Below are 142,550 nucleotides of genomic sequence, written 5' to 3'. Positions count from 1 at the left end.
AGGTTTCTACGTGGCCCTAGTGGTATCTCGCTGGTGGGGTCAGTACGAGAGCATCCCATGGCCCGACCGCATCATGAACCTGGTCTCCAGTAATGTGGATGGACAGGACGAGTATGGGCGCCTCCTGCGGCGCACCCTGATGCGCTACAGCAACCTTTGCAGTGTGCTGATCCTCCGCTCTGTCAGCACCGCCGTCTACAAGCGCTTCCCCAGCACGGAGCACATCGTGCGAGCAGGTAGGTGCCCTCTCCATCTCTAGCGCAGTTGCTAAGCCTAAGCCAGAGGCTGCTACAGTCCTGGGAGGGCTGGCTGGGTCGAGGTGTGGTGGAAACAACTGCATGACCTCGAGATACAGAGATACCCACTGGAATCCTCGTGGCTCAGGAGACCAGGGCTAGGGGGACAAGCCGTGAAATCCAAACGAATCTATCTGTCCCAAACAAGAAGCGCAGGGGCCAGGCAATGAGCATTATGGACACAATCCTGTAAAGTGCTAAGTGACTGCTGCAGGTGCTGAGCACCTACCACTGGGATTTCTGGGGAACTGAGGATTCCCAGCACAACCAGGAATTACTCAGGCTTGAGCCCTAAGTCATTAACCCCCTCACTACTGCTACCAAGGAGAGAATGCATCTTTGAGATCGACCTAGCCAGTCATGTTTTTTCCTGTTGTTTGAGCTTCGAAATAGTGCAATTGAAGGCTAGTTTCTGATCACAATTAATTTTTCCTCTACTGTGAGCACACACACACGTTGGTTATTGCAGGTTTGGGGTTGTGTACACTGATTTGTTATTGCAGGGCTGTTCCTGAGGACACCGGGTTGTATACACTTGCTCTTTATCGCAGGGTTCATCAGAAAGATGTAGTGGCAGGCTCTGGTTTGTTTCTGTAGGGTCACTGGGAAGAACAGGATGGCTTCCATTCTTGCTCCCCTTGACACGTTGTTATTGTAGGTTTGCTCATGAGCTGCGCTGACATGGTGAAATGCTCCCCCCACTGCAAAGGGCCAGCAGAGTCCTCTGCACTACTTGAGCCTTCGGCATGAGTCTAAGTGGTGGGGCTTGAACAGGCCTCCTGCACTGGAGTGGATTTTGCCCATGATCAGTAATTGTTGTGCATGATTACGCATTGTAAGTTATGCTCTTGGGGGTGGTGGCTACTGACAAATTATATACTGTTGGAGGGGAAGGAGGGAGTACACATTAAGAAAATAACACAGATGAAAGAAGCACATAAAGGCAAATAAAAGTTGAGTCTCTTCATATCAGCAAGTCTCATATGCATTCCTGACCTGTTTCTTGGATTGTTGCGCTCTCTGGTGGTCATTGAAGGTCATTGCTTTTCATTCAACTTTCTACTTTTTCACCTTGTTGTCTCTGGTTTTGTTAAATATGGTTTGTCTTTGTCAGTCAGAAAATCAGCACCATGAACATCAGGTTTACTTCAAACATAGAGCAGCTCATAGCAAAGAGAATTCTGACAGCCGCTTAGATGCAGGTAACCCAGACAGCAATGATGTGGTCATAGATTTCATCTTTTTAAAGGCCTTTTGTTGATAATGACCTCGACCAGATAGGATTCGTGGTCAGAGGTGTGTTCTGAGCAGCAGTTTGGAAGCCAGCAATTTGGTTGTTTTAGTTCTCATACTGACTGTGTGACCTTGAGCAAGCCACAGCTGTCTTGTGCCTCCGTTTCCCCCATCTACAATTCCCCCTATTTACCAAAAGGAATGATAATAGTTCTTATCAGGGGTGTTGCGAGGGTCATTTAGTTGTGTCGGATGTGTTCAATATTTTTATGGGGGTGCTTCGTGGGTGGGACATCTATTATTCCTCTTCAAAAGGCATGACTGCCGGACGTGAATGACACATTCTAGAGCTAATGCATCGCACATTTGTCCCCAGTGGGTTTCCATAAAAGCCTCTTCTTACAAAGCAACAGTGAGCCCCAGCATTGAGAACAAGGAGGGAGGACGCCAGGTTTCAGGGCATGAGTGCTCTGAGGCCTACACAGGCTTCACTAGGTACACAGGATAATTGCAGTCTGCTCCAGAGGACTTTGTAATTACATGGCACCGACCCTGTAAATATCCTGCTCCTCTGTTCTAAACATCTCATGCAATACCTGGTGCTTACAGATGCTTTCACTGGAAATACTCTGACCCATGTGCCCATCCTATCAATACTCTGCCCCTTCTGGGTAATTACCCTGGAAGTAACCTGCCCTCTTAGGGTAATTGCCTCCAAATACCCTGCCTCTAGATGGCACCTACCCCACAGATATCCTGCCCTTTGGAACTACTCCAGCTTGCCTAACTTAGAACTACTTAGACCTATTCAAAATCATGCCAGGACTGGTTTGGCCAAAGACCAGGAGAGCAGAAAGATGGCTTACAGCTTTCTCCCTTCTCCCCTCTGCTCCTGCACTGATCACCGCTCGCTCAGACCCAGGAATCTGGGCCACGGAGTGCAACATAGGTGTAAAGAGCTGCCAGATCAGATGCACAAGGGATGTGGCAGCAGGAATGAGCCCCTCTCTGTCAGACAGAGAGTGGGAGCCTGGCCCTTTGAACACTGACTGATTTTCCACACTGAGAGAACTCTTAGGACAAGTCCAGGATGTGCAATGCTGACCTCTAGACAGGGAACGTGGAATACAACTGGTATGGGAGGTGGTGTCGCCGTGGAGAGCTCAGAGGTGCTTGCCAAAACTTTGTGAGAGGCAAAATCCCCAAACAATCAGAACTCTAGTCAGGCTCTGCTGCCTTAGGTAGGCCTCTGCACCTGGATCCTCTCTCTCTCTCCTTGGTCCAAAGCTGGCCTGATGATTTGTAGGGCCAGAGACATGGGGGGACAGGCACATGAGTTTCCACAAGAGACTGGACCAGCCTGTGAGTGGCAGAACTTCCCTGACACCATGGGATCTCCTGATGTGTGGGTCAATTTGCTTTGTGAGGTGAACACCCATCCACAGGAGCCTGCGGGTTTTTCATGTGTCAAGGAAAGACTGGAAAGGGGAGGCTCTCTATTGTCTTCCGTCCCCCATCTCCTCTTGCCCATTTAGGCCTCATGACCCCAGAAGAGCACAAGAAGTTTGAGAGCCTGAACTCTCCCCACAACAAGTTCTGGATCCCCTGCGTGTGGTTCTCAAACCTGGCTGTGAAGGCGCGGAACGAGGGCAGGATCCGGGATAGCGTGCTGCTCCAGGGCATCCTGAACGTGAGTTCTGGAGACAGCCAGAGGGCATGTTGAGAACGAACCAGCCCTGCCCTCCTCTCTGGGTGGAGCAGAGGGACTTGCTGCTGGTCACCCAGGGGAGTAGGGAAGGTGAGGTGGGGCTTAGAGACTACACCAATCACATCCGTGGTGTAACTCCATTAACTTCAATGGGAAACGTGCCCACTCATATCTATCACTCAATGGAGGGGAGAAAATGGGAAGTTAGGCCAATACAGTGTGGGGTCCACTAGCACAGCAATTGTGTGAGACAGCCCAGGACTCTAGACAAGGAGACTGTGGCTCTTCTCTCACACCGCTTTACAAGGGTGTAATGCCATTGACTCCAGAGGAGTTACTCCCAGTTTGCACCGGTGTGAGAGGAGAATCAGGCCCTGAATCCCCTCCTGACTCCAGTAGAGAAAGGGTCCCTTCAGGACAAGCCAGAGGTCCCACTGGTGCTCCAGTGTGGTGGTGGGGAGGGCAGAAAGTTCAATATTTAAGAATGGGCAAAGCCCAGGAGTGAATGACCATAGAAAGTGAATTCCCTGCCCTACCTGGGAGGTGTGCCCTGCGTGGGGTTAAGGTCCCCTTGGTGGAGCAGTCTGGAGGGGAAGGAGCATGGGAGGGTGTTAGTATGAGGTAGCTTTTCTGTGGAAGGGAGCCATTCCTTTTTCTCTGTTGTTCCCCACTCCAGGAACTAAACACCTTGCGTAGTCAGTGTGGGCGACTCTATGGGTATGACTGGATCAGCATCCCGCTGGTCTACACTCAGGTGAGTGCAGGAGGCCCTCTGTAGCCACTGCCCCACCCAATGGCCTCTGCAAGGCAAATCACTGCAACCAGAGACACAATGTGCTGGGAAACAGGCAAGGCTCTTTAATACACATGTGGTTTTTCACATACACCCCCCCACACACACATGGACCCCCAGATATACCTCATATCCACACATGGATCCCCAGATATACCCCAAAGCCACACATGGACCCCACCAATGCACACCCTACATACACAAACTTACCCACACGCATAAACACCGACTTATGCAGCAAACACAAGTATCCCAGCACACATGCACGGATCCCAGGCATGCACACCCACATTCCTCATCAATTCACAGACAGACAACCCATAGACAAACCTATGGTGGGTGACCTGTGTGTCCCCACACACACCATAGATATGAATGAACTTCAGACACACACCCATGTATACCTCCTACATATACACCCCTCCAATGCCTGCTCATCATCCTGTAAATGCATCAGCTTCTCCCCACTCAACAACGCTGGTACCTTAGCCCCGAAGACACTGCTCTAGGGGTACTGGAGAATGCAGCACAGGTCTGAGTGGGAGGTGCCATCTACACTCCCTGTGGACAGGGAAAGCTGTTTATCTGCATTAGACACAAGGTGCTCTAACCGTTCAATAGCTCTCTGGCAGCAACCCCCGGATAGACAGCTTGGCGCCAGTCCCATCTTGTATAATGCAGCTGCTTAGGCAATGCTCACTCCCATTAGTGTGGTCTGCTGTGAAAGAGGAACAACTCCAGTTCTGGATGGCTGCAAAGGTTAGTGGGGGATTTATTTAGAGCCCTGTGCAGATCAGATTCTCCTGCAAACCAGGATCAAAGGCAAGAGAATGTCAAGGCCGCAGCTAGTCACAGTGCTGTTCCACAGGAGCTCAGTCACTACGGGTGGCCAGAGGATGCTTTCCTGGAGTGCACGGCACAGCGCTACACCGCCTCTGCTCACACCCTCATGCGCACACACACTGTGCACTAATGCCCTGTGCTAGCAATGTCAGCTCCACACAGCGGTCAGCTCTTCGGGGTGTCTAGGCGTCCACAGACAACAGCGAACTGTACAGGAGTACAGAGTGGGGATTCAGCTAATAATGGGGCATGGTCAGGGGTTAATTCACCATGGATCCTTGGATCCAGGGCCAGAATGCCAAGCAAGACCAGCCTTCTGAGGCTGCACTGCCTGGGTGGGAGGAAAGTCAAGCGCTCAAGGAGGAAGAGTCTGCCCATGCAGGCTCCTCAGTCATGATAATGGAAACAGTTTCTCTCTGCTTCCAGTCGCCTGCAATGGGAGTTCTGCCAGTGATATCCAGCCACAGTCCCCTGACCCAGGGCTCGACTCCCCATGCATTGTGAGCCAGACATGTTCACAAGTGCCCCTGAAGCTTTGCCATCCTGGCTTGGGTGCTTTGCTACAGGCCATGGGGTTTGTCCAGAGCAGGGTTGCAGGTCACCCGGCAGTGTTGCCAACTCACAAGTCTTGCAGTATTTGGGGGTTTTTTTCTTCAGAAAGCCCCAGCTTCTGGCATCAGGAGATTGCATGAGAATCTCAGCTTGCATTAAAAAACAAAAAGTTTCCAGCCCTCATGGTTGTAGAGAAAAGCTTGAAAATGTCCCGCAAGTGAAACCTGGAGGCTGAGAAACCAGAAGGCAAATTAAAACTAGATCTGTATAAAACCCCCTCACATTTTAAATCAATCCCATCATTTTCGGGAGCCAGACTCATGATATTTGAAAGTTTGGGGTCGGCAATACTGCAGGTACCACCCTGCTGGGAATTCTAGCAACCTCCAGCATTTGGTCCACACTGATATCTCTTGGTTTCAACTGAGAACCAGCCCAAGAACCAGTAGCCCAACAGTCCCATTGCTCCAGTAGGGAAGACAGCACTTTGCCACCTAGCTGAGACATCGGGCACTCAGGGAAGTTTTCTGGGGCAGGAGAGGGAGACCAGATTCCCCAGCTCTGCTCCTGATTTGTTGTGCAGCTTCGGGCAGGTCACACAACCTCTCTGTGCCTTAATTTCCTCATTGGCCCTCATGGGGGTGTTGTGAGGCTTCACTGCCCCTAAGACATGTGCTTTGCAGGTGGAAGGTGCAGTAGAGGGGGCAAAGCATTAGCAGTGCTGTCCCTGGGTCTAGCTTTTCCCCAGAGTTACATGGTCATTGAGGGAACAGGGAAATAATTTGGGAGGGGGGTACATTTAAAAATGGCTGCAGCAGAAAGACACCTTCCTGCTGAGAGGGAGGAGGTGGATTGGGGCAGTGCCCATCCAGAGAAGCACCCCACTTTGCCTTCTTAAACACAGTCTTAGAAAGGCCGCAGAGTGAGCAGTCCTGCAGAGCTCCTCAGCAGTCTGCGGTAGTCTGGAGGGGTCGGAGGGGAATCTGAGGAAGGATGGCAAGGAAAGCAAGCTAGGAACTGAGATCTGTTTCTGACCGCATCCCCCTGCCCCTCCCCAGGTGGTCACGGTGGCCGTTTACAGCTTCTTCCTGGCCTGCCTGATTGGCCGGCAGTTCTTGGACCCAGCGAAGGGGTATCCTGGCCATGAGCTGGATCTCTTTGTGCCTGTCTTCACTCTCCTGCAGTTCTTCTTCTACGCTGGCTGGTTAAAGGTGAGTCCAAGGAAACATGCCCTGACCTTTTGGGAGCCTCCTTTTCCCAACATGGGAAGCCTGGAATTGATTCCAGACCCAGGCAGGAGTTTCTCAGATCACTCTGGGGGACATCCCACTGTCTGAGTGATCCAGGCCCTGCGCTGCCATGCAACAGGCCCACATTCAAGTCCCAGGGCTTAGCTTTCTCTGTCTAGGCCAGCAGAGGCTGAGGGCACTTCCCTGTATCTAAGTGCACCTCCTTGCAGGAGATCTGGATTCACATCCTAAGCCCAGGGACCTATCACTTGGGCCTGACCAGCTGGTGAGTGCTCTGAGTAGGGTGACAAGACCGCAAGTGTGAAAAATCAGGACAGGGGGTGAGGGGTAATAGGAGCCTATATAAGAAAAAAACCCAAAAATCGGGACTGTCCCAATAAAATCGGGACATCTGGTCACCCTAGCTCTGAGGCAGTGGGCTTCATTGGCCCTGCGGAGAATTGCTCTGTGGCCACCCCTCTGGCTGAATCCAGGAGTTGCAGTGACTGACTGATGGAGGCCTGGCTTCCTCCTCCTCAGCTGCAAGGCTAATGGAGTGTAACATAGTAAACAGCAAACGCACATTAGTACTAACTGTCCCAGAAGCCACATGGCAGCTAATCTTCCCTTTTTAACACCCTCACTGCTGCTCATTGCAAGAAGCAATGTAGCTGAAATATGCTTCCCAGGCCTAGTGCTGGGGCACAGAGTCCCAGTGGCCCTGCAGGACGCTCTCTCGGGAAGGGGATTTGAACCCTTACCATGTGCTCTCAATGCGCAGGTGGCTGAACAGCTCATCAACCCATTCGGAGAGGATGATGATGATTTTGAAACCAACTGGCTCATCGACAGGAATCTGCAGGTAACAGTGGGACCTGATCCCACACAACAGGGCCTTCAGAGATGAGAGCGGTGATAGGGCAGCACCCAAGGACTGAGTAGACTCATAGCTCCAGGTCTCCAAACACGAGGAGAGAGGTCAGGGGTGCGCTCACGTGGCACCTCTTCTCTATCGTCCCTGGTTCCTTCTCTGCGCTGCAGACAGCATAACATTAGGGCAGGGCCCTGAGCATCGGGGGGAGACAAAGGAGTCAGAATAAGGAGAAGGAGGGGAAGGAGTAAGCAGAGATTTGATAAAAAGCACTTTCTGTATGCGCGATGAAGCACGGCTCCTCATTCTCTCAGTAGCCGAGGAACCAGCCCACGTGCATGGAAGATTATGGGACAAGATCTGCCCCTACAGGACCATGTGACTTTCTGAGCATGTGACTTTCTGCTTATGCTGCTCCAGTTGCATGACGGCTGGCGTACGTACGTGAGGGGCTGTGTCCCTTCATGCTCCTCCTGTGTCATTCTCTATCCAGCCCAGGTGGCCTGTGCTCATGTTTAAGGCTTTATATGACTTGTCTATATCTCACTGCTCTCCCACTAGTACGTGTGCTGTGCCAATCCTGCCCCTTCTCAAACCCAGCACCCCCTTCTCCCATCGATGACCTTGTGCCTTTTCCACACTGCTTCTTGGGCCTAGAACAGTCTCCATCCTACTGGGGACCAAGCAATAAACTCCACCTTCAAATCCCTCCTAAAACACACCGTTCTGTATTCCAAATGGTGACTCCTTCACTTTCCCCTTCATTCCAATTTGTATACATAAAGAACAACCCTAGTAACTAACAATCCATGTACCAAACCCAGCTGCTTATTCATTGGGTGCTTTCCTGTTGCATCCCTTCCCCACTCCTGGGCCTAGTCAGATTGCAAACTCTTTGGGGAAGAGAATTTGTTCTCTTAAATGAAGGTACTGCACCATGCAGAATGATAATTTTACCCCCTTGAGTCTGACATTCCCATCATCCCCTGCAGGTCTCCCTTCTCGCTGTGGATGACATGCACCAGGATCTGCCCCTCATGGAGAAGGACCTGTACTGGAACGAGTCCTACCCCCAACCACCCTACACCGCAGCCACTGCTGAGTATAAGCGGACATCATTTCTTGGCTCGACCTTTGACATTAGGTGAGTGAAGCTTTCCTGCCACATGAAATTATCAATGGAGGCCAGATTTACACCCCAGCCCAGGGCCACAATGTGTTGAATTATCTCTGGACTTTACCAATGCTCTTCTAGGAAGGCAGCAGTTCTTCCCCTGCCACAAATGCCCCCCCTCTGGAGTTCAGTGTTGCTCAAATCCTCTCTTTTGCATGTGAAATCATGGTAAGAGATTGTGGCTATATAGCCCAGAGAGAGAGAGAGATTTGACTTCCTCAGTCAAAACACGTTTGTGTTTGCATCCCTTTGTGTGTAATGATGCCTCTGCCCATCTCCAACACGAGTGTCCACAATTGTGTGCCTGATACTGCTCCCCATAGCAATATAGAGGAAGACTTCAGGGGCTGAAGTTTGCCAGTGCTTGCCCTGTGCTGCAATCATCCCCCCTGATCTTCACTGATCTCTACTCACTATTCTAGTGGAAGGCAAAAGTCCATTCAACAAGGTCCCTTTCAACACACTCTGGAGGAAAATTCCTTCCAGAATTCGCAGAGTCACTGTACATAACAGCCTGTTTTGCCTCTCCCCAGCATGCAGAAAGAAGAGATGGAATTCCAGCCGCTGGAGCAAATTAAAGAGAACGAGGAGGCAAACCACTCTACGCCACTGCTGGGACATCTGGGCCGCCTGCTGGGGGTCCAGTCACCGAGTTTCTCCAGGTCATCCTCCCGGATGAACCTTCCACGCAAGAGGAATGACCCCTTGTCCCCCTTCCCTCATTACTTGTACCAGGATGTAGGGAAACCTGAAAGCCCCTGCAGTGCCAATCAGCAAAGGGGAGACTCCTCCCACCCAGGCTCCAGTTCACAGGAGCAATGGGACAATGAAGATAGAAAACTGAGAGAGTTTGATGCCTTCGTGTCAACCCCCTTCTATGAGAGACCTGGCTTTTATAGTGCTCCACAGACACCAATCAGCTCCATCCCTATGATCTTCCCATCCAGGCGCCCAGGACGCAAGAAGCCCCCTGCTCTCTCCAGCATCGTGGCCTGTTCGACTTCAATGAGAGACAACTTTGCCAACCTGTCACCTTCCAGGGCTAGTGATGTGGACAAAAGCCAGAGCTCCCTTGGTTCTGCAGTTAAGGAAACTTTTGTTTGGCCAGGAGAGCGAGACAAAGCCCCAGACTCCCTGGTGGTGACAGTAGAGGAAGGAGAGAATAACACGTTAAACAATAAAACGAATGAGGTTGCCCCTGTTAGGAGTCCAGGGCCTCAATCTATAGTATCGGAAAGCCCCAAGTTTTCCTTCCTAGCAGAGTCCCCAGACCATGAAAAACAAGGCAGCTTCAAGAGCTTGAAGAGTCTGAAAGGCCGCCGACATCCCTGGCTAACTCTGGAGAACATGACACCAGCAGCCACCCCAAACTCAGATAATCCCAGCAACTTTCATACCCCCAGCATGAGAACCCCTGGTAGCAGTGGGCCCCTCTTCTTTTCATTCACCCCCGTGACATCCCCAGTGCTGGAGAGGTCACGCTTAGGGAACTCAGGCACTGTTCCTAGTCCAAGCTCAGATGATGCATCTAGTGCCCTAGTACAGGCTTCCATAGAGGTTTCTGGGACTGGAAGAGAGACAGGAAATGGAAATGCTAGTGCTCATCACACTGAGGAACAGAGGAGAGCAGAGAGTCCCTCACCTAATGACTCCGGTATCTCCTTAGCAGAGGGTGACTACGTGGGGCTGATGGAGGTGATCATGGAAGCCAGTGAGAATGTGTCTGATGAAGTGGATAGATACAGCTAAATGAAGAGACCAATTGATTCCTTCTGACTGCTGAGATACCCTCCTATTAAGGATACTGCAGTGTCTTTACACCAAATGATATTGGTGCTCAAGATGCATAAAGCTTCTACAAAGAGGCAATACAACCATACCAGCCATGTACTGCCAAAGGGTGGGGCTTCAGTACCTGATGGATGATGGCATGAACTTGTTCCCAGGGCCAGTTTACTAGCAATGAACCTCATGCACTAGAGTGTACAAGAACAGTTCATGGAACTTCAGTGTCACACCTGTGGGAATACCTATACAATTAAAGCAAAAAATGATTTTATAAAATTCTTCATAAATTGCAAGTACCTGAGAATGGAGCAACATAGGACACCAGCATTTTGGCAACTTGGGTGCAGATACAGATTAAATCAGAAGTCTGTTTCCTAAATATGCCTGGAATGTTGACCCATGTTACAAAACCACACCAGCACTCAGCCTTACTGGTGTCTGCCACAAGAGACCCAATAACAAGTGCAGGGGATATATGTAAACATTAGAAATGTGGTAAAGTTTGGGGAGGAAAGAGAGGAGGAAAGGACTGACTAGCCAAGGGGCAGATGATTTCATTAGACTGTAGGTAGCTGAATGTGTCTAGGATTAGAATCAGAGGGGATGAGCATAATAAAGCTGTAGTATTGCTCACACAGTCCTCCACCCCTGAAGTACTTTGCCCCTTCTCTACCTCCCCACACCCATTAATCCAAGTGCTTTGAGTCAGTGTGTTAGCTCTCATCTTAAAAAAAAAAAAAAAAAAAAAGGAAGTAGTTTATATGGCAGATTTCAAAAAAATTCTGAAGGGAAAAATGGCTTAGTCAGAATCCTATTCTAAAGCACACTGACAAAGAAAACAAGCCGAGGTCAAACACAAGAAACAAATGCTCCACTTCCTCATTGCAGTTTCAAGAAACCACATCAGTGAACAGAAGCTAGGGATGACTGCTCTCTCCTGCCCATAGCCCTGTTTTAAGAGAAGCAATAGACAGAAGCCTCTTATCTAAAGAGCACAGCCCCCAGGCACAGAAATCTAGTTCATGCAGGTTTTCCATTTTAAGACACCCCCCCACACACACACCTTTATTGCAACAGCTTTTTTCTGTAGCTAGCAAAATGGGTGCATTTCAGACACCACTCACAATACTTTTGAGAAGCTTTAGGTGTTATTCAGAACAGCTTTGAACTGCAAGTTACAGTAAAGATGGGCTGATGAATTTTCTAGAAGTTATTGTTCTGCAGTACATACTTGGAGAGAATTGTGCTTCAGAATCCACAGCCCCGATGCACAGTTCCTTAGTTTACACTGAATGGTGGTGGTGTTCCAGAGGATACTGTGTTTTCCCCTTCCCCTATATATCCCAAAGACTCAGGAGCTTTCACTGACTTTGCTTGCCCTTCATCCAAACTAAATTGAAGTATGACGACAGGTTTCAGTGGTAGTCGTGTTAGTCTGTATCAGCAAAACAAAAAAACCCCAAACAAACAAGGAGTCCTTGTGGCACCTTAGAGACTAACCAATTTATTTGGGCATAAGCTTTCATGGGCTAAAACTCACTTCATCAGATGTATGAAATAAAAGATACAGAAGCAGGTATAAATACATCAAAGGATGCGGGGTGCTTTAACATTTGTTAAGTCAGTCTAATGAGATAAATCAATTAACAACAGGATACCAATGGAGGAGAAATAACTTTTGAAGTGGTAAGAGAGAGGCCCATTACCAACAGTTGACAAGGAGGTGTGAGTAATAGTAGTGAGAAATTAGTATTGGGGAAACTAAGTTTAGGTTTTGTAATGACCCAACCTCTCCCAGTCTTTATTCAGGCCTAATCTAATGGTATCTAAGAACAGAACATAAGAATGGCCGTACCAGGTCAGACCAAAGGTCCATCTAGCCCAGTATCCTATCTACCGACAGTGGCCAATACCAGGTGCCCCAGAGGGAGTGAACCTAACAGGCAATGATCAAGTGATCTCTCTCCTGCCATCCATCTCCATCCTCTGACAAACAGAGGCTAGGGACACCATTCCTTACCCATCCTGGCTAATAGCCATTAATGGACTTAACCACCATGAATTTATCCAGTTCTCTTTTAAACGCTGTTATAGTCCTAGCCTTCACAACCTCCTCAGGTAAGGAATTCCACAAGTTGACTGTGCGCTGCCTATTAAATTCATTTGATGACTCCTAGTTCTTGTATTATGGGAATAAGTAAATAACTTTTCCTTATCCACTTTCTCCACATCACTCATGATTTTATATACCTCTACCATATCCCCCTAGTCTCTTTTCCAAGCTGAAGAGTCCTAGCCTCCTCAAATAGGACCTGTTCCAAACCCCTAATCATTTTAGTTGCTCCTTTCTGAACCCTTTCCAGTGCCAGTACATCCTTTTTGAGATGAGACCACATCTGTACACAGTATTTGAGATGTGGGCATACCATTGATTTATATAACAGCAATAATATATTGTTTTATGCTCTATCCCCTTTTTAATGATTCCTAACATCCTGTTTGCTTTTTTGACCGCCTCTGCATGGACATCTTCAGAGAACTATCTCAGAGGACTCCAAGATCTTTTTCCTGACTGATTGTAGCTAAATTAGCCCCCATCATATTGTATGTATCTAGTTTGCAAATTAATTCCAGATCTGCAGCTTCACAGTGGAGTCTGTCTTTTAAGGTTTTTTTTGTTGAAGAATTGCCATTTTGATGTGTTATTGAGTTACCAGAGAGTTTTTTTTTTTTTTTTTTAGAATGTTGTGATTCCTGATGTCAGATTTGTGTCTATTTATTCTTTTGTGTAGAGACTGTCCAGTTTGGCCAATGTACAGGGGCATTGCTGGCACATATCACATTGTTAGATATGCAGGTGAACAAGGCCCAGGAGGTGTGGCTGATGTGGTTAGGTCCTATGATGGTGCCCCTTGAATAGATGTGTGAACAGAGTTGGCACTGGGGTTTGTAGCAGGGTTTGGTTCCTGGGTTGGAGTTTTTGTTGTGTGGTGTTTAGTTGCTGGTAAGTATTTGCTTCAGGCTTTGGGGGAGGGGTGGGGGCGCTGTCTGTAAGCAAGGCACTCCTTTCCCTGCAGAAGGTTGTCTTTGGAGGCAGCCTGAGACCCTCCTGCTGAAGAATATTAGTCTACAATTCTTCCATTCTCTACTCAAGTGCCTAGCTTTTCTTCCCTATGCCTTTTCAGCACAGGAAGCTAGCTAATAATGCAAGGTGTTTCTCAAAGCTTCTGGGGGTGGTATCTGTAAAGAGTTCAGGGCACAAACATTTGAGTGGGAGAGCAGAGATTGTTTTTCTTTGATACTTCCTTTATGATTATCTTTCCCCCTGTAATTTTTAGCTAAGCCTTCTCTATATACCAAGTGCATGTATACTTATGGACTAATCCCTACAGTAGGTCTTAGTGGTAGGGAACACCTCCCCTACTTACTTAACATTGTAAACTTAAGTCATAGGCTGTGATCTGTGGTGAACCCAAAGGAATAGTGCACAGTCAGTGCCCCCACTAATGTATTCACACAGCTGACCCCCATTCTGAGATGGTCATCCCACAGTAAGTCAGGAATATGCTGTGAAATCTCCACATGTAGGATTCACTCCCATATTACAGTGCAAGGCAAATGAAAAACTTGAAACAAGTCACTTTATTGGATGTAAGGTGTTACAAACACAAAGAAACAAAGGTGTGATTTTTGGTACAGGATGACATTATCTAAACAGTAGATGCATGCATGCACGCACTGCTGGGCAAGCTAGGAGACCTACTGAAACCCATGGGTGGCCTATGCTGAGGCTTTAGTTCTCATTGTCACTGTCCCCGAGGGTGTGCTTGTCAAAGAGGTACTCCGCCATTCCATATTTGGGTGCCCCCATCTTGCGCAGGTTGGTCACATGGTCACCCAGTTGTTTGATGGCCTTCACCTGCTCATCCAGGTAGTGGGTCTCAATGAAGTCACACAACTGAAAGAAGGAAGGAGAGAGAGAGAGAGAGAGAGTTTTAACTCATGTCAGTATTATTTATTCAGCCAAAGGGGAGGTCTTGACAGAATCAAAGAATGGATCTTGGGTTCTAGCACTTTCCAGAGTATGATTTGGAAGGGGGCAGGGCACTACCTCCTAAGCCAGTTTGTTAGGCATGGGAGTTTGATTTCATACTACATGATTCTTTCCAAGGGGAGAAAAGGACTGCCCCTCCCCAAACTCCTTGAGACAGGGTTATACTCTAGAACCACCAAAGGAGAAAAGCCTTTTACCAGAGACACACCAAAACATCTCAAATTATTTGAAAGTGGAAGATCCCAGATCACCTATACATAGGCACATCCCAGTGCCCAGTAGTATACTGATAGGGCTTCTGTTTTCCAGGGGTTTATTAATTTAATTTTTAGGGTTTATTTTTTAGTAAGTGGAGTTGTGTATGTCTAAAGCTTCCAGGTTTTTGGAGCTCTTTGTATATACACCTTAATGAGTATGGCATTATACATGTTACAGTAATATATACTGTAATCAGTAATCTTTATAATGTTCCCTAGCTTGCTTTAACATGTGCTGTTTCAGACAAGATCTTTAGTGTGCAGCAGCAAGGTCTACACAGACTAATTAATGCACAATACAGTGTACTTTAGTAATCACACCTCTGTACTCCACATTACAGCTCTGTGCACAAAAGCCCTTAGATACCAGAAATGATTATGTGTTTACTGGATAAATACCAGTTTCATTTTTGGAATCAGGATGTTTTATACGGATATCACAACCAACTCCAAAGCAGCTTTCACCAGTGCCCAAGACTATACTAGAGTCGGTCTCTTATTCCTTCAATTATTTCTAGCTATGGAAGCCTCCGCTTGTAGTATTTAAATTTCTAACCTTTACTATTTACACCCTTTGAATACTTGGAAGTGTTCAAGTTGCCTTTAGCCATTTAAGAAAACTAGGTACATTTACTCAATCCCCTGATCTTGTTGCCTGCCCCTGAATTTCTACAGTTGAATCTCAGAAGATTTTCATAATGCATGTTCATGCATCACCAAGTCATCAACCTCTTCCCACTCCCCTCCAAATTCTGTTTAAGTTTCCAGCTTTGAGGAGTCTCCATAAAGTTGTAGTATTCACAGGAGACCTGCAGGTTTTCAGACATTAATTCAGGATTCACAGCTACTTTTACCTCCCATGCATAAGAGCAGCCCAAAGCTTCATGGGAATCTTAGATAGCTATTAGAGTCATATTAAGCGGAGAATCAGAATGAATCCACAGCCAGTCACCAGGCTACTGAGATATGAACGAAGAGCTTGTTATGCTTATCACTCTAGCTAAGCATTATTTTCAGTCAGCTTTCCAGAAATATGTTCAGATAGAGGTTCTCTGCTGTTGAACAAGCCAGCTCCCTCAAGACACAGCTGGAGAAAAGGATTGCAAGACAGCCTAATGCCACCCACATGCACACCACAGTGCTTTATCAGCCAATTCAACAACCCATCAGTTCGGTCAATGTTTTTCATAGGACTGAGTGGATGTTTATATTAACTGTAGTAAAAGGACTAAGATGCAGGCTGCCCTCCTTCAAAGGAAGATGCTCCACTCTGAATTCTACCCCTTCCTCAGATTTGGGGGAAGTCCCTGCTTGTGTTACCGAGATTGCATGGTTAGACCCCCCCCCCCCCCCGCCGCAAACAACCCTCCATCGTTAAAGGCTTGCATAACCACATTCCAATCACAGCTTCAGCTTCCACTTACGTGAGGGTCATTTTTGTCAGTTGCAAGCTTGTGCAGATCAAGGAGTGACTGGTTCACATTCTTTTCTAGGTGCAAGGCACACTCCATTGCTGTCAGCCCATTCTCCCAATCATCACGATCTGGTTTCTAACATAGGAAAGAGACAGCACACAACCACAACTTAGCTGCCATCAGAGGTCACGCACAGCAGCGAGAACAAACACTCAGTTCAACAGAATCTCATTGGAACCAAAACACTGGACTTTGAAGGTCTAAGTTTAGCAAGTTACCTTTCTGAACAATGGTCCATCTTACCAGACGGTTAGGAACGTTTTTGCCATAATGGCAGTATGGAGGTGCAGTTCAAGAATCTATATAACCTCAGAGCAGCGTAGTACTAAACACTCTGCGTAGACTACAGTAGTGTTCACCTTCTTTAAAGAGTCCCAAATCTATCCAAGTTTGTTAGCACCACATTATCTAAGCATCTCTCCAAAGTGATCTTATTGGTGTCTCTTGAGAAGGTCTGACATTAGTGACAGCTGCTAATATAAGGCCACTTATGTACAGATGACAGCTTTACTATCTAGGTAGAGGTAGATCCTAGATACTATCTAGTTAGAGGATTGATGCTCCAAACAGATTTCAAGAAAAGAAGCTTCTATACATGGGCAAAAGTGACCTAGTGTGCAGCCTGAAAATTAAGTATCATGAGAAGACTCACCAGCAGCTCAGTACTACAGGGAAATCTGGTCTTCAACCAGATAATCCACTGCTTTAAGCCAACCCAGGTCTCCAAAAGAAGGGGTGAGGAAGTGAGAACCAGAATATTTGTTATGCAAGAGCCAGTGCTCCTGACCCCCGATTTTATTTAGGAAGTGAAGATAGCAGTGTTAAGTAATTACTGGTGTTCTGAAAGGCCTTGCAACACATGCAGTCTTCTGACCAGACTGATGCTCAAGACACCTGTTATAGCACTGGGGATATGTAGAGACAAACAGAACAGTTCAATTGCTTCTAGCAGGATTCTCCTGAATGCCTTTATTATTTTTACTTTATATTTGAGACTCACAATTAAGAATTTTGAATCTCTAAAGAGTCATTTCTATATCACATGGCTGATACAAAATTATCCAGACTGGCTTAGTGATATGTTGATTACAGACTCAGCTAATCTGCTCCCATGGAATTCTGCAGTGAAGGCATAGCATGCCATTGGAAACACCATAATAGTCATGTTTCCCTGGCAACCATGAATCTAAGGCTAGGTCTACACTGCAGCGGGGTTCCGACCTAAGATACGCAACTTCAGCTACGTGAATACCGTAGCTGAAGTTGCGTATTTTAGGTCGGCTTACCTAGCGGTGAGGACGCGGGAAAGTCGACCGCTGCCGCGCTGCCGCCGCCTCCGCTGCCGCCTCCTGCCGAGGTGGATTTCCGGAGTCGACAGCAGAGCGATCAGGGATCGATTTTACCGCGTCTTCACTAGACGCGGTAAGTCGATCCCCGAAAAACCGATTGCTACCCGCCGGATCGGCGGGTAGTGAAGACAAAGCCTAAGAGGACTAACATCACTTGCAAGACAAAACAGAAGCTGGGCTGAGGGAGAGCTCTAGTTGATATGACCTGCAAGAGACTAGCAGGGAAGGTGGTTATTTCTTGTACAGTGTAGAACCAGCTCTAAATACATCTTAGACTAGATGTGTAGTGGTATCACAGGAAAGACTTACATACTGAGAAACTAGTACCAGTATCAAACTATCATGGATGGTCATTTACCACATCTCCACCCTGCAACTTTTTTCCCAGTGCCTATTCACAAATTTATAATACACAAAATATCTATGTGCCTACTGTTACACTACTAGTGACTAGTTTGCCCATACTGGTTTCCATAGCCCCTCTCTTCCAGCCTGGGAGCAGACTAGAAGAGGAAGTTACCATACCACACTTCATGCCCTTGAGCGGTCTCCTTAGCACAGCTGCTAACCTTGATGTCCTGCAAAAAGATGCGACCACCTCTCTGGTTCTGCAGCTTCATGAGTTTTTCAGCATGCTCACGTTCCTCGTGGGACTGGTGCAGGAAATACTTGGCAAAGTTCTTTAGAGCCACATCATCCCGGTCAAAATAGAAAGACTGAAAACAAAATTCAGATACTACAATCAAGACTTCTTCAGTCTGGGAGCCTGTGAATGCAGATCTCAATAATCAACTGAATTCTGTTATTCCTACTGTTGCCTTCACTCTGTAGCTCTGTCAAGTTAACAGGCTTTGGGGTGTGGAGTAACTTTCACTCTGTAGCAGACTGCACCTTGATACCTGTGCTCCTAAGAGTGACTTGTGCACACACATGCCCAGCCATTTCACCCCTGCTCTCCCTGTCACCTGCATTATGAAGCCAATTAGATTTCTGCTAACTCCACATACAGTCATAGTTCAACAACCCCCCCCCCCCCCCAACGCTGAACTGTATCCCTTCTGAGCACCATACTTTAAAAATCTGACAGTAGAAAGGGAGAGAAACTGAAGAGATAGCATATATGAATTGTGTTATACACCACTACTACAGTAAAATCTGTTATCTGGCAAGCTGGGGGAATGCGGGAAGTGCCAGTCAGTCAAAAATGCTGGCTAAGTAAGAGTTACTTACCAATGGAGGGAGGGAGTTAGGGGTGCCAGATCTGGGCAGCTCCCTGCAAGCGGCAACAAGTCCCTGCTGCTCCTAGGCAGGAGGCACGGCCAGGCAGCTCCGCACACTGCCTCCACCCACAGGCACCACCCCCGCAGCTCCCATTGGTTCCCAGCCAATGGGAGCTGAGGAGCCAGCGCTCACGATGGAGGCAGCACACGGAGCCTGCACACCGAGCCCCTGTGGCTGTTCCTCCACCTAGAAGCGGCTGGGACATGTCACAGCTTCAGAAGAGCCATGCAGAGACTGCCGGCTCTGTGCCAACAAATTTTTGGCCTGATGTTTCTTTGTGCTTTAAAAAAAGGGGCTAAGAAAAAGGAGAGTTGCAGAAAGTTCTGGTCTCACTTTTGGAGAAAGGAACATGTTTGTAAAGTATCTTTTTTTGCTAAACTGGATTATGTTTTGAGCTCTATACAGGACCTAGTGCTATGTTCGTCTGACATCTTGTTTTCTCTAGGTCAGATGTTAAAAAGCATGTTCTGTTCTTTAAACTTCTTAACCACACTTTGGTGCTTTTTGAAGTCTGAACATATGACGAGATTTGGAACATTTGGAAAAATACCAGAGTCTGATCTACTTCAGAGCTGATTGAGAAGCTCTTTAAGGGTCACTCTGCACATGTACTTTTCTTGCAACAGCCACATTAGTTTTATAAGCCACTGGGCAGGTGATAAAGCTAAGCTAAAAACTAATATAACAGAACTTTGATGCCACTGCAAACAAATAGAGGTGAGCGTTTGGGAGCTCTTTCGGTCAAGGGATTGCTGTTTACAGTGTTTGTACAGAGCAGTAGGCACCTACTTAGTTGAGGTCAATTCACAACTGAAGGGAGCAATATGTACAAAACCCTGCTCTTTCCTTATTTCAAATGCCAAGCAAGTCTGAATCATTATACTTGGATTAGCAGATACTTGAAAGTTTCTAGTGCTGTTGTGGCAATTCATATGGCACCTCAGATGTACACCAAACACTCCCATCTACTATCAAAGGTAGTTTGAAGTTCTCTTTACCTCAAGGGGCATCTCTGACCAGAGAGTCAGAGTCCATTACTGAGGAGTTAAATATACATTTATGGGCTGTGCTCTACCATCTTAAGCTCAATACTAGGCCTCACCAGCAGGGAGAAAACCCTTTACATAAAGAGAGTCACAATGTACCTACAAAGAGGAGCCCCCTCCCAGAAAGAAGAGCCCTAGGGCGAGGGACCCAGCCCAGGGGCGGTAGTTGCCTCGCCAGCAGGCTCTGGTCCTGCTCCAGCCCCAGCCCCAGGACGGGCTGCCGCCGATAACAGCCCCGCGGGGCAGTTCAGGGGGCGCTGCCTGCAACGCGCAGATAAACACGGGCCGCGCCCGCCGCCGCGGCTCTGCCAGGAGGCGCCTCCCCTGCGGGCCAGGCAGCTCCGGGACTGGGCCGGAACAGCTGCGTCACGCGGCTCCGCCCCGGGGCCCGTTCGGTGCCGAGTCCCCCGGCAAGGCTGACACCCCCCCCCCCCCGCCCTCTCCCGCGGGGCCCGCCCCGCCCGCCGAGCAACAAAGGAGGCGAGCGCGCGGGCGGCTCCGCAACGCCCAGCCCTGCCCCCCCCCCGGCTCCCCTCAACCCTCGGTGTCTCGTCACTCTGCTGAGGTGCCTGGTAGAGGCCCGGCCCATCGCCCCCCCGTGCCGAGGTACTGACCTGACCGGACCGTGCCCCCCCCCCCCCGCGGCGCTGAAACAGCCGCCGCCCCCCCCCGGCGCTCCTCATGGGGAGGTGCATGTAAAAGACCCGGTCAGGTGCGTGTAGGAGGCGAGGCCCGGCCCGGCCCAGCCTCCCCCCTCGGCTCGGCCCGACACTCACCATGCTGAGGTACACGTAGGAGGCGTAGAGCTCCAAGTTGATCTGGCGGTTGACGGCCGCCTCGCAGTCCTGGTTGTAGTTCTGTCGCACCTGGGATGGAGACGAAGACATGGCGCCGCTGTTGTTGCTGCTGCTGCTGCTACGGGAGCCGAGAGGATACAAGGGTCGGAGGGGGTCCGAGCGGCGGCGGTTCCGTCCAAACACTGTTGAAGCAGGAACCTCCGGAGCTCGGGTCTGTCTGGGTTGCGTGGTCTGAACACTGCAGCCCCCGCCGCCGCCTTATATACCCACGTCGCAGAGCGCGTAGGAAGGCCACGCCCAGCCCGCGCGCGCAAGCGGAGGCAGGCGCAGCAGAGGTGGGGCCTCCTGGCTCAGCGTGACTCAGCAGGTTCTGCTGCTGGGAGTGCCCAGGGTTGCGATGTGTCTCTGCTACACAACAAGGACAGCGGGCCCCATCTGTGGCTATCCAACCTCCCCCCTCAGAACTCCCTCGTGCCCGCAAGCAGCCAGCCGGCGCGCACACACACACACACATTTTTTCTCTCTGTCTCAATTCATGACAGACTAATACATCCCATTGCTTGGGAAGATGATCTGGCTCAACTATGTGTATGACATAAAGGACCATCCACACGTGTAGCACTTTATAATAATAATAAAGAAATAACAATAATTTGCACTTCTATAATGCCTCCGCTACAAGGATCACAAATTGCTTTAAAAACGTGTGTGGGTATCCTTGCTTTTAGCTCACTAGCACCTTACTGAAGGCTGGTTTAAAAATATAAACAAGAAACCTTTTTAACACTTTAATCTTATATTTAATTTGTCATTTCCCAGACATTACTTTTGTTTCCTGGTGTGAGACAAATGGGCGTTGCTCTGATGACATCTTTTTCGGGACTGAATCTGCTCAGTTATAAAACCCAAGGAGCCAGAATGGCCAGAGTCTCCTAGTCCATAATAAAAATGGTCTTGAAGCCAAATTTCTCCTTATGTACATCTGTATAACCTGAGTGAAATTAGTAGGGTTGCCAAGTGGTAAACTGAGGGCAGAATTTGGCCCTGAGTGTTTTGAAAGGTAGATGCATAGTCTCCTAGAACAACAATAATAATAGATTTTTTTAACTACTTTTATATGAACTGTCTAAAGTACTTATGAATTAGGGTAGGGTATTTTGGGAAGAAGTAATTTCTTGATCCCATACATAACCATTGTTTTTCTGTCAGTTTGTTTTGAAGATGACTTGAGTTGTACAGGAAATGAGTGTAAATGCTCCATTGGGTAACAATGACCGCTGCTAATTTAAGTTTGATATCGTAACAGACAAGTGATTGGATGGACGTAACACAATGACAATGCACTTTAAAGACAAGATTTCACTCTATGAGGCAGATAACCACAGAAGACTATTTATGAATGACTGATTGGAGGATTACTGGGGTTTTAAAACACTTTTGACAGAATCTTCCAGAAAAGGCTCTTAAGGAAAATAATAACCATCTAGTTTAAGTGAAAATCCCAATGGGTCTTACAAACTAGTCAAACAATAGGGAATTAATTGAGTTGTAAGAAATCTCTACTCCTCAAAGTGAAGGGAATTCTTTGATAGGGTCTTGCAGTGATCAACACATGATTTTATATGTTAACGACTTAGAGGAGAAAGAGGACAACAAGTTGGTAAAGCTGACAAATTATATAATAATGGTATGACACACACGAGTCCTGGTAAGAAACTAAATTTTATTTCCTGGTTCAAGTCACTTGACCTGGGTCAGGGTGAGAAAGTTTAACACCTTTATCATATGACAGGAATCAGTAATCACTAACTCCAGTGTTGTACTGTAGGATATTCTTTTCCTTATTTAAATTAAATGCACAGAAAAACATAATGTCAGTTAAAATAAGAACCAAAACCTAAGATGGCCAGTTAGTAAAATAGTAATAGAGAAGTCATGGATGAAGGTCAGGGTAGACCAGGGGTTCTCAAACTGGGGGTCGGGACCCCTCAGGGGGTCGCAAGGTAATTGCATGGGGGGGTCGCGAGCTGTCAGCCTCCACCACAAACCCCGCTTTGCCTCCAACATTTATAATGGTGTTAAAAATATAAAAAAGTGTTTTTAATTTATAAAGGGGGTCGCACTCAGAGGCTTTCTATGTGAAAGTCACCAGTACAAAAGTTTGAGAATCACTGGGGTAGACAATCCAAGCTCTCTGACAGATGGGAGGAATATTTTGCATCTTATCGAGTACTGCCAACCCCACATGTTCAAATATTATGAGCCACGCCCCCAAAATCATGAGATTTTTTAAAAATAATAAATCTTGGGTTTTCTTTCTTTGTTTTCTGGTTTCTGAACCTTTAGGGTGCACTCTAGTCACAACCAAAGCTAAGGGCTGGAAACTTCCTTTTTCTTAAAATGAAAGCTAAGATTCTCAGGTAACTTCATGATAGGAGCTGGGACTTTATAAAAAAAAAACCCAAGTATGAGGAGACTCATGATAAAATCACCATGACTGAAACTCAGCGGTTTTCTGATCAAAAGTTCACTTCTTGTTCTCAAAACAGTTCCTGTTGCAGTTAACTTGTTCAGTCATTGAGATGGATCCACAACCTAGAGCTTATGGTGGTTTATGGAGCTCATGGAGCAAATAATTAAGAAATCAATTTGCAAACACCTAGAAGATAATGAGTGATAAGTAACAGTCAGCATGGATTTGTCAAGAACAAATCGTGTCAAACCAACCTGATAGCTTTCTTTGACAGGGTAACAAGCCTTGTGGATGGGGGAAAGCAGTAGATGTGGTATATCTTTACTTTAGTAAGGCTTTTGATACTGTCTCGCATGACCTTCTCATAAACAAACTAGGGAAATACAACCTAGATGGAGCTACTATAAGGTGGGTGCATAACTGGTTGGAAAATCATTCCCAGAGAGTAGTTAACAGTGGTTCACAGTCATGTTGGAAGGGCATAACGAGTGGGGTCCCACAGGGATCAATTCTGGATCCGGTTCTGTTCAATATCTTCATCAATGATTTAGATAATGGCATAGAGAGTACACTTATAAAGTTTACGGACGATACCAAGCTGGGAGGGGTTGCAAGCACTTTGGAGGATAGGATTAAAATTCAAAATGATCTGGACAAACTGGAGAAATGGTCTCAAGTAAATAGGATGAAATTCAATAAGGACAAATGCAAAGTACTCCACTTAGGAAGGAAAAATCAGTTACAAACATACAAAATGGGAAATGACTGCCTAGGAAGGAGTACTGCGGAAAGAGATCTTGGGGTCATAGTGGATCACAAGCTAATTATGACTCAACAGTGTAACGCTGTTGCAAAAAAAGCAAACATCTTTCTGGGATGTATTAGCATGAGTACTGTAAGCAAGACACGAGAAGTAATTCTTCCGCTCTACTCCATGCTGATTAGGCCTCAACTGGAGTATTGTGTCCAGTTCTGGGTGCCACATTTCAGGAAAGATGTGGACAAATTGGAGAAAGTCCAAAGAAGAGCAACAAAAATGATTAACGGTCTAGAAAATATGACCTATGAGGGAAGATTGAAAAAACTGGGTTTGTTTAGTCTGGAGAAGAGAAGACTGAGAGGGGACATGATAACAGTTTTCAAGTACATAAAAGGTTGTTACAAGGAGGAGGGAGAAAAATTGTTCTTCTTAACTCTGAGGATAGGACAAGAAGCAATGGGCTTAAATTGCAGCAAGGGCGGTTTAGGTTGGAAATTAGGAAAAACTTCCTAACTGTCAGAGTGGTTAAGCACTGGAATAAATTGCCTAGGGAGGTTGTGGAATCTCCATCATTGGGGATTTTTAAGAGCAGGTTGGACAAACACCTGCCAGGAATGGTAGATAATATTTAGCCCTGCCTTGAGTGCAGGGGACTGGACTAGATGACCTCTCGAGGGCCCTTCCAGTTCTATGTTTCTATGTTTTTCATTGTCAGTGACTGGACACGTGTGTGTATTACATCTGTCAGTACAGGAATACGGTCAAAGGCATTATGGATGTCCTAAAGAAATAGCCAATATCCTTCTTGGTTTTGTTTAGATGTCTTCTGTCCCTCCTGTAGGACTGACCATCAGATGTGGTTATCACATATGACCTTAGTGTGGATGATATATCAATTACTTTGGCAGGGTTCTCAGCCACTCTTTGTTTGAAATCTTACATTTTCCTCCACTTGTAAAAGTAACGTTTTGACATTCTTGTCTCAATATTTTTCCTGTTTTAGTTTCCTGCCATATTGCTTTCTTTGCACCTACTTCAGGTTTTTTATTGTTATATTTGACTCAAGAAATTTGCTAGATGTTCACACTAAAGTTTTTCTTGTTTTGCTCGAGTCTCTAAACTAAAAAAAAAAATCCTAAAAAAATCCTTGTGCTTTGCGTTGCAACATTCTAGAAATGCTAATGTTGAACCTACAAAGTGGTAGTTCTCTTGAATCGAGTTCTTTCCTGTTTGCACTGACTTGCCTGCTAATTCTTTTGACTGTGCATGACATGGTGTATTTGAACTTATATAACAGAGAATTGCCAAAATGAATTACCTATGAATTGTGGGCCAGTGCTATTTATTCTTCCACAATTTCGTGGTGAACAAACTGTGATTTACAATGTGTTTTTACATTGCTACATGAAACATTGTGCAACAGCTCAGTTTAAAAACACTTGAGCAGTAGTCTGCTAAGAGATAATCTTTCTCATTTAACTCAGATAGTTCTGTGCCAGCCTTAGGCTAAAGGTGATCAGGAATGTCATGTGGTTTCATCGGTTCTTTTACATTCTGCTTTCTGTATTGATTGTAGATTTCACAATTGTAAACCTTAGCTTTAATTACAACATTTATGCCTGGCCAGAATAAGACATCTTGGGCTCTCCTCTTACACTTCTCAATATTCAGGGTGGACACAATGAAGTAAGCGTAGCATTTCCAACCCTCATGCTGTGTGTTTTTTATAATATGATGCCCTTTGTGCAGAATCCTTCATATTCAGCAATTTCATATTTATAATCCCAGTAGATTTTATGCTTGCAGGTTCGTAGGCTTTTTCTCTCTAGGCCATCCATCTAGAAATATTCTTTCAAACTGTTGTAGGTTTGTGTTTCTCATTTGTGTTTGCCCAATACTGTTCTAGAACTGGGTAGTACTTGAGTCATATTTACATCAGACTCTTCTCCCTGAAGCATTTTGCTTTCACTGTTCATGGAAGCTCTTGAAAACAATTGTGCTCTAAGAAGGTTCTTACACAGCCTTTATTTCACATTTAATGAGTACTTCTGCAATTTCATTATTATTTGCATACTTTTCACAATGCTTCTTTAATAAAGTTTCCGGTGGGTTATAGTCTGTTTCTATCTCAACTGATTACTTCTCAAAAATGTATTCATGGAACTGCTCACAATCAGAAACAATTGCCAGCATTTCTTTTTTAATCTCCACATAGATCTGTTGTGTTTTACTGAGTGCACAAGGAAAAAGAACCTGATAGTCCAAATGTATTCCTTCTAAGGAGTCAGTAACCTGACCGTTACCCACAACAGCCCAGGGACTGAGCTAACTTCTCATGAGAGTACCCTTGCTTCATTGATTTGTGTCCACCCTGGCTCTGGCTTGCTTCTGCAGGCAGACGCCATTGCCTTGTTGGCCTGAGATGGAGCCATTTCCCATGCTGCTGGCAGGCCAACATCAATGTATGGTCTTTCTACACAAGCTCCAGATTGTTGAACCCCTGTGTACCTTTGGATGAATGGAGCCAGCTCCCTTGTTATTTATAGCTCAGCCATTTTGCACAGAAGGCAATGTGATCTAGTGGTTAAAGCACAGGACTGGGCATCAGGAATTTTGAGGACAATATCACCTAGCTTCCTCACAGAGTTTTTGGGAAGGGGATTAATTATATGTGCAAAATGCTTTGAGGTTCTCTGATGAATGGTGCTACAGAAACACAAAGTACTGTTAGGTTATGGGATTGCGTAGATGAGGTCCGAATTTACCTGTATCCAGCATAAGGCAGCTGGGGCCCTATTTGTGCAGAGCTCAGTCCTCCTGCATCTGTGGGGAATATGGATAACCGGCTGTGCTGGAGGGTTTTGGACTCTGGAATGTAATGTTATGAAAGAGAAGCCACACCTATTTGGCTTAGGGCAGAGTTCAGCAAGTTTTATGGGAAGGAGCATGTCTCACTTAGGGCAAACAACTGCACATAGGACTGGGCCTAGCCCAATACTGATAAAAACTTTCCATGAAAATCAATTCTGTTTTTAATGTGATCTAATTCATTTTGACTGTCTCTGTGCCCCCTTTGATGCGAATATCTCAGTGAATGGGTTTGTGGGCAGGAATGTTGGCTTAAACTGTGAATTTTAAGCAAATATTTGAGACTATTTGCAGAAAGTGAATTTTGAACTTGTAAACATAGAAACCAGATATAAAGAGTTGGTCTTATCCAGTCAGGGAGCTAAAACATACCATGTAACCATGTGTCTCAGCAATACTAAGTCCCCACTTCTGCAGCCAGGGCTGGATTTAGGGGCAGGCGACCCAGGCGACTGCCAGGGGTGCTGGGCTTGGGGGACACCAGGCTCAGGGTGCTGTTTTTGGTGTTAGCAATAAAAGGGAAAATAGAATGTTTGACGTAAAATGTTTCAGGTATTCCATATGTGGATTCATTTTTCACTAACCTCCTAGAATGTTGTGGACCTTGGTAGAATCTCGTGGAACCTTCAAGACTTTCTGAGAACATCATTTTCCTGGAACCTCCTAGAATGTTGTCAGCCAATGGCATCGCCAGTCAGTCAGATATAAGATATAAGAACAAAGTGAAGCGAAGTGAGAGCCCAGCTGCGATAGTGTTAGGGTGACTATATGTCCCCGTTTTGGCCGGAACGGTCCCCTTTTTCAGCTCTGTTCTGGCCGTCCCTACTTTTTCACTAAAACTGGGCATTTGTCCCTGATTTGTGCATGCAGTGCTGCCTTCAGAGCTGTCCCCCCAGGCAGCAGTCCCTTCTCTCTGGCTGCAGGGCAGAGCGGAGAGCAAAGGCTGCTGCCCCGGGGTCAGCTCTGAAGGCAGGCACAGCACTGGAGAAGCGCTACCTTCAAATCGGTGTTCCCCCTCGCCCCCACCGCGTGCTCTCCAGCTGCAAGGCAGAGCAGAGAGCGACAGCTGCTGCCGGGGGTCAGTTTTGAAGGCAGCGGTGCCCACAAGCAGCATTGGAGAAATTTGCTCTAGCAGGCGGCGCTGCTTTCAAAACTGCCCCCCCCTCCAGGCAGCAGCCCCCACTCTCTGACTGGACACTACAGGTAGTTCTTATGTCTGGGTCAACCTGGGACAGCTGCCCATTGCTTGCATCACAGGATAGTGAGGAGTTTACTTAAAGGATTGTGCCTCAGGGATATATGACCCCCTCTCAAGCAGCCTGGTGTTCTGGTACAATGAGTGTGCTGCACACATTAGAATGGTGCACTCCTCTCTGAGTTCAGTGACTGCAGTCACTGGTCTTTGAGCAGGATGCACAAAGAGTAGTAGTATTACAGAGTGGAGAGCGGAGAGCTATGGCTGCTGCCGGGGGTGGGAGGGGGTGATCAGCTCTGAAGGCAGCAATGCCTGCCAGCAGTAGCAGAGAAATTTGCTGCTGGCAGGCAGCGCTGTTTTCAGAACTGACCCCCTGGGCAGCAGCCCCACTTGCCAGCTGCATGGCAGAGCAGAGAAATAAGGGTGACATAGTACTGCCACCCTTACTTCTCCGCTGCCTCAGAGTCTGTCTGAGCCTTCCTTACCACGAGGCTCAATATAGAATGCTTTCAGCAACTTGACCAGGAGACTGTATAGAAGCATTAAATTAATTTTCTTATCAGCTCAGTGCAAGGTCAGCTATGAGAAGGTGGGAACCCCATTTATGGATGGGCACAAAACATGGCTAAATGGATTGTCAGCATCAGCAGGGTTGAAGGATGCCACACGCAAGTCATCCAATGGGGGTTAGTGGCAGTGCTCTCATTTGTAAATGCTGGTTTTTGTTGGTTTGCTGAGTTGCAGCTGCAGGCTGAAAGCAGCGTGATGTTCTTGCCCCAGCTCCAATGTTTGCCTAGCTTGGGAGCCTGAGTGACGAGACAGTGTGAAATAGGAAGGGGTTTTAATTGCACATTTTGTGGTAGCTAAGAGTCCCCCTGAAGCAAACAGGCTGCCTGCCACAGAGTCAGAATGGTGTGTTCAGATGCTGGGCCACTTGCAAATCAATTCTACCCTAGTGTTTCAGTAGCAGATTTACCAGGCCATAGAGATCTCTGGTGTAAACCCTTTGATTTGGAGATTAACTTGGCCCATAGCAAGGAATTGATTCAGCAAAACGGGGCTATCAGGAGCAGGGTCCCAGCAGAGGCAGACTGACATCATGTATCCAAAAAATCCCTACAAGGAGCATAGACAGTTCGTTTACACACATGTTCTCCTTTTTCAAGGGCTGGTTGTGTTAGAAGTAAGGGTGGCGTATGCTACCCTTACTTCTGTGCTGCTGCTGGCGGGAGCACTGTCTTCAGAGCTTGGCACCCCAGCAAGCAGCTGATGCTCTCCATTGCCCAGCTGTGAAGGCAGTGCTGCCACCAATCACATGATGTTACCAGGTGATGCTTTTGTTCCTTTTATGTGTGGAAGGGGAGGTGTAGCGGGGTGGTCACCCGCTCCTGCCTGGAAAGGGTTAACAACAGCCCTGGGAGAGGGCTGTGGCAGGGGGAAAAGCTGGGCTGATTGGGGAAGTAGCCGCAGCTGGGCCATGCCCCAATCAGGCCTCAGCTGGCCCTATATAAAGGCTGTGAGCCAGAGGCCCAGGAGAAGTCTCTCTCTGCATTCAGAGAGAGAAGGGCCTGGCTGCAGGGAGCTAGAGACAGGGTACCTGTGTGGAGCAGAGCTGGGGAAAGGCAGAGGAGCTGGGGAGCTCTAGCCTGGAAAGCCCCAGGCTGCGGCCTAGCATTAGGCCAACAGGTACTGGGGGTTGCAGAGGGCAGCCCAGGGGTAGGCAAAGGCAGCAGGTCCAAACCCAACCTTGCCTGTGATGAGTGGCATATTCTGCAGTCGCCCCAGGGAGTGGGGCTAGATGGTGACTGGCAGTAGCCTTACACTGAGGCGAGGTGGAGTTAGTGGGTGGGGGTTCCCCTGGGAGGGGGAGACCCAGAACTGTGGGGGTACTGCCAGGGGGCAACACCCAGAGAAAGGGGCACCGGGGTCCTGGGAGGGACACGGGGCCAGTGGCAAGACAGATCACTGGCCTGCAGAGGGTGCTCCGGAGCAGGGATGAGCTAATTCCCGGAAGAGATCAGCAGGAGGCGCCGCAGGGGTGAGTCTGCACCCTTACAGGAGGGCTTGTGCATACCTGTGTCCTTAAAAGAATCAATAGTTTGTGTATGGCCATTTTTTTGGCTATACAAATGTCCAGGAAACATCTGTGTAATTTTAATGAAGACCTCCAAAAACAGTTCAAGTTTTTAAAAACAGATACTTCAACAGTGGACAACAGCAAAGTTATATGTGAGACATGTGGAGCACATTTCTCCGTTGCCCACTGTGGTTGAAACAACATTACCCAGCACCAGCACCTTCAAAGCAAGAAAGTGTTTAACACCAAGTGTTTCAGGATTTTTTCTGAGGCAAGACACAGAAGCTGAAAAAGTTTTTGCCAGTGAGGGAGTGTTTGCTTACCACTCAGTGCAGAATAGACACAGTTTCCGGTCTAGTGACTGTACATCAACTTTAATTAGGAAACTGTACCAACCTACGTTTTCATCTGCTTGCACAAAATCTGAGGCAATCGTTTGCAATGTCTTAGCCCCTTTATCCATTGAAGAAGTGCAGCTTGAGTTTCACAAGTGTTCCTTTATTATGCTTAGTGTTGATGCATCAAACAAAAAGGAGCAAAAACTATTTCCTTTTCTTATACGGTATTTTCTCCCACTGAGTGGAGTTTGCACACAAATTATTGACTTTTCGTCTCTACCTGGAGAAACATCAGATTTGCAGTGTGCATTCATCCAGCAAGTGATTGAGAAGGACTCTTTTAGTGACAAGATTGTTGGAATTTGTGGAGACAACACCAATACTAACTTTGGGGGTGCCAGATGTGGAAAAAACAATTTGTGCTGAAAGCTCCAGGCCAATTTAGGAATGGAGATCTTTGGAATTGGGTGTGGTGCACCTCCAACTGCCTCCAAACTGCAGTCGACTGTCTTCCTTTAGTTGTGGAGAGCTTTGCTGTAAAGGTTTACAAATACTTTCATATCTACACGATGTGTGTTGAAGAGCTGAAAGATTTCTGTCGATTTGTTGAAATTGAGTATACCAAATTCCTAGAGTATGGCAGCACACGATTCCTCTCATTGGGACCAGCAATACACAGGATTTTTTTGATTTTTCGATGGGCTTAGAGCAGTGGTTCCCAAACTTTTCGGCATCACGCCCCCTTTTTAATTTTTGAGAAACCCTCATGGCCCCCACTTATCCTTTACCATCATCCAACCCCCCCGATCCTTGTCCCCTGACCGCCCCCTCCCAGGACCCCCTGCCCCTAATCACCCCCCCCGGGACCCCACCCCCTATCCACCCCCCCCCCCCGCTCCTTGTCTCCTGACTGCCCCAATCCCTATCCACACCCTCACCCTCTGACAGGCCCCCTGGGACTCCCATGCCTATCCAACCCCCCCTGCTCCCTGTCTCCTGACTGCCCCCCCCGAACCTCTGCCCCATCCAACCGCTCCCTATCCCCTGACTGCCCCCCAGGACCTCCTGCCCCTTATTCAACCCTCCCTCGCCCCCTTAGCAGGCCGCTCAGAGCAGCAGGACTGGCTTTATTGGAAAGCCTGGGAAGTGGGCGGGCACAAACTGTGCTACCCGCGCGGCGGCATAACTATGGGGGAGGGTGGACAGGAGGGAAGGGGCCGGGAGCTAGCCTCCCCAGCCGGGAGCTCAAGGGCCGGGCAGCCTCACGCCCCCCTTGGAATTTCTTCACGACCCTCCAGGGGGGCACGCCCCCCAGTTTGGGAACCAATGGCTTAGAGCGTATTTTCTTAAGATAAATGCCCGACGCTGCTAAAGAAGCTCTTTGATCCTGCCACTCAACTGTGGCTTCTATTTGCCAGCAAACTGCCATGTTCCAAAACATAATGGAGATGATAGAGAAAAAGGATTTGTCAGCAACAGAAATTGCACTACAAATACGTTCCCTGCATGAGAACTTATTGGAGAGGCTTGGAGAAAGATTTGTCACAACAGAAGTGAAGAACCTACTGCCCACTCTTGTAGAATGCGGGCAAATGAAAGACAAGGAGTTTTACGATGTAGTTGACAATTTTTACACAACATGCCTGTCCTACTTAAAGCACTGGAGATCTGCCTTTGAGTGCACCGAAAAGTTTGAGTGGGCTCTGCTGAGGAATATGCTGCAGTGGGAGCAAATGCAAGACCAGAATTCCCACTTTAAACATGTTGGATGGGAATCATCTCTTTGATGAGTGGTCTAATGCAAAATCAATTGTCTCCAGTTGTCTTTCAGACTGGAACCATCAGAGAATGCCCATCACTGAAAGGTGGTAGAAGATTTTTCGAGAGATGGACCGTAATGCAGTACAATACACAGATCTAGCCAAGGCTGTGGAATTTGTGCTGTGTCTGCCTGGTACTACAGCGACTGTTGAATGTGTCTTTTCAATTATGAATGATATGTGGTCTTCTGAAAAATCACATCTGAATGAAGGCTGTCTTGTGTGTGCGCGTTAACTTTTCTCTAGACTGTACTGCATTCTATGACAAGCTGCTGAAAGACTAGTAAACCCTCAGAAAAATAGCATCGTCAGAGCAGCGTCACATCCTGAAGAACGGAAAGACCAGGAACAATGCCAGTAACTACTGAGTTTTAAGTAAAATATATGTAACCATTCAATATATGAACATATGACACTGCCTTATCTTTTTTGAGTACTGTAAGTAAACTCCCCTGAGCACTGACCATCTTTTTACCCGGTGTCCCGTTTTCAGTTTAGGGAAATATGGTCACCCTAGATATTGTGAACCTTGTTTTATTGTGTAATTGTGAAAGTGTACTTGTGTTTTAAGACTTTGCAGACTGTAAGTAGCGACTAATAAAGGACATATTTAATAAGACGCCAGAGATATCTAGCGAATCCCTATCTATGCAACAATATAAAAGAAATATTGTTACTTCTTTTGCCATGCTTAACACGTAATGTCTGACTTTCTAAGACTGCGGAACATGGATTTTTGCTCTCCCAATACTGTCCATTTTCCCCCATAGAAAATAAAAGATGCCCCCGAAGAAGCTTTCAGGAGCTCAGTATAGGAAGTGAAAAGCTCAATTGCAATCTTATTTGCAGCAAGGGGCAAATTTGATGGGAAAATATCTGAAACAGAATAACATAGACCAGGCTTTAGGCAGTAGCAATCGTCCCAGTGCAGAAGAAATTGAGAAGCGAAGTGCAAATGATGGAAGTCCTATTACTAAGGAATTAGCAGATTAACCTGAAGATAAGGAATGGACATATGAGGAAAGTGGTTGAGAATCATCCAGCTTTCCTGGTGGCATAAAGAAGAGGGATGATAAAGAAGAATGTGTCTCTGTGATGGGATGACTACCCCATACTCACCCTGCAGGGTTTAATGCAGGCCAGATGGACCAATTAACCCATTAGGCAGCTGATTAAGGAGGATCAGATGAGCAGGAATAGGCAGGGTCTATAAAGCCCAGGAGCTGAAAGCAGAAGGGGCTGCCGGGAAATAGCAGACACTTCCAGGAGAAAGGGACAAGTGAGTGGAGACTAGGGTTACCATACGTCCGGATTTTCCCGGACATGTCCGGCTTTTTGGTCCTCAAATCCCCGTCCGGGAGGAAATTCCAAAAAGCCGGACATGTCCGGGAAAATAGGGAGGGATCGTGGGGCTTGGATCCGGGCTGGAGCCGCTGGGGCCAGAGCTGGAGCCGCTGGGACCGGGGCTGGGGGTGCTCGGCCGGCGCCGCTCGCCCAGGGCCGGGCCGGAGCCGCTCGGCTGGGGCCGGCGCGCTCGGCCGGAACCGGGGCCGGCGCCCCAGGGCCCGGGCCGGAGACGCCGGGGCCAGAGCTGCTCGGCCGGGGGGGCCGGACTGGGCCGTGCCTCCTCGCGCCCCCCCCGCCACCGCCCCAGCCCCAGCTTACCTGCTGCCTGCCTGTTTCAGGCTTCCCGTGAACATTTGATTCGCGGGAAGCAGGGGAGGGGGAGGAGCAGGGGGGCGGAGCGTTCAGGGGAGGGGGCAGAGTTGGGGCGGGGACTTTGGGGAAAGGGCGGAGTTGGGGTGGGGCCGGGGCCGGGGTGGGGAAGGGGCGGGGACGGGACGGGGAAGAGGCCCCATGGAGTGTCCTCTTCTTGTTTTTTTTAAATATGGTAACCCTAGTGGAGACTGCCTGCTGCAGTCACACCCTGGGAAGAGGGAGGAGACTTTGGGAACTTGTAGGCCCAGGAAGAGAAGGGGAACCAGCAGTAGGAAGAAACCCAGGGATAGAAGAGTGAGGCTAGAGAGAGAAGGCCCAGACTACTGAGCTGAGGGTCTCTGGGCTGGAACCCAGAGAAGAGGGCAGGCCCAGGTTCCTCCAACAGCCACTGGGCGAGTGGCACTGAGGCAGTGAGTGCGAGGACTGCCTAGGATTATTGAGGCGTTAAATTCCCAGAAGGGGGGAACACGGACAGTGACGCAGCCGGAGAGCTGAGTCATGAAGAGGCAGGGCCGGCTCTACTGTTTTTGCCGCCCCAAGCAGCGCACCAAATTGCCACCGTGGACGGCGGGGGCAGTCCGTGTGCCGTTAGGGCGGCACGTGCGTTTCCATGGTGGCGGCAATTCGGCGGCAGCTTCTGTCTTCAGCCGGAAGACAGAAGCTGCCGAATTGCCACCGCGGGCAGCTGAACATAGAAGCTGCCGCCGAATTGCCGCCGCCGCGGAAACGTGCATGCCGCCCTAACGGCACACGGACTGCCCCCACCGTACACGGCGGCAATTCGGCGCGCTGCTTGGGGCGGCAAAAACATACGGACTGCTGCCCCTTGCAGATTGCCGCCCCAAGCACCTGCTTGGAATGCTGGTGCCTGGAGCCGGCCCTGCGAAGAGGACATTGCAGTTCCTGAAGCTGTGAGAGAAGCTGCAGGCAGACAGCAGACAGAGTAACAGTGTGCAAACCACAGATGGGGTGGGTGGGTGAGGGGTGTCAGCCTCAAGCTAATCCCCAGAGTACCAGGAGGAGGCGCCAGTCGGGTGGTGATTGGGGACAGGCTCACATGAAAAGAAGAATAATGACAAAGAAAAATCTGGCTTACATGAAAAAGAGAGAAACAATACAGAAGAATCAGCCTCACATGATGACAGAAACAGCAGTGAGAAACTGCACACCACAAATCAATACATCAGATCCTGCTTTATGGCCAGCGATCCTAAACTCTGCTGATATTGCTCATACAATTTTGAATGGGCCGGGCAAAATCAAGGATAGGACATTTCCAGTAAATGGGCAGAAGCAACACTTCTCAAAGTCACACTGTTCAAGAGTGCTCAAGAATGATGAGAAACTGACTTGACGTTGACTAGTTTATTCAAAATCAACTGACAAAGTGTTCTGTTTTTGTTGCAAAATATTTGACAAGAATGCCAAATCGTTACTTGCGCTTTCCAGGTACAATTACTGGCATAATTTAGCTGATGCTCTGATGCAACATGAAAAGTCACCCAGCCATTTTACAGCCTACTCCAAATGGATGCAGGCTGAGCCCAGGCTCAAGATGCAGAAATGCATAGACCAGCACATTATTAATGTAGAAATCCTCCATTGGAGGAGGAACGTGCTTGAGCATCTGATCTCAATTACCTTCTTCCTTGCAAAGAATAATTTGGCTTTCTGGGCTTTTCATATAAGTTGTTCACAGAACATAACAGTAATTTCCTCGGTTTGGTAGAGCTCCTTGGGAAATACAACAATGTCATGCATGAGCACCTACGTCAAGTAGTTTGTAAAGAAGTTATCGAACATTACTGCAGCAAAACAATTCAAAATGAATTGATTGACCTTATGGCAAGGAAGGTGCTTGATAACATTGATGCTGCTCGGCAAAGCAAAGTACTGCGCTGTAATAATGAACTGAACTCCGGACAATAGTCACAGTGAAAAGATGTCACAATAAGATTTGTTGACGACGAGGATGGCTGTATCCAAGTAAAGGAATAATGTATCTGTTTTCGGTCTGTGGACAACGTTACTAGAAAAGGCCTAACAATTGTTTATGAACGTTTTGAATGAGAATAAAATAAAGCTTCAGGACTTCCGTGGCCAAGGCTACGACAATGGTGTGAACACAAAGGGAAGAAACAATGGCATCCAGACAAGGATCCTTGCGCTGAATCCAAGAGCTTTCTTTGTGCCTTGTGGCTGCCATTCCCTCAAACTGATTGTGTCAGATGCATCATCATCTTCTTTAGATTCAGTATCTCTCTTCAGAGTACTGCAAAGAACATACGTCCTGTTTTCAGCATCAACTATCAGATGGAAGATCCTCACAGACAATGTTACAAATCTGACCATGAAGTCACCAAGTGACACTCGCTGGGAGAGCCACATTGACAGCATAAGGCCAGTGAGGTATCAAGTGACTGAGATTTATGACACCCTGATGGACCTAGTGCAGTTGAGTAAAGCTGAGGCTGGAATCCAACACAAGGCTCAAAGCTGGGCAAACCAGATCACTGACTTCAAATTTCTAGTCTCAATTGTGGTTTGGGATGATATTCTGTTCCAAGTAAATGTTGTAAGCAAGGCATTACAAACTCAGTCGACGGACACCGCGACTGCCACAACTTTGAAGAGACGCTGCCTTGATTTTGTTGTGGCCTCCAGAGATTTGAAGATGCCATCACTGCTGTCAAAGAAATGGTGGAAAAGTTAGGAGTTGAGCCTGTCTTCAAGGAAACTTGTATTCATTGGAAGAAGAGACCGTTTGGTTACAAGGGCAGAGATGAGGTGATGGGAAGCTTGGAAGAAAAATTCAAGAGGCAATTTTTTTGCTCACTCGTTGACACTGCTTGAGTGTCCAGCAAAGAAAGGTTTGGAGAAATGAAGCACCACAAAAAGACCTGGAGGGGGGATGGGAGGGGTTGTCTGACTTTAAGTTGCTGGCAGACAGGAAAACACTGTTGAACAATTGTACGGACCTTCACCGGATGCTGAAACATGGGGAATGTTTGGATGCCAATGATAAAGACCTCGATGTCGAGTTGGACAACATCCATCACATTTTGCAACATGGGAAGCATTCTCCACTCCAAGTTCTCAAATTCATTCATGATCACAGCTGAAGGACACTTTTTCTAATGTGTGGATGGCTTTGAGGATTCTGCTCATGCTGCCGGTCACAGTCACAAGTGGTGAGTGCAGCTTTTTGAAGCTCAGGCTCATTAAAATATATCTTCAATCGACAATGGCCAACGAGAGACTGACATCGCTTGCTATTTTATCACTTGAAAATGCCATTGGCCAGTCTTTGGATCTCTCTGACACTGCTCTTCAGTTCACGAGGGCAAAGGCGAGAAACGCAATCTTTTGAACTAAAGGACTAGGATTAATCTTCTAAAGCTGTCACATACTGTAACACTATTTAATACTGGTCCACCCAATGTTAGTGCATAGTTCAGTTTCTTGATGTTAGTACATTTCAGTTATTCTTAAAGTTAAAAAGTTTCTATAAACTTAGAGGAAATTTTTTTAATTGCTTATATATGGCATGAATAAATGCTGATTTACAGAGCCTAGTGTGCAAATTTATCATTTTATGACAAGGATCAATCATGCATGTAAATTGTGCATCAAAGTAGTGAAATGGGCTACAAATGAAATAAAAGCTAAGGCATTCAAAAGTTTAACAAATGGGGGGGGGGCGCCATTTGGTCTAGGATTGGCCCTGCCTGCAGCAACGCCTGTGTAGACAGACCCCTGTGCAAGCACAAAACTCATTTCATGATCAAGACCCACAATAGCTTGCGGGGTCCTTTTCAAATACTCTCTGAACTGCTGATGCACAATATCTTATCTGCAGACATTATTCTGTAAATAATTGCAAGCAACACATAAATGTGAGAAACTTACAAGCTGCTAAAGGACAATTTATGAAATAGAATACATGGACCAAATAAATTATTCACTTCATCTCCAGTTCAGAGGTGCATTCTCTCAGCTGACATTCTGTACAAAGGTTACCTTCTCTGACAATGTGTCCATCTGGGGATGCCTGCTGGCAGAGAGTTGAGACAGGATTAGATCCTGCTTTGATAGTTATCCCCATTAAAGTCACTTCTGAATGAAATGTCACCCCCCCCCCCCAGCTGCCTCAAATCCTTGTTTTAATTAAGAACTTCCTTTATTGCTTTAAAATAAGTTTTTCATTGGCTAAGTGGATAAAAGAACGATAGGGAAGATCTGAGCTTGAAGCAACACATAAAATATTGGTCCAAGTCCCATCAGAAATAGAAAATGGTATGCTCCTCAGGTACTGTGGTTATGAAATACAGGGAGATTTTTACAGATGAGACGAAGAATATTGTAAACTAGGTGAAAGACATTTACAGCTAACTATCCTGTTGGAAAATTGCCATCCTTTCCATAAACTCCAGTGCAAGTCAGTTCATAGATGTTACGTAAACACAAAACCAAACCCTAGCTTAGCTCACAGGCTGGTCACAAGACTGTGGAAATCTGAAACCAATCTTGACTGTAATTTATGTAGAACATCTGGGGTTTGAGTTTGTTCTTTAAGCTAGTTCATAAATCCGGCTGTACTCTGACATCTCTCCTTCCACCACACCGGTTGCATATGTGGATTTTTCCAGAGGAGCCATATTGTGTAAATTCTTCAGCCATTTCTCCAAGGTGGCAGATTTCCACATCAGGGAATCCAGGTTTTAGGCAATACATTTCACTGAATACGTATTAAATAGGCAGAGTATGAAAGGCTGGATCAAGTAGGATTTATAGTGCCTGGAAAAAGTCCTCAGGCTCAAAACCAAAACTTATTATGGTGGAGCAGTATTTAAAGTTACATTCGGGAACTGTGTTTTAAGCAGGGAATAGAACAAGAATATCTGCTAAATATTTTATTACAGGAAAAAAATCCCAAACATGCAAAGTAGAGTGTAGGAGGGCTTTACCATTTTCTGTGCAGTTGGAATTTGTAGGGGAGTAACATAAGGAAAAATATGTTGTAAATAAAAACATAGTTTTTGAAACTGGGTGCCTGGAGTCTGACTTTTCTTTTGAACCCTTTTGCAAAGAAACCTATGGAGATTTTATACTAACTTCCAGTGTAGGCAATTGTATCTGTATAGTTCACACAAATACCACTTTTTTATTTTTCCATTTTGGAGTTAGTGAGGGGAAAATAATTTTATTTCATAACTGATGAGAGCTATGCCAATTTTAAAGTGCCACATTAGTGATATGATGTTGTTTGCTAGGCAGTGATTTATGTGGATATGTGGTAGTGAATTAATTTAATTTCAACAGCCCCATTTAATCTAATGTTGACTTTGACTTTAGCATCACTGATTTGAAAGCATCACTTTAACTATGATAGCATTCTGTGCTATGTGGTGTCCCACATGTTTTACACATAACAGTAGATTCGCCAGGTTGCGATGGCCACATTTAATCTAATGTCGATGTTTCTTCACAGTCAAACATGTATTGCAGCCACTGCGTTTTCTATATTGTCGTTGTTGTTTGTGAGTCTGTTATTTGCTTTTTATTTTTCATCTCCATATTACCCAGTTTCTTTAAAAACTAGGGAAATTCACACAGAAAAACTCTGTTTAATGTTAGTTAAGGTTGCTCTGTTCTACTTTAAAATCATTTCCCTCAGATGCTGAATGAAACAGTTAAGGTCAACAATCACACTTCTGTTTCTCTACCTACATAAAACCGATCAACTCGTATCCATTACTATCTTCTACACATTAACATCCAAGACTTCAGAAATTACAGTGCAGCCTTAATTGCAACATACACACAAGAAGATCCTTTTCAGATAGGCTTTTGATTTGCAATTTCTTTGAAAGAAGGAGAGAATAAATTAATGTATCTCCTTCTTGTTCAGCCTTAACTTCAACGTACATACAAGGACACAGATGTTATACCTTCTCTTAAGATATGGTTTTCTTTTTGGATGTCTGAGAAAGAGAACTTTAAACATACACATCCTTATTGTATGTATATCAGAGCTGCCTGGCAGTTTATGAAGCTTTGGGTTGTTGATGAGAAACGGATGCATGGTTGATGACCTTTAATATTTATATATTAACTTTTCAGCATTTGAAGTAAAATCTTATTAAAGTGTAACATAGCAACTTTAACTAACATTAAATGAAGATACTTCATTATGAATTTAAATTGGCAGCAGGTCCAAGAGATGTGTAATAAATTACCTTCCAGGTCTGGTCTACACTAGAGTCAGATCGATGCAAGGCAGCTTATGTCGACCTAACTATGGAAAGAACTACATTTAAATTTCGCTCCTGTCAATGTAAGTGCCCCGCTATGCCAATTTAATAACTCCACGTCCGCTTGCGGCGTAGAGTCAAGGTTGATGTAGTTAGGTTGACGCAGTGTCAGTGTAGACACTGGCTTTCAGGAGCCATCCCACAATGCCCCACACTGACAGTACAATTGATTCAAGCGCTCCTGGTGAGGACGCAAACCGCTGACACGAGCAAAGTATAAATACGCACAAGCAACGTTATTACTGTGGTGGCTGTATGCCGACATCAGTTATGTCGACTTAATTTTGTAGTGTAGACATGGCCCTAGAATCATTCTCCTGTGTGTGATTATCTTTGAACTATGTAAACCTAGTATTTGTGACACGGTCTGAATGACAGCCCCAGAGCCTCAATTCCTTGGTTTACTGACGGAACAGGAAAAGCATAAGCTGCAGCAGGGCAAGCTTCCTCACATCGCTTCCCCTAATATGCCTCACCTCTAACCTAGTGGTGCCACTTCTAGCTGGAAGGGGAGAATTAAACCTCCATGGCCATTCACTTCTCGGTCATTCTGCTGAGACTGAGTATGGGCCTTGCTCAAGCATTACAAGTTCATACCCCAAACATGACTTAAGGCTCTGGAGTTTGTATACACAAAGAAGCAGGGCTGGGCCCAAAGACGCCAGTGCTGAATGTGAATGTAGGAGTCCTGTTCATTGGGAAATGAACTGAGACCCCCAATTCATTTCACAACACTCAGTCACTGCTGCCCGGGAGTAGATCTGAGTTGTGACCTAGTGATTCTCAAACTCCTCAGCTAGCCAATCTCCCATACCACATATATTTGTTATTGTAATTATTGTTTATTATTGGGATTGTATTTTAATGGTCTGTGTAGCCCCATGGCAGGACAGACGTTATATATAAATATATCACTAAACCTATGAGAGGTAGATGCTGGGTGTTCTTAAATGTAGATCTACGCTTTGAAGCATGTTGAAGAAAACAAGTTTATTCAAGGAACTGACAGCAACAGAGCAGCATAAAGACGGAATGTCCTTCCCTTGCAAACGTCAGCTCACTGAATAAAGAACTTCAACCCACGTCTCAATTTCTCTGTGGCAAGAAGTGTTTCTTATGGGAACTTCCAGACCACTGCCCCTGTGCAGTTTCTCTTTTAGCACACATTTCATTTCATGTCTAATTTAGAGGAACTATGGGGATTAAATCAGTAGTTGGTTATCCTCATGGAGTAGAAGATAAGAGAGATGGAGGGATTTTCCTCACCTTAATCTGCATGGGAGAAAAGTTCCGGGGAGGAGTGGGGGAGTTTCCAAGCCTCTGTGGACCAGATGGGCTCCTGCTATGACAATGAGAAGTATCTGAAAATGTGCAAGGGAAGGTCAGCCTGTTGTCTGTTTATTCACCTCTTGGACTATGTGTGATGATTTGAGGAATGTGTCTGTACAATGTATGGGTTCTGATTGATATAATGAAAATTGATGTATATCAGAATGCCTCTGTGTCCCCACCATTGCTGACAAGCATTTAAGCACGTGCCTCCCAGATCAGAGACAACAGCCGATAGTTAAAGACTTATCAGCTCCTGGGGTAAATAAAAGAGTAACTATCTTAGGGAACAGGTTTCAGAGTGGCAGCCGTGTTAGTCTGTATCAGCAAAAACAACGAGGAGTCCTTGTGGCACCTTAGAGACTAACAAATTTATTTGGCATAAGCTTGCGTGGGCTAAAACCCACTTCATCAGACGCATGGAGTGGAAAATACAGTAGAGAAGTATAAATACACAGCATATGCAAAGATGGGAGTTGCCTTACCAAGTAACCACTGACCCCCCACTTGGTTACTCATCGTTGGACTCATCGTTATCTTAGGGAAATCACTTCTCTCCAGCTTCCCTCAACAGGGGGCTGGTGTTTGGAGAATGGAAAATTCCCAAACGAGACACAGAGACAGAGTCTCTCTGTCATAAAGAAGACTCACACGAGGAGGAAGACCCAGAAACACACACAGGAAGTGTGGGACAGGAGAGAGCAAGGGGGCAGAGCAGCCAAAGAGAAAGCAGTCTGGGCCCAAGAAGGCTCCGTGTATCAGAACACAAGCCATGCATTGCAGAAGAAATACCCTGGGTGGCCCTACAATACTTGGACCCCCAGCCCAAAGAATGCCCCAGAGTGGTGAGAAAACTGAGGCAAGGAAATGCCTGGAGGGTTTATTATTTTTATATAGATTTGTGTATTTCTCATGCTATTAAAGAAAGACCAATGGAGTAAGAATTCTGTGCAAAGTGTCTGCGTGTTTCATGTATGACACCTACCACATGCCCCTTAAAAAGGTAAAGGCCTTGGCTACACTTGAGAGTTACACCGCAGTAAAGCCACCCACAGCGCTGTAACTCACTCCCCGTCCACACTGGCAAGGCACGTACAGCGCTGTATCTCCACGGCTACAGCGCTGCTGGTACTCCACCTCCCTGAGAGGAATAAAGTGTATTGCGCTGCCGCTGCTGTGCTGCGATGCCAGTGTGGCCGCCCAATGCGCTCTGATTGGCCTCCAGAAGTATTCGGCAGTATCCCACAATGCCTGTTCTAGCCACTCTGCTCATCAGTTCAAACTCTACTGTCCTGGCCTCAGGTGACCAACCGTCAGACCTGCCCTTTATATTCCCTGGGAATTTTAAAAATCCCCTTCCTGTTTGCTCAGCCAGGTGTGGAGTGCTATCAGTGAATCTTTCCAGGTGACCATGCCTCCACGCGCCAAACGAGCCCCAACATGAAGCAATGGCGAGTTGCTGGACCTCATCAGTGTTTGGGGGGAGGAAGCTGTCCAGACCCAGTTGCGCTCCAGCCATAGGAATTACGATACCTTCGGGCAGATATCAAGGGCCATGATGGAAAGGGGCCATGACCGGGATGCACTGCAATGCAGGATTAAAGTGAAGGAGCTACGGAATGCTTACCACAAAGCCCGCGAGGCAAACCGCCGCTCCAGTGCTGCCCCCGCGACCTGCAAAGAGCTGGACGCGATACTTGGGGGTGACCCCACCTCCACTCCGAGCACCACCATGGACACTTCAGAGCAGGGGGAGGAGAAGGAGAAGGAGGAAAGCGGGAGTGAGGGTGCTGGGGCAGGGGGAGACACCCCGGAATCCCTGGAGGCATGCAGCCAGGAGCTCTTCTTAAGCCAGGAGGAAGGTAGCCAGTCGCAGCGGCCGGTACTTGGTGGAGGACAAACAGAAGAGCAGGTTCCTGGTAAGCAGCTTTTATTTTCGGGAAGGAAATTTTTCAGGAGAGGAGGGTTAGGGCTGCATGCATGCCTAGATGCGGAATAGCGCATTGATGTGGTCTATCACATCGCGGTAATCGGCCTCGGTAATCTCTTTGAAAGTCTCATCCAGAACGTGGGCAATGCGCTTGCACAGGTTTATTGGGAGAGCCACCGTGGTCCTTGTCCCAGTCAGGCTAACGTGTCCGCGCCACTGTGCCGTTTAATGGACCATTGCTGCACACAGGCAAGCTGCATATGGGCCAGGGCGGAAGCCGCATTGCAGTAGAAGACCCTCCCTTGCTTCCCAGGTCACCCTCAGCAGCGAGATATCTTCCAGGATAAACTCCTGTGGAAAAAGTTGGGACAGTGTTCAGTGTAGATGCCCCCTGCAGCTGTTGGCTCTCCCCAAGGCACAGAAACCCAGAGGACAGTACAGCCCTGAAACAATCAGTCCCCCTTACTCACCATTTTGGGGCTCCCATGGGTTATGTGCGCTCTCTTTGGGATGGGAAAATTATGCTATTGTGTAGACTGTGTGTGCCCTCCTTAAGTGTGGGGGAATCATTACTCTGTCTGGTATAAACAATGCTGCCTCTGTTAAGTGTTGCATTTTGCCTTTACAGATGCAACCTTGAGATCTCAGCCGTCCGTGTTATCAGCGGCTGAGAGACTGCAAAAACTCCGGAAGAGACCGCGAAAAAGCAAAGAAGACATGCTGCACGAAGTGATGCATCAATCTCTTACAGAGAATCAAAAAGCGCCGGAGTGGAGGGAGAGCGAAAGCAGGATCCACAAGGAAAACGCAGTGCACCGGAAGCAAAGCATGGATTGGCTGATAAGCATCATGGAGCACCAAGCGGACTCTATCCAGGCGCTCGTAGCCATGCAGGTGGAGCACTACCGCGCCCGCCCCCCCCTCCAGCCCTTGTGCTAAAACTCTTTCCCTTGTGCCCCCATGTCACCTCCAACCCACTTTCCCCAACATCCGGGTTCTTACCGCCACCAGCTGCCTCCAACACCTGTATCTTCACCACCCAGCCCTGAGAACTACGACCCTTACCCTCTGCACTCAACCCCCATCACCATGCAATATAGCCATCCTGAAGTGCAGCACTCATTGCACAGTACTCCAGACAGGACATACGCAAATCTGTGATTATACCGTTCCCCACCCCACCCCCTTGCCCTTGATTCCCAAACAGTTGTGTTTCTTTCAATAAATAAATTTTCTTTTCAATAAATGGATTTTTTTGGTTTTGAAAACATTCTTTATTATTGCATAAAGTAAAAGATACCTTAAAAGATATCTTAGCTCAGGAAAGAAACAGGCACTGCAAATCAGCTTAGCAAACACAGATTCCTACTAACATTGTAACCACTGTACTTCACTCCCGTGCAGGGCACCAGACATTACTGCTGGTTTTCAGCCTCAAATTGCTCCCTCAAGGCATCTCTAATCCTTGCAGCCCCGCGCTGGGCCCCTCTAATAGCCCTGCTCTCTGACTGTGCAAATTCAGCCTCCAGGTGTTGAACATCAGAGGTCCATGCCTGACTGAATCTTTCACCCTTCCCTTCACAAATATTATGGAGGGTACAGCACGCGGATATAACTGCGGGGATGCTGTTTTCGGCCAAGTCCAGCTTCCCATACAGAGATCGCCAGTGGGCCTTTAAACGGCCAAAAGCACACTCCACAGTCATTCGGCACCGGCTCAGCCTGTAGTTGAACCATTCCTTGCTGCTGTCAAGGCTCCCTGTGTAGGGTTTCATGAGCCACAGCATTAACGGGTAAGCGGGATCTCCAAGGATCACAATGGGCATTTCGACTTCCCCTACTGTGATCTTCCGCTCTGGGAAAAAAGTCCCGGCCTGCAGCTTCCTGAACAGGCCAGTGTTCCAAAAGATGCGTGCATCATGCACCTTTCCGGGCCAGCCTGCGTTAACTTCAATGAAACGCCCACGGTGATCCACAAGCGCCTGGAGAACCATAGAGAAATACCCCTTCCAATTAACATATTCAGATGCTAGGTGGGGCGGTGCCAGAATAGGAATATGCGTCCCATCTATCGCCCCTCCACAGTTAGGGAAACCCATTTGTGCAAAGCCATCCACAATGTCCTGCACGTTACACGGAGTCACGGTTCTTCTTAGCAGGATGCGATTAATGGCCCTGCAAACTTCCATCAACACGATTCCAATAGTCCACTTTGCCACTCCAAACTGGTTCGCGACTGATCGATAGCTGTCTGGAGTTGCCAGCTTCCAGATTGCAATAGCCACCCACTTCTCCACGGGCAGGGCAGCTCTCAATCTCGTGTCCTTGCGCTGCAGGGTGGGGGCGAACTCCTTACACAGTCCCATGAAAATGGCTTTTCTCATCCGAATGTTCTGCAGCCACTTCTCGTCATCCCAGACTTGCATGATGATGTGATCCCACCAATCAGTGCTTGTTTCCCGAGCCCAAAAGCGGCGTTCCACGGTGCTGAGCATGTCCGTGAATGCCACAAGCAATTTCGTGTCGTACGCGTTACGCGACTCGCTATCATCGTCAGACTCCTCACTGTCACTTTGGATCTTAAGGAATAGCTCGACTGCCAAATGTGACGTGCTGGCAAGACTCGTCAGCATACTCCTCAGCAGTTCGGGCTCCATTTCCCGCAGACAGATCGCGCTGCACAGAAACCGTTGAAAGATGGCGCCAAATGTGGACGGAAACACAGGGATTGCTGGGATGCGAAGCAATGCATCACGGGGCGTTGGGACAGGACCCAGAATGCCCCGCCCCCTCCGCCCCCTTCCCACAACCCACGGCGCCAGAATGGGAAGAGGTGCTCTGTAGGATAGCTGCCCATAATGCACCGCTCCCAATGCCACTGCAAGTGCTGCAAATGTGGCCACGACAGTGCGCTGGCAGTTGTCAGTGTGGACAGACTGCAGCGCTTTCCCTACTCAGCTGTACGAAGACAGGTTTAACTCACAGCGCTGTACAGCTGCAAGTGTAGCCATACCCAAAGTGTGGGCCCAGAACAGCCACACAGCTGGAGTTCTGGGAGAAGGCATTTAAGCTGTGGGCGAGTCTGAGGGCTCAGGCTGAGTAGTGTGCTGCATGACCGCAGCTCTCTGGAGGGAGTGCTAGATAGAGGATCTGAACCCCAAGAAAAGCAACAGAGGGTCCTGTGGCACCTTTAAGACTAACAGAGGTATTGGAGCATAAGCTTTCGTGGGTGAATGCCCACTTCATCAGACGCAGGGTGAGGGGTGCAGGAGGGGTCTCAGGGCAGTGGGTTGGGGTGTGAGGTGCAGGACGGGTGAGGGGTGCGGCAGGGGGTCAGGGCAGGGGATTGGGGTGCAGAAGGGGGCTCAGGGCAGTGGGTTGGGGTGCAGGAGGGGTGCGAGGTGCGTCAGGCGGCTCAGGGAAGGGGGTTGGGGTCCAGGAGGGATGTGGGGTGTGACAGGGGGCTCAGGGCAGGGGGTCGGGGTGCAGGGTACGGCACGGGGTCAGGGTGCGGCAGGGGGCTCAGGGCAGTGGGTTGGGGTGCAGGGTGCGGCAAGGGGCTCAGGGCAGGGGGTTCGGCTGCAGGAGAGGTTCGGGGGGCGGGCTCTGGCCCAGCATGCACCGTGGGCAGGGCAGGCTCCCTGTCTGCCTGTCTGCCCTGCCCCGCCCCCGCGCTGCTCCGGGATGTGTGTATTGCTGTTGCTTCAGGCACCGCCCCCAGCATCTCCCATTGGCTGGGGGCGGTGCCTGAAGCAACATCAACACACACACCAATGTGCCCCCCCTTCCCCACGTTCCGGCCGCTTCCTAGCACGGCGTGGGGGCAGGGCAAGCAGGCAGGCAGGGAGCCTGCCCTGCCCCCAGTGTGCGTCGGGCCAGAGCCGCTCTAGGTAAACGCTGGGGGAGGACGTGGGGGGGGGGGCCGCGAGGAGCTCGCGGGCCGCAGAAAATTACCTCGCAGGCCGTGTGTTTGAGACCCCTGATCTAGTGTGTTCACTTAGGACCCAATCTGGTCCTGCTGAAATCAACAGAAGTTTTGCTTTTGACTTCATTAGGACAAAACTTTGGTATAAAATAACAGCTGCTGCCTACTGTTCAAATACAGTGAAGTGCAGTGCTATTAAAAGAATTTGCTGGGATTGGACACAGACAGAAACAGGGTGGGGGAGGAGCTGTTTAAGTTCCTCTCATGGAGCTCTGCCAAAGTACCCCAGCACTGACCTTCACCAGCCCTACTCTTCCACTCCTGGCCACTGGCACAGGTCTGCTGCTGCACCTCCCTCCTGACCAGTAACCCTCCCTGACATCCCACCCCCAAACCCAGTGCTTAAAGTGGTGGTTCTGGGGTCACAAACTTGGCAAAAAAATAATCAAGGCAGGTCCCTGAGGGGCACACTTTAAGCACAGTCTTACCAAAACCATTGTTCCCAGATTATGATAGCCCCCCCCTTTTTTCAGTAAGCACCACTGTAAGCACTTCTCAACCATACACGTCCTAATTCCTGACTTGAGGCATCTCTGATATCCCATGTCTGCCAGTGCACCTCATTGCTGAACTGGAGTCTGATCCAAAGCCCACTGAGAAGTTGGTGGGAGTCTTTCTATGGATTTAAATGGGCTTTAGCTCATGCCACTGAAGCACACGCTGCTATTCTGGGACTAGGTGCATCCCAAGCACAAAGCTGCCACCACACAGGAATTTGCAGGTCTGTGATCAGAAATGAAGAGCACCAGACTCACTCCACTTGGAACAAGATAGAAGACAAGGGGCCCTAGGGTTCACTTCCATTGTTATACTTACAGATTATTAACACACACATATCTTAAAACACATCCACTAGCTTCAGTTTTCTTATCAGCAGGCGAGGGCTATTCATCCCACTGTTGGACTAGCATCCATTTGCTTTGGTGGAACCAGCATGAAGTCTGGTCATGGTGGCTGGTAAACTTTAATTTTCTAGCACTTCCCCATGTGATACATGCTTAGAGGTGGAGTTAATACCTGTGATTAGGAGGAGCCACTTGGTGAGCTGAGGACTGGAACTTGCTGCAGCCAGTGAGGCTGCAGGCTGAGTCAGCACTGTTTAACCTGCAGCTGTTGTCAGAAGCAATCACATCCCACTCATTACACAAAGCACTCTTAACTGGTGTCAGGCTGGCAGCAGCTGCATCAACAGGGTGGTGTCTTGGCCCCAGGCATCTCCCAGGAATTCCCCCACCCCCCACACACACAGTCTACTCCCATTTTCATTTCTAGGCCAGCAGAATATATCCTGTATGTCAGCTTATGGAGATTTGACAAAAGCCATGGAATCTTTTTTCCATCATTGACTCATCTCCAGCCATTGCTTTGATTCCTCCACACAGTATGTCAGCCAAAGGCCTTAGAAGTGGCAAAGGTCACTGAGAGATGCAGCAAATGACAGATTTCAAGCAATAAAATTACAGCTGATCATATCAATATAATGTGCACTAGGAAAGACTGTCTCTCACAAGTCTCTCCTCCAGCTCTCAACAGTCACATAACATTTGAGGTAAGAAAGCCCTGAAGTTCTAAGTTTAACAGAGGCTGCTCTTAGATTAAACCCTCCTCCCCCAAATTAATCGGCATTCTCCTGCTTCCCAGCATGGAGCTTTTGGCTAAATTCCACTTTATTGCCAGTAATCAGAGCAGGAAAGAGAAAGAACAGCCACTTAATTTACATGCCCTGTAGAGGTGAGAGACAATGATTGAAGAAACATAATCTGTGTTTACTGAGCACACCATTCCCAGTGGTATTGAAACCCCCTTCGAAACCAGGCTTCAGCATCATTTTAGGAGGAAAAATTTGTATCATGTAGATTATTCATATTTTTATTACAGTAGTGCTGAAAGGCCACAAGCAGGTGTCCATTGTGCTAGGTATAGAGTGCACTGCAAATTGTTTCCTTGTGGGGGAAGTATCTATGGAGGAAGGGAGGAGGGCACACCCATGAGTGCGTCACCACCTCTATTGCGCAAAGGCTGTTAAGCAAGTGATCCTTGCCCTCTGCCCTAGTCTAAAGCCCACTGAAGTCAACTGAAAGACTCCCATTAGCTTTAGCAGGCTTTAGCTCAGGCCTCAAGGCCCACTGAAGCCAATAGGAATCTTTCCATCCAGTGCAATGGATATTAGACTAGACCCATAAATAGCAACTTTTCAGTAGCTACTGAAAGCAAAAAACATTTCCAAAATAATCAACAGCAAACGCAGTCAGCCCCCAGCTGAAAACAACCAACAGCCAGCTGGGCTGTCAGAGCCCTCTTATCCTTCTGGGCTCCTAGAGAGTAGCCAGCTTAGCTTCAGCTCTGGGCAGGAATGTCAACTTTTCTGTCTGGGCTGAGAAATCTGACACTCCCTCCTCACCCTTGTGGTTAGTGTAGGCTCAAGGATGGATTCTATGACAATTCAGAAGATAATCTGACTCAGAAAGAGTCACTAAGGCTGAGAACAGTTAATCAGTAACTTTCTAGTTCTTCAGCAAAAAGCCCTGAGTTCCCTACTTATCCAACACACCCTTGAAGTGGACAACACGGCTGGTGTTGTCATGCAGTCTGCATCTTTGCCTTTTATTCTCACTGTCACTATGTTGAAATAGACTCGTGATAAATTGGGGGGTGGGGGGGAGCTCCCTTCTATGGACACCCAGCCAGCCAGTTAGCTATAAAATCCCTTTTAGTAGCTGTTCTCTACTTGCTGTACCTGTAAAGGGTAAAAAGAAGGGAGTGGGCACCTGACCAAAAGAGCCAATGGGAGAGCTAGAACTTTTTAAAATTGGGGAAAAAAACTGTTGTTGTTCTCTGGAGAGAAGGGACAAAGCAGGGACAGGGCTGAAACTATGCTGTAAAAACCAGGTATGAAAAATCATCAAATCATACCTAGAATTACTCGTGAACCCCAGCTATGTAAGTAGATCAGGAATGTCTAGGAAGATGTGATTAGGGTTATTTCTTATAGGCTTGTGGACTCCTCTGTGCTAACCCCCAAATGCTTTTGTTTTGCTTGTAACCTTTAAGCTGAACCTCAAGAAGCTATCTTGATGCTATATTTTTGTAATTGTTTTTATAAGACCTAGCAAAAAAGCCTAAATTCTAGATGTATTTTCTTTCTTTTTGTTTTTAATAAAATTTACCTTTTTTAAGAACAGGATTGGGGGTTTTGTGTCCTAAGAGGTTTGTGCACATGTTGTTTAATTAGCTGGTGGTAACAGCTGATTTACTTTATTTTCTTTCTCAGCTCTTCCCTGGAGGGGGGGGTGTGAAAGGGCTTGAGGGTACCCCACAGGAAGGAATTCCCAAGTGCTCCTCCCTGGGTTCTCAAAAGGGGGAGGGTTGCACTTGGGTGGTGGTAGCATCTACCCATCCAAGGTCAGAGAAAAGCTGTAACCTTGGGAGTTTAATACACGCCTGGAGTGGCCAGTATTAATTTTTTGAATCCTTGCGGGCCCCCACCTTCTGCACTCAAAGTGCCAGAGTGACGAATCAGCCTTGACAACTCTGAAAGCTGTTACCAAAGCACTAGTACAGTTACCGCAGGGCTAGTAGCGCTAGTCTGTGATGCCTTCCTCTTGTCCTCAGCTGCATTGCTAGCACTTACACTTCCCTAAGGATTCATCTGCGTCAATGTTTTCAAAATGCACATGGAACAAAGAATAAGCAGAAAGAATGCAGGAGACAATGGCCTTGCCTCAGGGGACGGAGTAGTAGGATGTGTTCATGTCACTCTCTTGAGGCAGCTAAACATTCAGCACATACTTTTAACACCTTTAACCCTTCTACTATGTTTACATAAGGCCTGTTCAAAAGGAGACCATAGTATTTTCCTTTGGTCATTGAGGACAGTACGAGTAGTAGCTGGCACAAGCTAGAGCAGGGATAGAGCATGATAAGTATGAGGCGGGCAGGAGAAAACTTGAAACCGAAAGAGCTGCCACAGGAATTTTGAGTCCCTGCCCATGGAGATAGTCTCCCTTTTGACTAGACAGCCATCTACCAGCACTGGCAGAGGACATTCCTACCACACTGGAGGAGACCTCCCATGACAGACCCAGTCCATGACAAATGCTTGGAATACTAGCCCAGGAGCCTGACGTCCTTATCCCCAGAACAGGAACAGCTCAACTAGTGGAATCTTCCCTGCCAGTGCCTTACGCCTGCCCTGAAGGGATCTGGTGACTAGGGTGGACAGCTGTCCATCAAGTCTTGGACTGAAGCTCCAGTTCCCCCCTATTGGCCACTGAACAGCCATTCGATACCTTTCGATCTCTACTAACTGAGACTGGTGAAAAGATCCACAGCCAATCTCTTGAGTTATTCACTCCCTTCATAGAGCATTCACACTGCACATTCAGTTTTCAAGAACCCAAAGAACTGTAGCTACCTTTTAAAACTACCCTCACTTCAGATCTTAACTGCCTTTGCCCTGAAGCGATTGTAGTGAGAAAGGGGCACACTTTTGAAGCACGATTCGGCTGTGTCATAACTATAAAGGGAAGGGTGACAGCTCTCCTGTGTACAGTGCTATGGAATCCCTCCTAGCCAGAGACTCCAAATCCTTTTACCTGTAAAGGGTTAAGAAGCTCGGGTAACCTGGCTGACACCTGACCCCAAGGACCAATAAGGGGATGTCATAACTATAAAGGGAAGGGTGACAGCCATACTGTGTACAGTACTAAAGTCCCTCCTGGTCAGAGACTCTAAAATCCTTTTACCTGTAAAGGGTTAAGAAGCTCGGGTAACCTGGCTGACACCTGACCCAGAGGACCAATAAGGGGACAAGATACTTTCAAATCTTGGGGGGGGGGAAGGCTTTTGTGTGTGTCCTTTGTTTAAGGGGTTCGTTCGCTCTTGGGACTGAGAGGGACCAGACATCAATCCAGGTTCTCCCCATCTTTCTAAACAAGTCTCTCTTATTTCAAAATTGTAAGTAAAAGCCAGGCAAGGCGTCTTAGATTTACTTTGTTTTCTCAACTTGTAAATGTACCTTTTACTAAAGTGCTTATCTTGTTTGCTATACTTTGAACCTAAGACAGAGGGGATTCCTCTGAGCTCTTTAAGTTTGATTACCCTGTAAAGTTATTTTCCATACTGATTTTGCAGAGATGATTTTTACCTTTTGCTTTAATTAAAAGCCTTCTTTTTTAAAACCTGATTGATTTCTCCTTGTTTTAAGATCCAAAGGGGGTTTGGATCTGTATTCACCAGGAGTTGGTGAAAGGAAGGAGGGGGGAAGGGTCAATTTCTCCTTGTTTTAAGATCCAAAGGGGGTTTGGATCTGTATTCACCAGGAGTTGGTGAAAGGAAGGAGGGGGGAAGGGTCAATCTCTCCTTGTTTAAGATCCAAGCAGTTTGGATCTGTATTCACCAGGAAATTGGTGAAAGGTTTCTCAAGGCTTCCCAGGGAGGGAATCCATCGAGAATGGTGGCAGCGGGACCAGAGCTAAGCTGGTAGATAAGCTTAGCAGTTTTCATGCAGGCCCCTACATTTGTACCCTAAAGTTCAAAGTGGGGATACAGCCTTGACATGGTGGCACAGCGGTGGGATCGTTTTAAACCCAAAAGCCAGTAAGATTTTTTTTTCCTTCTAGCTGCTTGGAAAGCAGAGCTGAAGGTAGATGCATATCTTATCTCTCCTTGCCTGAAGGCAGAGGTGTTAAGTTTTTTTTAACAAGGTCCTTTGTTAAGAGAACGGTTCAATCAGTGAGCAAACTTTGATCTAGTAAAGGTAATTTACAAGGTGAATTGTTTTTTTTTTTCTTTTTACATCCTCCGGAGTAGCTTGTTAGAAAGTCTCTGTTAACTCAGCAGCACTCAGCAGGAGCCTGAGCTAAGTACATCCCAGTTTCAGTCAACTGCAGAGGGGTGTGACCCAGCACAAGAAAACCAGGAAAATGACTACCAAAGAAGAAAAAGCTAAAGAGGAGGCCCACAAGAGAGCTATGGAGCTGAAAGAAAAAGAGATAGAGCTGAGAGACAGAGAAGAGAAAGCCAAAGAGGGGGCCCACAAGAGAGAGATGGAGCTGAGAGACAGAGAAGAGAAAGCCAAAAAGGAGGCCCACAAGAGAGAAATGGAGCTGGAAAAAGCCAAACAGGAGGCCCATAAAAGAGAGATGGAGCTGAGAGAAAGAGAAGAAAAAGCCAAACAGGAGGCCCATAAAAGAGAGATGGAGCTGAAAGAAAAAGAGATGGAACTGGAAGCAGCAAGGACTAGGCAGGGTGCATCAGACCATCCTAACAACTCCTCTCCAGGTACCACTTCCCATCCCAGGAAATTCCCCACCTACAAGGCAGGCGATGATACTGAGGCCTTCTTAGAAAATTTTGAAAGGGCCTGCCTTGGATACGACATCCCTCCAACCCAGTACATGGTAGAGCTGAGGCCGCAGCTCAGTGGACCCTTAGCAGAGGTGGCGGCTGAAATGCCTAAGGAACACATGAACAGTTATGAACTTTTTAAAAACAAGGCCAGAATCAGAATGGGGCTAACACCTGAGCATGCCCGTCGGCGGTTCAGAGCCCTAAGGTGGAAACCTGATGTGTCATTTACCCGACATGCCTACCACATTGGGAAAAATTGGGATGCCTGGATATCAGGAGCAAATGTTAAATCTACGGAAGAGTTGCCCTTCCTATTGCAAATGGAGCAGTTTTTAGAGGGTGTTCCTGAGGAAATAGAAAGGTACATCCTAGATGGGAAGCCCAAAACTGTAACCGAGGCGGGGGAGATTGGAGCCAAATGGGTGGAGGTGACAGAAAAGAAAAAAGCTAGTAGCAGTTGGAGCGAATATCAGAAGGGGCAAGCCGAAACAAAACCTTATCACCGGGGACAACCCAAGGCCCCACCCACATCCCAAGGGAAACCCCAGACGCCTTCTCACCCCACCACACCAGTCTCCATCAACCAACATCGCCCCGGTGATACCTTAGCAGGGCGATGTTTTAAATGTAATGAACTGGGGCATATAAAGGCTCACTGCCCCAAGAACCCCAACCGATTACAGTTCATTACACCCCAATCACACCAAAGAACCCCAGACCCAGATGCCTCTCTCATACCCTCGGAGCGAAGGGAAACCTTGAGAGTGGGCGGAAAGAAGGTTATCGCTTGGAGGGACACTGGGGCACAAGTGTCAACTATCCACCAATCCCTAGTGGACCCCAAACTCATCAACCCTGAGGCTACAGTGACAATTCAACCCTTCGTGTCACAGTCTGTAACCTTGCCTACAGCCCAGTTGCATGTCCAGTACAAGGGCTGGTCAGGAATGTGGACTTTTGCAGTCTATGACAATTATCCCATTCCCATGCTGCTGGGGGAAGACTTGGCCAACCATGTGAAGCTAGCCAAGAGGGTGGGAATAGTCACCCGCAGCCAGGCTAAGCAAGCTTTCACCCCCATCCCTGTTCCTGAGCCGTCCACCAGGGCCCCGTCTGTGTTACCGGAGACCCAAACACAGGTGGTGGAACCGGATCCCCTGCCAACGACTGCAACAGCCGTAGTGGATCCAATCCCAGAGACCCAGCCAAAGCCAGTCCCAGAACCGGAACTGGCAACGCAACCACCACCGGAACCATTGCCAGCACTGAGTCCAGCGCTTGCAAACCCACCTACAACTCCAATGCCAGAGGGCACCAGCGAGCCTAAACTGGCGGAAGCAGCAGATAACCCTACCCAAGAGGCTCAGCCAGAGCCTGAAATACCACATAGTGCACCAGCGGACAGCGGTTCACAGTCAATGGAAAAAGCCCCAGCACCTGCATCGCTTCCAGAGGGACCAAGCCCCAGTCCACAGTCCAAGGAGGAACTGATGTCTCCAGCATCAAGGGAACAGTTCCAGGCCGAGCAGGAAGCAGATGACAGCCTTCAAAAAGCTTGGGCGGCGGCACGGAGCACCCCACCGCCTCTCAGCTCTTCTAACCGATCCCGGTTTGTTGTAGAAAAAGGACTTTTATACAAGGAGACTCTTTCTGGTGGGCACCAGGAAGACTGGCATCCTCAAAGACAGCTGGTAGTTCCCACTAAGTATCGGGTAAAGCTCTTGAGCTTAGCCCATGATCATCCCAGTGGCCATTCTGGGGTGAACAGAACCAAAGACCGGTTGGGGAAGTCCTTCCACTGGGAGGGAATGGGCAAGGACGTTGCTAATTATGTCCGGTCTTGTGAGGTGTGCCAACGAGTGGGAAAGCCCCAAGACCAGGTTAAAGCCCCTCTCCAGCCACTACCCATAATTGAGGTCCCATTTCAGCGAGTAGCTGTGGATATTCTGGGTCCTTTCCCAAAGAAGACACCCAGAGGAAAGCAGTACGTACTGACTTTCATGGATTTTGCTACCCGATGGCCGGAAGCTGTACCCTTAAGCAACACCAAGACTAAAAGTGTGTGCCAGGCATTAGCAGACATTTTTGCCAGGGTAGGGTGGCCCTCCGACATACTTACAGATTCGGGAACTAATTTCCTGGCAGGGAACATGAAAAACCTGTGGAAAGCTCATGGGGTGAATCACTTGGTTGCCACCCCTCATCACCATCAAACCAATGGTCTGGTGGAGAGGTTTAATGGAACTTTGGGGGCCATGATACGTAAATTCGTAAATGAACACTCCAATGATTGGGACCTAGTGTTGCAGCAGTTGCTTTTTGCCTACAGGGCTGTACCACATCCCAGTTTAGGGTTTTCACCATTTGAACTTGTGTATGGCCGCGAGGTTAAGGGGCCATTACAGTTGGTGAAGCAGCAATGGGAGGGGTTTACGCCTTCTCCAGGAACTAACATTCTAGACTTTGTAAGCAACCTACAAAACACCCTCCGACACTCTTTAGCCCTTGCTAAAGAAAACCTAAAGGATGCTCAGGAAGAGCAAAAGGCCTGGTATGATAAACATTCCAGAGAACGGTCCTTCAAAGTAGGAGACCAAGTCATGGTCTTAAAGGCGCTCCAGGCCCATAAAATGGAAGCGTCGTGGGAAGGACCATTCACGGTCCAGGAGCGCCTAGGAGCTGTTAACTATCTCATAGCCTCCCCCACCTCCAACATAAAGCCTAAGGTATACCATGTTAATTCTCTTAAGCCCTTTTATTCTAGAGAATTAAACGTTTGCCAGTTTACAGCCCAGGAAACTGATGACGCGGAGTGGCCTGCAGGTGTCTACTATGAAGGAAAAAGGAATGGTGGCGTGGAAGAGGTGAACCTCTCCACGACCCTGGGACGTCTGCAGCGACAGCAGATAAAGGAGCTGTGCACAAGCTTTGCACCGATTTTCTCAGCCACTCCAGGACGGACCGAACGGGCATACCACTCCATTGACACAGGTAATGCTCACCCAATTAGAACCCCACCCTACCGGGAGTCACCTCATGCCCAAGCGGCTATACAAAGGGAGATCCAGGACATGCTACAGATGGGTATAATCCGCCCCTCTACCAGTGCATGGGCATCTCCAGTGGTTCTAGTTCCCAAACCAGATGGGGAAATACGCTTTTGTGTGGACTACCGTAAGCTAAATGCTGTAACTCGTCCTGACAACTATCCAATGCCACGCACAGATGAGCTATTGGAAAAATTGGGACATGCCCAATTCATCTCTACTTTAGACTTAACCAAAGGGTACTGGCAAGTACCACTAGATGAACCCGCTAAGGAAAGGTCAGCCTTCGTCACCCAGGCAGGGGTGTATGAATTCAATGTACTCCCTTTCGGGTTGCGAAATGCACCCGCCACCTTCCAAAGACTTGTAGATGGTCTCCTAGCAGGATTGGGAGAATCTGCAGTTGCCTACCTCGATGATGTGGCCATTTTTTCTGATTCATGGACAGAACACCTGGAGCACCTGAAAAAAGTCTTCGAGCGCATCCGGCAGGCAGGACTAACTGTTAAGGCTAAAAAGTGTCAAATAGGCCAAAACAGAGTGACGTACCTGGGGCACCAGGTGGGTCAAGGAACTATAAATCCCCTACAGGCCAAAGTGGATGCTATCCAAAAGTGGCCGGTTCCAAAGTCAAAGAAACAGGTCCAATCCTTCTTAGGCTTGGCCGGATATTATAGGCGATTTGTACCACACTACAGCCAAATCGCCGCCCCGCTGACAGACCTAACCAGAAAGAAACAGCCAAATACAGTTCAGTGGACTGATAAGTGTCAAAAGGCCTTTAACCAGCTTAAGGCAACACTCATGTCTGACCCTGTGCTAAGGGCCCCAGACTTTGACAAACCGTTCCTAGTAACCACAGATGCTTCCGAGCGAGGCGTGGGAGCAGTTTTAATGCAGGAAGGACCAGATCAAGAATTCCATCCTGTCGTGTTTCTCAGCAATAAACTGTCTGAGAGGGAAAGCCACTGGTCAATCAGCGAAAAGGAATGCTACGCCATTGTGTACGCGCTGGAAAAGCTACGCCCATATGTTTGGGGACGGCGCTTCCAACTACAAACAGACCATGCTGCGCTACAGTGGCTTCATACCGCCAAGGGGAATAACAAAAAACTTCTTCGGTGGAGTTTAGCTCTCCAAGATTTTGATTTTGAAATACAACACATTTCGGGAGCTTCTAACAAAGTGGCTAATGCACTCTCCCGGGAAAGTTTCCCAAAGTTAACTGGTTAACAATTGTTCTTGTAATGAAACATATTGTTAGTTTTTATATAATCAGTAGTATGTCTAAAGGTACATGTGTCTTGTTAACTCTGTTTTCTCCTAGAACTCCAGGAAGAAATCACAGCCAGTGTGGAACCGAACGTCCAACACTATCTGTGATTTGGGGGGCGTGTCATAACTATAAAGGGAAGGGTGACAGCCATACTGTGTACAGTACTAAAGTCCCTCCTGGTCAGAGACTCTAAAATCCTTTTACCTGTAAAGGGTTAAGAAGCTCGGGTAACCTGGCTGACACCTGACCCAGAGGACCAATAAGAGGACAAGATACTTTCAAATCTTGGGGGGGGAAAGGCTTTTGTGTGTGTCCTTTGTTTAAGGGGTTCGTTCGCTCTTGGGACTGAGAGGGACCAGACATCAATCCAGGTTCTCCCCATCTTTCTAAACAAGTCTCTCTTATTTCAAAATTGTAAGTAAAAGCCAGGCAAGGCGTCTTAGATTTACTTTGTTTTCTCAACTTGTAAATGTACCTTTTACTAAAGTGCTTATCTTGTTTGCTATACTTTGAACCTAAGACAGAGGGGATTCCTCTGAGCTCTTTAAGTTTGATTACCCTGTAAAGTTATTTTCCATACTGATTTTGCAGAGATGATTTTTACCTTTTGCTTTAATTAAAAGCCTTCTTTTTTAAAACCTGATTGATTTCTCCTTGTTTTAAGATCCAAAGGGGGTTTGGATCTGTTTTCACCAGGAGTTGGTGAAAGGAAGGAGGGGGGAAGGGTCAATTTCTCCTTGTTTTAAGATCCAAAGGGGGTTTGGATCTGTTTTCACCAGGAGTTGGTGAAAGGAAGGAGGGGGGAAGGGTCAATTTCTCCTTGTTTTAAGATCCAAAGGGGGTTTGGATCTGTATTCACCAGGAGTTGGTGAAAGGAAGGAGGGGGGAAGGGTCAATCTCTCCTTGTTTAAGATCCAAGCAGTTTGGATCTGTATTCACCAGGAAATTGGTGAAAGGTTTCTCAAGGCTTCCCAGGGAGGGAATCCATCGAGAATGGTGGCAGCGGGACCAGAGCTAAGCTGGTAGATAAGCTTAGCAGTTTTCATGCAGGCCCCTACATTTGTACCCTAAAGTTCAAAGTGGGGATACAGCCTTGACAGGGGACAAGATACTTTCAAATCTTGGGGGGGGGGGAAAAGGCTTTTGTGTGTGTCCTTTGTTTAAGGGGTTGTTCGCTCTTGGGACTGAGAGGGACCAGACATCAATCCAGGTTCTCCCCATCTTTCTAAACAAGTCTCTCTTATTTCAAAATTGTAAGTAAAAGCCAGGCAAGGCGTCTTAGATTTACTTTGTTTTTCTCAACTTGTAAATGTACCTTTTACCAGAGTGTTTATTTTTGTTTGCTGTACTTTGAACCTAAGACAGAAGAGGGGGGTCCTCTGAGCTCTTTAAGTTTGATTACCCTGTAAAGTTATTTTCCATACTGATTTTACAGAGATGATTTTTACCTTTTTCTTTAATTAAAAGCCTTCTTTTTAAGAACCTGATTGATTTCTCCTTGTTTTAAGATCCAAAGGGGGTTTGGATCTGTATTCACCAGGAGTTGGTGAAAGGAAAGAGGGGGGAAGGGTCAATTTCTCCTTGTTTTAAGATCCAAAAGGGGTTTGGATCTGTATTCACCAGGAGTTGGTGAAAGGAAAGAGGGGGGAAGGGTCAATTTCTCCTTATTTAAGATCCAAGGAGTTTGGATCTGTATTCACCAGGGAATTGGTGAAGGTCTCTCAAGGCTACCCAGGAAAGGGAATTAGCTTTGGGATGGTGGCAGCGGACCAGAACTAAGCTGGTAGTTAAGCTTAGAAGTCTTCATGCAGGCCCCTACATTTGTACCCTAAAGTTCAAAGTAAGGATACAGCCTTGACAGGCTGTTTGAATGGTCAAAAAGTTTTTTTTCTCCTTAGTCATGAGGTGCCAGTTGGCTAAGCACTGGCATCAGCTGAAGTAACAGGAGGTGGGAAATGACGCAGTCTCCTAGTGCATGCTGTGTTGCTCAGGAGGACACTATGTGCAAATAGATAAAACTTCTGTAATTAAATCACATGAAAACAAACCAGAATTACAGCACTGTTTCTTAACCCGGAGGGGATGTCAGCAATATCCCCTACCAGAAGAAGCTGAGATTCTCAGTATGACTGCACAAAATAACTAGCTGTCAGCATTTACTGGAAGCCAAAACGTGGCTAGCTCAAGAAACTGTCTGCCTGAGAAAATGGCCAAATACATGACAGAGGTATACTTATTAAAATCCCTGGGGGTGCCCTGCCCACATCTGAAGACCCCTCCCCCAGCCTAAGGGCAGGAGCTACTGAACCCAGGGCTCAAGGAAGTTTGGGGGGCAACAAATGATAAAACAGGGACAGAAGTGAGGGTCACAGGGCTGTAAGCAGGGAACCAGAGGAGGACACTGAGCAGAGAACCGTGGACAGCACCCACTGCTCCTTGAAGGTGTCTAGGGAGTCAGCGGATGCGGCCCAGAGGAACTCTGTCTTGAAGCGTGATCGAAGGGAGGAGCAGAAATAGGTCCCACAGTCGCACAGCAGCTCCCCGTCTAGCATCCACCTCCTGGCATGGTGGATGGACACCTAGGCAAGCACCAGGAGGAGGTTGATGAGGAGGTCTTGTGACTTCCTGGGGCTATGGATGGGGTGTGTGTAAATGAGGAGGTGCGGCGAAAAGTGCAGGCAGAACCTAAGGAGAAGGTTCTGGAGGAGCCAGAAAAGGGTCTGAAACCTGGCACAGTTGGGGTAGATGTGCACCAGGGTCTCCCTCACGCCACAGAAGGGGTAGGCATCGGGGAGGGGGATGAACTGTGCCAGGTACAAAGCCGTGCTCACAGCTCCATGAATGTCCCAGTTCAGCTGTGGGACAAGGGTGGAATACAGACTAGACCAGGGGGCTCCTCACCCTCCACAGGTGGCCTCAGGTTTAGCTGAGCATGAAAACTCCTCTACTCAGGCAGGGTTCATCACCCCTATTCTGCATCTAGGTGATATAGCCATTAATATGAAACACTGAGGGAAGTTTGGCCACTCCCGCCCACCATCACAACCATACTTGCCCCCAACCCTCTTCATATTTTACACCTATACTCTTTTCAATTCAAAACATGGGAAAAAATTGCTTAGTCTTGTTGTTAAGCCTATTTTGGAGTCAGGAAACCCTAAAGGAGTCAACTTCACCACACTGAACTTAGCAGTAACACTGCTCTACAGCCAAAATGCTTCTGAAATAAATGTAGTCAAACTTTACTAATTCTGGGTCACTGAGAACGAAAATGATGCTTAAAATTGTTGATTGGCTCTAGTTTTCAAGATATGCTATTGGGTCAATATATACGACCCTTGACTTGGGAATAGCGGAGGATAAGTGAGTTATAAAGGGAAGGGATCTCACTTTAAACCAGAAATTACTAAAATACATCTTTGACTGGATCTATGAATAAATGTATGACTGGGTTTGGACAGTACTTGCTTTTTAGGCAAAACAATGAATGATGCAATCTGAAGGTGGTATTGCGTCATACATGATATGAATTGCATCATGTTATTCCTAGAAGTCATGGATGATGCAATCATAACGAAGCTTACATCACTCTGCTGAACAAATTGCCCTATATCAGCTCTAGAAATCATACAGTGTCGTGCTCTCGTATTTGTCAGTGTTTGATTTTGCAAAGGGACACATTTCTGTTTAGACAAAGTGAGTAGAGATGCCTCGTACTTGTGTGAACAGTGCAGATAACTTCTGCTATGTTTGTGGTGAAGTGACTTTTGCATCACAAAAGCGCAGTATAACCACTATGGTTAAGAAAGCCTATCACCTTTATTTTGGCTGCAAAATTGGAGATCAGGACAAGAGCTGGGCCCCACACATATGCTGCAACACTTGTGCAACAAATCTTCGCCAGTGGTTGAACAGGAAAAGGAAAATCTATGCCTTTTGCAGTGCCAATGATTTGGAGAGAGCCAACAGATCATACCAGCAATTGTTACTTCTGCATGGTGCCTCCAGTTGGGAAAGGTGTGTCAAAGAAGAAAAAGTGGACTGTGCATTATCCAAACATTCCATCAGCTATACGCCCAGTACCCCACGGAGAAGGGCTGCCGGTTCCTGATGCACCAGAATCATTCTCACTTGAGTCAGACGAGGAAGAGGAAGAGGATGAAACTTCTGGTCCTGAACCATCAATGTCATAGGACCCACATTTTCTCCCATCCTCCTCCTGTGAACCACACCTCATAACACAAGGTGAACTGAATGACCTTGTCAGGGATTTGGAACTACCCAAGAGTAAGGCAGAGCTGTTGGGCTCCAGACTACAGCAGTGGAATCTCCTGGCAGGTGATGTTAGGGTTTCCATGTTCCGTGACCGTCAAAAGGATCTTGTCCCATTCTTCTTCATGGAAGGTGATCTTGTAGCCTGCAACAACATCGATGGTGTGATAGCAGCCCTCAACATCGTTCACGATCCAGATGAGTGGAGACTGTTCATTGATTCATCGAAGACGAGTCTTAAAGCTGTTTTACTGCATAATGGCAATGTTTTGCCATCAATTCCAGTTGGTCATGCAGTCCATATGAAGGAAACCTATGACAACATGAAACAACTTTTGAGGTGCATAAACTATGACCAACATCAGTGGCAGCTTTGTGGCGATTTGAAGGTTGTTGCTCTCTTGCTTGGTCTGCAGACTGGATACACAAAGTACTGCTGTTTTCTCTGCAAATGGGATAGTCGTGCAAGAGATTCCCACTACATCAAGAAAGATTGGCCACTCCGACAGTCATTGGTGCCTGGGAGGAAAAGTGTTCAGCATCCACCACTTGTTGAATCAAGGAAGATTTTGTTACCACCCTTACACATCAAGCTGGATCTGATGAAGAACTTTGTCAAGGCCATTGACAAAACACAAGCAGCTTTCAAGTACCTCCGTGGAAAGTTTCCAAGGTTAAGTGAAGCTAAGATAAAGGAAGGTGTCTTTGTTGGTCCTCAGATTCGTGAACTTCTTCGAGATGATGCATTTGACCATGCACTGCGTGGCAAGGAAAAGACGGCATGGAAAGCCTTCCAGTTAGTGGCAATAAATTTTCTCGGAAACAACAAGGCAGACAACTACAGGTTGTTGGTGGAAAACCTCCTCAAGGCATACAAAAGCCTTGGTTGCAACATGTCACTAAAGATACATTTTTTGCACTCTCATCTAGAGATTTTTCCACCAAACTGCGGAGCAGTGAGCGACGAGCATGGCGAGCGATTTCACCAGGACATTGCAACAATGGAGAAACGCTATCAGGGCAAATGGAGCCCATCAATGCTTGCAGACTATTGCTGGACAGTGACAAGAGATGCTCCATTTAATGAATACAAGAGACAAGCCAAGAAGCGCCGAGTAGACACTGAATAGGACTAAACTATGTACAGAATAGTTTTTTGACTTTTGTTTCATAATACATTTTATTTATATAACCCTTTTGCTGATTTTTAAAGTGTTACATAAACAGGACAGGTGAAATATCATGTAAAGCAACCATAAACACATGAAAAGACCTAGGTTTACAATTTATGATTAAAAAACTCTACTATCTACACAATATACATAGACATAAAATGTAAAAACTTAAATATCTTAGAAACAGTAGCCAATCAGTTGTTTTAATTGTCATATTTGAATTCAGCACAATACATAATAAATAGCACATTTTATCTCTGAAGCAGACGACTTCTCAAAAATTTTAGACCAGTGTAATTAACACCGTCTGAAAGAGCAACAGAATCAATGACGCTGCCCTGAGTGCGAGTCATATTGCTGAGCAGTAGCATCATGGGACTAGGATTTATTTGTTTGTTTGTAAGAGACGCAGGTTTAAGTGCATCCTCTTATTCCCAGCCCATTTTCCTCTTTTTCACTCTGAAGGCACTACTGACTGATACCGTAATCACCTCTAGGACAATAAGTTGAGGTCATGCACCTCCTGGCTCCTTTGGAATCAAGGGGTTTCTGACAGACAAGGGCAGATCTTGGGGATAAGACAGCAGCCACCTCCCACCCCTCTTTTTATGACTTGTGTACCAGGAAGCCAATGAAGGCTCCTGGTTTCTCTTCCTCCTTCAAGAAGAGAGATTGCTTCATTCTCACACACACTCTCCCCTTGTTCTCCCCCCATTTAGTCACTTCATCTCAGAGATGAAGACTACCCAACTCTTCATGTCATGAGATTTCCATTTGACGTAGAAAGCACTTAGCTTGTATTACACAGCTCGAGGCATGATGGCTCTTTAGAACTCCCCCACCTCCAAAAATGCATCATAGCCTTCGCTCCTCTAGGGAAAGTTTTACAGAAGTTTCCTACCAACACTTTCCTACTATCACTAACACTTGTTGAGCTTCACTAGTGCCACCAATGCTAGAAACTTCCAGTGTAGACAAGGCTCCTGCAGCTGCCATCATTTTCCTCCATGGGTGATTTGTCTTATCTGGAGCAGGATTAGAAGGGATGGAATTTGGAAGAACATCATAAGTGGAAGTAGACCTAGATTACCACTCCTCCACTGCCAGCAACAGTGCTGGGTGAAGTAGTATTTACAAGTTTTTCCACCATTGTTGTATTTCCCTAGCATAGACAAGGCTTTTGTAAAGCAAAGATCTGTGTTTCCAAAGACACCCTCTGCTTTGCTAAAGTTTAAAAGGACATTATCCCCACCGCTGAGTGGGTACGGCACAGCAGAACTTGTTCTTCTGTCTTCCCTCCACTTCACCAGCAGAATGTATTTAAATGCTTCTTTCATTTAACTTGGCTGCCCAACACTCTCTGTAGAAGGATGACCGTATACATCTCTCCCACCACACGACAGTCTATGACCCAGAACTCAATTATCTAGTTCACAACTGTGCAAGTTGGCAACTGGTTTAGATAAGCAGGAAAGTTCCCCTGCCATACGGTCTCTGGCTTATTAATGAAACATTCAGCCAGCCTTCAAACAGACGGCAATTAAAGCTTTGTACCTCTGAGCCACATGTCAAGGTAACTTAGGGAGAGCAAAGTGATGCTGAGCAATGAAGCCAGCCTCAGTAACACAACTGAGCCACCCTTCCCTCCCCTTGGGCTCTGCCATTCACCTACAGTATTTCAAACCTGAGCCGATATAGCGAGAGATTCTGAAACAGATCTGAATATCTAACTTGACAGTTCCCAGCTCTTAATTACCTCTGTGCAGTACAGGGAACTGGGAGAGGAGCTGTGCAGAGATGGAGTCAGCAGGTTTTGTTCAGTGTTTTCCTCCTCTGAAGCATGGAACAAACTGTCCTCCAGCCACGCCTCAGGGACAGCACAGACAGTGGCAGGGAAAGCTTCCAATAAGACTTAGTAACCTCTGCAGCCCAAAGGAGTTTGGCTACGTCTAGAGAACACGTTTTTCTAGAAACAGCTACTGTATAAGCAACAAGCTGTTGGACACAGGTTTGTATGTTGCAGAATGATTTTTGCTCCAACATCCACATTGGAACCTGGCCCAGTGGTACAGAACTTTCAAAAGCTCAGGTACATTCAGAGCAGCACAGTTCCACTCTTTCACAGCATCCAGTTATGGTGTCTTCACTTCCAGCTTGTTGGGTACTTTACTCATCTGCTGTGACCTTTAGTGATCTAGATCCAGCCAGTGTGCAGGTGAGAAGTTGAAGAGCTGAGGGGTGTTACTGTACTGCACTGAGTATTGTATTGTTGAGTAGGGCTCATGCTGAGTAGAAAAATCAAGATCCTTAGAGGACATATGAAGAAGCAGGGTGGATAAAAATCAATGATTTAAAAACAAAAAACAACACACACCAAAAAAAAAAAAAAAAAAAAAAAAACACCCCGATTTTTTTGATAAAATGCTCTTTGAGGAAAAAACCTAATCTAGTTTTAATTAAGATATCTTTGAGCTATAATGTATCTCATCATGGAATAGGGATTATAAATTCTAATTCTACAGTATGAGACAATATATTCATGTAATGTTTAAGAAAAGTTTTATAAATGAGTTCCAATAGTTCATGGATTAGGGACCCAATTTTATGGGGTTCTAGGGGCTTCTGTACAGATTATTTAGGTTAATCTTTCTATCTACCCAATGGGACTCAGTGCTCAGTCTAGAAGATACCATCAGAGATTCTTAGTTTCGCAGTTCTCAAACTGTGGATTTGTGTCTCCAGAGATAACATGCTTATTAACAGCAATGTTTTTAAATAAATAAAATACAGAGGTGAGAAATATTTCCTCAACTCTATTGTCCCTCTGCAAATTTGTGTACACAGAGTCTATCCCTTACCGCTCTCTAAAAAAATGCAAAGTTTCAAAAAGTTGAATGAATAGAAGTTGGTTGGGGGTGGAATAGATCTGGACAAGGAGAAGAAGTCTGGAGTTAAAATATTATATGTTCCTCGCTTCTCACATTTAACAAAACAAGTGTATGTTTGCTGTTTAAGTATTCTGGATTTTTTTCTTCATGTTATTTTAGTTAAATAAAACAATTTAAATGTCTGTCTGGTGATGTTCTCTTCCAAATACAGCACAGCAAGAAAATCCTCCAACTATTAATGATTAACCTGTTGAATTGGAGATATTTATGAAGTCATTGGGAGGTGAACTATCTGCTTCAATTACCTTTGGTAAATGAAATAACTGAACAATCATTCATTTTCTGATATAGCTGTAAAACTAATCTGAAAAGTTTTCAAAATAAATCACTGTTTAAAAATGTATAGTGTGTACCTTCTAAAAATGAAACCTACATGTATCTCTGAGTTGTGAAGAATATGTATTAAAGTTATAACTGCATGAATGCACTTTTATGTAGAAAACCATGATTAAATCGAGTCTTCCTGACTAGTGATTTAAATCAAATCCACCTTGTGAAGAAGTCCACGGGTTCAGCCCACCCCACTTCTTCCAGTGCGTCAGATAGGAGTAACTGATGAGACTAACTGCATGGACTGCCACACACCTGGGACGTCTCACTTTGGTACCTGACTTGAGCAGGCAAAAAGGAGCGTAACTCTGAAGATGCTCCTTCAGCTGTTACAGATTAGAAAGAAGTCAAGAGGAAAGGCTCCCAGTTAATATATACAGACTAGTAGAACTGCTTTTGAGTTGAGTGCAAAAGCAGCATCTGGAATTTGATTTAATTAATTGATTTTTTAAACAAAACACTGGGTGATAAAAATCCATTCAGGCATATCAAACAGTCCAAATAAAAGTCACTTCCAGCCTAAGACCAAGCATGAAGATTTCAGATCAAAAGTTAGAGGGCACTATAAAAGCCGTACATTTTAACTACTAAGGAGCAAGTGAAGAGCTCAGGCCATGAAGACAGCAAGTCCTACTCATCTGAGATATAATCTTCCATGCAGCTCTTTTATTTGGGCATTTAGCTTACCCCAAAAAGATAAGCTACGTAATGCTGTCAGTTGTCCATTCAGAACATCTGCACTGCCATCTAGAGACATACAATCAGACAGGGGTTCTCAAGTGCCACACAACACCATGTGTACACATAAGGGAGAGGGCATAGAAGGAAGTAAAGTGACACTGAGGGGGCAGTGCTGTAGTTTAGTAAGCCTCTGCTCTTCCCCAGAGCACATCTCGAAGTGTCAACAAAACCCCACCCCAGACAGGAAGGAAGGTGGCCCTGATTATTTTAAAGCTTTTATTCTATGCAAATATTAAAAAAAACAGATCTTAGAAAAGATTTTTTTTCTTTACACAAAAACCAGGACAACGTTGAAAAGGCAGGTGGACAGAAGAGGGACATTCTCCTTCCTCAGTACTTTTTCAGGTTGTAGGGCAGGCCCAGTGTAGACTTGGTACCGGGAAGGGGTGGTGAGTGCCAGACAGCAGAGCTGGTGCGTTTGAAATATCGCGGCTTGTTCTTGTAGAAAATGTCCTCCAGTTTAGGGCTTATGATCAGCCCAAAGAGTGTCTCGATATTTGGAGGGTTGTAGTATTGGTATGTAACCGCTTGATTAAGCTGAGCCCCTGCGAAAATAACCACCATGTTACATGAGCAGTCTAAGGGTACGTCCAGACTACCCGCTGTATCGGCGGGTAGCGATCGATCGATATATTGCGTCTTGTTAAGACGCGATATATTGATCCCCGAATGCGCTCCCCATCGACTCCGGAACTCCACCGAGCGAGTGGTGGTAGCGGAGTCGACGGGGGAGCCGTGGCCGTCGATCCTGCGCCGTGTGGACCCCAGGTAAATCGATCTAAGATCTGTATCTTTTTGCGGATACAGACTAACACGGCTGCTACTCTGAAACCAATCTAAGATACTTCGACTTCAGCTATGCTATTCACGTAGCTGAAGTTGCGTATCTTAGATCGATCCCCGTCCCTAGTGTAGACCAGCCCTTGGTAGCATCTCAGTGCTCCTGTTAAACCTCACTCCCTTGGTACCATGATTACTGCGAATCAGTGCATGAAAGTCAAGATCTAAAAGCAACCCTCCAGGCTCTCTCGCCCTGCCCACAGAGCCAGTCCTGGAAGAGATTTGGGGTGGGCATGGCAGATACTGAATTCTCAGTACTGAATCAAGGTAGGGTTTTGCCTGGCTTCATACAGAACCTTACATTCCCCCTCATGCAGAGAATATAATTGGTTTCCAAGGCATCTTTCACATTCCAGGTATCCCAAGTACTGTGGACAACCCATCACTGAAAGAAAGGATTGCCAGGCACTGGTGAACTCCCTAGCCTTCTGTTTTCAGACAGTGCAAAAGCGCTTCAACTCTAGGGATGGGCACAAAGGATTCCAAATTAACATCCGAACAATAGCACCTGCAGGAATGCAGCTCCTGCTCAGATTACCACTCAAAACTAGTACCATATGGAACTGCAATAAGCTGAAGTCTCGTGCATTTCTGGCCTAAATTGTGGCTTCCTCTACTTCTAAGCCTCCCTGAGAAATCTGGGGTCTTCCAAATTCTCATAGATGAAGTTTCAGTGGGTATAACAAGATCTGCACGTACCAGTGGCCCAGACAGGGATGGGCTTGCGGGGCTGGCTTTCATCATCTGTGGAGTCATCACTGTTCAGATCCAGCCCATAGTTATTTGGATTTACCTTGGGGAATCTGTGTTCTTTTGATCCTAAAGGGGGCCCTTGATAGGAGTCAGAGACAGGAGATTTCTGAAACCAAATAGAAAAGTTAGATATATAGCCTTAAAAAAAAATCAATTACCTTATAATAATACTTCTATGTAGTGGTGCTGATGAGACAGCTTGAGTTTCTAGAAAGAACCCATTGTTGATTTTGGTTAGTCTATTAGTTATTTATGATAGAAATATCCAAGGATCTAGGAGCAGGAGATTTACATTGTATACTCCAAGAATCACTGGTGCCAACAGCAGGTGGTAGGACAGCTAATGTCAGCACCAACAAGTTTATTAATATATACACAGTATTGCTGCTATCCATACAACACTAGGTTTGAATCACACATTACTGTTCTGCCATGAGTCTCCATGGGCAGGAGAATGAAATAGATACTCTGCCCTGGAGGGAACAAAGGTGAGCCATGGAAGACAGGAAGTGGCAATGGTGTGACTCTGGCAGTCAGTGTCACGTTCATACCTGATCTTCAATCCCACTCCAAAACACCAGATCCAGAGATCACGCCTGTCTGTTTATGGGAAGGCAACAATAGCCACATGATCATTCAGAAGAAATATACTGGTTAAATAATTTGGGCTGGGATTTTCAATTGAGCCTAACTTCCTTAGATTCTTGTCAAAGCTTTTATTATTATTATTTTTTTAAAATAAACTTAACCTAGACTGGCATCCACATGCTCCAAAAGCAATACTGCAGGGCACTGTCCTATAGTAACCACACACTGCAGAGCGTTTCTGAGACGTAAATGCCATTGCTATAGGGCAATGACCTACAGAAAGTGCAGCTTCCCTGTAACTGCAGAGAGCAGCCTCTGTAGCCACTCAGAAAAGGCTTACAAGCTTAGCTCTAGTCTTAAACTGCATGTTACAGCACAGAAAGTCACTCCATGTGCCAGTGGAGATCCTTGTGTAGTAAAAAAGAGCACTCTCTCTTCTCCCCCCCGCCCCCCCTTGGGGGCTGAGCAGGCTGCTTTGGCTGTGCTTCCAAACCCATGCCAACGAAGAGAGTTTGTGGAGGGAGGAATTAAGAATTGAATGTGGATCTCTCATCTAGTAAGCTACCAGGCTGTGCTGAAGCGTAACATTTTAAGCTACAGGACTGCTGTATACAACAGTTTACTGAGTTTATCTGAGTCACATTTGATGTCAGACATTTGCTATTCTATAATTAACCTGAAAAAAAAAAATCAAGCTAAGTGTAGACTCATCTAAAGCCATGTGTTGCTGATAACATTTTTTTTTTTTTTAAAATGAGCTGTATACAATCAAGAGATCAACATCAACAATATCATTCTTGGAACAGCAGCAAGTTGCCCTGTTTTTTCACCCTATAGGTGTTCAGCAGCACCAGCTTTCATGCAACAGGAATAGTATGGCTGGAAAGTACAACTAAAAGCAGCAGCAACAATTACTCTGATTGTAAACCCACTGATGCTTGTCTATGCAGTACACCGTACAGGACTGAGCACCATTAGCTGTTTGATAGTTCTTAGGTAGGAGGTGGGAAGATGGACAGTCACAGGACCTGTTCCTTCCATCTCACTCCCTCCTTACAGCAGCAGAGGCAAGGAAGCAACTTATCAGAGCCTGCTTGGTGCTCCTGTTCTACAGCAACAAAACCTTCTGAAAAGCACACACACCTAAGGGGCTTCATACAACCATAAAGTGCTTCAGGAGTCAGACCTTTTTCAAACCAAGGGAAGGAGTTGCTGACTCAGTGTTACACATCTTCCCCACCCAAAGAGAACGTAAGCGTCTTGCATTAGTTGTCAGATACTACGCATAGGGGACAAAAGTCAACATTTGAAGAGCCACCCACTTATCCACCTTTGAATCCCTTCTTGAAGTCTCACTTGCTGTGATGCCTACAAAATGTTTCCATCTGGCACGGGAGAGGCAAGTGCCAAGAAGAGACTTGCATTTTTTCTGATAGTCTCTGTTCATTGTGTAACTACATTCCCCTCACCCTCTCCATTTGTCCACTTGTCACGTCCCATCTGACCCCATGACTAATCTCTCTGGAGCAGGGAGTGTTACTTGTTTGTATAGAGCCTAGTACTGTGGGACTATGACAGAAATTCCTAGCCATAATACAAGCCATAAGAAGGCATGAGGTTTTTAACATTCAACTCCTGACTACAGGTAAGTGCAACACCTAGTCATTTTTAGAAATAAGCGTAAGAACCCATGAGACAGTCACGTAGGCCAATTTCACTATATAGAGAGTTTGCTGAGAGCAGAAAAAAGGGCTTTGTTCCAGCATGGCTGAAGAGGGGCAGTGTGTCAAAATGAGACCCACCACCTCCTGCAAGGACATTTCTTATGTGAACCCAATAAAGAGTCCCTCATTTTTCCAGTGAGCTATAAAATACAGTCACAGAATACAAGACAAATCAAGTTTCAGATGGTATCAGGCATCAGACAACCAGAAGTTATGGAAGAGGCAGTAGCTGGCTGCTTGAAAAAGCAAAGCTGATCCATTATGCCCTAAGTCTAGCTTTTCAGTTTGATTCACCAAACACATCTAGGCTAGAAACACAATGGTGTTTCAACTCCAATGGTGGTAGTTAGAGAGTTTAAAGCAACTGGAGAAGCATAGAAGTTTCTCAGCTACCTGATGTCACTAGTGAGAGGCTACAATACAGCACCAACTCCCAGGATTCCTCAGGATCTAGTGCCATCATGTGGCCATTTCCTATCACTTGTTTTACATTCCAAACAAAAGAATTCTCTCCATTGTTTCTGTGTTGAGCCAAGTTTCTTATGGCTGCTCAGATAAGAGACATCCCTGCCCTCTTTGAAGGAGAATGTCCCATACAAAGAGGAAAGGCCTCCACGGACCCAGGAATTTAGAGCCCAGTAGACATTGGAACCCCTGTCTTTGCTCAGGCTCTTGGCTCACTCACCTCCACTGTTATATTCAGCCATTTACTGGGAACAATAGCAACAGATTCTGGTGGCTTGGTTTTATTTTCCCGTGGTTGCTGCCGTTCCTGCTCTTCTGGACTCTGTTCCTCCTGTTAACAAGTCCAAGTTATAAACAGATCACCCTGTTTTCACTCCTATTGAATCTGACTTGTCCTATATGAGAGGCCCTAGTCTCCCATTCATCCCCTCCCTCAGCAGGATGGGACACTACCCAATGATGGGGACAGACACTCTCTCCACAGTGGAGGAACAGCAGCAATTCTTTGTTAGACTCCAACTCAGACTCTTGCTGATTTGGAGATTAAAGGCCTCACTGCTACCCTTCACTAGGAGAATGCAGCTGGTAAAGCTAAAGGCATGCTCAAGGCCAAAGACATAAACAGAATAAAGTCCAGTGCATGACACAGAGTCTCAACTCCCCACCTTCTTTTGGTTTTCCTCCTCCTCTGTAACCACTGCCAGCTCCATCTGCAGGTGAAGGGCCTTCCCCTTCTCTTGCTGTTTGTGACTCCTGGCAAATCAAAGCATAACCAAGTGAGTCACAAAGGATCCAGGATGCTCAGATACCTGCCTTCTGCACCCAGAACCCTCCACTATAGCCCATCGCTCACACCCTTCTCCTAGTACTGACAAGATCTGCTTTGCCATGCTTGTCGCTCCGCCCCCTTCCCTCTTCTCAGGGGTGTGGAAACAGGCCAGCTCTCACCCCTTCTTTGCCTGTTCCACCTGTTGCTGCTCTGCCAGTTTCTTCAGCTCCGCAATCTTCCTCCCTTTGTCCTGCTGTTCATCCTCTCTCTTCTGCAGTAGCTCCTGCAGCTTGCGTTCATCCTCCTCCTGGGAAGGCAAAGCAAGTCCACTTCTTCTATGCTAAATGGGGAGGGTGGGTGAGTTATGGGTCAAGTGCCCTTTCCTAGCCTTAATGATACCTACTCTGACCCATCCTCATCACCACCACCAGAGTCTTGGACCTTAGTTGTGCAGCCCCTCCTCCTGCCCCCCACATTTGCTGTTATATAAAGAGGGACATCACCACCCCCAGCACTTATTGCACCTGGGTATAGGTGACAGCACAAAGTTACCCATCTCCAGAATTCATTTAGTCATGGAATTGCTAGGAAGTCTGGGATGGAATTATGCACTTGAGCTTTCCTAGTCCCTTACAGGAAATGGAGGGCTGAGTGTTTGGAAACTAATACCTATGTCTGAAAATTTCAGCCCTATAGAAAAGTGTATATGAAGGAGAGGTCAGTAAAAACACCATGCACATTTATGGTGCTATGCAACTCATAATGGTGAGATGCATTAGAACATACTTGGAGAGTGACCTTATCCCACCCTCACTGGGAAGGAAAGAAGTGATAAGGTACTTCAGTCACAAAAGGAGTAGGATATTGGGGGGGAAGGGGGGGGGGGGAGAGAGAGAGAGAGAGAGAGAGAGAGAGAGAGAGAGAGAGAGAGAGAGAGAGAGAGAGAGAGACTGTGTGCGTGCATGTCTCTCTCTGTATATGTGTGTGTGTGGAGGTCAATCTATTCTGACATACTCATTGGCCTGTTCCCCCACAGCTATTTACTGGTTATTGTTCTGCCCTCTTCCCCATATGAAGCACACTGTGCAGATTTCCCATCATTCTGTTTTTCCACTGCGAACTCTTCTCCTTACAGATGGGACCTAATCTTGCTCTTACCATCTGCAGCACTTTCTGTTTTCGGGTCTCCACTTCACCAGTCTTCTTAGCTATTTTTTTCTTCATCTTTTCTTCTACCACCTTCTCTTCTCGCACCTGAGAGAATCACACACATCAGGTCTGGACCCTGCCGAGCCTCATACGGGACAGTCTTGACATGTTTATCTACCATAGAAAGAAGAGTCAGGCGCTCGTCAGGAGTATGGGGCCCCCATCACATCCCATGGGGGAAGATGCCTTTCTCTGGAGCAGAGTGAAAGTCCAAAGCCCCAGTGAAGCGTATACATATTTTAAAGGCAGATGGCACCCAGTGCAGCGAGTTCAGCCCCAGTCAGAGTTCACAGGAGGAGAAGACCATCACCAGGAATAACTGTAAAGAGTACATGAAACAGAGTTACACAGAATCCAAATTACAGGATGCCATATTGCTATGTGACCTTCATCAGAACAAGGAAAAGCCAGCAGGAAGATGGGCTTTCCTTTTGCTTGAGGTATAGTTTTCTAGCACGCAAACGGATGTGCAAAATGAACAGGGGACATGGAGGTGAGAAGACCACAAATGCAAGATTCCTTCACTTTACCTGAGTGGCAGAGCAATAAGCAAGAACATGTGGAAAGGAACACATGGTTGTGAGAAGAGTACCAAGGACTGTATGCAGTTCTGGCTGTTAGTGCAAGGGAGAGATGCAGTCCTTTAGTCTTTCCCCATAACCTTGGAGGATGGATCCTGAAAAGATCTGCTTTATGACCCATCACCCAGAATGGGAACAAGCTCTGTAGCCTGTTCAGTTTTCGTCCTCACTTGGAAGGAGGAAAAAAGGGGTTCAGTGAATGTCAACCTTCTCCCAGAGCTTAAGCCAGACATACCAAGCTGGATCCCCAAGCTCTTGGGCTGCCCCAGGACAGTGGTTTTCAAACTTTTTTTCTGGCGACCTAGTTGAAGAAAATTGTTGATGCCCGTGACCCAATGGAGCTGGGGGATGAGGTGGTGAGGGCTGCAGGGTGGGCCGGGAATGAGGGGTTCAGGGTATGGGAAGGGGCTCTGGGCTGGGGGTGTAGGCTCTGGGCTGGGGCTGGGGAGGAGGGCTTTGGGGTATAGGAGGGGACTCTGGGTTTGGGGGGGGCTCAGGGAATTGGGGCACGGGCTTACCTTGGGTAGCTCCCGGTCAGCTTCCTGCCTATCCTGGCACCGCAGACCGCGCTGTGCCCTGGAAGCGGCCAGCAGCAGGTCCAGCTCTTAGGTGGAGGTGCGCAAGCCGGGAACTGACCAATGGGAGTGCAGAGATGGTGCTTGGGGTGGGGGCAGCACGCGGAGCCCCGTGGCCCCCCTGCCTAGGAGCCAGACCTGCTGCTGCCGCTTCCGCAGTGTCGGAACAGATAGGGACTAGCCTGCCTTAGCCAGGCAGCACCACCGACGGGACTTTTAATGACCAGAGCCGCCGTGACCCAGTCCCTTCCATTCCACGACCCAGTTCTGGGTCGTGACCCACGGTTTGAAAACCAATGCCCTAGAACACCAGGTAAACCACACACAGCACACCTCTAACTCGGCAGCACCTACTGATGAAGTGTAAGAGCAGCAGCAATACCCTGGATGCAAGCAACAATCAACTCTGGAGTATTCTGCATATTCTCTCTGGTCTCTGTCACATGAACAGACTGCAACAGTGTGCCTCACAGAAGTGGTATAAATAGAGACGTCTGTCACACATGCACCTTTCAGCAGAGCTGTGCGTGGTTGTCAGTAGGCTGGAATCAAAGAAAGCAGGTCTTCCACTAGGAACTATTGCATCCAGGTGCAGGGGCATTGGCCTTTGCACTGAAGGTGGCTTACAGGAATGGCCCACATGCTTTAGTGCAGTGTGAACAGAGTGACCTCCCTGCTCCAAGTACAGGTCTGTTTGGACCAAATTTTAGGCCCCACCAGGACTGGAACCCAGCTCACGTGATCCAAGCCTGAGAGTGTTGAGTTGTTTTCTGATCTAAGCGCAACCCTTCCCATGAACCTGACTCAGCACTACCACTTGCTCCTGCCCACAGGGTCAGCACTGCGGTGACCGAGCACACCCATGGCTGCATACTGTGTGCTGTGGAGTGAGTGTGCTAAGGAGCTGCAGGGCCTGTCACTCTGCAGTGCACACACAGCACAGTGAAGTGGTGGCAGCTGGCAGGGGTGGGGCACACAGCTGGCACTGGGCTGACTGCACAGGCAGGAGGATGAGAACTGAGCCAACCCAAACCTGAGCACCCCACTCAACACTTGTAGTCTGGTTGCAGGGCACAGGGCCTGCTGATAAGACACCACTACTAGTCCTCAAAGAGCTTAGAGTACCATAGACACTGAAATCCATGATAGGAATAAACAACACTGTTGCATGGACTTGACAGAGCAGAGCCTTTCCCTGTTGAACAGAGGACTACAGATAGGCCCTGAAGTGACTCTTTTTGCGCTAATACCGAGTGGCCTCATTACTCACTCATGGCCCCTGTGGTCAGGATTTTAGTAACTGCCGATATGTTTATCGCACAGTGAGGCAATCCATCACTACCCCCTACTAGGTTCACTGCCCATTGCCGTGAGAAAACCCAGCTGTCCGTAGGGGCTCTGTTTCCAGGCTGGGTCTCTTACCTTCTCGGTCTTCTCCTCACTTTGAGAGAATTTCTGTTCCATCCGCTTTTTCTTCTCCTCTTCCATCTGCTCCACCCGTTCGCGAGCCTGCAGTGCCTTCCTCAGACGCTCCTCACGCTTCCTGGGAGACAAGTGGGGACAGTTAGCTTTGGCTGCACTGGGGATTTGCCCTGGTTACAGCTATCAAGGCGCCAGCACTGGAGCAGCTAGTGCACTGGTGCAAACCCCCAATGCAGAGTGTAAGAGCCTTGCATTGGCTCAGCCTACCCTTGCTTCAAACTGGGGTAAGCTCCACTGGCACCAGCAGCAGCTGTACACCATCAACACTAGCTGTTTGCACTAACGTAGCTGTAGCTAGCTACCAATGGCGGTAATCAAGGCAGGTCACCAGTGTAGACAAGACCTTGAAGTGCTTCAGAGCTGAGCCAGAAAAGGAGCAGCTGGAGGGGCAGCCACTCACAATTTCATCTCCTCGAGGCGCCGTCTCTTCTCTTCCTCCACTTTCTGTTTTCTTTGTTGCTCGGCCTCCTGCTTCTTCCTCAGGCTCTCCAGCCGCTGCCGCTCCTTTTCCTGGGGTGGGCGGGAAGCTCAGATTATACCCAACTGCTGGGGCTTGTTTCTGCCCCAGGCTACTTGGGCACAGGAAGCCAGGGACAACACACCTAGGAACTGCAGCTTCAGTCAGAGACACATTCACACTCCCTCCGGAATAGGCACATGTGTTAGGAAAGAGACAGTGCTGTTTTGGCAGCAGTGCTAGTTCAACAACTCCATTTCCCGAAGAAGAAAAGGAGCTTGGAAGGTGAGTGGGGCAGTTCCCTTGTGTAAGACACCTCAGGCCCAACATCCAAGCAGAAACAGTTACTGCAGAGGACATGTTCAGGCAAAGACACCATCAGTGACTGTGCTGCTGTATTCACCACAAACCACCTAATGCTACTAGCCAGTGTCAGTGCTACAAACATGAAGATTCCTCCATTCTTTTCAGAGCCCTGAAGGGGACCCCTTTAGGTCCTTTTTAGACACGTGGTTTTTAGTCTAGAAGATAGAACATGAGACCTTTTAAGTCATCTAGTTCATTCCCAGTGGCTAAAGCATGATTATTCCCTACAGTATATTCTCCAGGGCTTTGGCCAGCCTAGTTTGAGTGACATAAGTAGTATCACTTCCACTGTTTGCCTTGGAGAGCATTTTACACACCACGAGATGTCCAATAGCAATCCCCTTCATCAGAGATTCTCAGTTTGTATTTGCCATGGCTGAGTTTTATCCAGGTACTGTTAAATCCCCTTTGGGCCACTCTGAACAATTTTACTCACTTCCTGGTGTACACACCCTCCACATGCTGCCCAGTACATCATCATTTCGCTCTCAGATGAGACTCGGAAGAAATATTAGGTCTGCATGCAGGTTAGTGGTGAGGTTAAAGAGCTGCAAGTGCCCATTAGAGAGGAAATAAATGTGTCCACTATGAGCCCACAGACTCTGTGATTAAGGAGTCATTACTTACAACAAAATCCCCCTGTTTAGATAGAAAAGAGGAGAAACAAGGATTACTGCTTTTGGAGCAAGCCAAGTAAACCTAGAACCACAACCTTTGGACTCTAGTCTCATTTTGCTCAGTGGATCTCAATGCGCTGCTTGTCTTACAACTGTCCAGCAGCCTGTTGGGCAGCAGAGACTCCATTTCAAATTCAAAGAAGTATCCACTGACCATCCTAGAGTTTGGCAATCCCAGAATATGATGAGTTTGGGCTGAATGTGACAGAGTAGCCAAGATTTCTCTACATGCATAGGAAAGCTTTAAGGAGTTGATGTTCAAGGTCACAATATGTGTTGAGACTTTGATATTAGCTAACTGATAGGGGTAATGGAAGACCAGATTCATTATGATTTTTAGGTGCTTCTATACCATGAAGGGGTTATAAAAATGCACATATTCAAACATGCAAAAATACATCCAAACCTTTGTTTCCCTGCATGATCTTCCCCTCACCCCAATGCAACAGCTGATGCCACCACTACCCCAGGACCAACCTATACTCCTGGGGGAATTCTGTGCCACTGTGCAATGCAGAATTTTGCAAAAATTAATGTTGGGCATGTAGAATTTCCTCCCCCCCACCCCAGAAATCGGCTGCAGAGATTTTGGCCACCACTAGGGGCTGCTGGACCAGCTCGCAAAAAGAAAACCAGGGCAGAGGGTGGGTGAGGGATCTGGAGGGTTCCCAGCAGCTGCAGTTCCTAGCACGCCCTGAAGGAAGGAGGTGGCGGCATGCAGGAAACTGTGCAAGCCCGGGACCCAGCATCAGGCTATTTCTCCCTCTGGATCCCTGTGCTCTAGGAGGGCAGGGTCTGAGAGTGTGTGGGCTGGGGTGGGGATGAGTGAGTGTCTGGCCCCCAGCTGGGCTCTGTGGGAGAGGGGGCAGAGAAGCAGGAACTGGTTTGTCGTAGGGGGTTAACTCTCTATACTTGCTGACTGGTAATTTTGAAATAAAATTGCCAAAATAATTGAAACTGGCATGATTATATAGTGTTTACCACCAGCTTTGGGCTGCATTCCCAAGCAACCCGACTCCAAGAAGACCCGGTCCCGGCGCGCCGGGACCGGGTCTTCTTGGAGTCGGGTTGCTTGGGAATGCAGCCCAAAGCTGGTGGTAAACTCCATCTAAGGCTAAATACTGGCACGAGAATGATTATATAGTGTTATTTTGACAAATAAAATGTGCAGAATTTTAAAATATTGTGCACAGAATTTGTATTTTTTTGGCACAGAATTCCCCCAGGAGTAAACCAACCAGGCAGCCATAAAGACAACTGCTACAGGGGAAACTATCCAAACCCAGTACTTTGCATGGAAGAGACTGTCAAAAGGATTTTCAATGAATTAAGCTAAAGACTACAGGCAGTCAATTTCATGCTGATGAAAGATACTAGCATGGCAGTGCACTCCTGTACACCCCTTACCCTGACACGGCCTATGCTGTACTCTCCTGTAACACCAGCGTGTCTCACTCTGGAGGGAGCATCTTCAGACATCAAAGGGAAAAATAATCTTCATGGCCCATTCAGTTTTTAGCCTCTCTGCCAAGACCACTGAGAGAGGAGAGTTTGGGTGCTGGATCGGACATTCAGTCAGCATATCAGAATGGGAAGAGTTGTGATTTAAGTTTGCTCCTTGGTACCATTCCTCATTTGGAATCTTGAACGGCTTGTGATGCAGATTTGCAGTGAGCATTTCAAAGCAGACAACCCTGCCCCATACATTTGCTCTTCCCTTCTCACCCTCAAGGGAAAAGAGATCGTCTCTACCTTGGAATCCGGTCGGGTAGGAGTGTTGCGTTTGATAAGGTTTTTCATGACACTACTGTGCCCTGTGGACCCTGGGGTCACGAGCAGCTGGTTCTTCTGCACCGTCTGTAAAAAGTGTTTGAATGGACGCACGACCTACGAGGAGAGCAGAGGGCATCAGAAGGGGATCCAGAATAGGCAGAGTGATGTAGGGCCATGGAATCTACTCACCTTGCTGGCTGGGCTGGGCGAGGCTAGAGTCTTGCTTGCAGGAGAAGAAGTGGTCTTATCATATGAAGGAGAGAGGTCACAGTCTTCTAGCTGCTGCCCATTACATAGCTCATCTACTGCTTGCTTATAACTCTGTCTCCTGAAAGAGTAAAGGCTGTGTTACATTGACACAGCACAGGAAACAGCATTCCTGGCCTCCACTGCAGCCTTTAATTCGTTTTATACAACCCCTCCTGCCTACTCAGCACCATCAAGTGATCTGTGATGCCTATGTGAACACACCACATATTCAGAACATGCAGCCATGAAGATGCTAGAAAAAGGGGATGGGAAGAGGTGCGAAGGGTGGAGGGTTCCTTGACTTACAAAACAATAGAGATATAGCCTATCTTACTAAGCAACCACAATGTTATTCTCCAGCCCCAACTTCAGTAAGTGATAGATGCGAGTTTCTGATAGACACCTGTTTGTCACAGCCAGCATCAGTAATGCAAGGTGGGGCAGGGCACGTGGCATAGTCAAAAAGTGTGTTGTGTACTGTCCATACCCAGCACCATGTGAAAAGTTTAGTTTGCTTTGAAGAGTTTTTGTACATTAGCTTATTTGTAGTGCCAGAATTTGCTGCCACTTTTCCCCCAACTACAGGAGATGTTGTAGATTTCACAAGATCAAACAGAGCCTCAATAGGGAGACAAGAGGTTGAAAAAGGACAGAACTGAGAGCAACAACTGCATTTAAATTGGCTTTGGTGGATCTTTTACTACCATTCTCTTGTGTATGTAGGAGAATCAACAGCTGGGGAAGCGAAGGAAAGAGCCAAGCCGTTAGATCTTTTAGGCACTTAAGAGTCTGTTCAAATTATTCTATGAAGTTACTGCACAGCCATCCTTAGCCACCCTACTCCTCCCCTCCAAGCAGCACTTAGAGATTTACAAACACAATTCCTTACTACGTCCCTGGGGGGGGAAGAGGGTACTATTCCCATCCAGAAAATGGAAAGCAGACATAAGTGACTTGCAGTCATACCTAGGTTCTAGTCCCATCTGTGCCTAATTCACTAGGCCATGCCGCCTTTCAAGAGACCTATTTTGTATTAAACTGATGAAAATCTATAACCCAAAAATTTTGGTACATTATGTGGATTTGAAACCCTCTTTGGTCAATCATACCAAAGCTTTCAACCAAGGTACTTGATAGATAACAACTTAGTCATTCCAGATCACTAGTCTATTTTTTTCTCTCCCCCAGCCTGAGGCCAACGAGGAACATACCGGATACTCGAGGGCTGTTCTAGTGGCTTGGCATTCTGGGGCTGCTCCTTGCTCCCACTGCTCTGAGAAGTGCCACTTTTTTTCAAATGGCTCTCTGTGAAGAATGCTACAGTTAGTTCCACATGAAAGGTTTCCTACAGCAGAGGTCCAATGCCAGAGGTTCTTGTCTTCATGGCTCCCAAGACAAGCCTCATAAAAATACTGCAGAACACTACTGCTAAGAGCTGTGCCAATCAGAAACCTTATACTGAGCTAAAACAGGAGCACACTAGCTATTTTAAAACACAAGTTTTGTATCTGTGCATTAACCAACATCACAAAGAATAGTATTAGAGTATGCAACTTGTATGATCACACCCCTCTCTGTGTAGAGACCCTTGATGAGACAGATATGTTAGTCCATAAGAGGACTCTGGACACTCCACCCCCATCCCAATAAGATGCTCTAACAGGATCCTTAGGGGATTACACACTTACTACAGTGAAAGCTGATCCCATCTCATAGCTCCTCACTTTGAGGCAGAGTGAGATGGAAGGGGCTGCAATCTCCTCTTGTTCCTCCTTAGTTTGTTTCATGCATCTCAAGATAGTGTTACTAGTCCAAACACTAATTACTTTTGCTCTTAAACACTAGACACTGAACCAAACTGAAGCTTTAAGATATTTTTCTCGACAGTTCCCCAACCATTAGTTGCTCAGACTGAAGTGGTTTGTACTGAGTCTGTCCAATTGCTCTCATTTATATCTTGCACATTTATGAAAAACTCTGCTGAATGATCTAGCACAGGACAAATCTTACTCTGCTCTGGAGACAGCAAAGAGCCCTTGCAGGATAAGTTAGGTCAGTAGGTGGCAAAGATGCAAGACAGACTATCAGATCTTTCATAAACCCCCAAGGGACCTCCACAGTCCCATGCTTCCTTGCTGCTCCATCAACACAGTTTTAGCAATATTTACCTTTACAGTTTCCTGCCTGCTGCTCTGCCCCATTCGGTGGTTCAGTCTGAGCTGACTGTTCTGCAACAGGGCTGCCTTCATTTGGAATAATGAAGGTTTTCTGCAGGTGTTTTGGAGTCTGTAGAAGGAAGCAGACTTTAGCAAGACCCCCCACAGATACAGGGGTTCAGCAAGCATTGTGTGTCCTGGGAAGGGGGAAAAGGAAGGTTGCAAAGCTAGTGACTCTGGATGCACTCTGCACTGATTGCAGCCCTGCTGCTAACAAGCCAGGAACTGCTCTTTTCTCTTTGTAATGGCAGGAGGGCAGACCCACCGAGTGCTGTTCTGCCTACTACGGACACAGGATGCCTGCTCATGGAGCAAAAGCACAGCAGGGAGGGGGTGTTACAGACACCACCCATCAAAAAGCAGAAGAGTCAGATTTATCCTTCCTCCACTGGGACTTTAAGGTCAAGATTTTTCTAGACTGACTAAGCTCTCAGGTTGGGCACCCAAACTTGCTAGAGAGGTCTGATTTTCAGAGTCCGTGCTCAGTAATTTCAGGGGGGGGGTCCCTTCAAGAGTTTCTAGTTGGACACCCACAAACTGAGGCATCCAAGATCACTAGTCACTTTTGAAAATCTTGGCCAAGCACCTTTAAAAGTCACTTTTAAACTGCCCTAGATTGAGGCTGCAAGCGATTCCCAGCTACTGGGGACGGGGGGGGGGGGGGGGGGCAACAACCTCCCTGCACCAGAAGGATTAGAAAAGGCACAAACTCCATAGGCATTAGCACCTCTCCTCACAAACCAAGCACTGCACCGTAACACTCAAGCCACCCAGCTCTCCTGCACAGACACGTGTGAGAAGTGAGGAAAGCGAGTGATTCAATCAGAAGCCTACACAATCTTGGTGCACAGGTCTTCAGACAGGTCTGTCAAAGCTCAATGGAAGCAAGTTGTAAAACGATGCTGACTTGGGAACTGAAATTATAAAATGTTCTGATACAAATCCTTAATTTTACTCATGTTTTATGATAGTGCCTAGAGATTCCAATGGAGACTGGGGCCCAGTTGTGTTAGGCGCTGTACAAAACAGTAGGGCAGTACGAATCCATGTCCTAAGAAGCTGACATTGTAAACAGACACAGAAGGGTGAATAAAAGGGACACGACATAAAAGCAGAAGATTGGAAACCAAGACAGAGGGTAAAGGCCAGATTTTTAAATACAAATATAGTTAAAAATCTGTCCTTAAGTGACTCACCCAAGATAATACAGGAAGTCTTGTATTTGAAGCCAGGTCTCTGAAGTCTCATAGTCTAGTGCCATAATATACCAAGAACCAAGTTGAGACAGAACAATCCCCCAGACACATTCTCCAGTTTCAGTGACAGTGATTCTATCAGTTCAGCAGAGAGATCTAGACTCCGGAACTAGCAGCTAAGAAGCAGTACAGTTAACTTACTCCATTTGTCTTTGGAAAGCCTGACCTGGGCCTTACCTTGTCACATTCAGCATTTGGTTCCAGTTCAGGCCTGAAGAGAGAGAGAGGTGTTTTGACAAGTTATCTGCTCCCACAGAGGAAGTAAGGAAATTATGGGTTTTATTCTTGTGGTGCTTCTGTCAGAGGCTTCTAGGCACCTTGGAAGAGCATGTTACAGGTGACCAAGACCACAATCTGACAGTCTGCTTCAGTATATTAATTATATCTAAGTGGAGTGGGGACAAGATATTCATTCTGATCAATGGAGGAACTGTTCGTACATGCTAGAGTCAAGACCCATGCACTGAAGTCTAACTCTACAATCTTCAGGCAGAGAGTGAATTTACTTCAGCATGAGACCCACAGACATAACCCTGTTTGAACAGGCCAGATGGGGGTGGCACAGTAAGTTGCTGAGTTATATGCTAGTGAGTTTATGCCCCTTGTAGAAGGTCTTAGCATTGCTCAGGTCAATAGGTAGGATATGCCACAGCCCTGGGGCACAGACAGGTGAACCTGCCCTACCCTGCAAGTCTTGGAGACCACAAACTGCACACCTCTCCAATCTGGTGATGAGAGTGGAAAAGGATATTAGTTCACAGGGTTCAGGAAGTTAGTAAGATACATGGGACACAACAAACCGGAAATATTCACAGACACAGAGCCTAAGGGAACAGTTTCTTAGTCAAGCTGGCCAATATCTTGCAGTGCACGGTCATATTCTGCACAAGCTAAAAACAACGCATCAGCCTTTTTAGGTAGCTCAGTACAGATATCTGAGAGGAAGAACAGAGATCATACCAGCCTTGCTGTTGGAGAGGCTTGCAAGATATAGTCAGGGTCTGAGGAAGGGCCACAACTATGTAGCAACTACCAATCCCAATCACAGGTGAAGCTTACAGCACAAAGTATTCATTTAATGACTGGGCATAGGAACGACCTGTAGAGTTTTCTGCAAGATTTTCCATAGCTTCTGCCTATTTGACAGAGCAGCCTCACCTGACATTGCTTGTTGCATCTTCATCCACAAATACCTCCAGGGAGCTGTGGCCTGGAAGGAAAAGGATAAAGCAAGACACTAGCTAGCTTGGTGGTCTTAATCGGATGCATCCTATAAGCAGCTATTCCTGTGCAATACAGCCCCTCTCTCCAAGGGACACATTGCATTCCCACCCATAGATTTCCATATGAGCGCAAAGCGCCCTTGCTTGACTTTCTACAGCTAGAAGTTGCTACATAGTGCAGTGAACTTAAGCACCATAATGGCCCAAAAACCATTTCAGTACCTCCCAAGCTTCCTTCCACATCAGCTGGAGTAACTCTGGAAATACAGAAAGATGTTCTCAAGTCTGTATTATGGAGAGATCACTAGTAATTCCATAGTTGAAGCTGTGGAGAATTTCAGTTAGAAAAGGGGTTTAAATCCTCATTAGGGATGAAAGCAAGTGTGTTTTGTATTTTTGGTAAATGTGCACTTATTCTTTGGGGGCAGATTCAATATTCTGCAGCATTAACAAGTAACTTCAGTAGGTTAGGACTCAGCAACTACTATCTGAAATTTCAGGACTGGTGTTTCTCTTGCCCATCAATTTACACATGGCTTTGACTTCAATTGGATCTCCACAGTATTTCAAGCATAGGTTAGGTTTCCTTTTTTTTTTTTTTTTTAAAGTTACAGTTTTTACTATTACTGTATGACAACAGCATGCCACGTGGCATTTAGTTTTGTTTGCCTAAAATCCACGTGCTTCAGTCCTTAACTGACCCAGCTGGAAGCCACTTTGCTTCTACAAGCAAGAGAGTTTAAGGAACTGAATATCAGCAGACACTTTCAGAGCCCAGAGACTGTGCAGGAGTTTGAGCTGGAGACACAAGAGAACTGTTGTGTCTTGAAGCTTTAAGACACTGTAAGGTGAGATTTAAAAATTTCAGTTGTACCACCCCTGCACAAGCAGCATTGCAGGTGGCTCCGAGCCCCCCAAACAGCACACTGATGGACAGACAGAGCAGAGAGGCTCTGAATAAAAGGACACACTGAATTGCTTTTCATACTTCACAAACTTACAGCTCATGTGGCTGGAGGCTGAAGAGGACTCCCGAGCTGCCTTCTTCTTAGAGATAGCCCTGCTGATAGATTTCCGGATCATGCTCTCTCTTTTGCTGGCCAGAGAATACTTCTCTGCTAGTGAGGTCCTGCGGTGCTTATGGGACTTACCCCTCTGGCTTCTGCGTGCAGAGGGATGGCTCGATTTGGACCCTGTTGAGGTCCCTGTGCTGTCCTTTAAGTCCTGGAAAAGCTCCTTTTCTGGCCCCTGAGCAGAAACGTCACTCTCAGCTCCGGGCTCCCCATTTACGGCAGCTTTTGGCGTGGATGTATTTGCTGTTCTAAAGTTGGCAGCATCCCGGTCTTCTCCTGTCCCCTTTGCCTCAGGAGTGTCAGGGATCACCAGTGCTGAGGCTGCAGACATAGGTTGAAGTTCAGTAACCTTAGGCTTCTTGGGAGCTTGGTCATCAATACTCATGGAGATGATCTCCAAGGCCTGGTCTATTATTTCAGGCCTATTCCCCTTCAAATACAAGTCAGCACCACTGTGGCTGTCAACACTGATTTCTGTCAAGGGAACCCGCTCTTCTACTAACAAGACAGTTGGTGTCTTAGCCACTGCCTCCGATGGAAGAGAAAACTCTGTTTCAACCTTGGAGTGGAATCTCGTTGTTGAAAAAGAAGCATTGACTCCCTTTTGAACATCACTGGGTTTTTCCAGTCCCTCTTTGCTTCGGAGCCTTTGGGAAACTTGCTTAGAGGATGCTGGCTTGAGGCTGCTTCTCCTTCTCGATAACCTTAAAACAAAGACAGTCAAATGAGGCAGGATTTTTCTCTCTGGCCATTTCAGAACCTAAAACTGACATTACTGACTGTAGACATGACTCTCGGTATTTTTTACATACAACTATGCTTATTGTCCAGGTACAACTATTTTTAATGAGATTAAGTTAATAAAACACTGGACCAGGACTCAGGAGACCTGGGTTCTATTCCCTGCTCTGCCTGCTGGGCAACACTGGCAAGGCCTTCCTTTGGCTCAGTTCCCACTTCCCCCCCACCTGTAAAATGGGTATAATGATACTTATCACCTTTGTAAAGCACTTTAAGATCTACTTATGATAAGAGCTAGATATTACTACTATCAAAGTGTTTAAAAAGATATTGTATACCAAAAACCTCCAGTAATAGAAACTATCATTCCATTTAAAACCTCATTATCTTTTCCTGGATCATTCTCTCACTCTTTACTAGGAATACTACCATGCAGATAGGATCTCAATACACAGGAGTCCCAGTTGGGGATACCATGAAACATGGGGCGGCTTGCTAGAAAGGAGCAAAGTGGATAGGCTCCAAAGAATTAAATGTGTAGAGCTTGGACAGGAAAGGGGAACATAAACTTATGTAGCAGTATCTGAAGTGGCAATGCTGTGTATGGGGGAGGAATAAGTACAAATAGGATGAAGCTGCCTAAAGATTTTTTACCCGAATCATCAAAAAGCTTTTCCTGCAGAATGAGGTCTGTCAGATTAGGGAGTGTCTCCAGCATCACGGCTTAAATTAATCACAACTGATTCAATGTTCAGAGCAAGCAGTGAGAGCAAGTGAACTTCTGAAATGAGATCTTGATTCCACACCGAAGTGTCCTTGTGTAACTTGAGAGAAACAAAAATCCCCAGCATCATGTAATCAGATCTTTTTCTAAATGGAAAGACTCAGAGTTCAGGGGTAACTTCCTCATGTACCTTGAGATTTCCTTAAGTGGGAGAGAGTGTTTCTGGAATGCTCAATTTGTCACTTGTTAGACAGAGGCCAATTGAGAAGGTGGGTTTACAGCACTTCTGAGAAAGAGAACCCTTTAACCCTTTGTGCAAATCTTGGCCTAGGTGACTAAGCATAGGGAGGTGTGAATTTTTTTAAGGCACCACTCTTTTTTGGAGGGTGGGAGGGGGCTAACAATGTAATTAAGCAGCTAGCTTCTATCTGGACATTTACAATTCCTCCCTGCTCTAGGCTCTGGACATGTTCTCCTCCCTTCCCATTCTTAACCACCTAGTTTCAGCCTCATTTTTAGATCAAATCTCTCCTCCCTTCCTTCCCCCATGGGTTTAACTGTGGTTATTGAAATAATACTGAGCACAAGGTATCCTATGCTTGCAGCAGTTCAGCTGCATACAGTGCAGACAGCTCTTCAGGAGTAGGCAGTTTTTTCCTATTGTACACAGATCATTAAAAACACGTACCTCTCAAATGTCAGGTATCAGACAGCACACCTATCCTAGATGGATTAAACTTTGTGAGCTTTATAGAAGTGGATTGGAAGGTTAGATCTGAATGGAAATGATGACTACTTTGCAAACGAGGTATAGGAGAGGTTCCAAGCCTAAGGCCTTGGCTATCCTTGCGAGTTACAGCGCAATAAAGCCTCCCCCAGCATTGTAACTCACTCCCCGTCCACACTGGCAAGGCACTTACAGCGCTGTATCTCCGTGGTTGCAGCACTGCACGTACTCCACCTTCCCGAGAGGAATACCATGTATTGTGCCGCTGCTGCAGCGCTGCAGCACCAGTGTGGCCGCCCAATGCGCTGTGACTGGCCTCCAGAAGTATTCGGCAGTATCACACAATGCCTGTTCTAGCCAGTTCAAACTCTACTGCCCTGGCCTCAGGTAACCAACCATGTGATCCACCCTTGACATTCCCCAGGAATTTTAAAAATCCCCTTCCTGTTTACTCAGCCAGGCGTGGCGTGGAGTGCTATCAGCGAATCTTTTCAGGTGACCATGCCTCCACGCGCCAAGCGAGCCCCAGCATGGAGCAATGGCGAGTTGCTGAACCTCATCAGTGTTTTGGGTTAGGAAGCTATCCAGTCCCAGCTGCGCTCCAGCCGTAGGAATTACGATACCTTCGGGTAGGTATCAAAGGACATGATGGAAAGGGGCCATGACCGGGACACCCTGCAGTGCAGGATTAAAGTGAAGGAGCTACGGAGTGCCTACCGCAAAGCCCGCGACGCAAACGGCCGCTCGGGTGCTCCCCCTGCGACCTGCCGATTCTACAAAGAGTTGAATGCGATACTTGGGGTTAACCCCACCTCCACTCCGAGCACCACCATGGACACTTCAGAGCCGGGGTGGGAGGAGGAGGAGGAAAACGGGAGTGAGGGTGGTGGGGCGGATGGAGACACCCCGGAATCCCTGGAGCCATGCAGCCAGGAGCTCTTCTTGAGCCAGGAGGAGGGTAGCCAGTCGCAGCGGCCGGTACTTGGTGGAGGACAAACGAAACAGCAGGTTCCCAGTAAGCGGTTTTTTTTCGGGAAGGAATCTTTTTGGTGCAGGCTCTTTGGGAGAAGAGGGTTAGGCATGCATGCCTAGATGCGGAATAGTGCACTGATGTGGTTTATCACATCGCGGTAATCGGCCTCGGTAATCTCTTCGAATGTCTCATCCAGAACGTGTGCAATGCGCTTGTGCAGGTTTATCGTGAGAGCCACCGTGGTCCTTGTCCCAGCCAGGCTAACGTGTCCGCGCCACTGTGCGGAGAGGGGCGGGGGGACCATTGCTGCACACAGGCAAGCTGCATATGGGCCAGGGCGGAAGCTGCATTGCAGTAGAAGACCCTCCCATGCTTCCCAGGTCACCCTCAGCAGCGAGATATCGTCCAGGACGAACTCCTGTGGAAAACGTTGGGACAGTGTTCAGCGTAGGTGCCCCTGCAGCTGTTGACTCTCCCCAAGGTACAGAAACCCAGAGGACAGTGCAGCCCTGAAACAATCAGTCCCCCTTACTCACCATTTTGAGGCTCCCGTGGGTTGTGTGCGCTCTGTTTGGGACAGGAAAATTATGCTATTGTGTAGACCCTGTGTGTGCCCTCCTTAAGTGCGGGGGAAATCATTACTCTGTCTGCTATAAACAATGCTGCCTCTGTTAAATGTTGCATTTTGCCTATACAGCTGCAACAGCCTTGAGACCTCAGCCATCCCTCTTATCGCCTGCTCAGAGACTGCAAAGACTCAGGAAGAGACTGCAAAAAACAAAGAAGACATGCTGCAAGAAGTGATGCGGCAATCTATTAAAGAGAATGAAAAAGCACAGAACTGGAGGGAGAGAGAAAGCAGGATCCACCAGGAAAACGCAGCGCACCGGCGGCAAAGCACGGAGCACCGGCAGCAAAGCACGGATCGGCTCATAAGCATCCTGGAGCGCCAAGCAGACGCTATCCAGGAGCTCGTAGCCATGCAGAAGGAGCAGTACCGCAAACGCTCCCCCCCCCAGCCCTTGTCCCAAAACTCTTTCCCTTGTGCCCCACTGTTCCCTCCAACCCACTTTCCCCAACTTCCGGGTTCTTCATGCCACCAGCTGCCTCCAACACCAGTATCTTCACCACCCAGCCCTGAAAACCACGACCCTTACCCTCTGCACTCAACCCCCATCACCATGCAGTATAGCTATCCTGAAGTGCAGCACTCACTGCACAGCACACCAGACAGGACATACGTGAATCTGTGATTGTACCGTTCCCCACTCAACCCCTTGCCCTTTCTGATTCCCAAGTAGTTGTGTTTCTTTTCAATAAATGGATTTTTTGGCTTTGAAAACATTCTTTATTATTGCATAAAGTAAAAGATTCCTTAGCCCAGGAAATAAACAGGCACTGCAAGTCTGCTTAGCAAACACGGATTCCTAAAGATTGCAACTACTGCACTTCACTCCCATGCAGGGCACCAGATATCACTGCTGGTTTTCAGCCTCAAATTGCTCCCTCAAGGCATCCCTAATCCTTGCAGCCCCGCGCTGGGCCCCTGTAATAGCCCTGCTCTCTGGCTGTGCAAATTCAGCCTCTAGGTGTTCAACCTCGGAGGTCCATGCCTGAGTGAAGCTTTCATCCTTCCCTTCACAAATATTATGGAGGGCACAGCACGCGGATATAACCGCGGGGATGCTGTTTTCGGCCAAGTCCAGCTTCCCATACAGAGATCGCCAGCGGGCCTTTAAATGGCCAAAGGCACACTCCACAGTCATTCGGCACCGGCTCTGCCTGTAGTTGAACCGTTCCTTGCTGCTGTCCAGGCTCCCTGTGTAGGGTTTCATGAGCCACGGCATTAACGGGTAAGCGGGATCTCCAAGGATCACAATGGGCATTTCAACTTCCCCTACTGTGATCTTCCGCTCTGGGAAAAAAAAGTCCCGGCCTGCAGCTTCCTGAACAGCCAAGTGTTCTGAAAGATGCGTGCATCATGCAACTTTCCGGGCCAGCCTGTGTTAATATCAATGAAACGCCCACGGTGATCCACAAGCGCCTGGAGAACCATTGAGAAATACCCCTTCCGATTAACGTAATCGGATTCTAGGTGGGGTGGTGCCAGAATAGGATCCCTCACTTTCACAGGCCTTGTGTGGCAAGCCAGTCCTCGCCCACAGACAACCTGCCAACCTGAAGCATATTCTCACCAGTAACCACACACCGCACCATAGTAACTCTAACTCAGGAACCAGTCCATGCAACAAACCTCGATGCGAACTCTGCCCACATATCTACATCAGCAACACCATCACAGGACCTAACCAGATCAGCCACACCATCACCGGTTCATTCACCTGCACGTCCACCAATGTAATATATGCCATCATATGCCAGCAATGCCCCTCTGCTATGTACATCGGCCAAACTGGACAGTCCCTACGTAAAAGGATAAATGGACACAAATCAGATATTAGGAATGGCAATATACAAAAACCTGTAGAAGAACACTTCAACCTCCCTGGACACACAATAGCAGATTTAAAGGTAGCCATCCTGCAGCAAAAAAACTTCAGGACCAGACTTCTAAGAGAAACTGCTGAGCTTCAGTTCATCTGCAAATTTGACACCATCAGCTCAGGATTAAACAAAGACTGTGAATGGCTAGCCAACTTCAAAAGCAGTGTCTCCTCCCTTGGTGTTCACACCTCAACTGCTAGAAGAGGGCCTCATCCTCCCTGATTGAACTAACTTCGTTATCTCTAGCCTTACTCACTCTTGCTTGCATATTTATACCTGCCCCTGGAAATTTTCACTACATGCATCCGAAGAAGTGGGTATTCACCCACGAAAGCTCATGCTCCTATACGTCTGTTAGTCTATAAGGTACCACAGGACTCTTTGCTGCTTTGACCTGGTAGTGTCACAGTAAGTATATTAATAATGTTTAAGTTAGCACATTTATTTAGTTATTGATACAGGTGTTTTGTTTGGTTCTGAAATGGGTAGTTTACTTTTGCCTCTGGCTTGTTTGTTTCTGTAGTTTGTTGGCACAGGAGATCCAAGGCAACCACCTACCTTTTTCTGGTCAGTTCATTGTTCTCGTCCTTAAAAGATAAGGAGCGCTTCTTCCTACGGTATTTCTTCTGTGATGGTGTTTTGGGCATCAGCTCAGGTTCAGCACTTAAGTTGCTGTTCAAAAAACAGAACACAAGAGAAGGAATTTATTTCCTTGCCTGAACACCATGCTGTTCAACCCTTAGCAGCAGCATGTTGTTCATTACAGTGGGGACAAGGCCAAGCGATGCCATAAGGCCAAGATACCTAGGGAGGTGGTGGAATTTCCATCCTTAGAGGTTTTTAAGGCCTGGCTTTACAAAGCCCTGGCGGGGATGATTCAGTTGGTGTTGGTCCTGCTTTGAGCAGGGGATTGGATGACCTCCTGAGGTCTCTTCCAACCCTAATCTTCTATGATTCTATGAAGTCTTTCTGATCAGCAGCTTGGGGACATTCTAGCAAGACCACAGACACTGAACACTACAGGCTAAAACAAACTGCCCAGCATATAGATAAGGTAAATCACTAACATTTCTTTTTGCCTCTGCTTACTATAGTAGCAACTGGAAAAGCCAGGCTCCCCAGTGGCCTTTAGTTTGAAATCTCACTGAGACTGGCATTATAAACCAGTCCCTAAGAACTCTCAATTGCGATGGTTAAAAGTTCCCATTGGCTAATCCTATAAAACAGTAGGAGGAAAAAAGTCAGGCAAAGGCTGCTTTTCACAGGGGCACATTTGCACAGATGGGCTCAAGACTCATGGGTCATACTGTCGCACACATCAGAAGGATCCATAGTACTGACAGCTGAGAAAGACGGAACGGCCTGTGAATGAGCCCATCAGAGACAGCTCCACCCTTCTGCCACCCAGATGGTCCTACCTATCGAACATCTTCATGGCCTCCTCCTCAATTTCCCGCAGCCATGCCAAGTGCTTGTGCTCGACATTGCACAAGAACTCGGACAGTTTCTGACAGCAAACCTCCAACAGGTGAGTGGGACCCTCCGCCATGGCTCTGCCTGAAACACAAGGGGGCAGGGGGAGCAGGTAGTTCATTAGCACCTGTCTGCAGCACCCTTCACCTGGGATATCACAGCCACCTGCACTTACCCCCAGCTACTCCCCACAGGGGGGCAACGAGACATTGCCTCAGTCCACACTAGAGGCACAGGGTGCCCACCCCCCTGCCAAGCCCTGGGGCACAGGGCTAGGCACAGGCTGTCAGGACTCCCCAGCCCGCATGGGCGGACGGGGACAGGACCCAGCAGCTCCAGCTCCCTGTTCAAAGAGGAAAAAAAAAAGGACCCAGGCATCCTGTCCTACCCACCGCCTCAGTCACTGGGGGGGCGGGGGGGCAGAGCCCCAGCAGCACAGCGCGCGCACAGACAGGGGAAAGGCGCCCCCTGCAGGTAGCTCCCTCCCCCGCAGGTACCAACCGTCCCCCAGCCCGGGCAGCAGCTAGTGCATTCCTCGCAGAGAAGACCTCCAGACCACAGAGAGAACGGCTAGAGCGGCATCCGTGAGGCTTTGGGGGAAACACGTTCCGTCTGGCACCACCCGAGCCTCCAGACGCGTCAAGCGATCCGCCGCGCCCCCCGCCCATCGAGGTCATCCGAGTCCGCACCAATCACAAAGCGCCCTGCCGGAGCGCCATATTCATTGGCTCCCGCCTCTGTCCGTCACGGCCGGGAGGGGGCGATACTGCTAGGATCCCGCCCCGCTACTTACCAGCGAGCTCCTCCCAGAGGCTCCGCATCATAGACTCTAGTGGCTAGAAAGGCCTGTTTTGGTCTCTATGATGCGGGCTGCGTACGCCCCCTTTCACCTCGTGGGACGCTATGTGATTGGGCAGGAGGGGGAGTGACGACACGCGTGTCCGCTGACAGTTAGATTTGAAAATTGAGGCGGGTAGCGGCGCGGCGCGCACCAGGAAAAGGAGGGTTTCTGCCACGGGCCTGCCCTGGGAGAGCGCCGGCTGCGGACGGACGGAGCCATGGAGGCGGCGTCGGGCCCCGCGCACCTACCCGCGGTCTGTAACCGCAAACTGGCCGAGTTCCTGCGGCAGGTGGACGCCATCGACATGGTCTGGCTGCGGGAGATCCGCGAGGAGGCCGCCAAGATGTTCAGCACGTAGGAGCCGGCGGGGGGATCTGATACAGCGCCGGGGGGCGGGGGAGGAGAATGGAGCGGGCTGGTGGGGGATGGGTTCTGGTCCAGCCCTGGGCGGGTTGATCCAGAACCGGGGGTAGGAGTGTGCCGGGGGGGGGGGAGTTGATCCATCAACAATTCGGGGGGAGGAATCCTGGTGGGGGGATTGGTCCAGCCCTGGCCGGACGGGGTGGGGCGGGGCATGCCACGGAAGGAGGAGTTTGGTCCGGGGCTGGCCTGGGGCAATGGAGCGCACCGGGGTGGTGAACGCCGGCAGTGCTATCCGCTTTCCCCTGCACCCCGCCTTTCCCTGCACCCCGCCAGCCACGCAGTGGGGATGGAGGCAGCCTCTCCTCTCCCCAAATAGAGACCGACGAACATGTGGAGAGACCCCACAGACAGATTGAGCCAGAGAGGATCCCCACCCTCCACAGAGACAGGCGCACACCCGCAGATAGAGACAGATACACAAATGCAGAGACCTTCCTCTCCCCCACATGGATCTAGACATATAGAGACCCCCCCACACACCTATAGAGACGGACAGAGAACTCCCCTAATAGACTCAGCTACATAGCCCGTGCCCAGTGGCTGGCTCTGTGACTGGCTGGAGCCAAACCTGTTGCGTGACCTGTAGTATCCTGTTGGGCATGGGTCCTGCTCCTCACTTGGTAGAGGCAAGACTTTGTAGACATCCCCCTTGTCTGTTCGCCAGCTGGAGACCTACCATGACAGATGTGCCCAGGTGCAAGTACCTTCTTGCCTGGTTATGTTGATTTCTCTTCCTTGCCACCTCCTTGTTAAAACAGCAGCTGCAGTGATGAGCCAGAGCTGATGCCAAAAACACCGTCACAGAAAAATCGTCCCAAGAGGCGACTTTCTAGCGTTCAGGATGAGAACAAAGACCCAATCAGGAAAAGGTGAGAAGGGCTTTATCTGCAGGTGTTAAAGTAGACTCTCCTGATTTGGAATATTAGAGACTGTGCATTAAAAAAAATATTTGTCCCTGCTGCCTCCCTCAGTCACCCACCCATCACCCCTGGCCCCACCGCCCCCCACCTCCCCCAGATCCCGCTGCTTCCCCTGCCCCGCATTGCCATGAGCTCCCTTCTGCAGCTTCACACCCCAGGCTCACCCAGCTCCTTGCCTCTTGGCCACGGCATCTGGTAAGGCCGGCCATCCTGAAGCCCTGCTGCCCTGGGATGAAGCCTAGAGCAGGAGCCTCATGGCTAGAGTGGGGAGGGAGGGGCTGAATCCCGGAGCCCGCTGCCAGAGCTCCAAGGCTGAAGCCGCAGGGGATGGGGTGAAGCCTATCCCCAGAGTCCTGAAGCTGGAGGGGAAGGGGTGAAGGCCACTCCTGGAGTCTTGCGGCTGAAGCCGGGGAGGGAGGGTGAAGCCTGCTCCTGGAGTCCCATGGCTGAAGCTGGGGTAGTGGAGCTGAAGCCCATGCCTGGAGCCTCTGGCTTAATCGGGGGGGGGGGAGAAGCCCAGCCCTAGAGTCCCGCAGCTGAAGATGGGATGGGGCAGCGGGGCTGAAGCCCTCCCCCGAGCCCCTCGGTGCTGCAGGGAGGGGCTGCTGCTTTACCCCCTCCTTCATCTCTGGCCAGGAGACTGTCGTGGCGTCAGGAAAAACCCCTGGTGGCCACATTTGAGAAATGCTGCTTTAAAGTACAATATTGAACTGCACAGAAAATGTTTTGCGTGCACACTTATTAATATTCTCTAACTGTAGCAGCCCTAAACAAACTATACATGCACTGCTAGTATTCTGCAACATATCAGTGCTTGTCAGACTGTTTAAGGGCATCTAAGATGCTGTGACTTTTTCAATTACAAAAATCTCAGAATCCGTGCCAAGCAACTGGCCTTGACTATTGCATGAGAACTTGTGTGAAAACAGGATCTTGCTTCGTTAATTCCCTTACTCACATTGCTCGCTACCCACCTAGAATCAGTTGTGACTACCTCAGGACAGAGTTGGAGACATGTCATGAATCTGATAGACCATCTTACAAAATATCCATTTTTCTGATGGTGCAGCCTACATTTGACTTGCTGAAAAGCTGTGTCCCCTCAGTTCTCCAACCTGGGGTGCCTTTTACACTGCTTTGCTGTGAGAGCAACCACTCCTGGTCTGCTCTCACAGTCTCCAGCATGTAAATTACTCCCAGTTACGCTGCATGAGTGCTATAGCCAGCCACTCATGAATTACACTGCAGAGCAACACCAGCAAACTCTCCAGTCCCAGACTTTGCTCCAAAAATATGCATCTTGCACTGCCAAGCACCCTCCTGGACTCCAAGCTCATATTAAGTCTGTCATTTATTAATAGAAAATGATATGCACAAGCCTTGATACCCCAAGTGGAGTTTTCCAAACACACAGGTTTAGATAAAACAAGTTTAACAACTAGAGAAACAGATTTTAAGTGATTAGTGGTAAGGCAGAATTGGTTACAAAAGAAATAGAAAGATAAAACCGCAAGCTAATTCCTAAACTTTACCAAGCTAAATAAGATTGGAAACAAGCATCGTTCTTACCACACCAGATGCTCCAGGCAATTCTCAGTTCTTTGAGTGCTTGCTCAGGTCCAGTCCATATTAGCTGTGTGCGTTTGCTACATGCACCGGTGTCAGATGTTTTTCCCCTCAGTGGTATCCATAGGGGACCGGCTCTGGCACCCCTGGAGTGGCGCACACATGCCACAGTATAAGGGGCGCCGCTGGCTCCCTCCACCCTCGGTTCCTTCTTGCTGCCAGTGACAGTGATGAACAGCTGCTGCTTAGGCTAGCTTTCTTGCTTGCTCAGTAGTTAACAATCTTTTCTTTTAAAAAAAAAAGTTGTAAATAGTTGTGAATAGTTTTAGAAAATCCTTAGTGTTAGATTAAAAAGTTAGTGCCAGACGGATTCAGCCGGGGGTCAGGGCATGCCCCGGTTCCCAGGCTACAAACCCTGCAATTCCTGCAGAAAACCTATGCCCATCAGTGACCCGCATAGCACTTGTCTGTGGTGCCTGGGCGAGTCCCACATAACCAACAAGTGTCAAATTTGTAAGGCCTTCAAACCTTGGACAAAGAAGGAGCGAGACATCCGTCTCAGAGCGCTCCTAATGGAGTCTGTGCTAACTCCGGCACCGGAGCAGCTAAGGTCCGACTCTGATCCCAGCACTGTGGCATTGGTGCAGAGCGCGCCCCCGCCAGCACCATCGACGGACCTGTGACGATCTCCCTCCCTGGCACTTGCCAAGCGACAAAAGACCAGGAGAGGAAGATCTGCTACGTCTCGTGAGGGCAAGGAGAGGGCAGGAGGTGGGCCAAAACCCAAGGCGGGCGAATCCGATCCTCCTCCTGTGGGTGGGGCCCCAGCTCACAGAGAGTGGGCTAGCCCTCCCCAAGCCATGCCTGCCTCACCAGACCGTGATGTGGGCCTCAGGCAACTGGATGTCCCTTCACCACCTGCGGCCCGGCAGGCAGCACAGGATATCATGGCGCTACCAGTGCTTCCCACACCGGCAACGGCGGTACCACGATCCAGGGGTAAATCCACCTTGGGACCATTCCGCAAGTCCCCATCTGTGCGGCACCGCTCCCCATCACAAGTGCCCAGATCAGTGACAGGAGCCTCAGACAAGCCGTAGGCTGCAGTGTCTCGCCCCCGTCCAGAGACAGTCATCTCAGGAGGGGGAACCATTCAGGTCCACCTGGACCCCGAGGAAAGGCCACTAGGACCACCACCAGAGGGGGCGGAGCCCACGGTACCGGCCTCGTCCTCCTCGTCCCCTGATGAGGTGATTACGGCCACCCCCCCTCCCACCATTTCCACAAGATGACGCTATGGCGCATCAGGAACTATTGAAACGCGTCGCCTCCAGCTTGGGGATCCATGCTGAGGAGCTGGAAGAAATATAGGGCTTCTTGCTCTACGGCACTGGCTAGGGTGGCGCTATCCTATGTGAGGGGGAATCTAAAATTATTAACGCCTTGTGGCAGACCCTCTCATCCCTGCTCCCTATTTCAAAAAGGGCAGAGTGAAAATACTATGTGCTGGTGAAGGGGCATGAATACTTGTATGCCCACCTGGCCCCAAGCTCCCTGGTAGTTGCGTCCATTGACGAACGAGAAAGGCCAGGCCAGCTGGGAGCAACCTGAGGGTGGAGGGAGCCAACGGTGCCCCTTATACTACGGGATACGTGTGCCACTCCAGGGGACACCAGAGCTAGTCCCCTACAGACACCACTGACGGAAAAACTTCTGGCACCAGTGCATGTGGTGAGCACTCACACCTAATATGGAATGGACATGAGCAACACATCTCGAACACCAGTTACGGAACAGGTAACTGTCTTTTCATAGTTTGCAGTTCACAGGCTGGATTTTCTTTCAGCCTGGGACCAGTCCCCTTAGTTCAGTGTTCTTCAGATATTCATTGATGTTATCAGCAGAGAGATGTAAGGTGGAGAGGAGAGGCGGCCTTCCCCCCCCCCCCCCCCCTTCTTATACTCCAACGCTTTGTACTGGACGAGTCTTTGCTGGGTCATGGGGTCAGGCAGTTCCATTGGGTGTGTGAGCTGCCAACTATCTTTCACGTGAATTGTACATACTTTGTGGCCGCTCCCCTGCGGGCTGGTGAATGTCCAATTAAGTATGGCATATATATGGAGGATAGGTTCATCAATGGCTATTAGCTAAGATGGGCAGGGATGGTGTCCCTAGTCTTTGGTTTGCCAGAAGCTGGGAATGGTTCACTTGATGATTACCTGTTCTGTTCATTCCCTCTGAAGCATTGTCGGAAGACAGGATACTGGGCTAGATGGACCTTTGGTCTGACCCAGTATGGCCGTTTTTATGTAAGTAGGTAATGGCTCTTCAACATCTTGCTGGCATGGTATCTTTGTGTCTGAGATACTGGCTTGTGGGTGTTACTTAGAAATACAACCTATCATACAGCAAAATCTCATAATTTTACATGTAGTGTTATTGAAATGTGTGCAACAGGACAGTAATGATCAGCAAATCATGAGTTTTCAAATGATACCTCAAGGTATACTTTGTACAACTTTTATAGTCTTGTAAAAGGGGTGCACATAGGGGTACAGACTGTCACACCCACCCACCTCTTTCTGTTAATTTGTTGCTTTTCTCTATATCATCTCAATTTTGTCTTGTAAGTGCCCCAAACCACACATCATCACCAACACATGGATGTGTACACAGCAACATCAACTTTTCTGTAAAATGCCTAGATAGTAAAGAATAATGGAATCATCGACGGAAAGGTGCTTTTTGATAAAAAGAAAACGGTCATCTCCAACTCTAGCCGGCAAATTTAAATGAAATGTTTGCTTTTATGTGGCTCCAGTTTGCTTCACTGTTTCTGTTATTAGGTTATCAAGGAGGAGTATTAAGCGAGCATCTGCTAAACGATGTTCCAGAAGACTCCGAAGCAAAGAGGACCTGGAAATAATCAGGGCTGTGATGGAAGAGGCCTCCCCGCCTCGACGGGTGACAAGATCCCGGGCTGTGGTTTCTGATATGCGCTCTGTGGCACTCCCTGAGAAGTCAGCTGTCCAGCCAGTGGAAGGGAGGGTCCCCTTAGTAGATATCAGTGTCAATGATCGCAATAGCGCTGAGTTACATCTGAAGAGAAGTCTGCCCAAGACAGGTGCCATGGTTTCCAAAGTCATTGTCCTGAGCTCAGATGATGACTCTCCCAAGAAAGCTGGGATGATAGAACTGCAGCCTATGTCTGCAGCCTCTGTGCTGTTGATTCCTGAAACTACTAAGCCAAAGGGGGCAAGAGAAGGCCGGAGTGCATCTAAATTAAAAATAGCAAATACAGCCACTAGCAAAACCACTGTAAATAGGGAGCCTGCCACTGAGGAGATGGATGTCTCTGCTCAGGGACCAGAGGGCAACCAAGGGTCAGTAAAGGAACTTTCCCAGAATTTAAAGGATGGCACGGGGACCCCTACGGGCTCCAAATCAAGCCGTCACTCTGTTCGTCGAAGTCTGATGTGCAGAACCTCCATGAGCTGCCGGACCTCATTGGCGGAGAAGTACTCTCTGGCCAGCAAAAGGGAAAGCATGATCCGGAAGTCTGTCAGCAGGGCGAGGTCCAAGAGAATTGCAGCTCGTCAATCATCTCTAGCCTCCAACTGCGTGATCCGTAAGTTTCTCAGGTTTACAAGGCAATTTTGCTTTGCTCCATTCCCAGGCACTCTGCCTGTTTTTCTTCAGCATTGGAAAGGTATAGTATGGAGTTAGTTCTTCAATGTGGATGCAGCAGGTATCCTTGGGCTAGATACATTTCAGTTAATGTCAATGTGTTTAAACTGGCTTGCTAAAAATAAGCACCAGTTCTAGAGAGACTCATCTAAGTGTGACACCTATAGTGCAGTGTTAACTTCACAAAAGCCAGCACTTCTAGCCAGTAACTGGTCACTTAAATAGTCAGTATCCGTGTAGATCAGGGGTGAGCAAAATCCGGCCCACGGGCCGAATCCGGCCCGTCTAACATTTCTGTCCAGCCCGCCATGACTAATATTTCTGTCTGGCCTCCTCTGCCCCCTCACAATCTCTGAGTCCGGGCTGCTAAAAGTCCCACTGCGCAGCGGGGCGCACAGGCAGGCTGCCTGCCTGCTATGGCCCCAAGCCGCTCCCGGAAGCGGCCGGGTGCTGCTGGCACGCCTCTGCGTGCCTCTGGCAGGGGGGCGGTGGCTCCGTGTGTTGCCCCCCCGCCCTCAGCACTGTCCTCACAGCTCCCATTGGCTGGAAACCGGCCAATGGTAGCTGCGGGACCAGTGCTTGCGGGCGAGGTCAGCGCATGGAGACCCGCTTCTCCCCTCATCCCAAGGGGTGCACAGAGACATGCCAGCAGCAGCTGGCCGCAGCCACTTCCGGGAGTGGTGTGGGGCTATGGCAGGCAGGCAGTCTGCCTGAGCCCTGCTGTGCCGCCAGCCGGGCGCCGCCTGTGGTAAGCACCTCCTGGCCAGAGTCTACACCTCACACCCCCTCCTGCACCCCAATCCCTGCCCTAGAGCCCCCTTCTGCAGCAAACTCCCTCCCAGAGCCCACACCCATCACCCTCTCCTGCACCCCAACACACTGCGCCAGCCCAGAGCTCCCTCCTGCACCCAAATTCCCTCCCAGACCCCACACTCCTCCATTAATATAGTAGAAATGTGCAGCCCGTGATGACTTACCAAAATTCGTGGCGTGGCCCCCCTGCGAAAATTATTGCCCACCCCTGGTGTAGATGGTAAGAGTGTGATTTATGAAGCCGTAGTCCTGGTATCTGTTCCTCTGGAGTCTCTTGCCGTTGTAAAGTTGCAGAAAAAGCCAGTGGACATGATTCCCCTTTTTAAACTGTGCTGACCAAGGGGTGGTGTGGGCTCTCCTCAAGTCCTGTGCCTTTCCCCTGGAAACAAAGTAACTATTTTTGTGACCCAGTCACTTAAACAGAAACTGGCCGGTGGTTTTGGAGCCCCCGTTTTCTGGGAGGGCAAGGAGGGGGTGGGGTTTTCAAGACCTAGTATGAATAGAAATGTTCTCATGAATATATATATTTTAATAACTTGCAATGGGAACTGATGTTGGTTTGTGGGGGAATAATTGGATTTTAAAGATCCCTTATTTGCCTTGCTGGGAAGCAAACATTGTTTTAGTGCAGGAGTTTCACTTTCTGGCTCTGTTATGGAGCTGAGTGAAATGCAAAAAGTAAACAAACACCAGGTGAATGAGTAAGAGACTCCTGAAGTGTAAACACCCTTGCATCTAAAGAAGGTTGGAGATAAGCTGTGTGATGAGACTAATTGTGGAAAATAGGAAGAATAGACTTGGCAGGCTGGTCAGTTTACTGCCTGTTATTTGACCATGATCAAATATCGCCAAATATTCCAGCAAGAATGCTCTGATATAGGTGGTGGCCTTCTTTTTTGATTGCATCACAGTGCATTTCATTGTGTTTTGCATTTTTTAGTTAAAACAACTCAGTTAAGTAACTTGTTTTTTGTAATTAGGCTTAAGTATCTAAAGCTATACGCTTGTTGGAGACTAAAGTCTTTACTCTTTAGTTACTGTTCTAATAAATTAGTACTTTAAAATATGAATATTTTGACATTATTTGACAATATTAGACTGGTCAATTAACCAATTATTTTTCAACTGGTCAAATACCCAACCCTAAGAGAGAACGCTGCTACACTAACATTTTTTTTCAGTTCTATTGTTCTACCTCAGGGGGTTCCCAAACTTTTTGCCATCACAAATTCATCACTATTTTGATGAAGTACTTCCTGTGGGGATCCCAGAGATTATAGTGGATTCAGTTTTGTAGCGCAAAATGGTGTCCCTTGTGTATCATGACCTCGCATGCAACATACGTGCGAGGACACACTGTGCAAAGCAAAATGGCATCCTCCGCACAGGGGTCATTGCTGATGGCCCTCAGTTTGGGAGCCACTGATCTATGTTTTCTAGCTGAGGACTTCCATGACTCTTGAAGATAGATCTGTAGCACAAACAGAAGAGCTTTCACAAACAGTTTAACATGCACCATTAACACAACTGCTAAATTGTTTCATTTAAACCATTTCTTTAGAATCATGCTAGAAGCTATGGCTTTGTCTACACTGTGGTTCTCCTGGGTCCTGACAATGGCTCAGCAGAATCTGGGGAATTCTGTATAAATTTCTGCAACATAGATTCTGCCCAAAGCACTTCGTAGACAAGGAGATGAAAGCAGTGCCGACAATATTCTCAGCATGGCTCTCTATGGGCCAGTATTGAAAACAGTTTTGTACAGTTTATGTTAGCACTTAAACCAGGGGTGGGCAAACTTTTTGGCCCGAGGGCCACATCTGGCAATAGAAATTGTATAGCGGGCCATGAATGCTCACAAAATTGGGGTTGGGGGGTGAGGGGTCTGGTTGGGGGTGCGGGCTCCGGGTTGGGGCCAGAAATGAGGAGTTCAGGGTGCGGGAGGGGGCTTCAGGCTGGGGGGGGTGAGGGCTCCGGCTGGGGGTGTGGGCTCTGGGGTGAGGCTGGGGGGGGTGAGGGCTCCGGCTGGGGGCGTGGGCTCTGGGGTGAGGCTGGGGATGAGGGTGTAGGAGGGGATCAGGGCTGGAGCAGGGGTTTGGGGTGCGGGAAGGGATGCAGGCTCTGGGCTGGGGCTGAGAGGTTTGGGGTGCAGGACGGTGCTCCAGCCTGGGATCGAGGGGTTTGGAGGGCGGGGGGGAATCAGGGCTGGGGCAGAAGGTTGGGGCATGGGGAGAGCCTCAGGGGTGCAGGCGGCGCTTACCTCAAGCGGCTCCCGGAAGCAGCAGCATGTCCCTTCTCTGGCTCCTATGCGGAGGCGCAACCAGGCGGTTCTGCACGCTGCTCCATCTGCAGGCACCACCCCTGCAGCTCCCATTGGCCGCAGTTCCTGGCCAATGGGAGCTGCGGGGGTGGCGCTTGGGACGGGGGCAGCGTGCAGAGCGGAGCCCCCTGGCTGCCCCTAAGCGTAGGAGCCGGAGGGGGGCCATGCCGCTGCTTCCGGGAGCCACGTGGAGCTGTCCCCAATCGTGCTCCCTGGCTGGAGCGGGGCAAGCCCCAGACTCTGCTCCCCAGTGGGGGCTTGAGGGCCGAAGGAAAATGGCTGGCGGGCCAGATTCGGCCCGCGGGCTGTAGTTTGCCCACCCCGATTTAAACAGTTGTCGTCAATTGGAATCCATTGCTGACAATTTGGCCTTCAGTAGAGTAAACCGTGAGTAAGCCTCTTGCTGTAAAATGGCTTAAAAATCCATGTAGGTTGGACAGGGCCTTCCACAATGAATGAAAGAGTCCAAATCTAAACACTTTGTTTGATGTAAATACACAATGTGGGCATGGGGGGTTGGCAGCAGCTAGATCTTGCTTTGTTGAGCCAATCTATGTTCATGTACATTGCTTGTACACCTCTACCTCGATATAACGCTGTCCTCGGGAGCCAAAAAATCTTACCGTGTTATAGGTGAAACCGCGTTATATCGAACTTGCTTTGATCCACTGGAGTGCGCAGCCCCCCCCCCCGAGCACTGCTTTACCGCGTTATATCCGAATTCGTGTTATATCGAGGTAGAGGTGTACCATTCTAGAGAGAGAACTGCACTATGGGAATCTGATTCAATACATAACTGTCAGCAAGTATTGAATGTTCATCACAGTGCTTCACAATGACAACAAAAATAAATACATCAGTTGCTGGGACAGGCAAAAGGTTTTGTTCAGTAGTTTATTCAAAGGCCTATGTATAAGTCAGGCTGTTGTCTTGATTGAGGAGAGTCTACTATTTAAAACTGAGTGATATGGGGAGCTTATCCATTTCTGGGGCAATAAGGGAAGGCAGTCTTGTTGTAGTTCCAGAATTAGTTCACCCCATTTGTAAAGCAATTTGTGGAATCCTGTGGCTGCTTGCATTTATTAAAATATGATAACTTGTAGCAGTAACCTTCTCAAAATACCCTTGCCTGATAGATGTGCAGGTCCCAGGTTCTGAGCTTGATTGACAGGAATAGTCTTTGCTAGGACTTGTTTATTTACATTTTGTTTTTCATGCTCTTTTTTCCCTCAGGTCACAGCTCTGTGGAGAGCCTTCTGGATGAAGAAAAAAATGTCGAAGTCAGGTAAGGCTACTCATGCAAGGTTTCTCCATTCCCCAAATATTCTTGAGGCCTATCCAGCTCTCCAGGCCGCATCCCGAGGAGTTGCTCAAGTGGTCTTCCTGTTCCTTACTAGCCAGAGCGACTACAGAACCAGGCTTTTCTCTCAAATTTGAGCTTGTAGAGTCTAGTGTAAATAGTTAAACTACCTGATATTAAATCTAAATTTTAGCATAGTGGATTTCTTACTATTTCATCATATTTTGTTGCCTTCTGTTTTGGCCAAGGTTGCAAACCCATGCAAGAAATTAGGGTTGACAAGATGTTCCTCTTGCCTCACAATGTTCCTCGGTTTCAGATGGGCTTGAAAAGTGCCGTTTAGGCATTGGAGAAAGGCATTTGGTTAAAGGCTGTGATGTTTGTAAAGCCTTTTCAAAAAGGGCCCAAAAGAACTATAACACTCTGCTCCAGAGCCTGCTCCTCCAAGAGGTTCTGGGAGATCCTGTTCCGAAAGGGAGCCTCTGGACACAGGTAGGGTGATCTCTAAGCCTATGTTAGAGCTGAAGCCTGATGAAGAATCCCAGGCTAGAAGGGTTCATTCTCTAGCAAAGGTGCTCCATAAGGAACTAATACAATGGGTTTTGTCAGCTAAGGTCCCAAAGTCTGACTGCAGCTGAGAAAAGCAGCTCTCAGTTACAAGAGGGTGGGTGGCAAGAAAGGTGCTCCGACAAAGAATCCCCCTATTGCATTTGGGTTCTGTGGATTTTAGGGTCCTAAGAAGGATAGGGGCCTCTTCAGATTCAGGCCAGTCAGATCAGTCCTCTGCATCAGGGCACCTTTTATTCACTAACTATTATTATCATTATCATTATTGTCTTTGTATTTTCTCTGGAATCTGGACCTTGACTATACCTTGACCAAGGAATTTGGACCTTGACAAAAATAATTGATTATCCCTGTGCTAGAGGAAGAAATATCTGATGCTCCAGAGCAGTGGTTCTCAACCAAGGGTCCATGAACCCTTTCAGGGGGGCCGCGGAGCCCCGCAGCTGAAACCCAGTGCCCCAAGCCCCAGCGCTGAAGCCAGGAGCGGCGCAGGGCTGAAGCCGGCAAACCTCCCCTCCCCCCCAAGCCAGGAGCAGCGGGGGCTCAAGCTGGGAGCCCCAGCGCTCCCCTTCCCGAAGTTGGGAGCTGCTCTGGGAGCCCCCGTTCCTCCCCCCGTACAAAGCCCCTAGCTACCCCCTGCTTGCACCCTGAGCTACCCCCTCACTTCACACAGCCCCTAGCTACCCGCTCCCTGCACCCCGAGCGGTTTTCAGACTTTTTGAACTGAGTCCCCCCTTTGAGTTATATATTTTGATTGTGTCCCCCCACAGCCCAGACAGCCTGGGTGGCCTCCTGAGTGAGTCAGGGGGTGGAGGTGGTGCTCCCTCCCTGGACCCCGCTGTGCAGAGCTGGCTCAAGCCCTGCCAGCTCTTGTCCCCCCATTGTCCCCCAAATAGAAGTAAAACTATGCCTATGCCCAAGGGTCCCATCCCAGCGGAGAGCCCTGAGTCATCCCCCTCTCCCCCCCGCTGGGCCCTGGTGTTTTTATAGCATGTTGAGGGCGGCCTCAGCAAGAAAAAGGTTGAGACCCCCTGCTTCAGAGCGCTGAGTAACTCCTTCATTTGTGCTCTTAACTGGTTCATTCTTCCAGAGCTTGGGAAAGGGAAGATTTCCGTGGTGGCTTATTTTAAAAGCAATGTCTTCCTGGAGTGGAGTTATTGTGCAGAATGCAAGTGATGGGTGAAGAATGCAAAATAAATGCATTGAATTTCACGGTTGGAGCATTTCTTCAATGGTTATCCTGGCATAAAATGTATTATTGCCCACAGACAGCTCTGAGCTGGTACTGTTTTTGCCACTAAGCATCTAACTCTTTCTTCCAGGTCTGAGCTGGGATCTACCACCCCCTGTAAGGAGGTAAGATCCGGGTAGGGCTGATGCAGCATAAATACTGGGGGAGAGCTATGAAAAGCTATTTTTTGTCCATCAGCTCCTTAGTTCAACTTGTCCTGGGCAAGTTGATGGCATCACTGTTCCAGAGCACAGCAAGGATTTGGGCGGGGGGATACTTTTGGCTCCTGTTTTCTGGTTCAGTTTTATGTGCTGATGGTGATCAGAAACTTGGCTGAAGATTCTGAATTTTCCCACCCTTACCTCAGCAGGCAAACAAATGACTTTTCATGGTCGTGGAAAGTGCTTTGACTGAACTGTTACTAAATTGGGAACTTAAACAGAATGCAACTTTCAGAACTTTCCTGTTGACCTTTAAATAATGTTTAGGTCTAATTGAAGGGCTTGTCCATTTTTGCAATTAGAGAACTATTGAATATTGTAACTACCATGTAAGCTGAAACCACTCCCTCCCTGATTTGTGCTCCCTTCAGTTGGTCTCATGAGGAAAAGCCCCACGATTGTGTGAGCACTTGTTTCAGAATCACTTGCTCTTTCCTCAGCTGTCCTCAATTCCTCAAATCCCTGGCCCAGCACCAGCTCTTCTCTCAGGGTAGAATCCTGTGATTCACCCCATTTTTAGACTGGATCATGGGGTTACAGCATCCCTGTTTACCAACAGTGTTTGGTACCTGCCAGAGACTTCCCTTTGGGGACCTGTGATCAGTATGAAAATGTAGTGATTCTCAACAGCCTCTCCAAAGCAAAGTATTTTTCTCCAATTGCCATAGGGATATAGGAATCAGAAGACATATTGTCTTACCTAAAGCCTGAGGGAATTGCTAACTGTTAGGGAGGTCTGACTTATCCCTCATGCTCATGCTCTTCTGAGGACCAGGTTAGTCTGTTTCTCTGCAGACCCTGCCTCCCTGGGACATTTCCAAGAGCTATCCAGGGTTGTGAGGCACCTCACCACTACCTACGCTTAGTTTAGTCTGAGGAAGTCTCATCTTTGCCTGCTGTGGATCGGCTCCCTGAAACAAGCAGCATTCTGGTAGCATAAGCACTGTCTTCCGGGGCTCACTCTCTATGTACAGGTTTGCTATAGGCACATAATAATCCCAAACTCCTCCAAGCAGTTCCTCATCCACTGGATGCTCACAGAATAACCAGGCCAACTCAATTCCCTGCTTTTAGCAGGCTGCTCCCAGCTCTACCTGGCTGGAGTCTTGTTCCCTGGTGTCTCAAACTCTCCTGCAGCAGCCTGCTAACACTCTGCAGCTTCCTTGCAAGATACTATTCAAATAGAGGTACACATCATATTAATAAATTAGAGATCTTCTATGTTCCTCCAACCTCTTAGCATGGAATTAGGAATCTGAAGTAACAGGCACACAATCACCAAGTGGAATGTTGATCAGCCATTGCCTGGAAAAAAAGGTTGCAATCAGCGCAGTTATCCAGCCTTGACTGTCTTGGGTGTCAGATGGCCTGTGTTCAGCCAGCTCAATATGAGCAAAAAAAATGCCTGCATATTGTGGCCACTCTTGTGTTCTATGTGAACAGCTGCTATTTACTTCAGTGCTGCAGCCTGTTACTCAGGTGGGGCTTTCTCTCTCTCTTACAGTTGCAGGGTGGGACTTCACTTGTATTCCCAGTGCTTTGCCTTGTGCCAGCAGGACACAGAGTACTTTAAAATGCTGACTGAGTTTTTATTTCTCTCTGTGGGCATCACACTGAAATCCAGTTGCCTTTTCTGCAGGATCCCCAAGGCCCCAGGATGTCCCTTCGTTCTAAGAATGCCAAGACAGCCGTTGGCAACCATGTCCAGGCAGAGCAGCAGGAGGGGAGCGGTACAGGTAACTCTCTTCCAGAACCCCATTGCTGACTGAGATTCAGGGAAGGGCAAGACTTTGCTTTGAGGGTTGGTTAATTTGTCTCACATTCTATTGACCAGGTTCCTTGTGCAAGAAACTGGTCTGATCTCTCAAACCGGGGGTAGTCAGAAACATTTTTCACATGGCAATAACAGTAATGATAATAAATAAATAAAATGATGTTGTGGTCTGTTCAAAAGTGTCTGGTGGTCCAGATGTGGTCTACAGTCTGCCAGTTGACTACCCCGTCTTAAACCAAGTGACACTTGGCTGTGCTGGACTCTTTTGATATAGTTTTTCCTTCAGGAAATGTGGTAAATGTGCTTTCCCATTAGAAGGTTGGAGGATTGTTATATCTTACGTGGGTAGGGAAGGAGGATCTGAAACCTCTTATGGTTTGATGCAGGCTGTTATCTTGGTGGATCTACATGCAGAAGGCCAGAGCATAGTGCGTACCACAGACAACATTCGTATGCTGTTCCCTACAGTGTTTTGTAAAGATAACACTTTGTATTGGTCAGAGTGCTGGGGTTTGGAGGTGGCTAAGTCACTTTCTGCCATAAGCAGGAAGGTCCAGTCTGTTAAGTTCATGGCAACAGCAGAAGAGGTTCCCAACAATGTACTCAGGGGGCTGAGCTGCTAGGCCCGATGACTCTGGCTTTGGACTCTCCTGGAGGGAACCTTTTAGACGGAACTAATTGTAACTCTTTCTCTGCAGAGAGCCATTCCGATAAGAGTGATGAGGCCCAGGAACAGCCCCAGAGTGTCAGGTACATTCTCATCAGAGGGAAGGGGAAATAGTCTGGGTGGGCTGGACTGATTTCATTCAACATTATAGGGCTTCAATGAAAGCTTGTCTGTATCTCTGAAGAAGGGTTTTAATCCACATCTCCTAGCATGGAGTTATAATACCTCATTAGCCAGGTAATTGTACCAGATAATTACTTTTAAAAGCTCTGATACACATAGTTTTGTGGCTATGTATTTTTGAAAGATTTAAAATATTTTGATTTGCCTATGGGATATTCATAGCGTTATTGATACACTAGTCTGTAGGTAGCTGGAATCACTCGGGGAATTAATGCAGATCCCCAGTGCTAGTTATGCAGATACTCATCCCTTTGACGCTTTGCTTCCCGGAGGAAGGGCCCTTGACTGTTTTTTTTTTTTTTTCCCCCCTTCAAACCTGGATCAGGAGGCCTGGAGACAGAGCCCCCAAAACTATATAAAGAGTCAGCCTGGTCTGACTCAGACAGACTCACCGTGGAATACGGAACTGACAAATTTTTCTGTACAGACCTACCCAGATCCCATGTGGGTGATGGGTAATACCTAGTAGAGCTTAGCATGCATATAAACTGTTAATTTGTTTTCTGTGTAATGCTTTTATCCCGGGGTGGGCAAACTTTTTGGCCTGAGGGCCACATCTGGGAATAGAAATTGTATGGCGGGCCATGAATTCTCACAAAATTGGGGCAGGGGTGCGGGAAGGGGTGCCAGGTTCTGGCTGGGGGTGTAGGGTATGGGGTGGGACTGGGGATGAGAGGTTTGGGGTGCAGGAGGGTGCTCCAGGCTGGGATCAAGGGGTTTGGAGAGTGGGAGGGGGATCAGGGATGGGGCAGGGGGTTGGGGCGTGGGGAGAGGCTCAGGGGTGCAGGCTCCGAGCGGCGCTTACCTCAAGCGGCTCCCGGAAGCAGTGGCATGTCCCTTCTCCGGCTCCTATGCGGAGACTCGGCCAGGCAGCTCTGCGCGCTGCCCCATCTGCACAAAATGTTTTGTGCACTGCCCCTGAAGCTCCCATTGGAGCGCCGCAGGGGGCCATCGGAGTGTGTAGGAGCCGTAGCGGGGACATGTCGTGGCTTCTGGGACCCGTGTGGAGTGGCCCCCGGCTGGAGCGCCGGAGTGGGGCTGAGCCGCGTGGTGCTAGAGCAAAGCCAGACCCCTCTCCCCAGCAGGAGCTCGCGGGCCGGCTTAAAACGTAGTTTGCGCATCCCTGTTTTATCCTAATAAACATTTTGTGCTTTGGGAAAGCTGGCTGGTCGCTAATTAACTGTCATTATTCCTGAGAGAGAACTGCAAGTGCTAAATTAAAGTCAGACCTGGTGGGGTAAACATAGCGGATTGCAAGGGAACTGCAGCCCTAAAAGTCTGGTCTGGAGGAAGAGACATGCATGTTCCCTTCCCGAGAGAGGAGCTGACTAGAGGTCTGAGTCCTCAGGGGGGTGCTCTTGAGACCACAAAGGATACTGAGGTGCAGTTAACCCTGGAACTGTGACAGTGTGAATCATGAGTGCTGCTAAGATCAGGAGAAGAATTTCCTCTGTTGGGTCGCTGTGTAATAGATATGTATTAACTTTTGCAGGAGAAAGCCAAGTTACAAGAAAGCCGTGGATGAGCTGTATGATGGGCAGCAAGCAGAGGAAGGCGGGCTCTCCCCTCCAAGAAAAAAGACTCCATCGCCACTCTGTCCAGCCAGCAAAGTGAGGCAGAGTCCCAGCCCCAGCATACTTCCTCTAGGACTCTTCCCTTCTCCTTCAGCTACTAGTACTCTCTGTGCTCTCTTCACAGGTTGTGCGTCCATTTAAGACCTTTTTACATACTGTGCAGAAGAACCAGCTGCTGATGACCCCGTGTTCGGTGGGGCGAAGTAGTATAAAGAAATCCTTCATCAAATACAACACTCCACTCCGAACCGATCCCAAGGTAAAGCCCTTTCCCTCTGTTAGTGGGATGGGAGGGGAGAGAGCCAGAGTGGCTGCAAAGGCCTGCAATGCAGTGTGGTAACTGTAACCAGCTACTGGCAAGGATGGGACTAGGGTCCTGATTCTGAAAGCTGCTCCATGCAAATGGATAATTAAATCCAGGTGGTGCCACTTACTGCCCACCACCTCCAAAGTCAATGACATTCTGGAGGCAGACCCCTGCAGCCACCTAGATGAGCCAAGAAGGTCTGGTTCTAGGTTTATGTGGTGATTTCCAAAGGGAGTAACTGTTGTTTTCCCCCATGTTCTGTTTACACAGGGTGAATTTGTCGTAAGTAATGACTCTCCTTAATTATAGACTGGGCTTACAGTAGGTGCACTTCTCACATCACTAACAGGCAGTGGGTGCTTTTTAATTTGCTCACTACCTGCACACAGTCCTAATATTTTTGCTTTACAACAGTGAGAAGAGAGGTCAGCATTCAAAGGGCAGCAGGAACCAGCCAAAGTCACAGTTGTTTAGAACATCAGTAAAGTACAAAGGGATCAGGTTCACAGGAATGCCCAGTAGAGGCAAGGGTGCCATGGATGCATGTCTCCTGCTTATGCTCACTAATACAAGGTGCCTTTAAAATAAACATGAGATCTGCTTGGGATGGTCTCTTGTTCCATTGTCTAAAAATTAATTGAAAGTACTAAAATCTAAATTGTATGAAATCAGGTCTTGCTTCCAGAAACCTAGACCACTGAGTCCTGACTGTCATCTACAGCCTGTTTCCAGTAACAGATAGCAGAGCTGCTAGTGCGTTGCTGGGAATCTTTGGGCCTACACCAGTTAGTGGGTTCTGCTGTACTCTGAAGGTGGACTTCTCTTCTCCACACAAGTAGTGAAGGATTTAATCTCCCTGGTGTACTGCTAATGACACACACAAGCTTACTCCACAGATGGTGGTGCCGCCCGACATTTTGATTAAAAAACTAGAAACTAGATTAAAATTAACATGGCACACACTAAATGGATTAAAAGCTGGCTAACCGGTAGGTCTCAAAATGTAATTATAAATGTAGAACAGTCATCGAGCGGTTGTGTATCTAGGGGGATCCTGCAGAGATCTGTTCTTGGCCCTATGGTAGTTATCATTTTCTTCCAGATCACTGGTAAAAAACACAAAATCATCATTAATAAAGTTTGTAGCTGACCCAAAAATTGGGGGAGTGATAAATAATGAAGAGGACAGATTGATGATATAGAGTGATCTGGATTGCTTGGCAAACTGGGGGCAGGCAAACAGTAGAACCATAGATACAAAGGATTGGAAGGGACTTAGATAGGTTATCTAGTCCAGTCCCCTACACTGAAGCAGGATTAAGTATTTTCTAGACCATCCCTGACAGGTGTTTGTCTAACTTGTTCATTATTGGAGGTACTTAACTAGTTTCCACAACCTTCCTAGGTAACTTGTTCCAGTGCTTAACTACCCTTCAGTTAGGAAGTTTTTCCTAATATCTAGCTTGAAACTCCCTTGCTGCAATTTAAGCTTCTTGTCCTGGCCTCAGTGGTTAAGGAGAACAATTTATCACTCAGTATTTATGAAACAATATACATTTAGGAACAGAGAATATAGGTTAGACTTGCAGGGTGGGGGGATTCTGTCCTGAGAAGCAGTGGCTCTGAAAAAGATTTGGGGGTTGTGATTGATAATCAGCTGAACATGAGCTCCGAGTGTGACACCGTGGTCAAAAGGGTTAATGCAATCCTTGGATGCATGAAAGGGAATCCTGAGTAGGAGAATACAGATTATTTTACCTCTGTATTTGGTACTTGTGCGACCACTGCTGGAATACTGTCCAGTTCTGGTGTCCACAATTTAAGAAGGATAAATTGGAGAGGGTTCAGAGAAGAGAACAAAGAGAAGGTAAAAGGGTGGCTTGATTACAGTCTAGAAGTACCTCTATGGTGTACTAATATTTAATAATGGGTTCTCTTATCTAACAGAGAAAGTGAGAACACAATTCAATGGCTCGAAGTCAAAGATACGCAGATTCAGACAGGAAGTAAGGTGTAAATTTTTAACAGTGAGGGTAACTAACCATTGGAACCATTTACCATGGTTGTGGTGGATTGCCCATTTTTCCGATGTAGGAATTATTTTGGGGAAGTTCTCTGGCCTGTGTTATACAGGAAGTCAGACTCGTGATCACAATAGTCCCTTCTGGGAATCTGACTCACCTACTTGGTGAATGTTTTGTCATCCCTGCATGGGCTATGGTACTTTGTACTTCACTCCAGTCACAGCCAAAGGTGATGCAGGATTCCACAAGTCTAAACAATGCCCCCACAGGGCAGGCTGCCTGTCCAGAGAGTCCTCCCTTTATCAGATGTTTTGGCACAATATAGGTTTTTGTTTGGTTAAGATCCGTCCCCTCAGTTAAGAGCAGGGAGGGGTCAGAGGAGTTACCTAAGCATTCTGGGATGGACTGTGACACTAATACAATGAGAAGACTCTTGTGGAACTAGTGGCCAGAGCTGTCCCTTGAGTAGAGCGAATCAGGGTGACCGCCCTGGGCCCCATGCTTTCATAAAATCGGACTGTCCTGATATTTAGCCCTTTGTCCCTCATCCCATCCAATGTACAATCGGGATGCCATTTGTCCTGATATTCAGGTGAGGAGGCGGGGGGGCGAGTGGGGTGGGGAGGTGGGTGGATGGGTGGGCGGACAGACAGTGAGGAGACTAGAAGGCAGGTGGGCGGGCGGCAAAGAGGAAAGCAGCGTGTGGGGGGGTGGGTGGCGAGGAGACTTAGCGGGGAGGTGAGCGGCGGGCAGGCCGGGGCGTGCCGGACGGATGGTGGGCAGGCAGGTGGACGTCAGGGAGGAGTGCGTGGGGGGTGAGGAGGCAAGCGGGGAGGCTGATTTGTCCCAGGCCCTGCACCCCCCTAGGGACGGCCTTGCTAGTGGCCTCCATTTCCCTCCTCCTGGCAGCACATTCAGCATGGGTCACGTGGGATGTGTGCGAGGGGAACTGAGTGCTCTGCGTTGATTTATTCATTTGGTATAGGGGGCTCACTGTTGTAATTGGGAGTCCATTCTAGTCTGCCTCAGCAGGAAGCATGGAAGCCACAATTCAAACCTTTGAGAGAACCTTTGGGTGGAAAGTAGGGGCAATGGGGGATCTTGAGATGTGATGTGAGCAGAGGATTACCTAGGACATCACCTGTTCCCTTGTCTCATGCTGAAGTCTAGCACTGATGCTGACTAGTGACAGTCAAACTTCTGTGGTGAATGCAGCATAGAAATCACGGACAGTGCTGCTTGTCCAAATGCACCCTATGCAGTAACATACTGATCTTGGGGTAATGCTTCTGACACACAAGAAGTGCCCCACAGTTCCTCTCCTGCTCCTAGAAAATGGGGTGGCTGAATTAGCACTGCTGCTTTGTCTCTTCCCATTGCAGCTACTTCTACAGGTTATTAGAGCTGGGCTGGCCACCTTGCTGAGCCACTGTGGTACTGGGGCCCTTTGTGCCCCCTTCCAGGGAGGTTTGTATTGGCTGTGGTTGCAACTTCAAGTTCCCGGTGTGTTGTTTCTGGCTGCGTATGGCCACCCAGACTGCGCCAGAAACTAGCCCCAGCAGCTGGGTATAATCTGAGCTTCCCACCCATTGCAGGAGAAGGAGCGGCAGCGGCTGGAGAGCCTGCGGAGGAAACAGGAGGCCGAGCAACAGCGAAAACAAAAGCTGGAGGAGGAAAAGAGACAGCGCCTGGAGGAGATGAAATTGTGAGTAGCTGTCCCTCCAGCGGCTCCATCTCTGGCTCATCTCAGAATTGCTTCTAACTGGCTCTCTGTGTATCCTACAGGAAACGGGAAGCGCGTCTGCGCAAGGTGCTGCAGGCTCGGGAGCGGGTGGAGCAGATGGAGGAGGAGAAGAAAAGGCGGATTGAGCAGAAACTTGCTCAGTTTGATGAGAAGAGTGAGAAGGTAAGAGGGCCCAATCTGACCATGGAGCCTCTTGGGACAATGGTTTTCTTATGGGAGTGGAGAGGGGTCACCTCACTTTGGGTCATGTCCTCTCTTGTATAGGGGCAAAGGGGACTGACATTGCTCAGACCCAGGGAACCAATGGGGAGATCTTTCATTAAAGGTCTGACTTGAACCTTGGGGCTAAGGGGGTTTGAGTTCCTGCTGTGTTTTGGGATTATAGCTAATCCTGATAGGAGTCTCTGTTGGCTGGAATGATGAGGGAGAATGCAGGGGGAGGTGCATTTAGGTCAGCAGAGACTCCATTGTCAATTAGTACCAGTCTGGTTAATAGCCAAAGAATGTGCGCAAATAAACCATCTCCCCCGTAAGCCTTCTGTGTCTGAAGGTCTTGGGCTATTACAAATAGGGCAGGGCCGTTCAGATAGGTATGAAGAGCCAGAGCAGCCTTGTCTGTGGAGCCTGCTCTCCTCTGTCCTCTTTGCCACCGTGGGCCATGTTCCCTCTTAGGAAACCCTTAATTTGAACCAGATGGAAACTGGCTTACCCTTGGCCTTTGGTTTGCCCTGCAGCTGCCAGAGTCTCTGCTAAGTGACACTCATTCTATTTCAGATATGCTCTGTGTGTTCTGAAGAGCTTCTCCTCATGTGAACTGTCCCAGGTGCTGTTGGACTCACTGCACTGGGTGCTGCCTGCCTTTAAGATAAGGTAGCACCCAGAGGCTTCAATTGGGATTGGAATCCCATTGAGCAAACCCAGGGGAAGACAAGGTCACTGCCCCAAAGAGCTTATGCTCCAAGAAATATGCACAGACCCCACTGGACCTCTAGACTCTCTGGTACAGGGAAGGGCATCTTTTACCCTTTGGGGAGATATGTCCCTGACTCCCCAATGAGCTTGATGTACCAGAGAGGACGTAATACATATAGGGAGTTGTCCCATGTGCAACAGCAAGATCCAGACCCGATGTATGTGTGACTGTCTCAGGTGCGGGAGGAGAGGCTGGCAGAGGAAAAGGTAAAGAAGAAGGTAGCTGCCAAGAAGATGGGAGATGTTGAGGCCCGGCGCAGACAAGAGGAGGAGGCCAGAAAACAGAAAGCGCTGCAGCTGGTGAGCTGTGCTGGGGTCCTGTATGCAGGAAGGAAGGGATTGGGCTAGGGGAATGGGTGTGGTGACAGTGCTGCACTCTGCCCTATACATGGCAGGGGAGCAGCCAGAGTAACACTGATCTGCCACAGTCCCTGTACATGGGGAGGAGGGCAGGACTATACAGTGAGTAGCTGAGGGAGAATTAGCCTACAGGAGGGAAAAGTACAGTCTTCTATCCCCCAAAGTCCCTCGGGTCCCTTTGGGACTCCTTGTTGCCACCCCATTCTTCCCTTCACTACAGACCAGTTTCTGTGCTTTTCATGAGTTTCTAACCATTTCTTCCACATGGTCCATGAGCTGCTTCATTCTTCTCCACATTCTCAAAAGTCAGTGTTTTGGGGATGTCAGTGCTTGTTAATCCATCTTCCCCGGTTCCTGGGGTGGGCAGGATGTAAATGGGGAGATCTCAGACATCAGGTAATCTATAAAGAGTCTCAACTGCAATTAACAGAGGACCAGAACTCAGGAACCAACTGTGAGCCTGGGGCTGAGGGCCATCGACATTCAGGGTGACAGAGCTGAGACCTAGTAGGGGTATCACTCTCTGGTGCCAGTGGGATGGGGAGACCTGAGCAGGTGATTGTGCATCTCTGAAAGGGAAGCAGAAACTACACTGAAAGCTTCAGTCCATCAATGCTGTAATGATGAGCTGCGGAAAGGCATCAGGCAGGCTGACCCTTGTGCTTTTCTGCATATCCCCCTCTTCCCTTGCAAGGTGGAGGTAACTACTTCCTTTTGCTTGTCAGGAGGAGGAGGAGCGCCGACACAAGGAGCGAATGCAGAAGAAGAGGGAGGAGGAAGAGCAAGAGCGAGTGAGGAAAATTGCAGAGCAGAGACAGGCGGAACAAGAGAGGGAGAAGCAGCTGGCAGCAGAGAGAGAGCTTGAGAAGAAGAAGGAACAGGAGAGGATTCAGGCAGAGAGGTGAAAAATGACCCTCCATGTACTGAAGCTTCTGCTGTGACCCTGCAGGGAAGAGCAGGGGCTGAATGGCCCAGTGAAAGGGCCTGGCAAAGCCCTATATTCTGTCAGCATAGCCCTGGAGTGGGGGATGAGGGATGAGCAGCCAGGAAGAAGTTCTGGGCCCCAGAGTGGGAGATATGCACTGGGCAGGTGGTGAAGGCCCTGGACACTGGGGTGAAGGATGAAGTGCAATAGGCATCATGGGGGAGATGCAGTTTGCACACTTCTTCTTTCTGAGTGTGACCTGGTGTGTTTCATTGGTTCCCAGAGAACGTGAGCGGCAAGAGAAGGAGAAGGCGGCTCGCCTACAGAGGGAGCTGATGGCAGCTAGAGAGAAGGAGCGGCTCCAAAAGGAGATGGAAGAAAAAGAGAAGAAACGGGTAAGGAGACTCAACATGTATCTGCCGGCAGCAGCCATTATAACAAGTGCTGTCTCCAGCAGCAGCAACTTGGCCACCAGCCTCAGGTGGGCTGTGGTGCTCCTGGAATAAGTTGTCATAGAGTTTAATCGCTGGGAGAGTCCTAGCTATCCTGTCCATTACAGGCAGCGCTGCTTGTTCCCTGTAGCAGGTGGTATCCCACCCATGCCACGGAGGGGGTTGGTTACTCCTAAAATCTTAATACTTACACACTGGTGATTTCTGCTTTAGCAAGAGGAGCAGCGTCTAGCAGAGCTGGAACGGCAGGAGCAAGAGAAGAAAGCCGCAGCTGCTGCCAGTAACCATCTGAATGTAACCGTGGACGTGGAGGTGAGGGGGGGGACATCAGTGAGATGCAAGCCTGAGCACAGCACTCAGGGAGGAATGGGGCTGTCCTGCTGTCTCCATTTGTTTTCATGAGGGGGGTGGTGCTGGGTAATGGTTACAGCAGGGGATCTGGCTTCTGTTCCTGATGCCAGCACTGATTTGCCCAAGATCACACAGCAAGTCATGTAATCTCTGTTTCCCCATCATTAACATGGGGATGAGCTAGTTTTGTATGCCATGCTCATCACCGTGGTACCTGAGCACCATCTCACCTCTGTAAATGGCTTTGAGGTTCTCAATGAAAAGCCCTTAAGGAAAAAATATCAGTGTTTGTCATGGACCTTCAGGAGGCAGCCCCATGGTGGATGCGGGGAGGGAGGAGTCCCTTGATGTTCTCACTCTTCCCTGAATTCTTCCGTTTGAAGGAGACTGAGCCCCACATAGAGCAGGAATGTTATCAAATGAGGGTGAAGCGCGGAAGCTTTAAATAAGAGAAATAGCCCCAGGATGGTGCTGGGTGTCTGTCCTGTAGTGTAGCATCTGCAACTATGTGGCTGAGAAACTGCCACTGAAAACTCTTCTGAGTTGCTGACCTTTCCTCAAGTGCTTCCCTCCTGGTCTGATCCCGGAGGGGAATGGTTGTGGCTGAAACATTAAAATGAGCACACAGACCGGTGAAGTACATACTTGATTTTTTTCTGGAGTGGGGCTCTTTTTAAACAAACTTTAAATGCACAAAAGTTAATGAAGTTGAGGCTTTAAGTAAGGAACAAATTCTCTTTTCCCCACTTGCTTGGGGTGGGAATTTTGATTAAAACAGGAGGTTTTAATTCTCCCAGGAAAAGATTGACAAAAATGTTTGTCTGGGTTAGTACCTTTTTTTTTTAGGTTAAATTAAGGCTTCTTCCTCTTAGGGACAACTAAACTGGGGAAGGTGTAGCTATCAGCATTCCAGTAACTGTCTTTACGTGATTATATAAGTCCTCTACTATAAACGTTGCATATGTGCTTGTGATTAAGTGTGTTTAGTTTTAAACATAATCAAACAAGACTTCAACTTTAGTCGTACGGGAGGAGAAGAATGAATATTCAGTTTAGATAGTCTGCACCCTAAAATCACCCCCAGCTTTGAGAGGAAAGCAGTCATCTGTGATTTAAACCCTATTTACTGTGTAGAATTGCTGCAGCCATCTATTAAAGCTAGTGTATCTATCTTACCAATATGACGCTCACCTAAGTTAGAGAAGGGAACGTGAAACCTTATTTGTACCAAAACACTCGCTTTAGGAGCTTATCATTTTAATACAAATAACTAAGGCTACGTTTTAGTCACAGGTATTTTTAGTAAAAGTCATGGACAGGTCACGGGCAGTAAACAAAAATTCACTGTCCATGACTTTTACTATATACCTCTGACTAAAACTGAGAGCGGGGTAGCTTGGGGGAGAATCCCTGGGGGCGTAGCCTGGGGGGCACCACAGGGGCTGGGGGGTTGGTGGGGCTGGGGCAAGTTTCCTACCCGGCTCCTGGGAAGCGGCAACCTCCAGCTCCTAGCTCCATGTGCTGCCTCCGTCCCAAGCCCCGACTCTGCAGCTCCCATTGGCTGGGAACTGAGGCCAATGGGAGCTGCGGGGGCAGTGCCTGTGGGCGGAGGCAGCATGTGGAGCTAGGAGCTGAGGGAGGGGAGTTTCTGTTGCCCTTCTAGGGAGCCCCCCACCAGGTAAGCACCGCCCCACACCCCAATCCCCAGCTCTGAGCCCCTCCACACCCAAACTCCTGCTGTTGGGGGGTGGAGTGGCCCGAGACTGCCCCAGGGGCTGCCCGAGCTGCTCAGGCAGCTCCTGGGCCAGCTGCCCGGGCCACTGCAGAAGTGACAGAGCCTTACAAATAGCTGATCTACCACCCAAGATGCAATGTTAGGGGTTCCTGGGGCTCAGTGTGTCACTAGAACCCTTCAGTGTGGTGCTGTTATGATCGCTTAGGGCTGCTTATCTTCCTTCTGTTTCTAGAATTCCCCTGTCTGTAACTCCTATCAAATGACCCCGCAGGGCCCAAAAGGGCCTAAGCCTCCCACCATCAATCCAAATAATTACGGGATGGATCTGAACAGTGATGACTCTACAGATGATGAGAGCCAGCCCCGCAAGCCCATCCCTGCCTGGGCCAATGGTATGTGCCAGCTCACTGTGAAATCTATCCCTGACCATTCAGAAACCCCTGCTGGGTCCCTGAGACTGGTAATGAGAGTTGGTGGTAGCTTTCTCTGCCCGTGGCATAGGGAGATGAGGTGTTGCGCTGTTAAAGATGCCACCCTGGAGCTGTGCAGATGGAATGTTATACCAAGATGTACTGAGCCTCTCTGGAGGCCCATGGGACAGCATCAAGATAACAAATCACTTCCTTTGAACTAGCAGCCTTAGCACATAGCGAAAGGATGAATTGTAATGTACGTTTTTGAAACCTACATTTTGGGCCTAAACCTGCTTGCCAGCGACTGTTGTTAAAAACCCTGTGCTCCTTTGTAGGGGTAATACCAATGTCCAGGCCACCATTCCCTCTGAGTGCTGCTTTCTAAGGCTGAGTGCTACAGCTGAGCTACATGCTGGCTGCTGTTCTTGCACTTCTGCTATCTGACTCAGTTACCTTATTAACCCCCCTTTGGGATACCTGGAGCAGGACTAAATATACAGAAACCTTAATTTTCTCTCCGAGACAAGGTGCAGGGTTCTGCTGAGATAGGCAAAGTCTCCTCTCCACTTTCCCCAATTTACTGCAGATCCTTTTGATAAGCACAATTCAATGCTTAGCACATTCACCCTCTGTGCTACCTAAGTCCATGCCAGGGTTCTGATTTCCTAGTGGGCCACTGCGAAGTTGCTCCTCCCCAGGGATCTGCAGTGTTGGAGGCGATAGGGGGATGGGGATGTACAGCTTGAAGAGCAGGCTGTACAACCTAAGTTTCAATGAAGGAATTAAAGGCTAAAACTGTTCACTCTTACTTCTCCAGGGACTCAGCTTAGTCAAGCTGTCATCCACCAGTACTATAACCCTCCTGATGTCGCCACGCTCTTTGGAGCCATCATAAGCCCTAAGCTGGAGAACATTTTCTACAAGAACAAGCCGCGATACTTTAAGCGCACCAGCTCTGCTGTCTGGAATTCCCCACCCTTTCCAGGTGCCAAAGCTGTGCTAGGCCTGCCCTACAGCCTGAAAAAATACTGAGGATGGAGGAATGTGTCTCCTATGGAGTAGTGGGGTTTTAGTCTTTGTCTATGGAAGAAAAAGGATTTTATAATCAATCTCTGTAAATCTCTTAATGTTTGTAGATGAATAAAGGTCAGATGTTACTGGGGCTTTTCATGTTTGTCACACATGGGATTTTTGTTGAATTTTCTCTAGTGGGTTGTGGGGGAGAGACCCAAACCTACAGGGGATATTCCCTCTCGTGCACACTAGCCTCTTTTGCACACCTTTGACTCACTGCATGTTCAGTCACTGGAGAGATCAAGGTGTATCCTTAACTAAACTGCAGGAAACACCATTGATTTAGCTCTGTCCCTATAGAATTTTGCAAAGATGTGGGTTTGTGCGTTAGGCTAATTCTCTTCTGCACTTTCCAGCAGACCCTCTACTACAGAAAGACTTCACCACAAAGGACTACTGTAATTTTAATATAACAGTCACTTTTTTAAAACCAAATGCAAGATCTTGCAGTAGAGCCTGAAAGAGTTCTAAGCGGAATGAACTGATGACAACACAAAAGGTCCACAAGACAGGAACTGAAAATGAACACAGCTTTGTCTAGTAGATAAATGTGTCTAAAACTAATTCCACGCCTCATCATAGGCTAGAACAGATGTTTTTAACCTTGACTCCCTCATCCCAGGATCCTCTTCAGTGTTTCAGGAAAAAAGATGTTGCAGTGTACAAATTTAATTTACATTCAGCAGTTTAATAAACAAAAGCGTTAGACACTTTTCTTAATGGAAGCATAGCTCCTTACCAAAATCATTGCCCCTCAGGAAAAGCAAGTTTGACAAACCACCCTGCAGGCAAGGTGGATTGATTTTGCACTGGTATGCCTTAGTCTTTACCAAAGAGAGGCTGATGCACATTGAGTAGTATAATTAGGTAGTACATGTTTACAGACCAGGAAGATACACTGTATATCCATACATTTATTCAGATTAATTTTATGTTGAAGTGATGAATTATGCATTTATTTACTAGTTAATTTTTTAAGCGTGATTTATTTTGCACTGCATTTAGATGGCACTTGGAATTGTAAAACTGTTTATTCATTAAACAAAACTTCCTTAAATAGTCTGGATAAAAAATAGAAAAAAGTTTATCAAAACATTTTGCATTTTAAAATTGATTAATACTTTGTTTAGTTCTCTGCACTTGCAGAAGAAGCTAATGCTGACAAAAGGTTTAGTACCTCAAACTGTTTCCACATGCTTAGCTAGTGAAGTTCAGTAGTTTGACTTTAAAACTTTGGCTGCAAACATGTACTGCAGTGGTATTCAATTACAAATTCTGGGCATCTGGATAAGGCAATGTTCAAATGTTGGTGGACCACAGGGCTCTTCAGGTGTTTGCTCTCTTGTGCAAGTATGCTAATTCTTCACTTAACTGGCAGGGATTGGCATGTGTGTCAAAGATGGTTGGTTTCTGAGTGGCACACAGACTGCTAATCTAATTGGGCACATTTTGTACAGGTCATTTATCCAATTTTCAATTAACTGAAAAACCTGATTATCCAAATGAGCAATGTGCTTCCCCTGTTCAGTTGGGTAATTGGGATTTTTGGTCCCCAGTGGGGAGAGAAGGAGTAGCAGCATCTACAGGAGACAGGAGCCTCCTTCATACTGCTTGAGTGATGGGAGGCCCCAGAGGAGCAGGGGCAACTCTCCCCAGAGCTCATCCCTGCCTGGGCTGGCTCCTGCTCCCAGCTGGAGACTCTGCTATAAGGATGACCCTGCTACTCAGCTCTGACTCCCTGTGTCCCCCGCCTGGCCCGGTTGTAGCACCCCTGCATGCCGACCCGCCTCTGAGCATGCCACCCTGCGGGCTCACAGGATGCTCTGCAGCCAAAGAGGAGAAAAGGCTGCTGGGCAGGGGAGCACACAGGCTGGAGCTGCCTCTGAGGGCCTGCTAGAGGCTGCTGAGGGCCCACAGGCTGCTAATGAAGAACACTAACAAAACAATATTCAAGCAGTACATCAAACCTGTTTTAATTAGGTAATCAGTTTAACCCTTAACATAAGCTGGCATTTAAAATTTCACATCAGAAACCTAAACAATGAGGAGTCTTGTGGCACCTTAAAGACTAACATTTATTTGGGCATAAGCTTTCATGGGCTGGAACCTACTTCCTCAGATGCATCTGACAAAGTGGGTTCCAGCCCATGAAAGCTTATGCCCAAATAAATGTTAGTCTTTAAGATGCCACAGGACTCCTCATTGTTTTTGCTAAAACAGACTAACATGGTTACCCCTCTGAAATGATAAACATATTTTTCCTAAACATGGATTTAAATAGTCATCAATTTTATTCACCCTGCCTGTTAGTCGTGACACCAAATGTTAAGAACGACATTTGCGTAAATGAATAGCTATCCCACAATCCTCAAATGGATTAGAACATATGATTTTTACATTATTATCTTTAGATTGCTTCTGCGACATTTCAGCCCCTTATAAAGATGAGTAACTAATGGAAAGGACAGGTGGTTAAACTGTATATCCAGCTCTTTCAGGGAGTGGTTTATACTAAGAGCAAGTGATATGTCTCTCATAGAAGCCTCTGTGAGATCGCAGCAGCTCAACCTAGAGAAGACAGAAGAACATTATTAACTAATGTCTCTTCCCCTTTATGGAGGTTAATACACCTTAAAAATAGTTATCTTGTGCACAAAAATCCTCTAGTCTTTAGGAGAGCAGAACAATGCTGCCTACTGTCACATGCCCCCTCTGCAGCACCAGGGCCTAACCTGGGGAAGAACAGGCTTTTCTATAAGCGCAGCATTTATGTTACATCGTAGAGGAAGGCCTTTGACAAAGCAGTGTCTGCTGTCATGAAGAACAGTATCTTTGTGAAAGTGCCCTGCCCTGAAAGACATGCTTTGCTGCCAGCTGAGGGGCTTCACAAAGATCTCCGTTTTTGTGAACGTAACCACAGCTGGGCTGGAGATCCTTTCTGAACATACAAACGCTGGGACATGAATCCACAACCACCACACTGGGGTGTGTCGGGTCAGGTTACACTATACACAACATAAGCTGAAAAGCTAAGGCATTTGACAGGACATACCTTCCAGACAGCCACAGAAAACACACACACACAGCTTTAGCTCAGCCCTAGTGAGGATGGCAGCCTTCTTCCCAAACATTAGTAAGTGTGACTTTCCAGAACTGCACAGAAGGAATAGGGATAGGTGAGAGTGGGGAAGCTGGTCTGAGTCTCACGGTGGGGAGCTGAGGATGGAGTATTGGAAGGCTGGCATCCCTACTGCAGCAGAGTTGAGGTTGCAGTGTAATGGACATACGCAACACATCTTGAAAAACAACCATTGTGAAAGGTCAGCAACCATTTATTGCAGCTTGCACGTTTCAATCCTTCACAAAGCCATTTGCCCCTGAGTATCCCAGTTCGTTTCTCTCCAGGTCCAGCTCTCTCAGAGTCTAGTTGGTTCTAAGAACAGAGGAGAGATCCCCACACCAGCAGTTGTGAGTTTGCAGTACACAACCTGCAGCAGTCAGAGATTTAGAATAGCCTTAGGGTTTGAAATCATCCTTTTTCTTACCTAAATCATACTGCAACCCTCTGGTAAAGGAAAATGAGAATGTCTTATGTTAAATGGACAAGAGAGAGAACCAGTGATCACATGTGAATGGCTGAGACACATTAAATATAGGCAAAGAAAATGGACCTGGAGTTCAAACAAAGTGAACTCTGTCATTGAGAATATCAAACACATTAGAGACAAAACCTTCACAAAAATCACACAGATAAATGGCCATGCGGTGATGCTTCCCTATCTGGTTTTGGACACTAAAGATGGAAGGGATGACATTGTTGCCCCTTTTCAACCCAAGCAGCCAGTCAAGGTTCAGGGCCCTGAGGATGTTCACATTGGAATTGATGGACTCTGCTATTTTCTTTGATGTAATCTTGTTTATTTACAAGGAATGTACAAAGTCCTGCTACCCCAAATGTGAGAGGGACCAAGAACAAAAGTAGTAGTTTCTTAGTTTACAGCCCCAAACCTCATTAGCCAACTGACCCACAAGCTCTCACACTTTTGCCAGGGTCACACTGTGCTCACAGGCTACTGCTTGGCTTTTGCCCTGCTCTCTGTTATTGTCTGTCCCCAGTTCTGTTTGTTCTCTCCCACCCCACCAGGTCACAAGATGCAGTGGAACTCCCCTGCCCACATGGGGGCTAGTTTCTGGGGAGACTATCCGGCTTTGTTATAGGTATATGGGCCCTGTAAGCATTTCTTAGAACTATCTTAAGTAAAGAGTGTATTCACACATCAGCTTGAACAAGGCTTTAATTCAACCCATAGCAAGGTTTAACACAGCACACAGGTGTTTGGAATTGTTTAGAGCTGGAATGGATTAAATCTAATTAGGATCCAGATAGACAGTGAGACCCCAAAACCACACCTGCACTCCACCTCCAATCTACTGTAAGGGAGTGGTCTCAAATGTTCTAATGCACCTCCTATGGCTAGGGTTACCAACCCTCTGGGATTGGCCTGGAGTCTCCTGGAATCAGCATCAGTCTCCTGGGGACGACTGAAAGCGAACCGGGAGATTTTAATAGGATATTTTAAGAAAATGACATTATGTCATGTTGGGTGGAAAAAAATCTCCCGGAATAGCTTCAGTCAGTGTTGGCAACTCTACCTATAGCTCCTTATCCTCACACCCATAGGAGTGAGAGTGATGGAGGAGGGCAGAGAATGCTTTTTTCTTTCCTTCATGACATGGTCTGGGATGTTCTAGCAAGTCCTCTTACCCACATAACCACCTTCACAATACAAGGCCAGGATTAGTCTCTCTTTGTTGTGTTTTTTTTAAAAACACAGAAATGATTTTATTTTCCCCACCATTGGAATTATAAAATCACAGCAGCAGAGTTCAATATTTACAAAGTAGCCCAATGCCCCCTTGAGATAATGAGAACAAACCCCAAGAACAGTGTGACACTATACTTCATATTCTTTATGAAAATATACTTATGGTAGGAATATGACATAACTAAGATCTGCTTTATGCAAGATAATTCTTGTGAGCTATCACTGGAAAGGTTATGATTTACTGAATATGATTATCCTATTTGTATGCCTGTATCATTTCTGTATCTGGAATTAGGAATATTGACTATGTATCTGTATTTCAACTATGTTACTTTAGTTGACACTAGGGTGACCAGACGTCCCGATAAAATCGGGACTGTTCCGATATTTAGTTGTTTGTCCCGCGTCCTGACCGATGCTCTCTGGTTTTTTCTTTTTGCTCCGCTGGCGGCACTCTGTTCTTTTGGGTTTTTTTGCTCCGCCGGCGCCCCCCTCCCCATGTGTCCTGATATTTTGTTCCTCTCATCTGGTCACCCTAGTTGACACCCCTGCTAACACTTCAGGTACAACAATGGAAAAGCCAGACAGCACTGATGGGCCATCAGCACTGACAATGAACTGTGAAAAGACCTGGCCTTCCTGAGGCCGCTCCATGCTGCTATGGACTCGTGGACTCTGGGATACTACAGATATTGAATATTACCTGGGACTTCTAACTTTCCACTGGAAGGGAAGGGGCATAGGCGCCAACTGCATGGGTGCTCCGGGGCTGGAGCACCCACAGGAAAAATTAGCAGGTGCTCCGCACCTACTGGCAGCCAAGCTCCCCCCACCCCACCTCTTCCCTGCCTCCTCCCCCCAGCATGCCGCATCCCTGCTCCTCCCCCTCCCAGCGCTTCCTGTCCACCACGAAACAGCTGTTTCACTGCGCTGAGGAAGCTCCGAGAGGGAGGGGGAGGAGCAGGGAGGTGGTGTGCTCAGGGGAAGAGGTGGGGCGGGGGTGGAGACTTGGGGAAGGGGGTGGAATGGGGGTGGGGCAGGGGCGGGAAGGGATGGGGCAGGGGCCGGGACTTGGGAAAGCAGGTGTGGCAGGGAGAGGTGGGGGCGGGGTCTTGCGGGAAGGGGTGGAGTGGGAGCAGGAACTGGAGCGGAGGGGGGTCAAGCACCCACTGGCCAGAGGTGAAGGGGGGTCAAGTCTGGGAGACAAAGGGATTCCTGCCTTATGTAAATCCTATTTAAGGGTGGGGAGGAAGGCAAACTTGTCTCCTCTCCTCCATGGCTGCCTGCCCAAGAAGAAAGACTATGAAAGCCACCTGAAGGGAAGGCAAGGGGAGAGTCCAGCCTGAGACCGGGGTCCAGTCTGAAAAGGAATATAACTGGAGCTCTGAACCATTGAAACTTTGCAATCTGCCTAAAATAACATTTAGGATAAGAATTTACATTTTGTAACCTGTTTCTTAAGTATATTGAGCTCAGTTTGTGTGCTGTTTTATTTTCTTAGTAATCTGCTTTGTTCTGTTTGCCACCTCCTTAACTACTTAAAACACACTTGTTATAGTTAATAAACTTATTTCTGGTTTATAATATAACCCAGTTTATGTGATTTATAACTGGGCAGGGGGAGGGGGAGAAGTTGTTTATCTTCCTCCACATTGAGGGAAGAGGCAAATTTCATATAACTTTAGGTGTGTACCCCAAGGGAGATGGACATCTGGGTGCTGTAGCAAGTTCCTTAAGTGGAGCCTTCTCAGAGTGGATCTCTGTCTCTCTGTGCAGTTGGGTGTGGCCCTGCCTGTGTGCTTGGCTGGAAGAGGTTTGTGAGCCTGGCACAGCAAGATCAGGATGGGGGCTCAGGATGGTAGAATAGGTTGACTCAATGGTATCTCAGCACACCACGTGACATCCCAGGGTCCCCAGGGCCCCTGAGAAAGAACAGAGTTAAATCCAAGGAGCTCTGTAGCAGAGCTGCCAGAGACAAGCAAAGGAGAGGGTAGGGTGGGACTTGACCCTAGTGGGAGAGTGCCTTTAAGAGGGAAATACAAAACTATGGAGACACCTTATCATTAGGTGTTAAACTTTAAAACGACTATTCTAAAAGGGACAGCATGCACTGTATAGGCAACATGAAGAAAGTTGAAAGCACCCATCTGCCCTGCCACCCACTTCAGCCTTGTCTACACTAAGGAAAAAAGAATCACATGTGTGGCTCTATCCAGGAGGAGCTCTGGGTTAGACAAGAGATAGTGATTAAAAAAAACCACCTGCTCCATCTACACTACAGCTTCCACTGCCACCGGTGAAGCTTGATGGATCTGAATTTTGCCAGTAGAGATACAGGCCTCTGGTTTTTTGCTAATATCTCTTTCCAAAGCCCTGTTCCTCTCAGGTTCCTTTGGCCAGTTCTTCTGAGAGGAACAGCTTTGCACACTCAGGGCAGAATATTTCAGCTGGCTGCAGGGTACCTAAACTTTGGGATTCCCCCCTAGCGAGATAGCTATCTTACGAGGATGCCCTGAACAGCTGCTGAAGACCCCTACATGCTACTCCAGTATCTGTAATCAGGGTCAAGGCCTGAGTGGGGGCTGGTCATTCAGCTAGGACTCATACGAAGCACCCCAGCTCTGTCACTGTCATGGCAAAGTGCTCACACTCATTCCTAGCCTGTTGCCTGAATCAGTTAAAGGACTTGACTGGCTGGTGCATTAGACAATTCCCATGTCAGATCCTACAATCATCTAGTTTGGAATTGTTCATGTGTTTCTAATGCTCCTTACAAAGAGAGATTCTGGTGTGTGGGCGGTGGGGGGAAGAGGAAGCAAACACTTTCTGAATACACAAAAGTCTGGATTGTTGCCAGTAGATTTGCTGCTGCTTCAGCCACTGACAGTATTAAAATTTCAGCTTTGACCTAGTCTCTTACAAGTCCATACAACATGTGTCTGGACTGTTGCTTATGCATAAAGCAGGTTGGCTTCTAGCTCTGACCACGGAGTTTTCTAGGTCTTCACCGGACCCTGGTGCCATTCTTGGCAGGTCACTCACATACTTCTCATACAGGAGGGAAAGGAAGCAAAGTTTGACCATGTTCCAGGAAGTGCTGCTGGATTTGACCTTAATCCTCATTGGCTATTTCTTTTATTTACTCAAGAGGTCAAAGCAGTTACTGATTTTAAGCCACTGGTGTGCCCCTCAGATGTGCAGTGGAGAGAAACATCAGTTATCACCAAAACCCTCAAGTAACAGAGATTTCGGCACTGTGTTTTTCTGCCCCAAGAGCACTTATTCTCATAACTACCCTTTCTGCACCTTTCTCAGTTCTTTGTCATCATTTATAAAATGGCACCCAGCACAATGTTCCACATGCTGTCTAATAAGCTACATATATACAGACTGGAGAGCGAAGCAGAACTGCACTTACTGGAAAATTGTAAAGAGAACCAGCAACTACTTACACCAGTTTCTCCAGTTTGCAGTCGGGATGTTTCAGTCCTTCACACAGCAGCTTCACTCCTGAATTTGCCTGTTTGTTGCCTTCCAGATCCAGCTGTTTCAAAGTTTGATTTGTATTTAGAACTGAGGCAAGATACTTGCAATCGGAGGCTGTGATACCACAGTATCCCAACCTGCAAAAGACAGGCAATTGTTCGCTTGATTCTCAAATATCCACTGTGTCCGTAGTGTGTTTTCACGGGTTCTCTTTTCCAGAATTGTAGCACTACAGTAATGCTATGAGGGTGGAGTCCTGGATGCCCCGTATTTACGGTTAATTACACAGTTCGGTTTAACAAAAATAAATAAATAAATAAAAATCACTTTTTAAAACAAGTGCAAGTTTCTGCAGCATGGCCTGAAAAAGAGTTCCACTCTGAATGAACATATATGACAGCATGGGTCAACAAGCCAGGATTAGAAAACGAACACAGATTTGTGTAGAATGGATGAATGTGGGTCTAAAACTAGTTTCACACCTTAGTGGGGTAGAATAGATGTTCTTAACCTTTTTTCTCTGTAACACCCATATATAACCTCAGACAGTGGTTTTCAAACTTTTTTCGTTTGTGGACCCCTAACAAATTTTGAATGGAGGTGCGGACCCCTTTGGAAATCTATTTTCTGTAAACATAGTTGAATTCTGTTCAGTCAGTTTTCAGTCTAAGTCTTTCGCAGACCCCCTTAGACATAGTCCACAGACCCCTACAGGTTGAAAACCACTGACTAGGATCCTCTTCACTATTTCAGGAAAAAAATACTGTAATGTAGATACCTTATTAAATTAATTTAAATCTTCTTGTGAATTTTTAATTTCTAGTCTTTTTCCTAAAGGAAGATTGATTATCAGCTGTTGGTATAATTTGGTACTTAAAAAAACTAAACAAAGCAAAAAAGAGGAAGTTACTCACCTTGTGCAGTAACGGAGATTCTTTGAGATGTGTGTGCTCTACTTTAGGTGTTGCGCCTCTGCGCTCATAGCCGGAGATTTAAGGTAGCAGTGCCCGGTTGGGCCACACATGTGCAAACCCTGTCTCGTACTGCCTCAGGCGATTAACTGATGCTGTGTGGCCAACCTCCCCTGCCCCCCCACTTCCTTCTCTACTGCAGAGTCTGTATAGGCTACAACTCCGAAGCAGAGGGAAGGAGGGAGGGTAGTGGAGCACCCACAGGGACACACATCTTGAAGAACCTCCATTACTGCACAAGGTGAGTAACAACTTCTTCTTCTTCTTCCTCTTCTTCTTCTTCTTCTTCTTCGAGTGCTGTCCCTGTGAGTGCTCCACTTTAGGTGACTTCAGAGCAGTGCCCTCCGAGGGAAGGAGGGGGCTTCAGAGTTGATGTCTTAGTGGATGAGAGCACCATGTGAGCAAACGTGGTATCGGAATATGCATGTTGTAGCAACACATATTGTTGTGTAAAAGTATGAGGAGAAGTCCAGGTTGCAGTTCTGCAAATTTCCGCAATAAGGATGCTCTTGAGAAAGGCTATTGATGTTGAGAGACTCCTAGTAGAATGTGTGCAGTTCCCCTTAGGGGTTGTCATTCGTACTGGAGATAGCAAAGTTTGATACAGTCTGATATCCATTTGGACAGGCGTTGTTTAGAAATGGCATGTCCTTTGGATTGATCAGTGATGGAAAGAAATAGTTTTGGAGTCTTGCAAAATGGTTTCATTCTGTTGATATAAAAGGCAAGAGCCCTACAGATGTCCAAAGTGTGTAGTCTGGATTGTTTACTGTCCATATGTGGCTTTGGGAAGAATGTGGGTAAGTCTATCATTTGGTTGAGGTGAAAGGATGATACCACTTTAGGTAAAAATTTAGGGTGTGGTCTGAGACACACTTTATCTTTAAAAAGGATGGTATAGGGTGGGTCAGCCATGAGAGCTGCTAGTTCTCCCATATGTCTGGCCGATGTAATGGCCACAAGAAATACAATCTTCACAGAAAGATGTGATATGGAGCTTGTAGCTAAGGGCTCAAAAAGGGGTCCGGTGAGGGCGTGGAGGACCGAATTGAGGTCCCATGGTGGAACTGGTTTTCGCACATCTAGATAGGAGTTTGAGAGGTCCTTTAAAAAGCGTTTTGTGATGGGATGCGTGAAAATCAAGAATCCATTGATTTTAAGATGAAAAACCGTAATGGCTGACAGGTGGACACGGATTGAGGGTATGGAAAGTCCAGTTAGTTTGAGTTCCAGTAGGTAGTCTAGAATAAGGGGTAAAGAGGCCGACACAGGTACAGTCTGTTTCTGTTGGCACCATGATTCGAAGCGTTTCCACTTATGAATGTATGTGTGCCAGGTAGTTTCCCTATGGCTGTTTAACAATATGCTCTGTACTTCTGTGGAACATGTCGTTTCAGATCCCGACAGCCACGGAGTAACCATGCTTTGAGTTGAAGTTTGTGGGGATCCGGATGAATGATGCATCCTGCATCCTGCGATAGGAGTTGAGGCAGAGATGGGAGCTTGCACAGTGGACAGACTGCCATGTGGAGAAGGTATGGATACCAGGTTTGTCATGTCCATGTGGGTGCTATTAGGATCACTCTGGCCCCATCCTGTATTATCTTGCTGAGTACTCTTGGTCTGAGGGGAAGGGGGGGGGGGAGGAAGGCATAGAGTAGGGGGTGGTCCACTTGATGTGGAAGGCATCGCCCAGAGAGTGATGTCCGAGTCCTGCCCTGGAACAGAATTGGGGGCATTTGGAGTTTTGTGAGGTTGCAAAGAGGTCTATCGTTGGGAGCCCCCACAATCGGAAGGTATCTTGGAACTCCCATTCGTGGTCTTGATAGAACCTCCTGTTCAGAGCATCTGCCATGTTGCTTTAGCAGCCAGGTAAGTAGGATGCTATCACATGGACGTTGTGTTTGATGCACCATTGCCAGAGGCGCGTGGCTTCCATGCACAGGGAATGTGATCGTGCTCCGCCTTGTCTGTTTCTATAGAACATACTGGTGACATTGTCCGTGAGGATCTGTATTGTTTTGTTTCGGATCAATAGCAGGAAGTGTGAGCAGGCATTGTGAACCGTGCAAAGTTCCAGCAGATTGATATGAAGTTGGGACTCAGCTGTAGACCAGTCGGCCTGCATGGAATGTGTCTGTAGGTGTGCCCCCCAGCCTAGGAGGGATGTGTCCGTCGTAATTGTAAGGGTAGGCGGATTCTGTGTGAAAGGCACTCCAGTGCAGACGTCTTCTGGGTTGGTCCACCATAACAGGAAATCCTTGACTGCATTGGGCATGGTGAGGAGTTTGCGCAAGCTGTGCCTGTGAGGAACGTACTATGTCCATAGTCAGGATTGAAGAGAGTGCATGTGTAACCTTGCATGATGGACAACAAAGGTCGTAGCAGCCATATGGCCTAGAAGCTGTAGGCATGTCTTGGCAGAGACCGGTGGGCTGTTCAGTGCTGTTGAGACTAACATGGTTAGAGTCTGGAAGTGTTTTATTGGAAGGGAAGCAGTTGCTTCGAGGGAGTTGAGGTCTGCCCCAATGAATTTGAGGTGCTGGGTTGGTGTTAGGGTGGACTTTTGAAAGTTTATTTGAAGCCCTAAGGAGATAAAGAGGTGGATCGTACATTGGGTGGACAGTATGGCTGTCTGCAGTGCTGGTGCTTTCAACAGGCAGTCGTTCAAGTATGGGAATATCATTATGCCCTCTCTGCATAGGTGGGCCGCTACTACAGCAAGTACTTTCGAAAATACCCTCGGTGCAGTGGAAAGGCCGAAGGGCAGGACCTTGTACTGAAAATAGTCCTGTGCTATTGTAAATCGCATTGGAAGTTCCAGTGGTGAGTAGATGGAAACGTGAAAATACGCATCTTGGAGGTTGAGGGCTGAGAACCAGTCGTCATCCCCCCGCCTCCCCCTCTAATGCTGGGATTATGGTGCTTAGCGTGACCATTTTGAATCTTTGTGTTTTTACAAGTTTGTTGAGTCGCCTTAAGTCTAGAATAGGTCTCCAACCTCTTGTCTTTTTCTGTGTGAGAAAGTAGTGGGAATAGAACCCTTTCCCTCTGTACTCAGCTGGTACGGGTTCTACGGCTCCCAGGGATACAAGATGGTTCACCTCTTCGCGAAGCAGGTGTTCATGAGAGGGGTCCCTGAAGAGGGACAGGGAAGGAGGGTGGGTAGGGCGGTTGGAGGTAAGGGGGATGGAGTACCCAGTTTTGATTATTTCCAATACCCATCTGTCCTTAGTGATGGAATGCCAGATGGAATAAAATTGGATTTGGCGATCTCCAGAGATTTTGCCATTGGGCGATGGTGCCAGCATTGAGAGTGACAGGGTTCTCGAGCCCTTGACCAAGCCTTCAAATCTGCTGCCTGGATGTTGAGGACTGCGAAGCAGTAGTCGAGGAGGCGGACTGTCTTCTCCTGGAGGTTTTCTGTCTGCGGCTCTGCTGGTCATAAAACCTGTTGCACTGAGTGTGTGAAGGGGTTCGGAATCGCTGCTGAGTTTGGTAAGTGATTTGTCATCTCTTGTTCCTATGTGTGTGGATACCTAGGGATTGTAAAGTAGCCCTGGAGTCTTTCAGAGTGTCTGTCTTGTCTGCGAAGAGCTTGGCACCTTCAAACGGTAAGTCCTCTACAGTGGACTGTACTGGCTTTGGAAAGCTAGACAGGTGAAGCCAGGAAGCTCTCCTCATAACATCTGCTGTGGCTATGGATCTCACTGCAGAATCAGCAGAGTCGAGGGCAGCTTGAAGTGCTGTTCTAGTGATGAGGTGACCCTCCATCATGATGGCTTTGTACTGTTCTCTTTTGTCTTCAGGAATAAAGTTTGTACATTTGGAAAGGCTTGCGCAGTTATTGTGATTGTATTTTGCCAACAGGGCCTCATAATTGGCAATTCTCAATTGTAATGTCACAGTTGAGTATGCTTTGCGACCAAACGGATCAAGCCATTTACAGTCTTTGTTGTATGGGGTATTCCTATAGTGCTGTTGCTTGCCCCTTTCATTTACTGCATCTATAACCAGCGAATTTGGCATTGGATGGGAGAAGAGAAATTCAGTGTCTTTGGCTGGTATGTAATATTTCTTATCGGATCTTTTACAGGTAGGTGGAATCATTGCTGGGGTTTGCCAGAATAATTTGACAGGATCCATAATTGCTTCATTCAAGGGGAGGGCGATTTTGGATGAAGTGGACGTATGTAATATGTCCACTAACTTGTGGCGTGATTTCTGGACCTCTCTCAGAGAAATGTCAAGGGACGCTGCCACTCTCTTGAAGAGATCCTGAAACTGCCTGAAATCCTCCGTCGTGGTGGGTGTGGAGGCATAAGTGCATCACCCAGGGAGGGAGAGGAAAGATGAGTGTTGGTTATGTTATCTGGATCCAAGAATTCTTCCTGTTCATCGACCCCCTGTTTGGAGACACTAGGGGGTGCGTGTGATGGCAGCACAGGTGGTTGGTGTGCACCAGTTGCGGGCAGAGTGTTGGGTGTTCCCTGTTGTTGTTGTTGTTGTGGGTATGGTGCCCATGGTTGCCAGAATGGCCACTGTGGTTGGAATGGCATGGGAGGCATCCAAGGCTGGCTGAACCAGGGTTGATTTGCAAAGTTTGCTGAGAAGCCAGTGGCTGGTGGTGCCTGTGTGGCAAGATTAATTACAGCAGTGGAATGTTGAGGCAAGCCTATTATGTCCTCTTCACCCTCATCCTCCTCCCCACTGTAGCAGTGTGTTGAGAACTGTGGAGAGCTGGGCTGTGAAACAGCCCTGTGTATAGAAGCACCGTCGGTACTGAGAAGCGGGGACTGAGGTACCGAGGAGACAGATAAGTCTCTGTGGTGCAGGAGTTGTGATGTGGCCGAGGTCAGTGCCGGTGTGATAGGTGAGCACGGTATAATGTGCTGCATTGTAGTCAGAGGTGTCTGGTTGAAATTCATGGTGCCGACAGATTTCAGAGTGGTAGCTGTGTTAGTCTGTATCAGCAAAAACAACGAGGAGTCCTTGTGGCACCTTAGAGACTAACAAATTTATTTGAGCATAAGCTTTTGTGGGCTAAAACCCACTTCATCAGAAGCATGGAGCGAAAAATACAGTAAGCAGTATATATATTACAGCACATGAAAAGATGGGAGTTGTCTTACCAAGTGCGGGATTAGTGCTAATGAGGCCAATTCAATTAAGGAGGAAGTGGCCTATTCTCAACAGTTGACAAGAAGGGGTGAATATCAAGAGAGGGGAAATTACTTTTGTAGTGCTAACGAGGCCAATGCAATCAAGGTGGACGTTGCCCATTTCCAACAGTTGACAAGAAGGTGTGAGTATCAGCAGAGGGAAAACTACTTTTTGTAGTGACCCATCCACTCCCAGTCTTTATTCAGGCCTAATTTGATGGTGTCCAGTTTGCAAATTAATTCCAGTTTTGCAGTTTCTCATTGAAGTCTGTTTTTGAAGTTTTTTTGTTGAAGAATTGCCACTTTTAAGTCTGTTATTGAGTGTCCAGGGAGATTGAAGTGCTCTCCTACTGGTTTTTGAATGTTACAATTCTTGATGTCTGATTTGGGTCCATTTATTTTTTTGCGTAGCAACTCTCCGGTTTGGCCAATGTACATGGCAGAGAGGCATTGCTGGCACATGATGGCATATATCACATTGGTAGATATGCAGGTGAACAAGCCCCTGATGGTGTAGCTGATGTGGTTAGGTCCTATGATGGTGTCCCTTGAATAGATATGCAGACAGAGTTGGCAACGGGGTTTGTTGCAGGGATTGGTTCCTGGGTTAGTGTTTTTGTTGTGTGGTGTGTAGTTGCTGGTGAGTATTTGCTTCAGGCTGGGGGGCTGTCTGTAAGTGAGGATTGGCCTGTCTCCCAAGGTCTGTGAGAGTGAGGGATCATCCCTACATTTATTCTTTTGCATAGAGCGGAGCGGACACAAATCACATATCAAGAATTGTAACATTCAAAAACCAGTAGGAGAGCACTTCATACTGCTGATGAATGCTCTGACTAGAGCCAAGGGCGGTAGAGAAGGAAGTGTGGGGGGGATTGGCCGCACAGCATCAATTAACAGCCTGAGGCAGCACGAGACAGGGTCTGCACATGTGCAGCCCAACCGGGCATGGCTACCTTAAATCTCTGGCTATGAGCGCAGGGATGCATCAACACCTAAAGTGGAGCACCCACAGGGACAGCACTTGAAGAAGAACAGGAGGCTACACTGTAGCCCTACACATTTATTTAAGCCCTTTTGTAGCTTACCATACATTTTCTTAGACTCCTACTTTTTCCAATTTTTATTAAGTTAGAAAATGGTAAAGGATATATTTATTTATTACACAAGGATTACAGTTTTTAGTCATGATTTGCGTTGAGCTACATTTGAATGGAAATTGGAATTGAATTGAAAATGCACAAACAGCATTTTAAAATAGTTTTCCTCAGTAAATAAAACTACGTTAAATGTGCTAGATGCCTAAGGAAAAAAGTATCAAAACATGTTTTACATTTAAAAGTAACTGTTTTATTATTAATGCCTTTGTTTATCTGTAGTTATTTAATTGAACCGATTGATTGTGTCTTCTTAGTGTTTATGCAATGTGCCTCAGGTAGCATGTGACCAGGTCCCAACAATGTCCTTCAAGATTTCAGAACTAGTAGATCTTATCCTTTCACACCTCATTTCGACTCATAGATTGGAAGAGAAAAACAAGCATTCCTGCTTTTCCCCCTCCCAATTGGTTTCTCAACTTTGAAAGGGGTAGTCATTGAACTGAACTACTTATATAAACTGAAATGAAGAAAATATTCTCTCTGTGCCTGTAGAAGAGGCTACTCATGACAAAAGCTGGGTTATCACTTCAATAAACGTTGGTTCCAGGTGCTTAGCCAGTGACTTCCAACAGCTTTTGTCAGCAGTAGCCTCTTCTCCTGGTGCAGAGAGGAATACTTGTTTCTTTTCAGTTTATTCAAGTAGTTCTGTTCAATTACTAGTTCATTCAAAGTTGAGAAACTGATTGGTAGAGGAAAACACTCTCAAACTGCTCAAAACAAGTGATTTTTGCATCCTTATCTTTAGATTACTTTCTGTGACATTTCAACTACTTGTACTGACAAATAATTAAAGGAAAGGCTCTTTGCATTGTTGTTGTAACTATGTTGGCCCTGAGATATGAGAGAGACAAGGTTGGGGAGGGATAGCTCAGTGGTTTGAGCATTGGCCTGCTAAACCCAGGGTTGTGAGTTCAATTCTTGAGGGGGCCATTTAGGGATCTGGGGCAAAAATCTGTCTGGGGCTTGGTCCTGCTTTGAGCAGGGGGTTGGACTAGATGACCTCCTGAGGTCCCTTCCAACCCTGATATTCTATGATTCTTGGTGAGGCAATATCTTTTATTGGACCAACTTCTGTTGGTGGAAGGTACAAACTTTCAAGCTACACGGAGCTCTTCTTCAGATCTGGGGAAGTGTAGCGGGGTGGTTACCCCGCTCCTGCCCTGAAGGGCTTAAAACAGCTAGGGAGAGGGCTGTGGCAGGGGAAAGCTAGGCTGATTGGGGAAGTAGCCACAGCTGGGCTATGCCCTAATCAGGCCCAGCTGGTCCCTATAAAAGGCTGTGAGCCAGAGGTCCAGAAGACAGTCTCTCTCTGCACTCAGCGAGAGAAGGGCCTGGCTGCAGGGAGCTGAGACAGAGTACCTGGGTGGAGTAGGGCTGGGGAAAGGCTGAGGAGCTCCGGCCTGGAAAGCCCAGGCTGCGGCCTAGTAGAAGGCCAAGCGGTACTGGGGGTTGCAGAGGGCAACCCAGGGGTAGGCCAAGGCAGCAGGTCCAAACCCAACCTTGCCAGTGATGAGTAGGCTGATACTGCAGTCTGCCCCTGGGCGTGGGGCTAGATGAAGACTGGCAGTAGCCTGATACTGAGGCAAGGTGGGGATAGTGGGTGGGGGTTCCCCTGGGAGGGGGAGACCCAGTTAAAGGGGCACCAGGGTCCTGGGAGGGACACGGGGGCCAGTAGCAGTAAGGCGGATCACCGGCCTGCAGAGGGCGCTCCTGGGTCGAAGAGCTAATTCCCGAGGACGACCGGTAGGAGGCGCCGCAGGGGTGAGTCCGCGCCTGATTACAGGAAGAAAATCAAAGTGTCTGAGCTAAATACAAGTTGGGTCAGATTGTTAAGCATAAGGGGTAATGCATGTCATAGGAGGCCACCTGAAATGGAGTGGGCAATAAGGGTTGGATTCTTATGCAAAAGAGGTATGAGGTGGGCCATTAATAGTTAGCTGGCAGGTGTGTGTTACAAATTTTTGTAATAAGCCATGAAACCAATGACACTGCTAACTCCATGGTTTTTAGTGTCTAGCAGTGCTATAAATGTTGAGTTCCCAGGCTTCCCTTTTGAAGGTGTTGTGGAGGTTTCCATTGAAGAAGAGTATTGAAAGGTCAGAAGAGACGTGATTGCTTAGTGAAAAACGTTTGCCCCTGTGTAATACGGTGTTTTTGTCTTATCATTTTTCTGTGTGAATTCATTCAATAAATGGTAAAAGACAAAAATGTGTGTGTGTGTGTGTGTGTGTGTGTGTGTGTGTGTGTGTGTGTGTGTGTGTGTGTGTGAGAAAGAGAGAGAAACTGGTCTGTTTCTTATGGTGGGGAAAGTTGGGGATGGGGTATTGGAAGACTGGCATCCCTCCTAGGGCAGAACTGAGGATGTGATGTAATGAACTAAAATAATTAGCGTGACTTGCCTGAGTATCTCCAGTTTGCAGGTTTCATCCTTCAATCCTTCACAAAGCTTCTGCACTCCTGAATATCCCACTAACATTGAATCTCCCAGTTCATTTCTCTCCAGGTCCAGCTCTCTCAGAGTCTGATTGGTACTGAGGACAGAGGAAAGATCCCCACAACAAACAGCTGTGAGTGTGCAGTAAGACAGCCTGTAGAGATTTAGAATAGCGTTAGGGTTCGAAATCTTCCTTTTTGCTACCTAATTTGTGGGGTAAAGGAAAATGAGAATTGTCTTATGTTAATTGAACAATAGAGAGAAGCCGTGAATGGCAGACACACAAACACAGGCAAAGAAAATGCATTTTATATAGATACATGGAATTCAAACAAAGTAAAACAAGCATCTATCATTGGGAATATAAAACGTATTACAGGAAACTTTTTTTTACAAAAATCACACAAATAAATGTCCAAGTGGTGATGTCTCCCCATCAGGTTCTGGACACTAAAGATAGAAGTGATGCTATTACAGGTGTTTGGAATTGTTTACAGGTGGGATGGATTAAATCTAAAAAGCATCCAAAAAAACACTGAGACTCCAAAACCACGCCTCTATTTCACCTCCTGCTGTAAGGGAGCGGTCTCAGATGCTCACTTCTGGCTGATGGGAGGGTGTCCCACCTCTTATGGCTCCTTATCTTCACACTGACGTGGGTGAGAGTGATGTGGGAGGGCAGAGAACTGTCCTCTCTCTTTCCTACATGCAGTGTGTGGTCTGGGATATCCTAGCAATATCTCTGACTGAGGTGACCACTCATACCACAAGGCCTGGATTAGTGCTGTTGGATTGGACCTTAATTACCATTAGCTATTTCTTTCATTTATTCAAGATTTCAAAACAGTTATATATTTTGGGCCACAGGTGTGCCCTTCAGATGTGCAGTGAGGAGAGAGACCTGTTAGTGAACTATTAGTTGTCACCACAGCCCTCAAGTTCCAGGAAGATCTGTGCTCAGAGTTTCAGCCCCAAGAGCACTTATTTCCATAATTACACTTTCTGCACCTTTCTCAGGTCTTTAACATCATTTATAAAATGGCACACAGAACAATGTTCCACATGCTGTCTGTAATGCGCCACATATACACAGACTGGAGAGTGAAGCAGAACTACACTTAATGGAAAACTCTGAAGGGAACCCCCAACTACTTACACCAGTTTCTGCAGTTTAGAGTTAGGATGTTTCAGTCCTTCACACAGCTGCTTCACTCCTAAATCTCCCAGTTTGCTGCCTCTCAGGTCCAGCTCTTTCAAAGTTTGATTTGTACTGAGAATTGAGGCAAAATACTTGCAACCAGAGGCTGCGATACCACAGTCTCCCAACCTGCAACAGACAAAGAAAAACAGGTGGAATTGTTTGCTTGATGCTCCAAAATTAACTGTATTAATTAATCATAGAATATCAAGGTTTGAAGGAACCTCAGGAGGTCATCTAGTCCAACCCCCAGCTCAAAGCAGGACCAATCCCCAGCCAGGGCTTTGTTAAGCCTTACCTTAAAAACCTCTAAGGCCTGGTCTACACTACGGGGTTAGGTCGAATTTAGCCACGTTAGGTCGATTTAAAAATGAATGCGTCCACACAACCAACCCCGTTCCGTCGACTTAAAGGGCTCTTAAAATCGACTTCTGTACTCCTCCCCAGCGAGGGGAGTAGCGCTAAAATCAACCTTGCTGGGTTGAATTTGGGGTAGTGCGGACGCAAATTGATGGTACTGGCCTCCGGGAGCTATCCCAGAGTGCTCCAATGTGACCGCTCTGGACAGCACTTTGAACTCCGATGCAATAGCCAGGTACACAGGAAAAGCCCCGGGAACTTCTGAATTTAATTTCCTATTTGGTCAGAGTGGCGAACTCAGCAGCACAGGTGACCATGCTGTCCCCCCAGAATCATAGAGCGTAGAATGTTTCTATGCTCCCCCTATCATCTCCGTTCCTGAGGTTATCGCAGATTAGAAGGCGAAAAAAACACACTCGCGATGACATGTTTTCCGAGCTCATGCAGTCCTCCCACACTGATAGGGCACAGCTTAATGCATGGAGGCATTCAGTCGCAGAGGCCAGGAAAGAATTAAGTGAGAGCAAAGAGCGGAGGCAGGACACAATGCTGAGGCTAATGGGGGAGCAAACGGACATGATGAAGCGTCTGTTAGAGCTGCAGGAAAGCCAACAAGAGCACAGACCCCTGCTGCATCCACTGTATAATCGCCTACCCTCCTCCCCATGTTCCATAGCCTCCTCACCCAGACGTGGGGGGGAGGCTCCGGACACCCAGCCACTCCACTCCACTCCAGAGGATGGCCCAAAGCAACAGATTTTTAGTGTGGCTACAATAAGCAATGTGGTCAAGTCCTTCCCTCCTCCCCCACCTCACCCGGGCTACCTTGTCCATTATCTCATTTTTTTTTTATTTAATAAAGAAAGAATGCATGGTTTCAAAACAATAGTTACTTTATTTCGAAGGGGGGAGGGTGGTTGGCTTACAGGGAATTAAAATCAACAAAGGGGGCAGGTTTGCATCAAGGAGAAACACACACAACTGTCACACCGAAGCCTGGCCAGTTATGAAACTGGTTTTCAAAGCCTCTCTGATGTGCAGCGTGCCTTGCTGTGCTCTTCTAATCGCCCTGGTGTCTGGCTGCTCAAAATCGGACACCAGGTGATTTGCCTCAACCTCCCACCCCGCCATAAACGTCTCCCCCTTACTCTCACAGATATTATGGAGCACACAGCAAGCAGCAATAACAATGGGACTGTTGGTTGCGCTGAGGTCTGACCTAGTCAGCAAACAGCCTCAGCGAGCTTTTAAAGTGCGTGATGGTGAGCTGAGTAGGCTCCATGCTTGCCGTGGTATGGCGTCTGCATGGGTAACCCAGGAAAAAAGGCACGAAACGATTGACAGTCGTTGCTTTCACGGAGGGAGGGGCGACTGACGACATGTACCCAAAACCACCCGT

The 142,550-nt window shown here is 47.5% G+C and overlaps 4 protein-coding genes across 4 annotated transcripts in view; 2 read left to right on the top strand and 2 right to left on the bottom strand.

Moving 5' to 3' along the window:
- The window catches only part of BEST1 (bestrophin 1), a 12,768-nt gene extending 2,320 nt beyond the window's left edge, over nt 1–10,448 (top strand). The window contains exons 3-9 of the mRNA XM_065403659.1: nt 3–236; nt 3,065–3,219; nt 3,914–3,991; nt 6,484–6,636; nt 7,436–7,516; nt 8,518–8,669; nt 9,233–10,448. Of these exons, the coding sequence (XP_065259731.1) occupies nt 3–236; nt 3,065–3,219; nt 3,914–3,991; nt 6,484–6,636; nt 7,436–7,516; nt 8,518–8,669; nt 9,233–10,448 (2,069 nt within the window). The remainder of the gene's footprint in view (nt 1–2; nt 237–3,064; nt 3,220–3,913; nt 3,992–6,483; nt 6,637–7,435; nt 7,517–8,517; nt 8,670–9,232) is intronic.
- Nucleotides 10,449–14,110: 3,662 nt separating this feature from the next.
- On the bottom strand, nt 14,111–21,013 carry FTH1 (ferritin heavy chain 1). Its single transcript, XM_065403660.1, has 4 exons — nt 20,726–21,013; nt 18,192–18,338; nt 16,223–16,348; nt 14,111–14,445 (listed from the first exon to the last, which is right to left on the bottom strand). Exons 1-4 carry the CDS (start codon nt 20,834–20,836, stop codon nt 14,281–14,283), a joined length of 549 nt encoding a protein of 182 aa, XP_065259732.1. The 5' UTR covers nt 20,837–21,013; the 3' UTR covers nt 14,111–14,280.
- Nucleotides 21,014–67,978: 46,965 nt separating this feature from the next.
- Nucleotides 67,979–93,190, bottom strand: LOC135878229 (inner centromere protein-like). The gene is made up of 17 exons (XM_065403826.1): nt 93,059–93,190; nt 92,199–92,312; nt 85,899–86,674; nt 84,833–84,884; nt 83,852–83,885; nt 82,371–82,488; nt 81,414–81,507; nt 80,143–80,281; nt 79,933–80,067; nt 77,081–77,190; nt 76,621–76,741; nt 73,992–74,087; nt 73,013–73,173; nt 72,730–72,817; nt 72,285–72,395; nt 69,234–69,393; nt 67,979–68,239 (listed from the first exon to the last, which is right to left on the bottom strand). The coding sequence occupies exons 1-17, from the start codon at nt 93,187–93,189 to the stop codon at nt 68,025–68,027; spliced, it is 2,655 nt and encodes an 884-aa protein (XP_065259898.1). The 5' UTR covers nt 93,190; the 3' UTR covers nt 67,979–68,024.
- Nucleotides 93,191–94,171: 981 nt separating this feature from the next.
- Nucleotides 94,172–121,515, top strand: LOC135878310 (inner centromere protein-like). Its single transcript, XM_065403941.1, has 18 exons — nt 94,172–94,308; nt 95,136–95,246; nt 99,710–100,491; nt 104,917–104,968; nt 106,873–106,906; nt 108,642–108,738; nt 109,475–109,526; nt 111,119–111,236; nt 111,325–111,459; nt 111,778–111,789; nt 115,127–115,236; nt 115,317–115,437; nt 116,425–116,547; nt 117,333–117,508; nt 117,816–117,927; nt 118,198–118,296; nt 120,303–120,462; nt 121,301–121,515. Exons 1-18 carry the CDS (start codon nt 94,172–94,174, stop codon nt 121,513–121,515), a joined length of 2,646 nt encoding a protein of 881 aa, XP_065260013.1.
- The last annotated feature ends 21,035 nt before the right edge of the window (nt 121,516–142,550 follow it).

This window comes from Emys orbicularis, chromosome 4, assembly GCF_028017835.1.
Source record: "Emys orbicularis isolate rEmyOrb1 chromosome 4, rEmyOrb1.hap1, whole genome shotgun sequence".
In the NCBI taxonomy this organism is placed as follows: domain Eukaryota; kingdom Metazoa; phylum Chordata; order Testudines; family Emydidae; genus Emys; species Emys orbicularis.
The sequence above is the reverse complement of the archived record's forward strand: the minus strand, read 5'-3'. Positions and strand labels throughout refer to the sequence as shown.

Coding starts and splice junctions, on each gene's coding strand:
- LOC135878229 (XM_065403826.1), bottom strand. CDS start 93,189: ATGGCGGAGGGTCCCACTCACCTGTTGGAGGTTTGCTGTCAGAAACTG. Junction 83,886..84,832: donor GATGCAACAAGCAATGTCAG/GTGAGGCTGCTC, acceptor CTCTCTCTTCAG/GCCTGAACTGGAACCAAATG. Junction 69,394..72,284: donor GGCTGAATATAACAGTGGAG/GTGAGTGAGCCA, acceptor ATTTGGTTTCAG/AAATCTCCTGTCTCTGACTC.
- LOC135878310 (XM_065403941.1), top strand. CDS start 94,172: ATGGAGGCGGCGTCGGGCCCCGCGCACCTACCCGCGGTCTGTAACCGC. Junction 109,527..111,118: donor GAACAGCCCCAGAGTGTCAG/GTACATTCTCAT, acceptor TAACTTTTGCAG/GAGAAAGCCAAGTTACAAGA. Junction 115,438..116,424: donor TTGATGAGAAGAGTGAGAAG/GTAAGAGGGCCC, acceptor TGACTGTCTCAG/GTGCGGGAGGAGAGGCTGGC.
- FTH1 (XM_065403660.1), bottom strand. CDS start 20,836: ATGTCTTCGTCTCCATCCCAGGTGCGACAGAACTACAACCAGGACTGC. Junction 18,339..20,725: donor CCTACGTGTACCTCAGCATG/GTGAGTGTCGGG, acceptor TTTTGTTTTCAG/TCTTTCTATTTTGACCGGGA. Junction 14,446..16,222: donor CTGACAAAAATGACCCTCAC/GTAAGTGGAAGC, acceptor TCCTTCTTTCAG/TTGTGTGACTTCATTGAGAC.